This window comes from Mustela lutreola, chromosome 6 (assembly GCF_030435805.1).
Source record: "Mustela lutreola isolate mMusLut2 chromosome 6, mMusLut2.pri, whole genome shotgun sequence".
NCBI lineage: Eukaryota > Metazoa > Chordata > Mammalia > Carnivora > Mustelidae > Mustela > Mustela lutreola.
In genome coordinates, this window is record NC_081295.1 from 66,655,638 (window position 1) to 66,799,816 (window position 144,179).

The 144,179-nt window shown below is 39.2% G+C and overlaps 2 protein-coding genes and 1 non-coding gene across 9 annotated transcripts; all 3 read left to right on the forward strand.

Moving 5' to 3' along the window:
• The first annotated feature begins 2,510 nt into the window (after nucleotides 1-2,510).
• HBS1L (HBS1 like translational GTPase) lies at nucleotides 2,511-86,660 on the forward strand. 4 transcript variants are annotated; one of them, XR_009354627.1, is made up of 18 exons: nucleotides 2,524-2,730; nucleotides 6,462-6,527; nucleotides 14,147-14,275; nucleotides 14,780-14,974; nucleotides 51,816-51,924; nucleotides 56,632-56,891; nucleotides 57,355-57,520; nucleotides 60,262-60,379; nucleotides 64,686-64,832; nucleotides 66,614-66,688; nucleotides 67,237-67,354; nucleotides 68,444-68,512; nucleotides 71,204-71,308; nucleotides 75,040-75,130; nucleotides 75,543-75,651; nucleotides 80,025-80,141; nucleotides 81,700-81,800; nucleotides 84,745-84,762. XR_009354627.1 is itself a non-coding variant. In XM_059177491.1 (18 exons), exons 1-18 carry the CDS (start codon nucleotides 2,688-2,690, stop codon nucleotides 86,010-86,012), a joined length of 2,058 nt encoding a protein of 685 aa, XP_059033474.1. In that variant the 5' UTR covers nucleotides 2,527-2,687; the 3' UTR covers nucleotides 86,013-86,660. The 4 variants fall into 4 exon arrangements, 3 of the variants coding, with proteins under 3 accessions (XP_059033475.1, XP_059033474.1, XP_059033476.1); XM_059177491.1 differs by lacking the exon at nucleotides 80,025-80,141 and adding an exon at nucleotides 86,001-86,660 and having other exon boundaries at nucleotides 2,527-2,730; nucleotides 84,745-84,889; XM_059177493.1 differs by lacking the exons at nucleotides 2,524-2,730; nucleotides 6,462-6,527; nucleotides 14,147-14,275; nucleotides 14,780-14,974; nucleotides 80,025-80,141 and adding exons at nucleotides 16,307-16,435; nucleotides 86,001-86,660 and having other exon boundaries at nucleotides 84,745-84,889.
• LOC131834895 (U6 spliceosomal RNA) lies at nucleotides 83,791-83,897 on the forward strand. The gene has a single exon (XR_009354989.1). It is a non-coding gene; the product is annotated as a U6 spliceosomal RNA (small nuclear RNA).
• Nucleotides 86,661-96,443: 9,783 nt separating the features above from the next.
• Nucleotides 96,444-118,131, forward strand: ALDH8A1 (aldehyde dehydrogenase 8 family member A1). Of its 4 annotated transcripts, none has more exons than XM_059177497.1 (7): nucleotides 96,444-96,654; nucleotides 100,810-100,957; nucleotides 102,153-102,245; nucleotides 104,048-104,197; nucleotides 108,158-108,414; nucleotides 111,774-111,935; nucleotides 117,075-118,131. In XM_059177497.1, the coding sequence occupies exons 1-7, from the start codon at nucleotides 96,517-96,519 to the stop codon at nucleotides 117,525-117,527; spliced, it is 1,401 nt and encodes a 466-aa protein (XP_059033480.1). In that variant the 5' UTR covers nucleotides 96,444-96,516; the 3' UTR covers nucleotides 117,528-118,131. The 4 variants fall into 4 exon arrangements, with proteins under 4 accessions (XP_059033480.1, XP_059033479.1, XP_059033477.1 ...); XM_059177496.1 differs by lacking the exon at nucleotides 102,153-102,245 and adding an exon at nucleotides 102,280-102,435 and having other exon boundaries at nucleotides 96,445-96,654; XM_059177494.1 differs by having other exon boundaries at nucleotides 96,447-96,654; nucleotides 102,153-102,435.
• Nucleotides 118,132-144,179: the final 26,048 nt, after the last annotated feature.

Below are 144,179 nucleotides of genomic sequence, written 5' to 3' on the forward strand. Positions count from 1 at the left end.
TTTTTTAGATTCCATATATGAATGAAATCATGTGGTATTTGTCTTTCTCAGAGGATCTATTATTTTAAAATTCATTAGTTCACTCAGCAAACATTCACAGTCCTGGGAAACAAAGATAAAGCTTTCCAATTAGTTGGATAGAGAACTAGCATTTATTGAGTATTGAAGGAGTCCAGAGCCTTTCACCCCAAAATATGCGACTTTGGCATACTGATTGTTCTGAGCTGAAGGAACCTCAGAAATAGCAAATTTATCCTTTTCTATATAAAACAAGCCATGTCATTTTCCTTATGAGAAAGGTACCCTCCCTATACCAGGATGAAAAAGTGTCCTTATCGCCAGAGACTGGGAATTGATGCTGAAATGGATCTGTACAAATTTACTGAAATAACCCTTATCTTCGGCTTGTTTTGTACACTCTTGCCCCACCATACATTTCCTAGTTACTTCCCCACAATTTACTATCCATAGCCCATATCCCTTTGTCTTAACAATTCTTGACAAGTTGATCATTTTTAAATTTAATTTAAATTTAGAAAAGATTTTATTTATTTATTTGAGAGAGAGACAGAGCCAGAGAGAGCATGAGGGGGGAGGAACCTGAGAAGCAGGCTACCCATGAGTAGGGAGCCCGACAATGGGATTCCATTCCAGGACCCTGAGATCATGACCCGAGCCAAAGGCAGATATTTAACAGACTGGGCTGCCCAGGAACCCCGTTTTTTAGTTTAGAAGGTATAAAAGCTTCCTGCTCTGGTCACTTCTTTGGATCTTCATTCTCTTGTGACGGCTCCCATGTATGTGCAAAAATTTAAACTTACATGCTTTTCTCCTGCTTTTAGAGTCGGAGACCCAAAGAAGGTAGAGGTATTTTCCTCTCTTACAGAACTTGTTATGTAACAGCTCTGTTTTACATCCATCACTTCATTTACTTTTCACAAAACAGAAGACATATCTTTTTATGCCCATTTTCCAGATAAATAAATTGAGCTCCCAAAAGTTAACAGAATGTGGCAGAACTGGCGCTGAAATCCAGGCTTATATGACTCCAAAGTTATGGTACTTTCAATCAAACCACAAGACAAAAATCACAACTAAAGAGTTCTAGGGGCTGAGAGTAAAATCCCTAACACTTTCTGAGGAAGTCAGTGAAGTCTTCACTGCTGAAGAAGCTCTATTGCTTGAGATGTAGTCAAAGGCTCTAAAAAGTATTTAGAATGTAAGAGAGTGCATTACTGATCAACCAGAGGCAAATTATATACTATCCCTCAGACAGAAGTAATATTTTCTTCTTCATTGCTTTGTAGTACTGTTTATGTGGTCATTTTATAACTCATCCTCTTTGTACCTCAGTGAGTTATACTGAAGCTCATAACTGACAATTATACCACACTAGAAGCTGCTATTTGTATTTTAATAATGCCTAATATTTTAAAGCATCTGAGATCTGTGTGAAATCATCTTAAAAGCATAATTTATTATTCACCACTCTGTGAGTTAGATACTATTACTATCTCCATTTTACAAAGAAACAGGCTGCAACATAAAAATTACCTAAAAGTGCAAAATAAAACCCTTAGGCCATATAAAATTAGCAACTTTTTTTGTATAATTTTGTCTTGGAGCTACATTAAACATCAATGATAGTTAAGAACAAACACTTAGTAGTCAGACACAGTCAAATGCACGTTTAAATTATATTTAAGCCACTTACAAATATGAACTGCATCATTCTTTTTTTTATTATGTATAGTAAAGTTGAGGAAGCTTTCATTTCTAGAATTTGGTGTAAATTATCACCATTTTGAAAACACAGGCTAAAACCGAAACGTAATTTTAGTATGATAATGACGTTGTTTTTTTACACGGCATCAATCACTTTGTTTTTGTTTCCACTTTGTGTGCTAAGAAATGAGGACATCTAAGGCCAACGCTATGTCCTTAGCATGTTACACGTGATTATGTGTTTAGTGAATGCTCAAAGAATTCATGATGCTGATACTGCCTGCCTCGCCAAGGGCCGACCTCTGCTTCCTAGAGATGTTAACGCAGGATGGAGCATATACGTAAAACCATAAATTAACATAATCGAAGGCATGGTGACCTATTGTAGCCAGGTTCTCCTTTAAACCGTATCTACCCATTTAAAGAGTCCTTTTTACCCCCCTCTAAATCTTGGACTACTTCTTAAACTAAACGAGTACCAATTTGTGAGTGCCTATTACGTCCCTAACTAGGCCTCAAAGGTTAAAGTTACCTAAGTTTCCTGCTTCTATTGAGTACACAGTCTGCTTCATTATCAGAAACCAGACCCTGGAAATAACCTGGGACGCTGACGTAGGTCAGGAACGCCGGCTCCCAAGTTTTTGGTACAAACCGACAAAAAACGAGGGACTGGGATCCCGCCCCTTTGAGCCCTCTGTCAGTCAACCTGTCTGTGGGCGGGCGCCATGCTAAAAGACTACGTCCACGCACATCTCTGCGCATGCGCCCCAGGGAGGCGGGTGACCCTGAGACGTTACCGTCGTGCAGTGCGCAGCTAAGTCGTCGCGCGTGCGCAAGCGCTCAACGCGGAGGCCTGCCGGAAGTCAAGATGGCGCGTATGTGGTCTCCAGGCCGCAGTTGGCGCTTTATCAGTATCTAAACCGTGTGTTTTCTAAGGGGTGGCAAACGCCCTCTCCGCCGCCATGGCCCGGCATCGGAATGTCCGAGGCTATAACTACGATGAAGGTAGGTGGCAGGGCATGCCGGAACGTCACTTTCGCGGTTCCAGCTGGAATCTCAGCCCGTTGGCTCCCACTTGGATCTGTGAGTTTCTCGTTAGTGGTGTCAGGCTGGAATTCGGAGTAGCCTCAGTTGGAGAAAATAACAATACATCTGAGTGCCCGCGAATGGCATTGTTTTAAGTCATGATTTCTGCCCTCTGGGATTGATTTTATTTAGGGAGAGGGAGGTTGCTGCATGCCGTCGTATGGGAAGGACATTTGGGAATGTTGGGATCTGCTGATATTTGTGCACGTAAGCATTATCATCCCCCCCCCCCCCATTTTCTCCTCCCAGTTCGGGTAGACAATTGTCTACTTCTAGGTAGTGTCTTCCGACCCCCCTTTCAGAAATGCTCATGAAACTGTGCTAATTTGTAAAAGGCCAGTTGACTTCATGCTTACATTCAGCTGTCTGCTGTAACTAGATTTACGTGGTAAATTGTTTGTTGTTTGTTCATACATACTTAGTACAAAACCTGGCTTGAGCAGATAACTTATTCTCTATGAGTTTCAAGTTAAATTGGAAAGTTAGGAGATGATAAAAAAGATATCAGAAAGACCCAGTGAATAAGTGGATCAGATGATCTTGAGGTGTGTATACCCAGTTCTTGGTTGATCATGGATCTTGGAATGGGAGGAGAAAAAAAGGCGATGCTAGAAGCAGGGGGGCTCTGGATCATACTTCTTGATTAAAAAAAAAAAATGAAATACAAATGAGCATATGAATGTTCTCTAGGAGTTTAAAAGGAGTTAGAATTAGTTTAGGGTAAGTGCATCCTCTCCACAGTGGATAATTATAGGCATCACCAGCATCATGCAAACTAAAATTATAAACAAATATGAAGGAGTACAAAAAAGGAGTAAAGACCTATTGCTTTTTAAAGTGCAGGTCGTGTAAGTGTGCTTAATATGTTGGTGGTTGTTACTGGCACTGCCAGACAATTATTCTAGAACATCAGTATTGCCCTAACCACAGTGGAGGGTAGCTAACACCCTGTGCTACATTTGGAGACTGTCTCCTAGTCAGCTTGTCATGTGTTATGTTCCTGGTGTTCATTTAAGATTGGAGGCCGTTTTAAGTGTTGCAGTGGATGTAAACATGGCGTGTGGATCACTGCTACCTGTGAGATGACTTTAGCCCGACAGTTATTTTTGAGGTTATGATATGAAAAATATGAATAGGCCTAATTGCAACTTATTTATTAATAAGTATTTATAATTTCCTCAACCAACATTAATTGAGTGCTTATTCTTCATTAATGGAGTGCTTAGAGTACTGCTCTAAGCTTTGGGGACTGATAGTTGGATGTTTGCGAGACTCTAAAGGGGAGAATATACAAGTAACAGATGAGTCGAGTATGACATGCTACAAAAATTACTCCCAAGGTGCTGTGGGAGCTATGTAAGTGAGAACACCTTATTCAGTGTGGGTTGGCGGAATTTAAGCAGGATTTCTATGTGAAGTAAAGTCCTTCTGGAGGAGAGGTGCTTGGCATGTGGGAGTAAGTGCTAAATCTCTTTTCACCTAGGCAACTCCAGTTCAGGTTGTCCTTCATGTTTCTTTGGAACAATTGATGACATCATAAACAAGCTGTTCCTATAGCATAGGAAGTTCATCCCCAATTTCTGGTTATAAAAGTTCTACTCATTTTAAGGATTCAGTTTATTTCTCTTTTATCTTAAAGTTTCCCCCCTTGTATTAATTTCAAATAATAATTTGAAAATTCTTTAAAGTAATATGATGTTATTAGAGAGTATGTGCTTTAAACCTATTGGTTCCTCTATTTAACTTTCACTTTGTTCTTTGTAATTTGGGTAGTACTTTACTTGGCTGCCTTCATTCAGCTAATGCTATGTTAACTACTAATTTAAAAGTGCTAGGAGGGCATAGTCCATACCTTATTGTTATGTTTGCTCTATTGTTATATTTATTCCAGCAGCTGGAACAATGCTTTATGTGCAGTAAATATTACAGAATTTTACTGAGGAGAAGAACCACTTTACAAAAATCTTAGGAAAGAATTCTCTTCATTTTTTTATATTGTGGCACTGTTAGGATCAATTTCAGTTGAAAAACTGACCTAGAAAAGTTTCTTGGCATTCATATCTAAAAATAGTATTTTCAAGTGGCTCCTTATTAATTTGCTGATAATAAAGTGTTTACTTGGGATTGTGGTCTAATAGTTTATTGACTGTTACATATTTTTAAAAAGATTTTACTTATTTATTTGACAGGAGGAGAGAGAGAGAGCACAAGCAAGGGAGCAGCAGAGAGAGGGGAGAGAGGGAGCAGCAGAGAGAGGGGGAAGCAGGCTCTCTGCTGAGCAGGGAGCCAAGGATTGGGTTGGATCACAGGACCCTGGGGATCATGACCTGAACCGAAGGCAGACAGTTAACTGGCTGAGCCACCCAGGCATCCCAGGCAGCTACATATTTTTATCCAGTAGTAGCATTTATTTAATTTTTCTTTGCTGTAGATGTTTCATCCCTTGAACATGTGTTCCTACTATATGAATACCGTCAGAAACTAGCTAACTATCCTTTGGAATTTGCTTAAATACTGTATTCCAGGGGATCTTTCCTTAGCCACCCCACTCCCAGTTCTGTTTTTGTTGTTCGTATGTGTGATCCCAAATCACTCTATAATCACTCTGTATTTCTCATGTCTCAGACACTTATCATGTAATTTTGTAATTGCCTGCTTTTGTGTCTTTTTTCCTGTTAGATTTTAGATTCATAGAGATCTGGAAATGTACCTGTCATTCACTGTTGTCCCTCAGATATGTCTAATAGTCCTTGGCATAATCTATATATCAAATGAATGAATGCATTTATGTAAATATATTTACCTTTTTTGTATGTTTTAGTTTTAAATTGATTCACTAATTTATAATAAAAGGAAAACTAATTTAGTTCTAGCCTTGTGCCAGGTAGTTGGCTAAGACAGAACCTTTCCCTGAAGGAGCTTATAGTCTCATGGAATGAAACAGATAATAGTGTTTTGAAGACAAATGGAGGAGTGTGCGAGAGAGTGGAAGTGGCAGGGGGGCTTGTGGCTTTACCAGAATGGTCAGGGAAGACATATGCAAATAGGTGATGTTTTAGCTAGAACCTTACTGAGGAAAAAGAAACAGCCTTAGGAAAATCTGGGCAAAGTGCCTATTCTGGTCAGTAGGAAAAAAGTCTCCATCAGCATGAACAAAGAGCATAAGGGAATTTAGGATAAGATGGTTTTTATAGAAATTAACCAGCTGGACATGAAGAAAAACTGCTTTCATGCTCTGATTGTATTCCTTATACTAGTTAGTTGTATGGGAAACAAATGCTTTGGTCATGGAAGGGCACTTGGTGAAAAGAATGATTGATGACTTCAGATTTTTAACCCTGGAGAGATGATTCAAGTTTGAGGTCTCTGATACTATCATTTTTTAATCACATGCAGTGAAAACTTGGAAGAATTTTAAGAAAACCCAGTTAGCTTAAAAACCAAAGAACTATGTATGTCTTTATGAATATAGAAAGTAAGTACCTACATTGGGGTAAAATTTTTAGAATTTTTTGGAGAAATAGACATTCCAAGCTCCTTTAATTTTGAGGGACAGTTTAGTTTGGAGAGAATTCAGATGCTCCTTTGTTAATAACTAAGAATATAAAATGGAACTTATGAAGAATTTGTCTCTTGTTTTTTTATTTTAGATTTTGAAGATGATGATCTCTATGGCCAGTCTGTAGAGGATGATTATTGTATTTCGCCATCAACAGGTGACTTTTAAAAAATAATTTGATTTCCACTTATTTGGTTGTTAAAAAATGTTAAGTATTATTGTCATTCTAGGACTAGAGTGTTCCATAAGACTATAATGTTATGTAACATTTAAAAAGATAATGTCTTTAACTTTTATAAATGTATAAAATTATTTCTTTACCCATGAATAGAGACTAAAGTTTTGATTTCATCATTTAGCTTTAAACATTTGAAGAAAATTTTGAAAACTATGTTTTTTCCAGTATTCTTTGTAACTTGCAAATAATCTGAGTTGTACCGAAATGGTAATTTAGTCAGTAACGAAAATCTAGAACTTCTGAAGGCCGGTAGTAATTAATTTTATATATTCAGCAATCTCTTGAATCTTAGAAACATTGAAGTGTCACGCATAGACTTCTCTTCATATGGTACTTCAGTTTATCTACTATTAAACAGTTTGTTAAATCAACCAGATCCATGTAGGTCAGTCTTCCTGGAGACAGAATGATTTAGAGTTCACGCTCCTATAGGACTCCACATTAGAGCTTCATCTCCTGTCTTTACCAGCTGAAAGAGTTCTTCTTGACACCATATAAAGGAAACATGATACATTCATACCTTCTTTTCAGCAAAGACATAGTCTTTGACCAGACCTTTTCTCCTAATTTCCCTAACAATGTATTTGTCTTCATATTTCTGCCTACTCTATAAACTTTTGGTTAAAATGCATTGTTGAATTTTACTCTGCCAGGAAAGGGTAAAATTAAATATAGTTAGGTACAACATAAATATAATTCACAAAACTCATTTTCTGTGACTTCAAAGGCTTAATACAATTAACATTTGTATCAAAATCCGCTTTGTCTTTAATACCATATAGTCTGCAGAGCTGTCCTGTACCCCTGTGCTTGCTTTAAGCTCCCTTTCAGTCTCTGAAGACCAGATATGTTCTTTTGACTTTCTTTATAAAGCATAGGTGTTCCACAAGTTGTCTTAGCACCTCTTCTCTTCCTGCCATTTCTTATCCTGTTACTTGTTCCTCTGAAATGCATCTAGCTCTTTATTTGTACTTTCCTCATTTAGTCTTATTAATCAAGGCCTTTCCTCTTTCTCTAGTGTTACACTGTTACCAATCAGGATCCTATTAGGAGATAGAAATTGCACCAGTTGTTTTGTCAGAGAGAATTTAATACAAGAAGTTCACCAGATTTTAAAGAGTGAAAAATGCAAGAAAGGCAAGCAAAATACCAAGGAAGGCGGTAACTTCAGGAAGCATTTAGTTGTAGAGGAGCAAATGGGTGAGGTCAGACCCAACTTTTTAGAAGCTTGTAGAATGCCTCCTTGGAGCTGGGGCTTAGACCTGTGACGAGGGTTCTGCTTTGCCTCTGAAATTCAGAGGAGGGACTGTGAAATGGGGAATTCAACTCTCTGAGGAGGGGGACTGCATGGCTGGTACTGGTGTCGGCAAAAGGCCGACAATTCAGCCTTTTGAAGAGGGAATTCTAGCTGGCTTGCTGGTCATGGTGTCTGAGGGATGTAGGTGGGGACACATGGAAGCTGGTTTTGGGAGTTTTGGGCAGACTGCTCACTGGTTCTAATTGCTGTTACTGTAGTGCGCAATGTGGGTGAGGCAAAGGGGGATGCACAAATAGTAAAAAGGAAAGGAGCACTTGTGTTCTTCCCCTGGCCTTCCAGTCTCCCTTTAGCATCTTCCTCATTGGCTGATCCCCAAAGGAGCTAACTGTCGAAGAAATGAACTTCCTGGAGACTGCAACCCCAGTATCACAAAGCAGAATGAAGGCTGGGTGTGAAGCTCAGATGGCTTCATCAGCATTCCTTTAGAGCTCCTTATGCAGGGGTTCAAGGCCACATTGCATAGGGATGAGGAATAAAATAAAAGAAATAAAACAAAAAAAGTTTTTGTCCAAGGAACCTCTCAGACACATGCCATTTGCAATGTTAAAGAAAACTTCATGGCTTAACCCTTGCGGGCTCCTGTAATAATACTGTCAGAGTTGACTAGGTGATTAAGTGATAGCTGCTAGCATGAACTTCATCACTCATATTGTTAAGCACAATAGAGAGCATGACATGCTCATGAAATGAGAAGATGATGTGGGTGTGATAATTAGATTGGAGTTTTAAAAAAATCCCTTCTACAAAGTAGAGACTGGATTGAAGGCGGTACATGAGTGGATATACATAGATTAGTTTGGAGGTTATAATACTAACTAAAGATGGAGATATTAGACAGTTGTTCTTAAAATGTCCATGTGCCATTAGCATCACTTGAGAATTTATTAGAAAAGTAATTCTTGGCCCTGTTTCAGTCAGAAACTCAAGAATGGAGCACAGCTACTGTTTTAACAAGCCCTCAATGGTATGTTGATGCTTGCTTTGAGAATCATTTGTTTAGGACAAGGGTGGTAGCATTAGATTTGGAGAGAAATTCTAGAGATAATTAGAGGAGTTAAGGCCTACAGATTTAGAAGTTGCTTGAATCTGACTTGTACAGGGGTGGGAACCTTTATAGAGGGAGGAACTACTGAAAGAAATCTTAATCTTGCAGGTTAACACATTGATTTATCTAGTCTTATCTGAATAAATCATGCTTAATCTTGTGTTAGGAATTGATGATACATTCTGAGGTCAGACATTCTGAGAGTGTTTTTCTGAGATTTACACTCATGGTCTAGCTTTCCTGAGGTCAGAGTTTATCCTTGTGTCTCTCATAGCTCTTTATGTGTATCTTGTGTGTGGTTCATATTCAGGAAAGTTTTATAATTTGAGTTACTTTGGTATACTCCAAGAAGTCAGTGATACTATTGAAGCAGGAGATAGTTAAATGGTTTTGAGTTTTTTCTGTGACAAACTGTATTTTTAACAAAAACATCTGGTTTGGGATTTTTAAATTTTTTAAAACATAGTGATGATATTAGATCAGAAACTTTTCTTCTTTAGTGGTATATTTTCCAGGTGATTTTCAGGAAAAATAATGAAGAGTTTTAGAAGGATCCTCTCTGTTCTCAAACTGCCACTATCATTGTAGAGATGATCATAGTCATGGTCTTAAAGAATTCTGATAATTGAGTGCTTTATCAATAGGCATTTTTCTAAAATTCATCAGCGCTTGTATTTTTTTGAACTCTACTAAGCACAGTTTTCATGATTTTTAAATGTTACAGCTTTTTTTCCTTTGGAAAGATTGACTTTGATACTGAATATTGAACATATGTCAAGGAATTGGGGATGGCAAAAACAACATATATATAACTTTATTTGAACAGTTATGGGTTTTGTTTTGCCTACTAAAATTAGAAGTGTTAAAGATAAACCAAAGCATATTGAAATTTTTAAGAATTTATTTGAGCAAACATCATTTTGAATCAGGTAGCTCCAAACTGGAGGTGGTTAGGCGTGCTCCACTGGAATGGAGCTAGGAGCAGGGGTTTTATAGAGAAGACAGGAAACAAAGTAAAGAAATTATTTGTTTGGCTGTAGCTTAAGGGTTGCATTATTTGGGAAAGCCTAGTTGGCTTTTTGTGATTGATTGTTCCTGAGACATTCATAGTAATTGACTCTTGCTTCGTTTTTCATTTGTTAACAAGGTATCTGAGCTACTGTAGTCAAAAGGTCTTCAATGATAACTTAAGCAGTAGTAATCTTTATTCAGTGTGTTCCAACTCAAAATCTTTATTGAGTATTAATGTGTATGAAAACCCCTATTTAATAAATTTATAAATTAGTTTAGCATGTTAGAGGTCGTCTTCAGACATGCCATAGCAGTGTGGTGGGTGGAGCCATAGTCCTACATGAAGGGGCCTGGGAAGGCTTCTGGAAGGAAGGGAGATTGGACTGGTCAATTTGGGAGGAAGAATGGCTTTGTTCCGAGGAAGAAAATAGCGCTTGAGCAGTGGCCTCTATGTGAGGCTTATTTGAGAACACATATGATGCAGCAGAAAAGAGGACTAGGAAAGAAAGTAGGAGGCAAGCTGTGGAAGAATATTTTTTTTTTTTTTTTTTAAGATTTTATTTATTTGGCAGACAGAGATCCCAAGTAGGCAGAGAGACAGGCAGAGAGAGAGGGGGAAGCAAACTCCCCACTGAGCAGAGAGCCCACTGGGATGCAGGGCTCGATCCCAGGACCCTGGGGTCATGACCTGAGCTGAAGGCAGAGGCTTTAACCCACTGAGCCACCCAGGTGCCCCTGGAAGGCAATTTTTAATTGTAGGTGTGTCCTGTCAGCTTAGTGAAGGGTTTTGAGTGAGGGGGCTGTATTTTGGGAAGGGAATTGATTGACTGTACAGAGTGGACTCTGGGGGGGCTTGTAGGCCAGTATTTCCTGATCTTCCCTGATGATATTGGTTAGCTGGGAGACCAAATGCAGCTTTAAAAATACAGGTTTCCTGGGGTGCCCGGGTGGCTCAGTGGGTTAAAGCCTCTGCCTTCGGCTCAGGTCATGATTCCGGGGTCCTGGGATCGAGCCCCACATCGGGCCCTCTGCTCATCAGGGAGCTTGCTTCCTCCTCTCTCTGACTGCCTCTCTGCCTACTTGTAATCTCTGTCTGTCAAATAAATAAATAAAATTAAAAAAAAAAAAAACAGGTTTCCTGCCCCATATCCAACCTCACTGAATCAGAACCTTTAGAGCAAGAAGCCCAGACAGCTGTGTCATTAATGAATGCCTCTTAGATGATTTTTATTTTAAGGTGTTAAGGAAACAATTTGGTTTTGAATCAGGTTTTGAATTCTTAAAACTTTCATGTTTGTTAAACTGCCTTAAGTTTTAAACGTCAACATGGGTGTCCCCAATTTTTCAAAAAGCATTTCCATTAAAGTTTGTGATTTAAATTTAGAAACAAATAGCATTTTTTATTATCCTTTTTCTCTCCGTTGCTTTTTTTCTTACTATTTTATTGTATTTGTTGCCTTTTGGGCTCTCATTTCAACTTCAAAGATTTGGACTATTTTTCCCCACTAGTAATTATTTTCCTGGGGGAATTTGTCTATCCTCCTTTCCTCCCCACTTGCCAGCAAATCTAGCCAACACTGCTTCCAAAACAGTGGCCATAGTATAGGTTTCTGAGTTGGGTTTGTGTGTTCATCTGGGGTAAGAACCCCCCACCCCAACTCGGAAAAAATAGCTCCTCTGAGGTTGAGTTGCAGCCTGGATATTGACAACTTCCCTTCTCCTGTCAGTATTTCCTAAGTAAAAATTGTTGGGGGAAATTATCTGATTTTTTCCCTCACTTAATTTTTTATTTTTCTTGGGGTTTTCCTCACAGGTAAAAGCTATGAGAGGAAGTTGAGGCAAGTATATTTGTTACTTTTAGGCTAAACTGAATAGTTTATTATAGCTAGGAAAATAATTTGTAAATCACCAGGCACAAAGTGGCCCAGTTTATGTTTTTTAGTACTACCACATTTTATTAATCGCCACAGAATGTAAGGTATATTGTAATTTTAGGTACCACCTAAAGTAAATCTCCTGTCAGTCTAAATGTTGCATGATGTTGGATGCCATTTGATTGTAAGACACATCCTCGTTCTGAGATTTTAACATGAAATTAGTGGTCATCTTAGAGAGTCTGTAAATAGGAAGACTCTTCTGTTTAGCCATGCTGACTTTTTAATAGTGTTCTATTCTTGTACTGAAGGGGGATAAAAATAGGGAGAAATATATAAAACATAATGTGTGTATTCTTGAAAAACCTTATGGTCTTCAAAACTGTATACTGAAAATAACAGAACATCTGGGAAAAACTAGGATCATGACAGATGAGTCAACCTGTAAAGTACTATCAAAAGCAGTAATCATCTTAATAAAAATGCTTGCACATTTGAAAAGATACCTTAACTTGCTAATAAAGAAATATTCCAGTAAATATAGGAGTTTACATTTTAAAAAACGTAAAAATCTTTATAGAAATGTGAGAAAAAGTTGAACTAATGAATAATGTTGCAAAGGCAAATGCTCACAGATGTTGGAGAGCCAAGCAGTAAGCATGCACAAAGCGACACACGTCCTCCAAACTGAGCCAAGAGGAAGCCTGTGGGTCTCTCTGGCATTGCAGTCCCATTATAGATACAGTGTCATATTCTGTGCTGGGTATTCCCTTGTCCCTGCTGCTTTTAGGTGATGCCAAACATCCCCTCCCTCTCTAAGTGTTGAGGGGAAAAAAAAAATCTCATAAGTCAAAGCACTTGAATATTATGTCCTCATCATTCTCCTCTTTACCATTTGTGTGAATAGGTCTTGTTGAGGTAACATGCCTTGTAGCAGAATAGATTGAATCTCTCAGCTGTCCTGTATCTCTCTTGTTTGTTTTTCTTGTCCAAAATGTCTTCCACCTCTTCCTCAGTTTTTCTGACCCTCTTACCTCATTTTTTAGAACTGTGCTGATCTTCAGTGATTACTTAATCTTCTGTGCTTCTTTGGCACTTGTTACCTATATTGCTCTTTTGGCTTTTAAAATACATCATTACATTTTTTTTCTTGGCCTTTCCTACTCTTCCATAAGGCCATTGTTGATTTAGTCTATGCATAGATAGCTGTTATGCTACAGCCTTCTGCATATGGGAGTTACGCATAAGCCATAGTATTATTATCTGGTCTGTATGTGCATTATTTATATGCAGTAGTTGCAAACTTTGAATGGAGTTAGCTTCCCTTTCTTTCGTAGATGTGCCTTCTTGACAACATGAACAAAAGTTAAGTGTAGGAACACTAAGCAGTATAGACTTCAGTGTTCTGTGCTCTTCCAGAAAACTAAATAATATAAAATCCCTAATAACACCTTGCCTATAGAATACTGTATTGAAATTTCCTTCTTATTCTTTAATTTTATTTCTTCACAATTGAGCACAGTCCTAGGAATTGAGTTCATTGGGAATCCAGCTGAGGTGGAAGAGTTAGCACTTGGGATGCGTGTGATGATTTTCTCCTTTGCTCACTTGCGTTTTATTTATGATACTCAGGCATATATTGTCTTTCCTCCTTTTAATGAAATCTACAATACCAGCTATATATTAAGTAATGACACTGCTGTAGAATGGCATAGACTAGTCGCTGAAAGTCAGTGAGGTATGTGACACTAGTATACAGCGTAGACAGTGTTTGACAGTAGGAGTTGTTCAAAAGTTAAGGCCTATGATTTTGGTCAGCTGTAGGGTTCAAGCAAAATCAGCAATTCTCGGAAAGTGAAAATTAACTTGTTTTTAGTATTTTCTTAATTATGCAGATAAGCAGGTTTGGTATGTGGTTTGAAATATTTGTTCCAAAGATGAGAACATTTTGCATGGAAGATGGAGTAGTAGGCAGGGATGAGGTGTTAGGAAAGGTAGTGTTCGAAAACTATGACAAAAGTCAGCTCGGTGGAGCTGTTAGAGATGGGAAGAAAGAAGGAGGATGGTTGTTAAAGCCAGTGAGTAGTTACTGAGGATATCCGACCAGGATTTAGGATATGGTATATTTTGTCTTTGTTTTTGATTCTATCCATTATTATAGAATGTGGGTAAATGGCCATAGGTGGTAGGTCAGAATCTTTAATTTGTATTTTAACTTTTGTCGGGGGGAACAAAAGACTTACTGGGAAGTGGCTGTGCTACAGCATTTTCCCATCATTTTCTCTTCTAGCTGCTCAATTTATTTACTCGCGGCGTGACAGACCTTCCCTTGGTGAGCCTGTAGAAGAATACGATTACGACGATCTGAAAGAGTCTTCCAATTCTCTTTTGAACCATCAGCTGAGTGGAATTGATCAAGGTATAGTAAAGAGTAGTTAATCTCTTCTTCCTGTGTGAACGTGATTGTTGATCAATACACCAGAATTTATTAGGTTTATTGCAGTTGTTCACAGTAGTGATTGTGGGTAAGAATGGTACAAAAATGTCTCTTATGTCTTCAAAGGAAATTTACATTTTATTAAGTATATTTTTTGAGGAGTGTATGGTTAACTCGATGGTTGAAATATTGGTTGTGTGACTGTTATTTAGTAACTGGAATATTTGACTGAGATCTTCATTTATTTAGGAGAGAAACTTAAGTGATTTATTTTCTTTTAGCAATATTTATTGTTTCATGAGCTCTAATAGGGAAAGATAGGTATATTGTGGATAAAAATATAGTCATTGTAAGTAATTTTTGCCCAGGAAGGAGGAAAGTTGGACATCCTAATAGAGTTTCAAATCCTTCTTTTGTTTTGTTTTGAAAACTGAGGGTTCTTTCATGACATCATTTATGTATGGCTTTACTTACTTTCTGTTCTAGCTCGTCTTTATTCATGCCTTGATCACATGAGAGAGGTACTTGGAGACACTGTGCCAGATGACACTTTGATTGAAGCCGTTCTGAAGAACAAGTTTGATGTGCAGAAGGCTTTGGCAATGGTTCTGGAACAAGATAAAATGCAGAATTGGAAGGTCAAGAGTGAGGGAGCAATATCTACAGGGAAGATAGCAAAAGGTATGCTTTTACTTGTTTTCTTTTAGTTTTTTTACAGTTAATGCTTTAAAAGAGGCTTTGATTTGCTTTAGCTGTTTAGAAAAATGGGCAGAAAATTGTGCATGTTACAGTAATCCTGATGATCATCAATTGATTTACCCATTTGTGAATCTTTAAACTGAGTGCTGTGTTTTCTTTCCTTTGTTAAAGATTGTTTTTTGATTATTTCCCTGCTTTTTTGAAAACTAGAAGAATATGGGGGGAATAAAATCAGATAAAAACAAGACAAGACACTTGTTGCTTCTTGTCAGTAGCTTAGAAAGTTTTTTAATTTTTTTTTTTTTATTAACTCTGATGGCTCAGGAGATGGAAATTAATAGCCAGACAATTAATTACAAAAATGCCCTTATGTTTATAGCATTTGTAAATGTATTAGTTTTATTTGAATGTTGTAAGTATCATAATTATACTGTTCTTGCATTTCAAAGCCTGATCTTTTATTTTAAATTTATAGAATTTGGGGTTAGTTTTTGAATTTAATTGGCATAAGAAGGGAACTGAGGTATCTTTATAATAATTGGTATGGTGTCTGTCCGTAGGAGCATGGTGATTTATTAACTGGCTTGATATTTCCTATATCCCAAGGACTAGTTTTTCACCATAACGAAGTTGTATGCAGTCTCTTAACATGAAATAAGGGTGTTTTTTCATTTTTTGTTTAAATTTTAAAAGAATTTTGATGGGGAGGTACCTGTAACTGACCAAATGAAAATGAGTCTATAGTATTTTATCTTTATTAGTAGTTTATTCCAGAAATTACAGAATGTTATTTGTTTGCATGTTTTTAATACATTAAGAATATAGGAGAAGATGAACTAAATAAGTTCCTTTCACTGGTCTTTTAGACATTTTGAATTTGACAGTTCTGATGATAATTTTAGTATGTTTAAACCTCACATTATAAAATTTGTGAAAATTAGAATATTGGCTAACTTGGTACTTGTATTTGTATATATCAGTGAACAAAGTGAGAAGGTCACTTTAAGATGGTTAAAGGAAGGTAAAATTCCTTTATTATTGTTTTTTTAGAGTGTTCACTTTTATTAAATAATGATCAAATGTTTGATCACTTTATTCATGTTATAATCAAAAGAAACATTTAGTAATTAAATGCCTCATTTCATGTTTCCTTTTGGTTGCTGTGACTGCCTTCTGCATTTATCAACCTATTCATCTGAAAATTAATGGCTTTTGTAAGGTAAGGAGTCTTATTATCTTCCTCTGAAGTTTCAGCTGATAATATTCAAAGCTCTTGTCCTCAATCTGCAAACCACTTGGATTATAGTAGCAAACCCTTTGATTTTTCTGGCCCAGTAGGAAAATCTGGATTATATCCTAATTCCTCAGTTATACCAAGTCACTATTTACTCCACAAAAAAAAGAAACTTGACAGACCTAAAAGTGAAAAGAAACTAGAATCATGTAAGTTAACAAAAGAGCTGTCACTAGCTGACCTAATTGATGATATGCCAAGAGATTCTTGTAAAAGTCAACCATCAGTCAGATTATCAAATACAGGTAGTCTGGAAGGTCTGTTTTCAATGAATCTAGGTGCTGATATGTTAAGACCTCATGAATCTGAATGTGTTTTCAAAGATGATTCTTCATTCAAAGAAATACCAGATTTAAAATCCTTAATGACAAAGGACATAACACCTAATAACTCTTTATGTACTCAGAATAGTTCACTACCTGATTTGCAAAGCATTCTAGTACAAAACAGCATAGGAAGTTTAAGTAATCCTTCGCTCTTAACTAGCACATTGGAAGATACAGCTCATGATAATGTAAACGCTGCTAAAATGACTGAAGTTGGAAGTGTTTCTTCAGTTGAACAAAGTACCAAGAATTCCATTTTAAAAAATGACAGTTTGCAGTTTTCCCAGTGTGAAAGTCCATCCCTAGCTGAACTCTTTCAGGAACACAAAGAAAACAATCCAAGCCAGTGCTTTCCTTTATCTGATCTTTGTAACCAGTCATCTGCCAGTTTCACAGATCCAAGTTTGGGATCCTTTCCCCTGTCACAGCTAGCAAATCGGTATCCATCTTCGACTGGAATATCAGAATTAACAGGATCCCTGTCATCTTTGGCATTTTGTAAAGCTTCTCCTACAAGAGATCTTGAGAATTTGTCACTTTCTGATTTGATTGCAGAAACAATTGATATAGACAACACTCAAATTAGGAAGGAGTCTTCTAAGCTCAGTTTATCTGAAATAAGGTCACCTGGAATAGATTCAAATATTGATCTTAGTGTCCTTATAAAAACCCCTCATCTTGTTCCAAAACATGCAGTAGACCAATCAGTTGCTCCAACATCAGAAACAAAAGTTTTAAGTTCAAAGTTAGGGAAAAGTTTCAATTCTGCTAAGGCTAATAAGAAAACCAATAAAGGCTCTTTGACTAGGAAACCACCTTTTTCTCTCTCTTGGACCAAGGCCCTTGCTGCTAGACCTTCAGCTTTTGCTTCAACACTGTGTCTTCGTTACCCACTGAAAAGCTGCAAGCGACGCACTCTTGACCTATATAAGACTTTTCTTTATAGTAGACAAGTTCAAGACGTGAAGGACAAAGAAATAAGTCCTCTTATAGCAATAACACCATTTGACTTCAAATCTGCATCTCCTGATGACATTGTAAAAGCTAATCAAAAGAAAGCTTTCACTAGAGAATAGTAACAAAAGGAAAACTTGCTAACTGTTGAAGAGCTTCTGTTTTAATTTAGTCTTTATAGAATTACTTGATATTATGGGATTCAAGTTGTGATTTTTACATTAAAATCGTCTTAAGTCAGTTGATAGTTTTAGTTGATATGTGTTTTTGCACTGAAAAAATTTTTTTAAACTATATCTTCTTTTAAGTGATAACTGGCTTTATTTAAGTTGATAGCCTAAAGTGGGTGTGTTTACAAAGCGTATATGGAAACTTGATATTGTGAAATCAAACCTCTCAGATATTTTTGTTTGAGCATTCAACTTTATAAGTTTTTACAAGACATTTTCTTTTATAAAGTATTTTTGTGCTTCGTTCTTAAACGAAAATGCCACTTGGGATTATTAGAGTTTAGTGATGAAGATTTTTCTTATGATACGTGGCATAGCATAGGTGAGACGTAATTATATTTTAAAATATTAGTGATATCATTCCCATTCATTATTTTTCTGTAGGTGAATACTTAAAATTTTTCTATTAGAAAATTTTAAAATTCCTGACTCTTCAAAATACTGTGGAGGTTGTTGAAATACATTTTTGATGGTAATGAAATGAAAAACCTTTAAAGGACCATGTACGTACTGAAGTTGGATTAATACTAAATTATTTTTATACATTTTCAAAACCATTTGTCCTAAATGCACACTGCAATAAGTATGTAGGAAGTGTTTTCAAGTATGGCTGCATGTTGTTTGAGTAGATAGTTTTATCAGATCTCTTACTTTTTTTTTTTTTTACTGTGAGTAATGAAATGTGGAATTTTCCTTTTTGATACTGCAGTGACAAAGTTACAGCAATGGTAGACCAGTAAGAGCTCTTCTAGTTGCTAGAACAAGTATGTAATTCATCCCTTAAAGCAGTGATCCTTAGCGAACAATCAGAATCACTGGGGAAATTTTTTCAAAACACAGATACTGTAGCTTCACTCTAGACATGGTGGTCAGTCTCTGAGGGTTGGCATTTGGGAATGTGTATTTTCAAAATAGTCCCTAGGTGATTTTGATATGTTACTTTTACTTAAGAACCACTGTCTTAGGGGAAGAAATCAGTAGCATGAGAGGCATTACTAATGCTAAGACCAATGTGAATTTATACTTATAGTTTCTAGGAATCAGGAATACTAAGGAAATTTCGAATTAGGAATTACAGTCTTTTACGTAAGAGGGTGCTGATGGTGTATTATTAATATTTCTTGCAGGAAAAAAATAGTATCTAGAATGTTATTTCTTAATGAAAATGAAATAGCTGGCCTTTTCCCAGTAAAGAAATATTTTTCTCTGGCAGCTACTTCACTATGCTTTTGATAATTTTTTTGTTTTTTTTTGTATTTCTTGTTTCAGTTTATTTTCAGAATGACATTCCAATATTTTTAACTGTGTATGATGTTTTTATATCCAGTGTTTTGGTGGGAAAACTTAAGCCAGAATTATGTCTTCATTGTTCTTGACCACTTTTTTTCATGATGTCTTCAGTTTTGTTTTTAACTGTATATTTCAGTGCACATCATACTGATGCTTAGGAGATCATATAAATCACGTTTTGTTTATGGTCGATTTTAAAGTTTGAATGAACTCAACTGCTGATTTTATTTTCCTAGCCTTAAACCTTGATGAAACATTTTAGTAATTTTGCAAAATTAGTATATGACTCATCAACTAGATTTATGTATAGGCAATCTGCCACTTAGAATTAATTGTATTCTATGAGTCTGTTTGGAACTGACAATAATTCCAGATAGATTAAGTGTTATGCAAGTGGTCCACTTTGCACATGAACCCACAAATACTTAACCCATAGTGAAATTGAACAGTGGTACTATTATTTTACCTTCTTTTATAACAGATTTTTAAGCGGAAATATAATACTTTTAAGCCATATAGTAGATTTTGTAGAGTGAACTAGGTCTCCTTTTGTTGACTGATTAGGATTGTAAGATTATTTAGGGGAAAAACTTTGTTGCAGAATGATAGGTCTCCCTGTTGCCCTTGTCATGCCTACTCGTCCATGAGGCACATACATGATATGGCCTTATTGACTAAGGATGTGTCACAGTTTCTGAGATTCAGAGAGTGGAACCGAGAAGGTCCCTTGTCCCTTCTTCCTTTGGCCTTTGGCCATTGATAAAGAGACCAGTGCCTCTTTATGGATATATTCCCAGTGATGATGATTGCTTGCACTAAGTGCATATTCTGCACCAACTGCTGGTTTTTGACTGACTGCTGTCTTGGTAGCTCAGGTATGCTAAGAGTTTTAGATTATTTTCTAATTCCATTATCAGTTTTGTGATGCAAAGCCATTTTTGATTATGATCAAGAGCATTTTTCTTTAGGAATGTAAATGATACTGTAATTATATTCTAAGTGACATAAAATACAAAAGATATTTAAAATTACTATTTTTGCTCACTTTTTTTTGTCTTTAAATGATCTAAATGATTTAAGTGGTTCATGGATGTTTTGTCCTCTTGCATTCTAAAGTCTTCATTTGGCTTTTTTGGTTATGGTTCTTCTTTTCCATTAATTGACAAGAACTAGGGTTTCACTTGTGTACATGACATTTTGCTTAACTTTTCTTTTTTTGTTTTACTTTTTTCCTGCTTCTAGTTTAATAACTCGCATTCTAATCTCTTTTTGGCTTTGAATCCTCCTTTCTTGAACTTTTCTTTTACCCTTTTTTTCTTCTCATATAAATAGTAATAAATATTCCCAGCGTGTTATATTTCAATGTTTAGTATTCAAGTGGCAGGTCATCCAACTGATTGTCACACTATACTAGAGATTAAACTAGTACAGTGCTTTTCTTTGTATGTAAAAGGGAGCACTGTTAAGATAAACACAGTTAAGAGAAAAGTAATGAGTTCTTATGTGATTATTTACTTTTTAAATTGACCCTGAATTTATATGTGGACCATTACAAATAAACAAGTACACACTTACACATCGAGGAAGAACTATGTATCAACCGGTTTTTTGTTTTGTGTTCCTACAAGTATATGTTTGGTTATGGAGTCATTTTTGTAGTAGCCTAAAAATTGCTTTTTGTTACTTATATAAACAAAGAGAATGTTGACCAGACAGGGAAGTGTTGATAGTAATTTCTTTACTGGTTTTCTTCTAAGATTATATAAGACTCGATGTGTATGCAGTTGTACATTATATTTTTAATTTTTAGGGTGTAAAAGACTTGTCATTTTGAGTGTATATATACATTTTTGTAAAAGCTACATTGAAATAAATTATAATTCTGGGATTCTCTTAAATAAGAAAACATCACAGTTTATCTGTAGGGATTTTTTAGATAAACTTGATCCTTCAGAATGGGATTTTAATAATTTATGCTGAAGATACCTGCTTTTATGTTCCTATAAACAAATTAAACAAAACAAAACACAAAACTATCTGGTTGTAAAGAATTTCTTCTAAGATATTTGTCACTTAGAATTCTTGCTTTCCAAAAGGTAGAATTTAATAAATGTTTACTTTGGAGGACTTAACATACCATGCTAAAGGGGGGACCATTTTAAACAGCAAAATTACCAACTAAAATTGTAATATGAAAAATGTGACACTAGATAGGTCATAAAAAGGGTATTTGTTTATGGTGTGAGAGCTGAAACAAGAAGGCAGAGTATCTATCACCTTTTGACCTCAGCTAGGACTGTGCATGTTGGGGGGTTCTAATTTTTTGCTTCTCTGCACTTTTGTGGGCATGATTGCAAAAATGCCTGCAGCACATAGTGATTTTTGAGGTTAATACATTTTAGTGAATAGGTAAATTTGCAGATATGGAAACGGTGAGTAATAAGGATGGACTGTACATGTTTTGACCCACTAGTCTCCATCCTTATTGCTACTTTACCTTTTAAAGGCCATTAGTTTGGGGCAGAATTACTGAAACATTGTCTGGTTTCTTTACTTCTCGGTTTATTTCGCCCAAAACACTTGACACATTACAGCCAGAGTAACTTTTCCAAATTTAGCTCTTTCTATCCTTTGTATAAATTTTAAAAATTATTTTATAAGACCTTTTAGGAGCTGGGTTCTGCTCATATGTGCCCCTCTCCCCAACCCACTCAAGAATAAGCCACTTGAGTTTTTTCTGCTTCTTTGTAGTGTTTTACCCGTACTGTTGCCCGCATTACTCATCCTGGCTGACCATCCTTCAGGTTGTAGTCTGTATATGACTTTATCCCAATCCTGGTGTAGGGGAACCTTCATATGCATCCTAGTTCACTATATTCCTTTTATTACAATTCCATGTAAAATTATAGTCTTCCTCCCTGGTGCATGTAGTCCCTTTCCCTTGTAACCCTGCTTTATTGTTTCTCACAGCACTTAGATCATCTGACATTGTGTGTGTTTGCACAGTTATTGTTTTCTTATCTGTCTCCTTACCAATCCCCATGCCCCCCATGCAGTTGCTATGGGTACAGGGATTTTATGTGTTTGCCTCTGTCTTCTCAGCTTAGAATACGTCTGGCTCATAGATGTAGGAAAGGGTTTAAGTAGAAAGTGAGTGTGGTCCTTAATACAGTCCCACATTCTTGTTCCCTACAGGAAGTTGTAAATAAATCTGTAAACAGTTTGCTTCTTTTGTATTATTCCTCTAGAAGTTTACTTACATATCACATATGTGTACCTACATGTACATATTTAGACAAATGGAAAGATACATGACACTTTTATATCTGTATCATTTACCAAAGCATTTTGCCTATCATTCCTTACCATTTATGTAGAGATCAATCTCATTCTTTTCAGAAGCTGTATAGAATTCCATAATAGGGTTGTACAGTAAATAGCCCTTGTTGATACTCATTTTAAAGTATTTTCAGTTGCTTTTGCTATGACTCCAAAATGAACATCCTACATTTTTAGAAATTGAATTTCTAAGCCAAAAAATATAGACTTTAAATTTTTGATTGATACTACCTAATTGTCTTTAACAGAGGTTGTTCCGATTTCCTTCTCACAAGTTTGTCAGTGTTTCTCTTCAGATTCTCACAAATATTATTACTCTTTTTGGTATTACACCAACCTGATAATTAGAAAATATTTTTTCATTTATTTGTATGTCTTAAATAGAGTTAAGGTAACTGCTTTATTGTATATTTAGATACATTTCTATTTCTTCTTCTGGGAACTGTCTATTAATCTTTGCCCATTTTTCTGCTTATTACTCGTAATGACTCTTTGTGTGTGTGTGTGTGTGTGTGTGTATACATACAACATATGTATGTATTGTATACACATATGCATACACATATGTGTATTTAAATGGTAAAGATATTAGTCCATTGTTATATGCATGGAAAAAACTTTTTCGGATTCCCAGCTTGTCATTTTTATAAGACAGAATTTTAATTTTAATACATTCGAATGTGTTGATCTTTCTCTTAAAGGTTTTTGTTTGAAAATTCTGTTCCACTACAAGATAATTTTTTAAAAGATTATTCATTTTTTCTAATACATTTGACCTTTGCCAGAGTTGTCTCTTTTTCTTTCTTTCTTTCTTTCTTTTTTTAACACCTTTAAGTCTTTGATCCAGCTGCCATTAGGGAGTAAGATTGGAATCCAGTTTCTTCACCAGCATCTTGTCTTTCGAACAACTGGATTTGTAATGGTACCTTTTCTTGAATTACATATCCCTTTTCTTTCTTAACTTTATTTGAGCTGCCATCTTTGGCATGCACTAAGTTCTTCTCTATCTAATTTGGGACTCTACTGTTCCATTTCTTTGGCTCATTTTATGCCAATACCAGATTTTTAATTACTGTAACAGTTATTGTATAATTTTGATTATGTTTTGTAGGCTCTCTTGTTTCTTCTTTCTTTTTTCATAGTTTCTGTCACTTATCCCACTTGATTATCTAATTTGGAAACAGCTTGTCAACTTTTCTGAAAAAAATTGTTATTTAGATGTTTAATGATATCAGAAGCTTTGTGGAGAAAATATACTTGCTTTTATAGATGGCAAGAGGCTTTTGATATTACATTATTAAACATTAAACTTTATTTAGTAGATTTTCTAGTAGACCTGTAATATTGGAACAACCCTAGTTGGTCATGGTAAATTGTTCTTTTAATATGATGGATTTTGTTTGCTAATATTTTATTCAAGATTATTCCGTCTATTCATAAATTTAATTTGTAGTTATGTGTATGTATGTATGTGTTTGGGTTTTGGTTTCTCTTTGTGATGTTTTTATAGAGAATTTAGAGTTTTTCTTTATCCTTAAGTAATTTTTAAAAAAATAGAGATTATTCTATTTATTTATTGTTTTAAAGATTTTTTAATTTATTTGACAGAAAGAGTCACAGCAAGAGAGGGAACATAAGCAGGGGGAGTGAGAGAGGGAGAAGCAGGCTTCTCCTGGGCAGGATCCCAGTGTGGGGCTCGATCCCAGTATGCTGGGATCATGACGCGAGGCGAAGGCAGATGCTTAATGACCGAGCCACTCAGGCACCTATATCCTTAATTAATTTAAAGAGCATTGAAGTTATTCCTTTCATCATAGGATTTATCTTTCTCAATATTCTGGGGTCAGTTTGAATGTTTTGTTTTTCTTAGAAAACTATCTTCATGGTTCACAAATGTATTTGTTCAGCATTATAGCAAACATTGTCTTTTTTTTTTTTTTTTATTCTTATATGCAGTTAAATCTCCATTCTTATTTAATTATTTTTGGTAGTTTATTTATTTAAGTAATCTCTACAGCCCACATGGTGCTCAAAATTAGGTCCCCAAGATCAAGAGTTGCTTGCTCTTCCAACTGAGCCAGCTAGGCAACCCTATCTCCATTCTTATTTTAAATATTGTTTTCTCCCCTCTACTTTGCTCTTCCCCTCTGCCCATTTTTTTTTTTTTTTCTCAATTACCTTTGTTTTATTCTCTGAGGACTGGCTCCTGGATTAATAATTAGCTCTACTGGTATTTTTTCATTAGTTTGTGAGTTCATCTGCTTATTACCAAATCTGTTTTCCATTTTTTTTTCCTTCCTTTGTGAGTGGAACTTTTGACTCAAACACATTTTTAATTCTTTACCCTTAGAGGTTAATTTTTATTTATGAGATTGCAAACAAAAAATTTCAGAAAATAATTAGCAATCACTCATGGACCCGTCATTTAGTTTCAGATTTCTCCCTGTTATTAAGAAATAAATTGTTTGATTGGAGTCCTAGCTCCACCCTTTCCTTATTCTTCCCCACTATCCTTGTAGTAGATATGCATTGTTCACATTCTGTCTCATTTTCTTAGGTCTCTGAAATTATATTTTTCCTGTGGGTACTGCATTTGCTGTGGCTCATGGATTCTTTTAGAATTACGATTATTTTCTGGGTTCTTTTAGAGTTACTTTATTTTCTGGATAATTCACAGTTTTGATTTTTGATTTTGATTTCCTTTTTAAGCCAAGAACCTGAAAGAATTTTACAGTTTCCAGGTTGTTGTGGGAGTTTTGTTATTATTGTTGTTGTGATTACTGCTTTCATTGTACTGTTATCAGAGAATGTGCTCTCTGTCCTTTACTTATTGAAGTATATTGAGGTTTTTTCTTTGAGGCCCAATGTAGTTTTAGAATGGTTTCATAAGCACTTGTCAAGAATATGAATTCTGCCTGAAGAATACAAAATATGATACATTTCTGTTAGTTACTTTTTTGGGTTACTATTTATTTATTTATTTTTAAAAGATTATTTATTTGAGAGAGAGTACACAGGTGGCACAGGTGGCAGGGAGGGGCAAAGGGAGAGAAATGGGGAGAAGCGGACTCCCTATTGACCAGGGAGCCTATGCAGGGCTCCATCCCAGGACCTGGGATCATAACCTGAACCAAAGGCAGGTAGATGCTGAACTGACTGAGCCACCCTGGTGCCCCTTGTTAGTTACTTTTAAATTGTTACAGGGTTCAGTATTCCTACTTAAATTCTGTTTCCTTAATTAGTGTTTTAAGCTGAGAGAGGTAAGTTAAAATATAATAATACCCTTGCATTTTATTTCATCTTACTACTTACAGGTTTTACCCTATGCCTTTTGAACATGATCTGTCTGGATTTGACGTCTTCATTAATATAAAGTTCCTCTATGATTTGTTTTATGTTTTTTGACTTAAATTCAGTTTGCTTACTGTCATGATTGCTGCTTTCTCTAAGTTGTATTTGTTCATCCTTTTGCTTTGAATCACTTTGGTTTAGTTGTTCCTCCTGTAGATGTGTGTAATTGTGTTTGCCAGAGACTGTTTTAATAGATGAGTTTTTCTCATTTATGAGAATGATAGGATAGATATAATGCTTTCTGTGATATGTGGTCTGTGTTTTGACTTGGTATGTACTCTTTGATAACTTAGAGATTTGTACTGTCTTTGTAACATAGTAACATACTTTAATTTTTAAATTTTCCAACCCTAAAAGGTACCTGTTGATCTCATTATGAAAGATGAAGTAATTAATTTATACTTCATCTCCACTCTATTTCTCATAGTTTCTGTTGATATTTTAAGTTCTTATTTATACCTTTTATAATATGTTTAATTTCTACTAACTGAATTATTAACTTTAAACAGTTATTTAAGGAGTCCTGGATTTAAAAGTTGAGCTCAGCAAAGTTACACTTTCTCATACCTGCCCCCTTCTCTCTTTTTGTCCTGTATTTTTAGTTATGTTATTTATTGCCAAGATTTATAGCATTTTAATTTTATTCTGTATTCAAAACTTCCTTAGTTTCGAACCAACCATAGTTATTTTAAAATAGATTTCTCATAATTAGGTTTCTTTTTGTATCATTTGACTTTGACATATGGTTTGACAGATCACCTTGTAAAATATATATGTGTGAAATGTTTCCCAAATTTTTGAATATTTGAAAATGATTCTGTGGCCTGTGTTTGCATGGGAGATAATGGTTTCGGGTCCCTCTTTCTTTTGTGGAGGGCTTTGCAGACATTGCTGTACTGTTTTCTAGTGTTGTATGTTGCTAGCTAGTCTGATTCTGCTGCTTTTAGTGTGGCTTTTACTTCTCTAGTGTTTTCTCCCCCTGTATTTCTGAATTCTGCAGGCTTGCTTTCCAACTTTTTCTCCTCGTGTTTTTATCATCTTCTCTTTTATCCTTAATGTTGTTCTCTTTCTCTCTCCTACCTTCCTTACCCCGCCTACCCTGTGTGCACATGCGCATGTATGTGTGCATGTGTGTGTGTAGAAAATGGGATAGAGACTAGACTTTTTTTTTCCTTAAAGCAGTTGACAGATTAAACACCGCCTTTTCAACTGTAAAACTAGACTGATTGGAGAGACTCATGAATAAGGCAGACTTTGTACCAAAGATTTAAATGCTTAGGTATAATGATTCCACTAACCATATCAACCTGATTTGATCATGATGTACCACTGAGCAGCATAGAAGGAAATCTATTTCTCATGTAGAGAATATTTCATTGTCTTTGTACTTTTAGGATTTTGGAACAAGAACTTAATACTTGTGTGAAAAGTGGCCTTTTATTAGGTGTAATGAATTAGAACTCTGATGTCTAAAATAATGCATTAAATGTCGATGTGTCTCCTTAATTTGGCTAACATTTTAGTTCATTTTTTTTAACATATGTAGTATGGAAAATCACCAATAGCAAATATAAATGACCTTTGATGGGTTATTGTGTAATTTTGTTACACATTAATATGAGTGAACTGCTAAAAGAGCATATATTTAGAGAGTAAAATCCTGGGTATATCTTTAAGTTTTCTGGTGTTTTCCTTGCTACCTTAAATCTGCTAAGGGAGAAAACACTCTCCAAAACTGAGTAACACGGACTCTTTTTTTTTTTTTTTTAAACAAAGGCATCCAAATTGAGATACATATAGTATTGTTTGAAAGGAACGTTCTTGACAGAAAAATCTTAATATTTATCTTCAAAATTGTATAATTCGTCAACCTAACTTGGAAGAAAAATAGTTTTCCTCACAGTGGATATTATTATGTAAGATGAGGTTAAACTCTTTGATGGCTATTGAGGCTTTTTCTAACATTAAGTTTATTTTATTTATTTTTTATTTTTTAGAAAAATCGTTGGCCTTAAAAAAAGTAAGCATTGAGAAAAATAGCTGTCTGCAAATCTGGTAAAGGAATCATGTAATTTAAATTTAATGGTTTTTACAGTTCTTAAATTGATATTTCCATTGCCTTACAAATAAAGTAGGCATTAATTATTTAAATTAATTAGATCATTCAAAGAACTGATTGTTTAAAAATGTTGGAGGCTTTGGAGAAATCTATTTCAATAGTGTACTTTGTAGTTGAACTACTGTTTTTGGTAAGACTTGTCTTAAGACATTGGCTTGCCCATACTGTTTAGAAATCTACTCATTTTCTTTTCCCTTTGCGTTTCTTCTTCTTTTCCCTTCATTTGGAAAAGAAAGTCTAATTTTACTTAGTGAAGTTGTATTTTCTAGCATCGCTTTGCTAGGTTTTATAGTGTTAATACTCTATTAAACAGTCTTCATATAGTATATCTGTATTCTCCTATTTGAATGTAAAATATTATTTATAACTGTACTTTCATGTTCTTGAGTCTTAATGGTAGGTTACTCACGAAAGAAGGTACAGGAGTTAAAAAAAAGATAAAAGCAGAATTGTAAATGCGTCTGCAACAGGATCATTTTTTCCTACTTCTTTATTGTGCTGTATTTGTCTTTTCAGCATTACCTGACTAAATTGAAGAGAAAGTGACATTAGATGTTTAGGAGATGCAGCCTCCTCTTTCCTCTTGGGTAGAGCATTTTGTGAGATTTTTATCTTTGTCCCCAAAACAAATCCCAGTTTTAATTTAAAAAGTTTGTATTACAAAGAAAGCTTTAAATAATGAGATGTTATGAACACTTTTATATGAACTTTCAGTAATGTGCTTAAAATATATATTTCATTTTACTTTAATCCTTTGTTGTAATGAGTTTAAAATAGGCATATTTAATTTAAACTACAGTATTTTTATGTCCCTTTCAATATCTTTCTTTGAAAAATTTTTTTCACTAGCTTATCACTAAGTAACTTTATTCAAGCAATCAGAAGAATTTTATACTTGTATAGAAAACTTCAGAATTAATTGGCTTTCTGCTTTAAAATTATGTGGGCTTTTGAAAGGAAGTGGTTTATTTCACTGAAGAAACTCATCTGGTTCAGAATGTTTTCAGATAGGTCTTAAGATTCTCTTTGTACACCTACACTGGAAAAACTTAAAACCCTAATTGCTTAATTTAAAAATAATTTGCTTTAGATTCTCAAAACAGTTTATCATCTTGATAGAGCTAGTACCTTATAAGAATTGCATGAATGCTAAATACAGAGTTTTCTCTTAGGCTTAATTAATTTTTTTTTCCAACCATAGAAATTATAATTTGATTACAGGTGTATACTTTCATATTTGATTCCTAAGCACTTCTTTTAGTATGTTTTTGAGTGCTTAATGCATGTACATAAGTATTGCTAAGTACTTGAGCAAGGAGTAGAATGGAAGCAAACAAAAAATTCACTTTAGTATTTAATTTTCATATTCATTTTTTATGAGAAAACCGTGTGGTAGCCATTAGAGACATAGATCTAGGTCACAGACTTTTCTGTGGAGCTTTATAATAGCTCCAGTATCATCCTCGTCTTCAGGAGAATCTGGGGGTTAGGTGGAAGAAATTGAGGTTCAAGTAAAATAAATAATTGGAGTTAATTTCACATGAATATTGAGGGGCAAATTGTAACTCAAAATGAGTTCTTTTGAACTCCATTGCTTTTTTCATGGTTACATAGTACTCACGACAAAGTTTTATATTCTAAAAATTTAACCTTGTTCGGTGTGTTTTTGGAAGTATTTTAAGGATAAATTTAAATGCTTTGTTAAGGAAGTCATCTTTACCATCAGTGATGTATTCAGAAATTACTTTCAAGTACTTTTTCTGCCAGTAATGACTTCACTAAGAGACAAGGCATTCATGTATAGAGAACAGGTATTAATTTCTAAATCCTTGCAAATGAGCAGTCCTAAGAAATGAAGCCCTTTCTCATTTAATTTTAAGTCACTTTGTGTTCTTCCATTTCTTGAGCAACAATACTGTTTGATTTAAAATCTTGAAAAATTTAATTTTTTTGTAGTTGCAGGCCTGGTGCCATTTTATAGCAAAAGCTTAAATAAATAATAGTGTTTCTTGAGCAAACTAAAAAATTCAGATGAGGAAATGAAAGAAAAAACATTGTACCTAGTCCCATTATCCAGAATTTAGAGTTAATAGCATTTTGATGCATTTAAGCAATAACAGTAGACAATATGAGTGATTACTTATATGCCGGATATTGTACTTTTTATCTCTGTTTTCTCCTTTAATATTCACAATAATCACATAGAGTTTTTTTTCAGGTTTTATTTATTTTGAGAGAGTTGGGGGATGCAGGGAGAGAGGCAGAGGGAGAGGGAGAAGCAGGCTCTCCACTGAGCAGGGACCCTGACGCAGGGCGTGATCCCAGGATCTGGGATCATGAACTGAGCTGAAGGCAGATGCTCAACTAAGCCACCCAGGCACCCCATGTAGGGATTATTTATATCCTAGTTTTACACCTGGAGGATCAGAAGCTCAAAAATGACTAAACATCTTGTTCTAGGCCACGAAACTAGTACATGGCGAAACCAACGTTTCTAGTAAGATGTTTCTAATACCAATGTCCTCCTCTCTTTTATACATTTTTTGTGTACCTGTTTCTGTATATAGAGAATATTAGTTTTTTTTTTAAATGGGACCACACATCACTTTTTAAACACATTATAACTTAATCATGTACCATAGACTTTTTAAAAGTTTAAAAAAAATTTTTTTCAATTTTATTTTTAATTGGGTAAAATACACATAACATAAAATTTACTACATTAACCATTTTTTATATGCATCCTATGTTTACTGCAGCATTATTCACAATAGGCAAGGTGTGGATGCAACCAAGTTAACCATTTTTAAATGTACAGTTCAGTAATGTTAAGTATATTCACAGTATTTTGCAACCAATCTCCAGAACTTTTTCATCTTGCAAAACTAAAACTCTGTATTCAAAACAGCTCTTCATTTCCCCGCCCACCCCCCCACCCCTAGCAACCATCCAGACTTTTTTTTGTATGCCAGCAAATTTAGGTTTTCATAGTATTCTGTTATTTAATCACTTAACTCTAGGAACTTAAAGTTTTCAATTTATTATTACAAAAAACGCTTCGGCAAACATTTTGTACATTTGTATATTTTTTCAATTCTGTTAAAAAGATAATTATAGAGTAATACTGGATAGAGTAGCTAGCTGAAAAAGTATGGACATTTTTAATGCTTTTCTACATATTGTGAAGTTACCTTTTAGAAAGATTGTACTAATTTACTTCTTATATTTAATTTTTAATCATAATAGCATTTCTGATATTTTATAAAGGATAATTGTATTTCACTGATGGCTTATATATTTGTATTGAAGTTTTCTTTCACTAATTGGTAAGAGTCAAAGATGGTGACTTTTTTATGCCATTTTTGGGAGGCTTGCTGTGATGATGACGGTCACTCATGTGTTCCTGAAAATTTTATCTGTGCTGCATTGTGCATGCTGTTACATAGGTTGGTATTGTATAAAATACCACTTACTCTTGAGAAAACAGTATCTAACTTAGAAGTTTCTATTTTAAGTAAAATAGTCCATGATGTGCTATTGCACACTGTATGGCACATAGAAAATGCTCACCAAGGGCTGACTGACTTCGTTCAAAGAAAGGAAGTGCTCTTTCACTACCAAGGAACAAGTGCAGTTAAAAGGTGATTCTATTAAAGGCTAATGCACTGGGGTGCTTAAAGGACTTCTGACTTTTTTATAAAAAAATCAGTCAATTAACATAGTGTATCATTAGTTTCAGTGGTAGAGTCCCATGTTTCATCAATTGCATGTCCTCATTACATCAAGTGCCCTCCAGTGGCTAACATATTTAGACTTTTTTTTTCATCATTCATGATGTTTTTGTATAAGCCCCTTTTGGCTCTTCTCTCTACTTAGTCATTTTAAACAGCCTGATATAGATTCTCCTATATATTTCTTTATTTTCACATAATATGTAGAAACAGACATGACAATACACGGATTTTTTCATTAGTGTTTTATTAAAATACCGTAATTTCATTTTCCTTATAATACATTCTTAGCCGGGATATTTCCAATTTACTCTTTTTGGTGATTTTATAATATTCCATGATGTGGCTATGCTACAGTTTATTAAAAATTTACTGTATTGGAGGATATTCATTTTATTCCCAATTTTTGTTCCTATGAAGAACACTGTTTATAGAACATTTGCAAACATCCTTATAAGCCAGGGCTTTTGATGTTAGGAGATAGATCTGTAGTGGGAGTGCTATGTTGAAAGGTGTATTGTTTGCTTTAAATAGGTGTGGCTGGGCGCCTGGGTGGCTCAGTGGGTTAAGCCGCTGCCTTCGGCTCAGGTCATGATCTCGGGGTCCTGGGATCGAGTCCCGCATCGGGCTCTCTGCTCAGCAGGGAGCCTGCTTCCCCCTCTCTCTCTCTGCCTGCTTCTCTATCTACTTGGGATTTCTCTCTGTCAAATAAATAAATAAAATCTTTAAAAAAAAAAATAAATAGGTGTGGCTATTCTTTATGAAAGTTACTGTGGTTCATCCCTTTTCCAGCAGTAGGTGTTAGTACTTTTCTTGATTTGGGGAGTCTGACAAGTGAGAAATTAATGTATTGTTGCTATTTTAGTTTGCATTTCTATGGTCATTAATGAAGTCAAGTATGTTCATATATTCATTTGCCATTCGAACTTTCTTCTGTGGATTGGTAATAGTATCCTTTGCCCATTTTTGATTAGGTAGTCTTTTCCTTTCTAATTTGAAGTCTTTATATTATACAGATACTAATTTAAAGAAACTGAGTATAATTGACATACAATGTTGTATTATTTTCAAGTGTACTACATAATGATTCAACAATTCTATACATTACTCAATGCTTACCACAGTAAGTGTAATCAACATCTGTTACCATGTGACATTATAATTGACTTTATTCCCTATGCTGTACTTTTCAACTTCATGACTGTTTTATAACTGGAAGTTTGTACCTCTTAATCTCCTTCACCTAACTCCTCACCTACCTCCCCTCTGGCAACCTTTGTATTTGAGAGGGATTTTTTGTTCATTTGTTTTTTAGATTCCACATATAAATGAAATCATGTGGTATTTGTCTTTTCTCTGACTTAGTTCACTTAGCTTAACTTTCTCTAGGTCTGTCAATGTTGTTACAAATAGCAAGATTTCATGCATTTATTATGGTTGAATAGTATTCCTGTGTGTGTGTGTGTGTTTGTGTGCATTATGTATGTACACATATTTATCCATTCATTGATTGATGGACACTTCGGTTGTTTCCATGTCTTGGCTATGGTAAATAATGCTGCAGTAAACGGTGCATACATCTTTTCAAATTAATGTGCTTGTTTTCTTTGAGTAAATACCCAGTAGTGGAATAACTGTATCATATGGTATTTTTATTTTTAATTTTTTGTGGAGCCTCCATATATACTGTTTTCCACAGTGGTTGTACCAGTTTGCATTCCCAACAGCTATGCACGAGGGTTCCCTTTTCTCTATATCCTTGCCAACACTTGTTTTGTCCTGTCTTTTGGATATTGGCCATTCTGACAGGTGTGAAGGGATGCTTCATTGTGGTTTTGATTTACATTTCCCTGATCCTGAGTGATGTTGAGCATCTTTTCATGTGGCTTTTGGCCATTTGTTTGTCTTCTTTGGAAAAATGTCTGTTCAGGTCTTCTGCCTGTTTTGTAATCAGATTATTTTTTGGTGTTATGTGAGTTCTTTATATATTTTGGATATTAACCCCTTGGATATCATTGTTTGCAAATATCTTCTCCCATTCAGTAGGTTTCTTTTTCATTTTGTTTATGGTTTCCTTCACTGTTACTTTGGTGTATTTCCAATATTTTCTTTTTGTTTTTGTTCCCTTGCCTAAGGAGACATATGTGTAAATATATGGCTAAGGCCAGTGTCTGGGAGAGAGCTTTTTTTAGTTGTATGCATTGTAAATAATTTTCCTAGTCTTTATTTTCTTTATCATCTCTTTTTCTACATAAAAATTTAAAAACTTGATGACACTGTATCTGTCTTGTTAATTTACCAGGTTCCAATCTTGGATTTAACACCTCCCTCCTCCGTCCGCCTCAATCTCTAGGTTATAAACATTCTAAATTTTCTTTTGAGAGAATTATATGAATTTTTTTTGATGTTTGACTTCTAATTCTTCTAAAATTTATTTTTGTGTGGTGTGTAAAGAAGGGTCAAACTTTATTTTCTTCCAGATTTTCAACATACCAGCTTTTATGCTGTGATCAGTTGTGTGTGATACAGTAGGAGGGCATAGTAGCTCCAAATTAGATCAGTATTGTTTTGCAAACTAGCTCTGTCATTCGTTATCTGCATGATTGGTAAAGTGACTGGATTTTTCTGAGTCTGTCTTTAAAATGGCAATAATGTTATCTACTTCAAATGAATTAAGATTTATTTAACCCAGCTTCTGCCCTATAGTAGTCTCTTAAAATAGTGCTTGTTTCTTTTATCTTCTTCCTTTTACTAATTGCTTTAAAATTCCTTACATTTGTTAGCAGGGAATTATCTCTGGGTATGGGTAATGTTCAATTTTATCAGGTCTTCTTAAATCATTTGGGAATGACTCTTGGTCCCACATAAGAATTCATGATGAGGGGCGCCTGGGTGGCTCAGGGGGTTAAAGCCTCAGCCTTCGGCTCAGGTCGTGGTCCCAGGGTCCTGGGATCGATCGAGCCCCGCGTTGGGCTCCCTGCTCAGCGGGGAACCTGCTTCCTCCTCTCTCTCTGCCTGCCTCTCTGCCTACTTGTGATCTCTGTCTGTCAAATAAATAAATTAAAAAAAAAAATTTCACGATGATGTCTGCAGTTAGTGTATGACCTTTTGTGTATGCTTTTAAAACTTCATTTTTTTTTTTTTTTTAAGGATTTTTCAGTGCAGTAGCCTCTTCTGTCTTTAAGGCCATGTTCTTGGAAGATCCCAAAGGTAGAATTTAGGAAAGAAATTGAAGACTAAGTGGAAATAAGGATTAAGATAAACCTATGTAGGCCGGGGTATGTGTGTATACGTGTATATTTTACAGTCCTCAAAATAAAGCAGTGTGAATAACACCTAGTTAATGAGAATATTAATGAAATTTAATAGCTTTTAAATTTGAATTATAACAGTTTAATTTTTACTCCCCTCTTTTTAAATTGGACCTCTTTCCTGAAGTTTTCAACAAGGTTCTTGTAAACTTTCTCCTTACTTCAGCTCCTATCTGTAGTAGGAGACTTTTCTTCTGTGCCTTTTCCTCTGTCCAAATATTTAGTGTGTTACTGATTTTATAACCGAAAGTTGATTCTCACTCCTAGTTTCCACAGTAATTTGGAGAAGAACACAGGCACTTGTGTAGATTGCTTGGATTTATACTCCATTTGAACCACTTACTACCTTTGAGTCTTTAGCAAATTTCTTAACCTTGTGTGTCACAAGTTCCTCATTTGCAAAATTAGGATAATAATCTTATTTTTAGGGTAGTTACAATGTTGAATGAAGTCATATATTAAGCCATTATAGCATGTCTTGGCACAGTTAGGAGCTCATTAAATTTAGTTATTCTGTATTGAGGTGTTTCTCAAATACACATTCATGCCTAAATTTAAGATGTGAAGTATTAAGAAGATTTGTAGGGGGGGTCTCATCAGTGGATAATCCCAGGAATAGGAGTATAGATGAGGTTTCTCAGGGAAAGCTTAGAGTGAGAGAAGGTCTAAGAAAGAATGATTAGGGATACTGATGTATATGTATATTTGAAATACACATTTTATTCTGTAAAATAAAAAGGCTTTGTTTCCAATTCTGGTCTAACAAAATTTTTATCACAGCACTATTAACAAAATGTCAATGGCTTTTTTAAAAGGAAAATTAGTAGTAGTATAGTACTGTCTTTATTTTTTAACTCTTGAAGTAGCCAGGATTTTATTGCTATAGAATGCTTCAACTACTGTAATTTAAATTCGTTACATATATTAGATTTTAAATTTTGTGGCTGCTACTTGAAGGTATATAATCTAAAGTAATATACAGATTGAAATCTGTTCATCTAAAGTTTTTTTAGTTTTCAAAGATTGCTGGCTCAACAATATTTATATTGAAACCTGATCCCAATTAATATTTTGGGGTGAAACTTTTTCTTCTGTGTGATAGCTGATGGTGCTGCATGGTGGATTTGATGAGGCAAATTTTTCTATATAAAAAGTTTTAAAGTGAAAAAATAATTCATACTGAATAAATCATATAGTCAGTGCAGCTGTAATATAGAAGGAAGTGGTATATTCTCTGTAACCTAGTTGATGTGCTTTTTGAATGTACATCTGGTAACTAGAATTTAAATATGTAGTCAGATTCACTGAAATGATTTCATAGCTGAAGTAGTTGTTTTTCATTGAAAATTTAAGACTGGTTTCTCTGAAATTTTGAAAAGTCTTCTTTTTGTGTGTGAGTATACCTGTATGTACTGATGTATTTGAAACGTTTTTAGGAACAGTAATGATTGATGGCAAAAGTATACTTACTTGGAACTCCCCCCACCACTCCAACCCCCTTTTCTTTCTAAGTAATTTTGAATGTTTTTTAAACTCATGGTGTTTTGATCCGAATGACTTTAAATCGTAAATTTATCTTACATTAAGAGTCTGTTACAGATATATTTTGAATGTTTCTATCTTAGCCTTATAAGTCTACACAATTATTTTCTCTTTCTGAAATTTTTCTTTTCATCTAGTCACCTATTTTTCTCAATATCAAAGTAATATATAGTTAATTAGAAAAAAGGGGAAAAGTCACTCATGATTTTCTTACCCAGAGATAATAGTTTTGTGTTTTGCCATATTTTTTTTCAATTTTTTCCTGTGCATATTTATTCTTTATCTCACTGAGGTTTTTGTGTATAATTATTATACATACAATTTTATATCCTATTCTTTCTTTACATTTTATATCTGTCTGGGCACACACTTTTAAATACAGAATGAATTTTTATATCCCAGTTTAATTCAGTGAATTGAAAAACACTGATTAAAAAATCGTGAAAAGCATTTTTAATTTAAAACAAAAACTAGTGTTTTATATTAGTGTTTTTACATCTTTATAGGTGCTTCAAATTTAAAATTATTTAATGCCATCACGAGAACAAGCCTACATTTTGAACGTGTTCCTTGTAACATTTCTTATGTTTAGTTGGGAATTTTACATGGGAAAAAACCAAACACACCTTTGTTATTTTTAATTGGTTTTAAGAGTATTATTTCCTAGATAACTAGTCCTCTATTTGATGTGCCTGATATTATTAACGTGTTAATAACTTTTACAGTTGGTGTTATTTAGAGATTAATTACATGCATATGGGGGAGAGATTCTCACTGAGTAGGCTAACTAGTTATTTTTAAAAATAGGATTGTGAGGGCAGGAACCTTAGAAGGGCATCTGAACTAATTTCCTGACTTGAGACAGATCTTCAAACATCTTTTTAGGTATGAACCTGAAACCAGTCCACAAGAGGTAGGTGGTTGTAATTTGCAAAGAATGTTAATCTGGGTTGATCAAATTGTTTAACCTACATGAACCTCACTTCTTTATTTATAAATTTATTTTTATCCTGATAAATTATTCTCAGTTACTTTTCTGCCTCAGGACATCTGAGAGATATAATTCTTTGTCAGCATCAGTATCTTCCAGTGACAAGGATTTTCAAAGGAAGAGGGACAAGGATGGTCTTGTTCTTTCCTCCACCTTCTCTTCCCAAGCTGAGAATCACTGGCTTAGAGAATATATTACTTTTTTCCATCTATAAAATTATGTAATCTTATTAAATATTTGAGTGACTAGTATGTATGAACCAGGCACTGGACTGGATGTTGTGGAAAACATCAAAAAGTACCCTTCTGGAGCTCATAGGTTAGTTGGAAAGATAAGGCACATATTTTATATTGATATTTTACAGTATAGTCAGAAAACAATATATGCTGTATGAGAATATCCAGTAAAGGTTTTTGACTTCAAGTCATACCATTTTGGTCTGGAGTTCTCATCAGTAAGAATTTAGGAGTATCATGTGAACCTAAAATTGATAGCCTTATGCTGTAGAGCCTAAATATCACTTTCCCCTCCGAAAATCAGCATCAGCAAAAGGTTAAGGAGTTAGTATGCATGTATTTGTTATTAGGGTAAGATTAGCTTATCCTTCTGGTTTCCCAATGGAATTTAAAATTGTTTCAGAAACTTCTTTGCTAACCAGAGAATTTTTTTTTTTTTTAAGATTTTATTTATTTATTTGACAGACAGAGCTCACAAGTAGACAGAAAGGTAGATAGAGAGAGAGAGAGGAGGAAGCAGCCTCCCTGCTGAGCAGAGAGCCCCATGTCGGGCTTGATCCCAGGACCTTGGGACCAAGACCCGAGCCGAAGGCAGAGGTTCAACTCATTCAGCCACCCAGGCGCCCCGGCCAGAGAATGATTTAACTACTAAGCTCTAACCAAATAGATTCTTCGGAGATTTTGAAATGCAAACATTAAAGGAAATCAGAATTCTTGATTTTAACAACTTATCTGAAGCATTTGAGTAGCTACTAATGATTAACCTCGCTAAAATCACATCATCATCATCTTGACAAAGGATTGACAGTTTATAGAGATTTGATTGAGCAGTTTTGTATACATTTAACTTCAAAATAAACCTGGTTCAGCCGTCTTGGGAAAATCAAGCCCATGAAGTCTGGAGGCGGTGCAACCAGAAATGGGAAAGGGGAACATGGCTTGGAAGCAGCCCAGAGAAAAGAAACAAAATTTCCATGAGACATGTGATCTTTAGAAATCTACTTAAATTTTTCATCTGTAAAAGGAGGGACTGGAGCACATGATCTCTAAAAATATAGCCCACAAAATTGCCTGACTACATGAATCTAAACTCCATGGAAGGATTCTACAAGGAATGTGAACACTTATTTTCTGCTTACACCTGTATTCGTTAGAGTTCCTCCGTGGCCTGCCTGCCTTGTCATCCATCCCTTTCCAGAGGCTGCCTCATCTGTTCCCAGGCCATAAGTTGCTTCCTGTGTTTAAATAGGGCTCTCCTTTCTTCTGTTCTGCAAACGTGATTATCCAGGTTTCTATCCAAGTTCTTTTTGCCTTACAAGAATCTCAGACCCAATGTGTTCTATATTTGTATCTGATTTAGAGTCCTGGGGATTAAGATCTTGATTTGTTGCCTCCCTGACATTTAATTCCTCATCACTATGTACGGATGTATTTTGCTCTTCTGCCCGTTTGCACTTTCTCACTCCCTGTGCTTTGGTACTTGCTCAGTTATAGTTGTAGCACTTGTCTCCCGCAAAATTCTCTTTAATCTCTTTGTCTGTATTTTCTTTCAGTCTTGTCTGTCTACATGTCTTTCACATTTAGAATGAAAGTTACCTGAAAACAGAGACTGTTACTCATCTTTGTGTCCCCAGTGCCAAGAACATGTTATAATTTAACTTGCAAAACTCTCAAGACCCGAGATAGTATCTAAGCAGTGTTTAAAAAAATAAGTTGGTGGCAATCCCCGTCTATTTAGGAGGAGGCAGTTTCTGTATGGACTTTTGTAATTTTGCACTTGATGAAAGGACCAGTCAAGAGAAGCAAGACACTGATAGCAGATTTCTTTTAGTTCTTGGGAATATATTTTCTTTTCGATAATGACAGAAACATCTGATCTTTCTTCCTTGCTGGAAAATTTGGAAACTTTTACTTATCTCACCTGCTTACATACATCCAGGTATCAAGTAGTTCTAATTTTACCTTGTAATAGCTTGGATATCCCTTTCATTGTCTCCAATCGTTCTTATTTTGGGTCAATGCATAGAATTTCTTGAATGTGTTAGGACAACAGTTTTCTAACTCTTCTCTCTCCAGTCTTGCCTTTATAATCCGTTTTCCATGCTATGGTCAGAGTGAGTTTTAAAAGCTCTGATACTTTATTCTAATACTTTAATTCTGTTGGTGAGTCTTTTTTTTTTTTTTTTAATTAACATATAATATATTATTAGCCCCAGAGGTGCAGGTCTGTGAATCACCAGGTTTAAACACTTCACAGCATTCACCATAGTACATACCCTCCCCAATGTCCATAACCCCACCACGCTCACCCTACCCGCTCTCCCTGGCAACCCTCAGTTTGTTTTGTGAGATTAAGAGTCTCTTATGGTTTGTCTCCCTCCCGATCCCATCTTGTTTCATTTTCCTACCCCCCCAAACCCCCCTCATTGCATCTTCCACTTTCTTGTATCAGGGAGATCATTTGATAGTTGTCTTTCTCTGATTGACTTATTTCGCTAAGCATAATATGTTGGTGAGTCATCTTATATTTCATAACCAAGTTAAATTCCCCAGTGTTTTTCATGTCCCTCAGTGTGTTGCCTGCTTTCTTATGTCTTACCCACTTACCCTCTTACCCTGTGTCCCAGGCATGCTGATATACCAGTAGTCCTATTATTTCAGGCATTGTGTCTTATTTCCTGATCCCCTTTTCCTTATTTTGTCCTCCAAGATTTATTAGGAATATTTTAAAGGAAATTCTTTCAGTGTGGATGGGTGGCACCTTTCCTGTACACTGATTTTTCCTACATTGTCACACTTCCCATGGTAGTACATGTGTTACCTCTAGTAGACTTCTGTTTCTTGAGGATAGGAATTATGTTGTATTATTTTATCTGTTTATCCTAGTACCTAGCGCAGTGTCACACAGTTGGCATATTCCTTCTCCCCATCATTAATATGTGATTGCCAGAGAGTAATATGTGTCTGTGGCTACCCTGGTTTCAAATGAGGAAAAGGAAGTTGGTATTTTGGTAATATCAGAGACCCACAGACTATGCTGCTTTTTGTCATTGCTATGGAGCACTGAATACTTAATATATGTCACACGTTGCTCTAAGCAGTATACGTGTATTGGCTTTTTTAAAATCTCATAACATCTCTGTAAGGTAGATTCCATTATTGTTATTTTGTAGATGAGGAACCTAGGCACTAAAGGAAGTTCTATAACTCATTTGAAGTCATATAGTTAATAGCAGAGCCTGGATTCCACCTAGGCTGTCTTGCAGCAGAGTCCATGTCTTACCTACTTGACCAGACTGTTGTAAGTTGGAGGCTTTTGACATGGAGTGGTTATGGGGGTTCTCCTATGGAAGCATGAAAGTGTGCAACTGGATCTACAGTTACTTTATTCTATTGCCAATTACACAGAGGAGACAGGTGTTTCTGCCTCGTAGGTTCTCAGTAAATTTTTGTAGGATGAATCTGAATCTTTGATCATACAGTGCTAACGTTGGCCTCTGTGATTCCAGCATTATCAAGAAGCCTTGGCTTCCTTGTATGAATAATTTTAATGAAAATAACGGTATTTGCATGAACATGGAAATAGAATGGGCCATGGCCCTGGATGTGAGAAGACAAGAGGTGCGTGTGCCAGAAAATTTCAGTCCACTTACAGGAGTAGTAGGGAAGAGATGAGTTTTGAAAGGTAAATCAGCCTTGAGGTCTTAAGGGCCTGACCTAAGTAGATGGGAAAGGAAAGGAAAGGACAAATTTGAGAAATGTTTATGGGGAAAAGGTAAATAGAATTAGTATTGGTAGTAGATAGAGGTTTTGAGAAAAGGAATCAGAAATCAATAACTGGGATTTCAAGCTTGATTGGACAAGAAAAGGTATTTGATCAGTTTGTGGGCAAGAAGATGAGTTAGGAGAGGATCTGTGCTTTTGAGATGGTGATTATAGGGTATAGAGTGTGTATTTAATGTTTTTTCAAATAATTATAGAGCAGACCTCACCTGGAGGAAAGTGTCTGTAGACCCTAAGGAAATGCTGCTAAACATCCTGCGGAGGGGACGCCAGAACACCTCCCTGCGCCCCCTAACCCCCCAGCAGAAAACTTTCCTGCCGAAGTATCAGCAGGACCAAGGCTGGGAAATCCAGCTCTAGAGCACGCGAGGTGTGCAAGATAGAGTTACCATGACGTTATTCAGAGAAGTCACATTGATAATTCCCTTTTAGTTTTCATCCTTATTCCTTTAGAAATTTGTCAGAGCATTGGAAGAGCTAGGAGGCAGTGATTTTGTTTGTTCACTTCAGCAGTCAGCAAACATGCATCAATGAGGTACAAAGTATAAATATTTGCAGAAAGAGAGAAAGAAAAAAATTACAGCCATTTCTGTCAAGAAGCTTCAGAGTCTAATCGAGAGTATTTCTTTCAGCTTAGTGGAGCATTCTGAATATATAGTTGTCATCGAATGACTGGCTAGATGAACTTGGCACTTTTGTTTCCAAACACAAACTTTTCAGTAGTGTGTGGTATTCAGGATCATCAGTGGGAAGAGTTTGGGTTGTGGTATGCTGATTCTGTTATTGTCAAGTAGGATTTATATTATTAACTTCTAAGAAAAATCAAGAGTGCCCTGAAGAACAGTGTAGAAAGAAGTTTTTAGTGTTTTGAAGTATTTAGCTTAATTTGTATGCTTTTCACTTAAACATTTTAAAAATTTTATTTATGTGACAGGGAAAGAGAGCACAAACTGGGGGTGGGGCAGCAGACTCCCTGCCAAGCAGGAAGTCCTGTGCAGGCTTGATCCTAGGACCCTGAGATCACGACCTGAGCTGAAATTAGATGCTTAACCAACTGAGCCACCCAGGCACCTCTTCACTTAAACATTTTTAATTATAAAAATAATATAGTTGTTATCATAGAAGTATATACATTTTGCACTTGATCTTAGCCAAAAGGCCGAGAAGCAATGTATATACATTTTGAAATGAAAGATACCTCCTTTTTAGTATCACTCTCTAGATGTAATCACTTCTAAAAGTTCACTTCCATTCTTGTGGACTTTTTAATGCCGATAATATAGTGATACAGCATCTTTGCTATTTAATCTTGTACTTGCTTTTTCCACTTAATGTGTCATGGTTTCCTTTTCATGAGTGTGGGTTTACTACTTTAATATCTTGATTGTTTGGATGTACTGTAATTTGTTTAACTGTTCCCTTATTGACATACACCCACCTTTTTTTGCCATTACAGACAGCACCACAGTAAATAATGTTCATACACCGTTCTATAGTCCTGTTAATATTTATGTAGAACACATTGCCAGAAGTATAATGTACATAGTAAAATTTTTGACTTTATCACATTTTTCTGTGCCAAAAGTACATCAGGCTGTGCTCTTGCTAATAGTGTAAGATAGCACTCTTCTTCCTCTTTCCCTTGGCAACTCTAGATACTAATAAAAAAGTAGAAATATATCTATTTGTTCCTCTGCCCTGTCTCTCTCTCTGTCCTCTCTCCTACCACCTCCACTTTTTAGCCCTTTTCCTCAGTCCCCTCTGATTTGTGTTCCCCTTTCCACTGCTACACCTTTCTTTGACTTGTGTATCTTGACCTGGTGCTTTTATTGTTCACTTCTTTCTCTCTGAGTTGTTTTCTCTTGTTGGTTTGTTAGGAGCTCTTTTATTATTATTTTTTTAATTATAATTTTATTTTGTTTTTCAGTGTTCCAAAGTTCACTGTTTATGCCCCACACCCAGTGCTCCATGCAATATGTGCCCTCCATAATACCCACCACCAGGCTCACCTATCCCCCTCCACTCCTCCCTCCAAAACCCTCAGTTTGTTTCTCAGAGTCCACAGTCTCTCATGCTTCATCTCTCCTTCCGATTTCCCCCAATTCACTTTTCCTTCTCAGGAGTTCTTTTATTATATATATATATTTCCCCTACATATTTTATGTTTCCTTGTGGTATATTTAATCAGGGAGAAATCTTATATAAAACTTGTTAGTCTTACTTAAAGATTATAAATATATATTTCTAAAGGAAATATATTCTGTAAAGATTTTATTTGAGAGAGTGAGAATGCACAAGCAGCGGGGGAGGGGCAGAGGGAAAGGGAGAGACAGGCTTCCTGCTGAGCAGGGAGCACATTGTGAGGCTCTGTTCCAGGACCCTGGGATCATGACCTGAGCAGAAGATAGAGGCTTAACTGACTGAGCCACTTAGGTGCCCCTATAAATATATTTTTATTTTTATTTTGTTTTAAGATTTTATTTATTTGATAGAGAGAGTGTGTGTACAAACAGGGGGAGTAGCAGGCAGAGGGAGAGAGAGAAGCATAGGCTCCCTGCTTAGCAGGGAGCCCCATGTGGGACAGATCCCAGGACTCCGGGATCATGACCTGAGCCAAAGGCAGTCACTTAACCACCTGAGCCACCGAGGTGGCCTATAAATATATTTTTATATTTTTCTTCTTTATATTCATATCTTTGATCAACAAAGAATTTATATATGATACACCACAGACATATGATAGAACATTTCTTTCCAGTGAATGGCCAGTATTCCCAATACAACATGGAATAACCCATCCTTTTCCCACTGATTTGAAATACCACTTTGCATATACTGAATTTCTATTTGTAACTCTGCATATTCTTAAATATTTTTGTATATACTCAAATGCTGTTCTTATGTATAAGAAATATATTCCTATTAATTGGTCCATTTGCAGATGCTCTGTTCTCATTCATCAAACTATTCTTATGACCCCATTTTAATTTACTCCAGCTTTATAAGAGGTCTCAATATCTGGTAGTTCAAGTCCCCTATTATTCTTAATTTAAACATTTTATTGGTCATTCTCTCACATTTACTCTTCCAGATGAACGTCAGCATCAGCTTGGCTTGCTTCTTCCCAAAATAGTCCCTTTGGATTTTGTACTACTGGATCATTCTTTTGTTGTTGTTGTTGTTGTTATTATGTACTCTTTAAACTTACTTGCATGATACTTAAGCAAATTAAGAAGAAAAAAAAAACTGGGCTCAATCTAAAGATAAAGTATACTTTTTTGTTACTCTCTGTGACAAAGCCCAGTCTTACTCAGATTTTTGCCTGATTGACCCTTAAATATGCTTTTTCTCAAATTATTTTTGCCTTCTTTTTCTTTTCAGGGTCATGTCAAATTTCATTTGTTGCAAGACTTTCCTAATTAGATGCATACTTTGAATTCTCTTATTGTTTCTATAACTCATCTCTACCACTTTATAATTGTCTCCCAGGGTAGTATATAAGCCCTTTGAGAATAGCCACCATGCGATTCATGTCTTTTTCTAAACCCAGTTATATCACAGGCCACAGTTGTATAGCCTTTGTCAAATCAACCCAATACAGACCTCAGTTTTCCTAAAGTAAAGTAGGTATGATTATACATACTTGGCATAGTTGTTATGAAGGCAAAAGAACATGTAAGCACCTAACAGGAGAGCATACGAGAATGCCCATAATTGGCTTTCTAGAATGCAGATCTCTTAGGGTTAGGAGGTGACTGGTATTAAGTGCAAGTAATAGAGAGTAAGTTGACGTTATTGTCCAAAGAAGAGATTGACGACAATTTGCAGAAGCAGTAGATTATCTCATGTCTTCAAAATGTAAACTCTTAGGGATTAATAATCATTAAACTCTCTGGAATGTTTTTTGTGGGCACAGTACTGTTTTCATGTGCTATGGAATATGTGAACATATGTATAAGACAGTTTTCACCCTCCCAAGAGCTGGTAGTCTAAAATTGAGTGTGTTTTAAGACCAAAAAATTAAATCAGAGATAGGTAAATCATGTGGATATGTAAGTTTACATGTTCAGTAAATTCAGCAAGATTATGATATAGTTGTGTGATGCTGGGGAAATTGAGCTTTGTATCTTTTACAAAGGCATATACATTAAAAAAGATTTTCAGGGCAAGGGGCCTAGATAATTTTGTATTTAAGAGAAAACTTAGACACTGCTATTTAGATCTCAGTTGAGAAAAGAAGCAGTGAAGTCCTGGAGAAAGCATCCCATGAAGGAATAACTACAGGGACAAAAGAAGGCTTTGCTTTAGAGACAACTAGTATTTGAGAATGGTGAATTGGACAGGTAGGGTGAGATGATTAAGTGCGGGTCCTGCCACTTCCTGTGAAGTCACTTAATTTCCTTGTGTCATTTTTTCATCTATATAATAAGCAGGTTAAGCTTGATCAGCTGGGTAAGCTGTTTTTTCCATCTGAATGAAAAATCAAAATGATGATTGATTCTCCTCCGTTTTCCTAGAGCCTGAACACTAGTCACTAATACGTGAAATTTCAGAATGCAGATCTTTTTGTGATTGGTTTTATATGACTTGGGGGAGGACATTGATTATTTTCCTCTGGAATGGCACATTTTACTTTTACCTCCTAATGGGCTATTTGATTTAAAAATCATTTTAGTGGTTTGGGAGTCAGAGACCTAATACTGGACAGAAATCATTTATTTCATTGTAACAGATGGTTTCCCACTTAAAATGGTTCTACTTAATGTTTTGACTTTACAGTGTTGCTGAAGATATGCATTCATTAGAAACCATACTTTGGATTTCGAATTTTGATCTTTATTCAGTTGATAATGTGGTGTTGTCTTCCCTCATGATGCTGGACAGTGGTGGTGAGCTGCACCTTCCAGTAACTCACCTGATCACGGGGGTCTTCAGCCAGTATGCACACAGGCATTCTGTTTTTCACTTTCTGTACAGTACTCAGTAGATTACATTGGATACTCACCACTATACTAAAAAGTAGGCTTTGTATTAGATAAGCTGTCCCAACTGTAGGCCAATGCAAATGTTCTGAGCATATTTAAAGTAGGCTAGGCTAAACTTTGAAGTTCTGTAGGTTGGGTGTATTAAATACATTCTCAGCTTATGATGTTTTCAGCTTCTGATGGGTTTATTGGGACCTGACTCCATTGTAGGTTGAGGATGATCTGTAGATCAGAAAACTGAAGCTAGCAAAATTAAGGGGACTGCTTAAGCTGTAAGGTAGGTAGTAGCTAAGTAGTGTGGCAGAGCAGGAACTAGAAGCTATGCCTCCTTTTTCTGTGCAAGTATTCATTCCATACTGACATTTTTTGGACTTTCTGAAAATTTAATGCTCAGTTTTTTGAGGTATGTTATGCAGTGAATGAATTTCTAGTTGGTTGGGGAAGGTCGGAGAACACAGTAAACATTTCATACTTTTATGTGATGGCTTCAAATACTCATATGTGTCTCTTAGTGATCCATGACTGGTTATTTGAGTTATTAGTTCACTTCTAACTTAGTTGTAGATTTTGCCTGGCATCAGTCTGAAGTAATTATGAGAGGAACTTTGTAATATGGTTGGGTAAGTGGAAGTGTATCACATTGCTGTTGACAACAGCTCAGTGGGAATTTACTGAATGTATCTTTTTTCTTTGTGGATAACACCAAATTGAAATTCGCGTATTTCCAAAATAGCCCAAGTCAAGTTTATCAAAGGGAGGATTCTACAGGTAGAATTATTGAACCCCTTGAAATAGCATGCAAAATTAGTGTGTATGGTGAGTTTTTCTGGCAAGTATTTCTCATTGTTTTTGTGAGCTTCTTAAAGGGATATATGACCTAAATAAGTTTTCAGAATTACTGCTGTAATGGGTGATAGTCAGAACTATAATACTAGACTTATTTTACTCTGAGAAAAAAAAAGATTTTTTCACTTAATTGAATTTTTGAAATACTACATCTTGTGTTTGATGTCTTATAGATAAGAATCACTAGAAGTGAAAAGGTTTTATATTTATTGCATCCCACAGAAGTACTATAAGATCATATTGTGATTTTTGTGCTTAAGACCTTCTATGTCATTTTAGTTTTAGTTTTTTTTTTAAGTCAAAATTACAGTGTTTTAATGTACTAAATGTGTAGGAAGTGGGAATTAGTCCTGGATAGCTTGAAATAAGACATTTCTGTGCTTTATGACTCTTCTGCCCTATTTGGATAGAGGCCAAAATCCACCATGCCTCTTTGCCTTGCCTTAGGATGTCTTACCTACCTACAGACACCAGCACTACCACCAGCGTCATCATCATCATCGTCGTCAGTACCGTGTGTCCTCCTTTTTTAGCCCTGTCTCATCTCTCACTCCTCTCTACTTTCCTATAACTCTGGAACTGCTTTTTTTTTTTTTTTTCTCTTCCATAAAAATCAAACCTCTCTGTAATTTTCAGTGTTTTCCAAGTGTTTTTTCCACTCCTTGCCTTACTTCACTTCAATTCTCTCAAACCTTAGGGCCTGGAATGTCAACTTTGTTCTCTTTACTGCCTTTTCCTTATTCCTCCATTCTTTTTTTTCCCCCCTCAAGTCTCTGCGCCTTTGAAATTCCCATCTTTTGCCTAAATCACCTGTTCATTAGTCCTTACTGCTGTCATTTACTGAGCAACCTCGTTGTCCACGCTTCCTTGTTCATTGAATATTGGCAGTTGGCCTATAGTACTCTTCTTCAGCTTCAGTTCTTGATGATCGTAGCTTATTTGTGCATCAGTGTGAGAAAACACTGACAGAAACCCCACCTGGACTTACAGTTTCTTGACCACTTGATTTCCAGTGACCATTAACTCCTTAGCAATTCATTCTAATTCCCCTCCTTCAGAATCATGAATTCACAGTCCTGTTCTGACCACGACTATCTAGTTGTGCTTCTCAGGTCATGACCTTCTCTTGACCTGTGGACCTCTCTTCTTTATCCCAGTACATCAGTACTCTTCCTTTGTCATTTTATTTGTTTAATCCCACTTAGGATTCCTGTTTGATTAATTTCAATAACTTTTCCTCCCATTTTGCCAGTACCTATAACTGCTTTATTTCTCTGCTTTCTCCTTGCATCTGTTGGGTAGAAATGTAACCCTGAATGAAGTAGTTAATGCCTTTGCTGTGCCTGTTCCTAAATGGCTGAACATTTCTAGAAAAAGTCACAAAGAGGGGCGCCTGGGTGGCTCAGTGGTTTAAGCCTCTGCCTTCAGCTCAGGTCATGATCTCAGGGTCCTGGGATCGAGCCCCACATCGGGCTCTCTGCTCAGCGGGGAGCCTGCTTCCCCCTCTCTCTCTGCCTGTCTTCTGCCTACTTGTGATCTCTCTCTGTCTGTCAAATAAATAGATAAAAATCTTTAAAAAAAAAAGTCATAAAGAAAGGCAGAGTGATTCCATTATAAATTTATTATCACCTATCTTTTTAAAAGATGTTTTTATTTGAGTATCATTGACCCACAGTGTTACATCAGTTTCAGGTGTTATCACAGATCTTAAGTGGGCCTTCACTACTGTCCAGCCATTCCCCCTTGTATGATGACTATTGAAAACCATTTGCTTCACCAGTTCTTTTACTTCCCTTGTTCACCCTCAGTCTCACCAGGTAACTGGCTCCTTGTGATAGAGTAAGTAGAAGCTAACCATTGGGAATTTTCATCTTCCAGCTCCTCAACAAACAAACCTACCTCCTGTACAGTAATACCTGTCTTAATTTAGATTCGGCCTATGCCTCATATCCTTTCCCTTTCTGCTTTCCCAGGAGTTCTAAAATATGTAATGGGATGTTATCTCTTCCTAATATTTTCAACCAGTGCCTCTCAGTGCTGTCCTTTCTATCAGCTGAACTTTTTTTTTTTTTAAGATTTGTTTGAGAGAAAAAGATCACAAGTAGGCAGAAAGGCAGGCAGAGAGAGGGGGAAGCAGGCTCCCCACCAAGCAGAGAGCCCGATGCAGGGCTCGATCCCAGGACCCTGAGATCATGACTTGAGCAGAAGGCAGAGGCTTAGCCCACTGAGCCACCCAGGCATCCCTCAGCTGACCTTTTTGCTACCATTCTACCATAGCCCTCCCTTTCCAGCCAAACTTTTTAAGTGAGTCATTTGCACATGCCTGTATTCTCTCATCGAAAGCTGTTGGGACCAGAGTTGCCTCAGGAATCTGAAGTTTTGGAATGTGGAAAAGCATTACCATGTATGTACTACCTATGGTGTGATAACCTCAGTGGAATGGGGGGCTGCACCCTGTAATCATCACATTGTGATTTCTGACCTTGATATGTATGACTTTTCACTTTAAGTGGGATAAATAAGGGCTATCATAGCCTTCATGTCAGTTTAGGTCAGGTTTTGCTTCCAAATTCAAATAAGACGAAAACCTTAATTTTCCAGAGCTTTCACATTGTAGAAGTGTGGATAAGAGATCGTGGCTAGGGACTGCCTCTGTTTTCTCATCTTCACTTTTTTTTTCTTTTTTTAAACCCATTGTGATGTTTCCTTCTCTCACTTCTCCCAGATGGCTCTTACAGACTCTACCAATGACCTTTACTTGAGGCGATCATGTCACTAGTGAATGTTTCCCGATACTTGGGTGGTGCCAGCCCCATCAGCCACTCTTCCCCAGGCTTCCTTGGCACCCCCCACCCCGGCCCTCCTTAGTCACCTTTTGCAGGCTCAGGGTCCCTGTAATGATTAAAGGCTGGATTTCTTTCAAGGCCCTGTCCTAGAACTACTTCTGTTCTTAGTCTGTATTCACTTTCTTTGTGATCTCACTTAGGTGTGTGTCTTCAACTACTTACCATGTGCTGATGAATCACAGATAGATGCTCCAGCCCACACCTGTCCTTGAGCTTGACTCTATCTTCTCCTCTCTCTTGGTCTTCCTCTTACTTGCTTACATCGTTTTGGTGGCTTCCTATTTTGTTAGAACAAGTGTTAGGCTCTCTGGCCTGGCCTGAGGGCTCCCTGTGTGGCCTGGCCGCTGTCCCCGCTTAAGCTTCAGTTAGTGAGCTGCATTCCCTTTCCCTTCTGTTTTTACTTCCTCTGAGGTCCACGCTGCCTCCCACAGCACAGTCACTGTGCAGGCTACTCTCTCTGTTCACAGTACTCTTCCTTGTGTGTAGTTCACAGTGCTCTTCCTTTCTGTGTAGGTCTTTCCTTTAGCATCATTGCTGAACTCTTAGCTTTCCTGTGGAAGCTTCTATTTTGTGTGCCCTGCCACCAAACCTTATGGTACGTGTACATATTCTAACACTAATAGTTTTTTATTTTTGGTTACTAAGTGCACCTTGTCCACTCGATTTAAGCTCTCTCAGCACAGGGATTATGTCTGCTTTTGTTTGCCATTATATTTCCAGCATAGGGATTGGCATAGAGTAGGCAAATAACAAACATTTTGTATGCATTATATACATTAATTTACCTTTTCTAACTTAAAAAGTAATTTATGTACATGTATTTACCAGTGTATCATGTGCAGTTTCCAGTTTTAAGTGGACCCAATCCTGATGGTAATATTACTGAAAATTACGAAGTTACATTCTAAAGAATTCCATAAATCACAGGTCTGTTTTTTAAATATCAAATGCATTAAAGTCTTTGACCTAGCTCTTAATTGATCTTGTTCTTAATTCACTTTTTCTTCCCCCATATCCTTGTTAGATATCAAATATCTTCCTAAGCCTAGTATTGTGTGCAAGTAAAGTATATACAGTGTCCAGCACAATTCAGCAGCCTCTTTTTATTTTATTTTATTTATTTTTATTTTTAAGGATTTTATTTATTTATCTGACAGACACAGTGAGAGAGGGAGCACAAGTAGGGGGTTCAGCAGCCTCTTAACTTGCTCATCAGTTTATAGGTATCACGAGATTAAAAATAGCTTAGCCATCTGCTAACTGACCAAACAATTTTAGTAGCATGAAAGGGTGTGGTAGGAGACAGGGACCTAGGGTCTAGGTATTCTGTCAGAGCAAGGCTTAGAGCAGAAACCACCTTGTGACCTCTTAATACTGAAACTTAAGAGTCAGTTCAAAATTAGGAAGAGATTTGGTAGAGATTAAGCATAGCAGCGTCCCAGTAATAGGGGATTTCCCAGAATATAGGTAACAGAAGAATTTCAGCATTTTAATGTTCACTGAATTTTTTAGAGAAAAGAATATGTATAAAGATACAAATTCTATAATACTAAATTATCATGCTGTATATTTATGTAGTATATAGTATGTAACATTTTCTAGAAATCAGCTTTAACTTATTAGCCCTTCACATTTTACTCTCTAATTAGGAAAATCAGTAGACTCCCAGTCATCTCGAAGTGAATCTGAAATTGTGCCAAAAGTTGCTAAAATGACTGTGTCTGGAAAGAAGCAAACTATGGGATTCGAAGTGCCTGGGTAAGTTCTTAAGCCCTCCCCCATCTTTTTTTGGAAATAAGTATTGTCTTCCACTTGACTGTTAAAAAGAGAACCTACCTTAATAAATTTTGCATGATGTGTCAGTAAGGTTGAAGTAACGTGGGTCCTCAGTGTGACATGGTACAAAGAAAAGGGGTTGAGAAATTAGGCTTGATACTAAATATGCATGTTACTCAATCTATCTCACTGTCCATTTTCTCATATAAATTAAATAAATTTTAACAAAAATCCTCAATTTTGTGAAATCTAGCATTCTGAGCTTGGGAACCCTACCACTAGATGGCGTAGGTAAGCAGTGTTTGGGAAATACAAGTGGTTGGTGAATCATGTAATCATTAATTAAAATTTTTTTTCTGACTTTAATTTTTAAACTCTCTTAGATTTTCAGGTTGAATGAAATGGATCACTAGAACAAAGTCACAAAATATAAAGTGAAACATACCTAGAATTTCAAATATGGTGAGAAATTATAGATCCTACATTAGTAGCACTCATTTGTTCTTATCATAAGAGGATTCCCCCAAGAGTTTTTTTCTTTCTTTCTTTCTTTTTTTTTAAAGATTTTATTTATTCCAGTGAGAGAGAGACAGAGCACAAGCAGGGGGAAAGGCAGAATGAGAAGGAGAAGCAGGCTCCCTGCTGAGCAGGGAGCTCTATGTGGGCTGGATATGAGGACTTGAGATCATGACCTGAGCCAAAGGCAGCCCCTTAAACTGACTGAGCCACTTAGGCACCTCTCTGAAGAGTTTTTGTAAGCCAGGGAAATTGGTTGCTTGAGACTTAACAACACAGTAAACTTTAAACCTCTTTGAAACATTAACTTTAAACATTAACTTTAAACCTCTTCAAAAATTTTCAGATTGTTTAATTATTTCTTAAATCCTTTACTTATAAATTATACATCTATTTTGTCTGTCCTTTAGATAGATAAGAGTCAACATTATGAAATATAAACAAAAAAATAGAGGATTTTTTTTTTAATTTCAAGAAATAAGAACTAAGCAGCCTTATTTTTCTCCCTTATAACATTGCTGTATCTAAATTAATGGAAGTTTCAAAAAAATAAGTAAAAATTTAAAAATAAATAAATAACATCTTTAAAAAATGGAAAAAAATAAATTAATGGAAGTTTCACAAGTCTTGGTTGTAAAGAATCTTTATGATCACTTAGTTCAATTTTTTTGATTTTATAGAAGCAATACTTGATTTAGATTCCAATTAGGTGAAGGGAAGTATCCCATATCTAGGACAGAATAAGTGTTCAGTGTATGTTGAATGACTGTATGAATGAAATTTTAATGAGTGACATTTAATGAATTAAAATGGATCACATTTAATTTGGGTAACTGTAGCCCACTACAATAATTTTGAGTCCTCATTTAGTTACCAAAAACCTAATGTATTTCTTTTCTCTCAGAAAGATTTCTGTCAGAATCATAAATTTCTTTTTTATTCTTGTGTTTGGGGAACCATACAGATAATGGGATTATCTCCACTAAGAGGAAGAAAAATAAATAGAATATATAATTCCTTATACTAAGGATTTTATAATCTTATTGAAAAATGTTTTAGAAATCTTACATACAAATAAACCCAAATTAATGTATCACATTAAAAGTAAGTGCACAATTATCTATGGGAATAATTATAATAAATGATCAAGAAAAACATAGTAAGTACAAGTTAATAATTCTTGACAACCTAACTCTGTACTTCACAAGTGTAATACAAGCCTTTCAGAACCTTACAAGACTATATACTTCATGAGGACAGGGACCATTAATGTTCATCATATTTCTTTCATAGAATAGCTTATTTATTGATCAGAGTCCTTGGGGAAATATGTTTTATTTTAAAAATAAACTTGGAGGGGTGCCCGGGTGGCTTAGTCGGAGAAACTTCTGCCTTCGGCTCAGGTCATGGTCCCAGGGTCCTGGGATTCAGTCCCACATTGGGCTCCCTGCTCAGTGGGGAGTCTGCTTCTCCTGCTCCTTCTTTTGTTTCCTCTGCTTGTACCCTCTGGCTATCTCTCTCTCTGTCAAATAAATAAATAAACTAAATATTAAACAAATAAATAAACAAATTTGGAAAAACATAAAGGTGAAAAAGCAGCCTGTGCATCAATATTTTATTACGGCTCTAGGAGAGAAGTCATCAGAACATGAGAGGTCTGTAGGTAGAGATCAGGATACTCAGCAATGTATAATATTGCTTAAGGACCAAGCTATATGGTGTCAAATACTTATATAGGATTTTTCAGAAAGTTTATACTAAGGATAAAACTTAAGCTGTAATTCTGATTTGATCTTGAGGAAGCACAGAGAAGGATAACAAAATGCTTCTGAGTCAAGATTTCAGTATCATAGATACCTATGTAGTGTGATTCCCAATGGCAGCTCATAAAAAAGGGGTAATGCATTGCTTAGAAGAAACTAAAACAGCAAACTTTTTCTTCACTAATATTAAAGATGGTAAATACCTCTCTAGAAGAAGCTTATTTAAGTATAAATGGTTAGAACCTTACATAGACAATAAATACTCTTGAATTTAAATTAGCTTCCCAGTCTCATTTAAATAAATGAAGAAGAAAGATTAAGTCCCTACATTCCTGTAGAAATAATCCTACTTTTGGAACAATGGCTTAGGAAAAATACCAGAGTAGTCATTTTTTAATAATAGGTAAGTTTACAAAATTGTATCAGAAAGCACCTGAAAAAATTCAACCAACTTACTTTTTTTTTTCATATCAGTCAATAGTTATAGCCTTTTTAGGCCTCATCTTAGAGATTTTTCAAAACCTTAAAATACTGAGTTTTGCTTCGTAATATATAGAAGTTTTTACTAAGCACAGACTTAGCTAGGATGCTTTCCTAATTACTTGGCTCACCTCCTTCTAAAACTGTACAATTTATTGAATGAATTTGTATTTTACTTAGACTTTATTTGAATGTTTTCATGACATCAAGAGAAAAGCAAGCCTTTCATGTGATTGAGTTGTACATGAAATAATCCAGTCAGACCCCTGCTTTGTGAAGCCCTTCCTCCACTGGGCCAGCTGAGCTTCAGGCCTCTACCTGCTGTCAGTCATAGCTGTTCTGCTTGGATCTCTTCTTTGTACTGGAGTTAACATAAACTTCCCTTTGAAGAAAAGCTTCTGTACTAAAAACAGAGATTTGAAACCAGAAATTGTGATTTCTCCCGGGTCTGATCAGAACCAGAGCCCATGTCTAGTTACTTTGGTTGAACACTTTTATTATAATTTGTAGGGTTTTTTCAACTTGTCTAAATGCAGAGTTGTCATGTTTGGTTTTAGAACTAACTGTGGTCATTCAAATGTTTGCAAATTATAGTCTCAGATTTCACTTAATTTACCCTGTTGAAATCCTTTAAAAGGATTGGAATCTTTTCACATGCATAAATTTTTTTCCCCTGTGGGTCTAGATGAAGCTAATCTGTCTACACGGTGTCAACAAACAACACCAAAATTGTTAGTAGAGATTGACGAAAGCAAGAGAGAGAAAGGGAGTGGGTATGAGGTTTTTAAGGAAGTTGCAAATATAACTAATGGGACTTTTCCTTGAGGACTAGGATGAAGGTCAGTGTTCAGCATATGAAAATGCCCTGAGAGGGGAAAAATGAGTCCGTTTTTTTGTTACTGTGGATAAGAAGAAAATAATGTACTGTTCTCACATGAACTGTTTTTTGTATGTAATTCTTTGCCAGTTCCAAATTGAATTGGATAGAATTGGTTTCATTCTTAATAATTTGCAGTTTAACCTGTTCTTTGTCCTATTTCTGTTTATCTGTGTCCCTGAAAGGAATGTAAACTGTATTGTAGTCTGGTTGATTAGATCCCATCGCTGCTAGCTGTCCATGGGATGGATTGCACTGATACAGTTTCTGTAGATAACAAAAAGCTAATGAACTAAGGGCCGTGTTTACTTTTGGGGGCATCATCATTATCAAAGAGCGAGTAGGTTATTCTACATGGCCTTGGGGTCTACTTTATGTATTGGAGCCCCACACTAGATTGTAAGCTTTTGGGATTAGTAGATAAATTTCTCATCAGCATCTTTTTTTCTTTTCAACGTCAATGCCTAGTAGAAGTTGTAGTTTTTAGAAAATCAAGTATTAGTTGAATTAATGAATTAAATAAAAACTTCTTTGTTGAAATTATTAAGAAAATGTAGACAGAGTTAGCTCCCTTAAGGATAGTGTTTGAACAAAAAAGATTGTTAGTCTCTGTCCTATAAGAAGAATGAGTTAGGGATGAAGCTTTTTTTTTTTTTTTTTTTTTTTTTTAAATAGTACTTTATCTCTAGGAACACATTTAGTACCAAGTTTTACAAAATATCTCCATTATGCATTTGTTCTGATAGGATTATATGGCTAAGGCTATGTGGTCATGAATTCAGTTATTTTATAGAATATTTTCTTCTTATCTTAGTGTTTGCTGGACTGTTTTTCTCCTGGGATCCTCCAAGTCTATATTTGTGTGGTTTGGGTCTAACTACTTACCATTTCCACCTTAATAGAGTGGCCACTTAGAAGAGATCATTGTTGGTCTGCAACCAACATATTCCGTATAAGGAATAAGAAAAGACAACTTCTCTGCCCTTCTGACCTTATAGGGTGTCAGTTGAGTTGGTTTAAACATTTTTTTTTTCCTATCTCTGCTTTCTGTAGAGTAACTGAAGAAAATGGTCATAGTTTCCACACACCTCAAAAAGGACATCTTAGTGAAGGAACTGGCATTGCTGCTTCTGATGTTCTTGACACTGTTTCTAAACCAGTTCTTCCATCCCACACCATTCAAACATCAGAAGAGCAGAGCTCAACACCAACACCGGTGAAAAAGTCTGGCAAGCTGAGGCAGCAGATAGATGTCAAAGCGGAACTGGAGAAGCGGCAAGGAGGGAAGCAGCTCCTCAACTTGGTGGTCATTGGTAATGCCCTTTGTTTTTCTCGGTGCCTGGTCACCTCTGCCATAGCCTGGCCACTTCCTGGTGGCAGCATGTATACTCGTTCCCACTCTGAGTGTCTCTCTGGGTGGAAATGGACACAAGCAAGGAGGTATCACATCATAGTGCTTTCTAGTCACTCTGGGGAAAATAATGCCAGATTACCAAGGAGGTCATTAGACTTGCTTGTGGCATTTTCATTTTGTGACTGTTCTGAAAATGCCATGTCTTACTGACAGTTCGAATTTCCAGAAGTCAAGGAAATTTCCCCCCTCTCTTCAAGAGACTCTTTTTTTCTCCATTTACTTTAACTATCATTTGATAAAAACTGGTATTTATTACTCTAAACACTGACGTGAACTAGTGGATTACATATTCATGTAACACCTCAATGTGAACAGCGTCTGGAAAATGTACCTAGTATTAATCCTGAATCAATTTTCCTTAGGTCATGTTGATGCTGGGAAAAGTACTCTGATGGGCCATATGCTTTATCTTCTGGGTAATGTAAACAAAAGAACTATGCATAAGTATGAACAAGAGTCTAAAAAGGCTGGCAAAGCTTCGTTTGCATATGCATGGGTCTTGGATGAGACTGGCGAAGAAAGGGAAAGGTAGTCACTATATTTCAAAATTTTTAGTTTGAAATGATATATAGTCTTTTAAATAAGTATATAGTATGTGTTGAATATGTATGAAACATGTCCTGAAATATTTTAAGAAACTTCTTTTAGAGAAAAGCTTTTGTGAGGGAAATATTTTTATTATAGTTTCATTATATCTACATACATTTTCTACTCTTCCAAATTCTATGAGAATAGTTGAAAAGAATGTTTATCAAAAAAACTTAAAAAAAAACACCACACACAGGAAAATGGTAGTAAAAAACCTTAGTTAATTATTCTGTGGGAGAAGTTTTAGTTGTCCCCCCTAAGTATTTGTTAAATTGACTTGATTTGGAATTAAAATTATGAATAAGACTAAATTTTATATAAGGTAACTTTAAGAGAAGGTAACTTTTTGTAGTAAACTGTCTTCTGTCTGGAATTAAAATGACCAGTATATTTAAATTATCAGACTTAATTCATCTTTATACTTTCTGTAGTATGTTTTTATGAGATAGAATCAATGAACTAGTCATTAGATCTACTTCCTACAATAGAGATTTAGTCTAGTCAGTTACTATGCCCGTTGCTAACTCTGCAGGAGAGAACAGCTATTCATATACCCCAGCCAAAGTGTTTCTTTCAGAGTATTCAGAGTGGTGGTTTATATCATGTCACAACTGTCAGAGATGGGGGAACCAATGATACCTTTGTCAGGAAAGAATGAGGACACCTAGTAAGTGAAATGGCAGGTATATCAACTGTGTCAAAGAAATGACTGAAGACTCTGAAGTCCTCCCAAAAGTCCTAAATCAACAAAGAAATTATTCCGTGTTCCCTGTCTTCCTTCTGAGTATAATTAAAAAATATATTTGGATTTTCATACCTTTTAAAAAAAGTGTGTATTTATTTTCTTGAGTATTGAATAGTCTACATTATAATATATAAGGTAATTCTCAATGAAGGGGGGACATAATATTCTTTAGTTTTTTTGATAAACAGAATTTTATATCATGGTGGGTGCTTTTTTTTTCTTGTAGTTGGTCTTTTTTAGTCTATATCGCATCATAAGTTTGTTTTCCAACTAGTAAGGAAAATTAGTTGGCTGCAAATTTTTGGAACATGAATATTGGAAAACAGTGGAATCCTGGTATGATGTCAGTGTTAGAAGACTAAATAATTTATTTCTACCTACCAGGTTACCAAACAGATTATTAAAATATATGGCTCTTTAGTTATATTTATGTCATCTGTTAAGTGGGCAAAGATAACAATAAAATTTAAGTTAGAATGACTTAGTTGAGCTGGCAAGTGAGCTAACTATCTAATTCCTAGAATAGTCAGTAATTTTCATGTTTTTTTTTATTTTTTATTTTTGATAATAAAAAATAATCTAATTCCTAGAATAGTAATTTTCATGTTTTTTTTTATTTTTTATTTTTGATAATACATCTACTGGTTGGCTGTTATTTTTTGCTGCTGGTAGTTTTCTATGCTTAGTATGATGCAATTTTAGAATATTCTTTGGTTCTGTAGATAGCAGATACGTCTAGATACCTAATAAGAATTTTAACTCACCACTGTATGTTCCTTCATAGTATTTCAGAAATACAGTGTGTTACTTATCCCACCATGTTAAATATTTATAAGTCGTCTCTTCTCAGGTTGAACAGAAATTAGTAAAACAAGTGACATTTTCATATCCTTAGGGTTACAAATGTAGACCAGAGCTGGCTCAAGAGTATATTCTGGTCAAAGCAGTATTGGGAGGAGCTCAGAATAAGTCTTGGTTTATCAGTATTCTGGGTGGTTATTTGAGGATTATTAGAATTAAGCATCATTTCCACCAAGTTAAATAGCCCATTGTTTTAGATTAAGCTGGAATGACTTGATCAGGGAGACCCAAAGTTACCTCAACACTCTGCTAGGGGAGACACATAAATTACTCTAATTGTCAGAACGCTTGGCAGTAAAAGGGATGGCCCATCCATTATTCTGGACTGTTTGGGGCAAACCAGGATGAATGATTACCCAGTTTATTGCCCACCCAACTTCCTTTTCCTGATGTCTGGAAAGACTTAGTACCTTTGTAGACTCTTCCTGGGCTTTCTTATAAACCGAACCTACATTTTTGTGGCTAAGAAGCGGTACTGTGTTGGTCTCCAGGAAAGATGAAATGGGATGTGAAACAAACTGCTGTTTATCTTTCTCAATTTTTAAAAAAAATTACTATCTCCTTTGATATTTCATTTTTTCTAATTGTGTAACATACTAATCTGCCTTGCAAATGAAAGTTTATAAGTTTATTTTTATAATTAGTGAAGCATCTATATATAAACATGATGAAAACTGCCTCCTGATAGTAGTCATTCTTCACTTTACCTTCTCTGGTGTGCAGTAGTTACTGTTTCTTCCTCCAAAGATATCCCCATATATCTTTCTCTCTTTACAGTCTACCTAGCCTTTTACCAAAAGGAAAAAAAAAAAGAAATGGGAAATAATCCAGCATTTTGATTATGTTCTTGTGGTATCTACAGCCTTATTTTAAAGACATACACATGTCATTTTGTTACAGCAGAAATTCTAGCCCCAATTGGTAGCTTAATTCATCAAAATAGTAGACTGTGTAATAAAACTCCCATTATTTCTTAAGAATTTAGACTATCATTTAGCCCATATTATTAAATAATTTAGTCCATAGCATTGATTATTTCTATAGTGTGATCTAACCATATTATGTTTTCTTTAAGGGGAGTAACAATGGATGTTGGTATGACGAAGTTTGAGACCACAACCAAAGTTATTACGTTAATGGATGCTCCAGGCCATAAGGATTTCATTCCAAATATGATTACAGGAGCAGCCCAGGTATTCAGATGTTTCCTGAATTATACTACACTGATTGTACATGCAATTTCCTGATGCTGAGCTTATAATTCTAGGATTATAACTTCTAAAATATTTTGAAATTAAAAAATTTAACTTTTGAAAAAATTGGAAAACATAGATTGTATTTTTATGATCTTATTGGTCCTATATAAAACTTTTTTTAGTTATTATATAACTACATATTAATTATGTATTTATATATTATATATATATTATATTTTTCTATTTATTCTATAAAAGCCATGAATTTCTTATAGTAAAAATACTAGTAAGGTACTTGATGAAATATAGCTTTATATTATATTAATGAGTTGGAGTGAATGTTTCAATATCTGCCTTTATACTGTATTTATTTTCAAGGCCTATATCTTTTAAAAGCAGAAACAGTGAAGCTTGGGAGTTTTGCCCCTGTGGTTTATTTACTTTCCTTGTAGGATTAAAAAACAGTTGCAATTTGTAGAATTATATAATTCTTAAGGATACTGAAAAAAATCAAAGATAATAACTTTAAAAAATTAAAACAATGAAAGTAGCACTGTACATAGAGGCCATAGCTTCTTTTTCAATAAAAGATGGAAAATATAAAGAGTTATTGGAAAATATAAAGAGTTCAAAAGTTTGCCTATGTCACTTGGCAGAAAGTGTGACTTAAGCAATTGGCATTTTCTGAGTTCTTAACATCTGTTTAAAGGGAATGTTAATACGAGCATTCATCAACCTTAAAAGGATGTTCTATAAATAAATTAGAATATTTTGAAGATGAATGAGAAAATATTCTATTTCAGGAAATTGATACATAATTTCAAAATAATAATTTAAGATCCATGGACTGAACAAGATATTGAAGATTAAAAAATACCACTCTTGATTGAGTACCAGATATGGGCTAGACACTATATGAGGTGTTTTGTATACATGTAGTTTACTCCTTCTAGGAAGGTGTATATTATTCCCATTTTATTTTACTTTTTTTTTTTTTTTTTTTAAAGATTTTGTTTTTAAGTAAACTCTCTACCCGTGGTGGGGCTTGAATCCACAACCCAGAGACCAAGAGTTGCATGTTCTACCAACTGAGCCATCCTGGTGCCTCATCCCTAGTTTAAATTAGTGTATTTACCATTTCATGTACCAAAGGAAACAATGTATTTTTCCCTTTGTTTCCTTGTGTGTGTGTGTTTTCATTCAATGAATACTTGCTGAATGCCTGCTGTGTGCCAAGGACTATGGTAAGCAATATAGGGGTATGAACTAAGAAGCACATTTTGTTAGTTTAATGGGAGAGGGAAATACCAAAACAAACAGTTACAGTAAAATGTTTTTGAATCCTAGAATCTTAGACTCCAGAATAATCATAAAGATCATTTATTCAACATGGCTAATGGAATTAGGATAGGAAAGGATTTCAGAAATTATCTAATTGAATTCTATTATATGACAAAGAAACGGGCTCAACATATTAGGGAACTTAGTGTGCAAAATACTGGGGTGGGCTTTTAGGGATATAAGCTAAAATGTGCAATATGCTGCTTCTCCTCAAGGAAATCACATAGGAAGGTGAAACATACAAAGACGAAAGGTCAACAAAAATGTACCACAAGAAGTATATACACAGTATACGTGATAAGGAAAGCTCTCTTTGTTGTGCTGAAAGGCTTCCTTGAAGATGGGTAGGCATTTGAGCTCCCAAAGGCAAGCTGCTGCAAGAAAAAAGAGAAATTGCCCCCCAAGTTTTTGGAGATGGTAATGGGAAAGAGAATTAGGAAGAATATTTATTGCCTTAGATATCTTAATGTCAATTCAATAAATTTCAGAGTTTTGTTTTGTTTTAGATTTTGTTTAGTTATTTGCCAGAGAGAGAGAGAGAGAGAGAGCACAAGCAGGGGAAACAGCAAGAGAGAGAAGCAGGCTCCCCACTGAGCAAGGAGCCGAATGTGGAACTGGATCCCCAGACTCTGGGATCATGCCCCAGCCGAAGGCAGATGCTTAATCAACTGAGCCACCCAGGCGTCCCAATGATTTTCAAATATTAACCTAAGGAAATAAATACAATTTGACAGTTATTAGTAAAACCTGATGAGAAGGAGATTTACAGTTATTGAGCCTAGGATTTGGAAGGTCAGGGCAGGGTGCTTTATATAAACTACACTTACTCTTCAGTGTTTCTGTGAAGTGAGCAATTTTTTTTTTTCTTTTTAAGTTTTCACTTACATTCCAGTTAGTTTAGATATAATGTAATATTTTCAGGTGTACAGTATTGTCATTCCACACTTACAGCAAGATTAAACAATTTACTGGAGGTGTGAGGCCTCAGTGAGTACACATGAGTGAAACAGTGTCCATTTCCAAATGAATTGCTCCAATTTGTGCTCTTAACCAAGAATTCTTGTCCAAAGAACTGGATCTCATTGAAGAAATTAGAGTTCAGTGTCTCAGGTCATGAAGGATTGGAAATTAATGCTGAGTTTTAGATGAGAAGAAAGGCAGGAATATTTGGGTAAGCAAAAAGGAATAGAAATCATGGTGTAAATTGCCCCACCAGAGTATGTGGATGGTACTTCTAATTTAAAGTTCTGTTCAGAGCAAAGTGTCTGATAAATTCTTTACTTTTGGACCATTTTATTTCTCATTATGGTGAAGATTATATGGCAATATATTTGAGATTCTTTAAAAACTGGATGGCACAAACTTAAAATGTCATTGAGGAAACAAGGAAGAGGAAAGCTATTTTGGACTCTGTTCAGACCAGAAGACCAGAGCGCTGACTGTGGATGGAATGTAAAAGGATCCTTGAGAGAGCGATTATCTAGTACCAGTCTGAGCTAGCTCTGGAGGGCACTGCTGGAGTTTGTCATTACATCCTGGATTGTAGGAAAACAGATTTCTGTAAGAATAGGTAGGCCTGCAAGGCAAAAACCGCAAAGGGGGAAAAAAAATAAGAGTCCTCCTTTCAGGGATGTCCTGACAGTGCATTGACAGAAGTACTTGATGAGGATGACAGTAGAGGGACACCTGTGATTGCACAAAGCATTCTCCGCAAATTTTCAAAGACTGCATCCACATGATGTAAGTGGAGTCACAGAAAGAAGTATCAACACAGGGATGCCTGGGTGGTTCAGTCAGTTTAGGGTCTGCCTTCGGCTCAGGTCGTTATCTTGGGGTCCTGGGAACGAGTTCCGCATTGGGTTCTCTGCTTCTCCCTCTGCCTGCTGTTCCCCCTGCTTTTGTGCTTTCTCTCTCTCTCCCAAATAAATAAATAAATAAAATCTTTAAAAAAAAAAAAAGCATCAACACAAAAGAAATAGTGGGAACCCATAAAACTAGTGTCAATAAGGCTAAAGAGGAAAAGGAAATAAGGCAAAGGTTAGCTTACTTCCTTCTTTCTTTGTGTGTAAATGGCGTGTGAGAGGAAAAATGTCTTTCACCTGCTTCTCAAAATGCTCCACAAAGGTTCGGAACCTTTGTTAAGTCAAGGTTCTTTTTCTCTGCCTTAAAGGGTGAATGTGCTATTTTTGAACTCATTTGTTCACAGTTTTTCATTATCATAAATAGTTTATAATTCTCTAGGATAAATTCCAGGAAATGGAAGTGATGGAAAGCAAAATATGTATAATTTTAAGACTTGATACTTACTGTGAAAATGCCCCCCAGAAAGCTAGCTTCCTCCCTTAAGCTAGCTTCCTCCCTTAAGCACAGGCGGTGCTGTGCCTTTGCCTGTAGTAAATCTTTCTGTCTTTCAAGTCTTGCTTATGTGATTTCTGAAAGTGAGAGAAGGAAAGTATATGTTCATGTATTTTTAATGTCTTTTGTTTTTGGTTTCTAGTGAATTTGAATTTTTTCATGTTTCTCGGCCATTTGTATTTTTCGAGCAAATTGTTTGTTTGTATCCTTTAACTATTTTTCTACAGAGCTGTGTCTATTTTCCCTGTTTTAGTAAAGTTCATATTAAGATTATAACTTACAAATATCTGTCCCTGTTTTATTTTTATTTATTTTACTTATTTTTATGTTTTAACTGTTTATGTATTTCCTTTGCCTTGATATTTAATTGGTATGTAATCAAATATGGGAATTTTTTTATTCTTTATGTCATTATTTTTGGCCACATGCTAGTTTTTTTTTATATTTAAATTTTAATCCATCTGTATAAGTCTTTTGTTTTGCTTTGGAGCTTGGGGTCAGGTTAAAGTCTACCTTTAAAGTCTGACCATAGTTAATCAACTAATCTGTCCTTTGAATTAAAATGCTGTGATGTTATTCCTAGTTTTGATTATTTCTTCTTTCTTAGGCAGATGTAGCCATTTTAGTTGTAGACGCCAGCAGAGGAGAGTTTGAAGCTGGGTTTGAGACTGGGGGACAAACACGAGAACATGGCCTCTTGGTTCGCTCTCTTGGAGTCACCCAGCTTGCGGTTGCAGTCAATAAGATGGATCAGGTATTTGAAGGCAAATGAGCATTCCTTTCATTTCAGATGTTAGTTAAGATGTTATCCTGCCCTATCAAGGACCTCAGAGGTCACTAGAGTACGTCTTATCAGTCTGGTGGCCATATTTAAAGAATTCATGATCCTCATATTAAATACATAAGATACAAGTAATTTTTAAGCAAAAAGATGTCTTCTCTCACTTCCAACATTAATTTTAAAATCTTATCCAAAAACTAATGAGTTACTATATGTTGGCTAATTGAATTTAAATTTTAAAAAAATCTTAAAATTGTTTTTAGTTATAAAATAATACACAATTTAATTTAGTATAAAGAAACCTGAAATATCCTATTTTCCAACTCCCCTTTTCCCCCTGAAATCTTTTGACTTTTCATTTTGCAGATCCATCTGTTTATTTTTATATGTAAAAGTATTTTTCTTCATAACGCTATTATGTTATCTGTTTTGTTATCTCCTTTTAAAAAAAATGATAATGTTCTTGTGCATGTTTCCAAGTAATGAACTTTTGTATGAACAGGTGGTTTTTAAAGCTTTTTTCTAGTCTGTTTTAAAGATATATTAACTTATTCAAATAATCCCCTATTTGTGAATATTTCCAGACGTGTGTGTGTATGTGTGTACTTAGAAAAAGCTTATTCTTTGGGAATTTCTGCACCTAAGGTCATATGCATTTTTACGACTTGCTATGTGTATGATCAAAATGCCTTCAAGAAAAGTTCCAGTTACTTACTCTCAACACATATAGTATATGTACTTTCCCAAACATTTGTTAACACTGCTATTTTTAAGTGATTATTTTCCAACTTCATATTCAAAGCATGTCTCTTTTTTTGTTAACTTGAATGTTAATATTTAAATATACTTTATAACCATTTATGTTTTTAATTTTGGAATTATATATATAATTTGCTCTTTTTAAAACTTCTCTTAGCAATTTTTAAGTATAATTTATTTATTAAAAATATTAATCCTTTATCTTGTCTTAGATACTTTCCCAATTTTTTTACTTTTCATTTTGTATGTTTTGACATATATTCAAATTTATAAGTATTTTCTTTTGATTCTTTTTTTATGATTAAGTATTTTCTTACCCTGGGATCAGATACTTTTTTACCTGCATTTTTCTACATAGTTCTTTTACAGTATCATTATTACATACACCTTTTATTAGTTTGAAAATTCTCAAATACAGAGAATAGAAAAAAGGAAAGAATAGTAGAAAGAATTCTATAATAAATACCATATTATACCCGTTACCTAAGATTCTCCTATGTACTTGATGGCATCTTTGTCTACCCCGTGTCCCACCCATTAATTCATCTTATTTTGACAAGAATTTCCAAGTAAGTTTTGCCTTGTTACACTTAATCCTAAATACTGCAGCATACAGAGTTCATATCACATATACATTTTTAGTCTCTTTGGCTTGGGGGGGTGTATCAATAATTTTATTTTACTTCAGTAGTTGGTCTGAGCACAGTTTAATAAATTATTCACTCTTTCTTCTTAAATTTGAAATCACTTACAGCATATACAAAACGTTCTGTGTGTATTGAAGTTTGTTTCTGGGCTTTCTGTTGTAGGAAAAGTTATTTTTAGATGATGTTAATAGTAAGATCTCATACTCTGAGTTTAAATTTTAATAGATTTCATATTTAATAGATTTTATGTTTATATTTTACTGTCTTGCTTTACATTTTATTGCAGAAATTTAAATTTTATATATAGCATGGTCTGAAGTGTAGTTTTAAAAATTGAATCTTTATCAGGTTAATTGGCAACAAGAAAGGTTTCAAGAGATTACTGGAAAGCTTGGGCACTTTCTTAAGCAAGCAGGTTTTAAGGTAAGATAATTTTAAATTTGTATAGTTAACCTCAAGTCTCATCTTACTGATATGGCAGAAAAACCCAGTATTTGGTGTTCTTGTCTTACTAAATATGTTTAATTTTATTTTTTATTTCTGCCTGGTAGCAAATATATCTTATGTTTTTTGGGTTACTTCACCATAGAAAATGCACATTTTATAAGTTGGCTTGAATTTAATGTAAATAAAATACTTTTCTGCAGTTAGTAAATTAGGTTTAGGGAGGTCACAGAGGAATGGAAATTATACTTCCATTACAGTGGAAAGTAGTGGGGAGGAATTTCTCTAGCAAAGTGTGAATGAAGTATGCCTATATTACCAGGTTAAAATGCTTTGAGTGTTTTGGAACAAATTTTTAAGTTTCCCACAAAATCAAAACAGTTGAAAACTGTTGGTTCTTTGATTTCTACTACTTTTAAAAAAGTACATTGTTGCATTTACAGACTAGGTGCAGCATGGTAATAGTGAACCTTTTAACTTTTTGAAAGCAGTGTACTAAGTTTCAAATATTCAATTCTTTTTAATAGGAAAGTGATGTAGCTTTTATCCCTACGAGTGGTCTCAGTGGTGAAAATCTAATCACAAGATCTCAATCAAATGAACTCACAAAATGGTATAAAGGACTTTGTTTATTAGAACAAATTGGTAAGTATACTGCCATACTAATTTTGATGCATTTATAAGCTTGATATGGTTAGTTACAGTTCTTGTTGGGAGGCATTGTTGTATGCGAAAAAGCATAGGATTTATAATCAGAAGAGCTAGGGTATTATATTTATATAATAAATATAAATATATATAATTTTTTAAAAATGTATCTTTATTTCTCAAACTTAAAGCTTTATTTCATCAAATTCTAATGCAGTTTGCATTGACAAGTGATTTCATCTTCATCACATAAGAAGGTCAGTGATATCACACCAAAGAGGAAGCCTCACATATTGTAGGCATCACTAAGAAATTTGTATTTCAAAGGCAAATCAAGAGTAACAAAATGTTTTCAATTCAGTCTAATGAGTATCTTACTTTTCATCTTTATTAATTTGGAAATGACTGGATAAATACTCTTGATTTTCCTAACGCAGCTATTTTTCTTTATCCTTTGGGGGTAGTGGAGACCAGATAGCTTGAGTTTTAAAACACCCACATACCCATATTACTTAACGACTTCCTCTTTAGTGGATCATCTTCTCCATCTTCTCACCTGCCTATGGAAACACACGTGACAATTTTTACCAACTCTCACCAGCTTGGGCAAAACTCCAAGCGTTTTCTTTAGCTTAAACTATTTTTGAAAAAGTGATATGTAAACAAGATTGAAAACTCACCAAAACAAAACAAAAACAAAAACACATTTTCTTTCCTCATCCTTACCTTCAGGAGTCTCCACAGTAATCCTGAAAAGTTGCCAGGTCTTTTAAAACCCATCCTCCCTACGCAACTATGATTTTTGAAATCATCTGCAGTATTTAAAATAATACTCCATTTTCTTTATTTAGTTAATGAGGCTCAGGCCTACCCTACCTAACTTACAGACTGTTGTTAAGCTTAAATGAGATAATTTGTATGAAAACATAAACTACCAAGTGTTATATGAATGAGAGTCAATTTGCTATTAGTATTCATAAAAGAAAGTTATTTTCTGGGAGACTCGGGTCTATAATGGGCCGACTGGACTGGAGTCAAAAATTACTTTTAAATTAAATCTTGTGGTTTTTTGGCCATTTTTTCCAGATTCTTTCAAGCCTCCTCAGCGATCTATTGATAAGCCTTTTAGATTATGTGTGTCTGATGTTTTCAAAGGTAAGTGCTCCCTCATTAGTGCTGCTTCATTCTGGCCCCTGCTTTTATTTTCTCCTGACCTCTTTTCTTAGACGAAATTATGATACTGTCTTGATATTCTCCCTTCTCTGTGGCCAGTGTAAGGATCATTGCCAAATTATTCTTGAAGTGCATAGTTCTAGTTCTTTAGCTCTCCTGCCCAGAAAACTCTCCAGTTTGCTTCATTTACGTCATTTCCCCAGCTCCTACTCATCCTCCCGGTGTGGACCTCTTTATCTTTTCTCTTTCTAACCACCTGTGTTTTTTTTCTCTCTTCTCATCTCTTTAGTTTCTGTATCCTTCAGCCAGACTGGATTGGTAACTCTCTCTTAACCACATGGAGTCTTTGTTGCCCAGTGTTCTGTTTTTCTTCACTTGCCCATCTCCTACCCATCTGTAGTGGTCTGGGTCCAGTCAGGAGATAGATACCATACATTGGTAAAAAGAGAAGCTGCTTATAAAGAAATATTATATTAGTAAGGTAAAAGAGTGACTGTAAGATGAAATGAAACTCTGTCTGGTACCAGATGACTGAGAAGAGTATGCAAAGGAGGAAAAACTTAGAAGGCCATCCTAGAGAAGGTGTTGTATTAAATCCCTCAGGGTACCTCCAGTCTAATGTGTACAAGATCCTCTTTAGAAAACTATAAAACAGAAATGAAATAAAGGTCTTAATAACTAAAAGGATATAGTCTGTATGTTGGAATAATCATTACAGTACAGATGTCAGTGGTCTCCCAAATCTCCGTTATCACAGAGTAGGCAGTGCAGAGTGGCTTCAGAACTGGCTTCCCCACGCACATATCCTATGGTGCCCCTCTGTGTTCTCTGCATCCTCTGCAATTGCATTGTTTGTGTGGTATTATAATTGTTTCTGTGCATTTTATTTAACTTAGATTGTGAAGTCCTTAAGGGTCAGTACTGTCTCTTCTATGTCTTTATCTGCAGGACCTAGCTCAGTGCCTGGCACATAGTACATGTTTAATAAATGTTTAATAAGTGGATGAATGAAGGTACTTCCCTAAAAATCATTCAGTGAAATTGATATGATTCATTATTATTAGCTTCCCAATTCTAGAAGTAGAAGAAATGTGGTAATGCTTTTTTAGAATGCCTGTTATCTATTCAAAATACAAAATACAAAAGTAATGTTTTGATTAACAATATTTGCTGACTATGCTTTTTCATCTTTTGTTCTCTCCTTGGGCTGCTTCCTGGCTTCTTCTTATACTCCTCCCTGTCAGCATGTTCCCACTGACATTACCAAATGACCTTTTGGTTGCCAAAACCAGTACTCATTGTTCAGTTCTGTCTTACTTCCACCTTACTTGAATTTGGCTTTATTTCCGAGACTGGTAGCCGTATCTGCTTTGAAACTTTCCTCCGTCCTTTCTGTGACCCACTTTCTCCTGTTGTCCTGTTTCTCTGTATCTTCTTTGCAGGCTCCTCTTTTTCTGACTCCTAACTAGTGTTCTGTTGCTTCAGTCTTTTTCTTAGTCTATCTGCTGTTTTCAAACATCCATGGGTCCTGTACCTCCTGCGTCTAGATGGTTCCCAGATCCGTATATTACTCTCTGGGTACATGTGCTAACCACTTCTAGACATCTCCACAGGGATTGTGCTTCCCGGGCTCCCATTCTCTTGGAATTTGATGTGATTGGTGCCCTCTGGAATGTCTTGTAGACACTTTACATTCACCAAGCCTTAAATGGATCTTGTTCCTTAATTTCCTGTCTCACATTAAATGTGAGACAAATCTCACCATCATCTTAAGATTTCTCCCTTTTTGCCCTTATCTGTCATTTACCTCATCACCCAAATACCTACCGTCTGTCTGTCTGCAGTGTATGCATTTCAGTCAACCCCCTTTCCTCTCTGACACAGAAATAACAACACATCACTTCTCTGTTCACAATTCTTTACTGCCTTCCTATTCTTTAACTGAGGATGCAATTCTAGCCCTGAGCATGATTTATGAGGGTCCTTTATTAATTTGTCTCTTGTCTATCCCTGTTGCCTCATGTCTTGCCTTTTTCTCCTTCTCGCTATGGTCCCATAAACATGTCATATAAGTGACATGTAGGTCTTAGCACATCTCACAGGCAGTTATGACACTGTGCCTTTGCGCAGTGTCCTGGGTCAGCAGTGTTTTCCTTCTCCCCACACCCCCCCCCACCCATATGCATAAGTACCTGGTAAACTCCTGTTCTTTCCCCTTCTTAGTACCCAGTTAAAGTGCAGTCATTCCCCTCATCATGGATTCTTTTGTGTACCTGTTTCTATTTTTATTGTGCATTTTAAATAATACTTGTTTCTGGACAGTGTAATTGTCTTTGCCTTTCTCTTTGCTGGAGTAGTAAACCCTTTATGGGTAGGGGCTTATATTTTCATCTTTTAGGTTAGTACATGCCTTGGTACTTAGTAAGCATTCAGTAAATATTTGAAAAAAGAATGAATTTCACTTTTTATCACATGAATGTTGTGATTTGCAGGAAAGTCTAGAGTAGAATGTGGTATGCTGTATTTAGTATATATGTTAAAAATTCTGAAATGATCACTATTTAATGTTCATTGCACTGCTAGTTTTGTTTAACTCCTTGTAACTGTAGCTGACAGCAGCAATCATCAGATAACATTGCTATATGAATTGTAAGATTTGGGCATGTTTTGCAGATCAAGGATCTGGATTTTGTGTAACTGGTAAAATTGAAGCTGGTTATATCCAGACTGGTGACCGACTACTAGCAATGCCTCCTAATGAAACTTGTACTGCAAAAGGTATTCCTCTGTAAGATTCTTTTGCTAAAAACCTTTAAGTTGAGACAGCAGATTTTTAAAAAGTAGTTTAGTTATTAACTCCTGAGTAAATAACCTCTTAGTGAAATTGTAACTGACTGTCAAAGTGATACTAACTGTTGAAGATAAAAATGTGAAAACATTAAACGATTTTTTCTGTTGTGACTATGTGTATATAAATGTACATAGAACATTCTAACTGTGGTAGATTTTCTTCTTCTTCTTTTTTTTTTTTCTGATTCTTAAAGCCTGGTTAGGATTTAACCAGATGTATAGACACCTGACAGATACATTTAAAATAGTATTCAGTAGCAGAAATTAAATCTAACCCCATCCTGGAACTAGACAGTAACAAAGCAGACTGCTTGCTCTTGCTGTGCTGTGTTGTTTTGAAATGTGTATTTCAGAATTACTATAAGTTAACAGCTTTGATCATGTTTATACCAAGAAAGTTCTTTTTTGCACAAACCTAAGAAAATAAGATGCAAATGCAGAGAATCCTAATGTTGAAAAGAGAAATTGAGCTAACGTGCCACAGTCCTGCTTTCCCACCTGTAATATATGGCCTTTCATAATGACCGGTAACTATTTCTATCTTCAAATCCTTTGTACTTGCAAGTGTACTTTGTTATTCTTCTGAATTCTGCTTAAAAGTTTAGAATTCTGTACTTATCTTAATCTAGCTTCCAACTAAGCCTCCAGCTTCAACATGAAACTGATGATCTATTTTGTACTATAGAGTAATAATTTGTAACAATTTTAAACTAAAGTATACTGAGAATACTAAGTTTTTAGATTTCAGTACTTTTTCTCTTTTTTTATTTTTTTTTTTTAAAGATTTATGTATTTCTTTTGAGAGGGAGAGAATGAGTGGGAGTTTCAGAGGGAGAGGGAAAGAGAATCCGAAGCTGATTTTCCCCACTGAGCATGGAGCCAGTGTAGGTCTCGATCTCCCCACCCTGAGATCACAACCTGAGCTGAAACCAAGAGCTTAATCGACTGAGTGCTCAACGTTGCTTAATCGACTGAGCCACCTGGGTGCCCCTCCTCTGGATATAGCTTATATCCAGAGTTGTACCTGACTGGTTCATAAATTTGAATGTACATTTTGTTCGAATTTATTTTCTTACTTTAAAAGCTGATTTCTTAAAGATTATAAGAAATTAATATCTGTTTAGGTAACAGAGTTTAAACTAAATTTAAAAATGAGTAAGGGAATGAAAGCCGAAGTTACTTCCATTTTACTTTTTTCTTTTTGCCAGCCTAGGAATCATGAGAATTCTGTTTAGATAAAAAATAATTCACACATATTTTTTTAAAGATTTTTTTTTTCAAAAGCTTTTATTTATTTGACAGAGAGAGAGCGAGCGACCGAGCATAAGCAGGGGGAGAGGCAGAGGGAGAAGCAAACTCCCCACTGAGCAGAGAGCCCAATGCAGGGCTTGATCCCAGGACCCTGGGATCATGGCCTAAGCTGAAGGCAGATGCTTAACCAAGTGAGCCACCCACGTGCCCCAAGATTTATTTATTTTAGAGAGAGAGCTCAAGAGTGCAAGCAGGGGGAGGAGCAGAGGGAGAGAGAATCTCAAGCAGACTTCCCACTGAATGCGGAGCCCCATGAAGCTCGACTTCACAAACGTGAGATCATGACCTGAGCCGAAACTGAGAGTCGGACGGTCAGCTGACTGGGGCACCCAGGCGCCCCAGTAATGCATGCTTTTCATAAAAGAATCATTTTCCGTTGATGTATTGTTTACAAGTTCACATCTCTGCTTTTGTGTTTTAAAGTGATCAAGAGCTACAACACTTTTGAAATATGAATTTGTTTGTATGTTAATGAGCTTTTTTGAGAATAAGAATTTTTAAAATAATCAATAAGCATGAATTAAAACCATGATCCTAAAATTATCATGGATCTTACAGATTGGCTCTTTGTGACCTCTGAAATCATAATTTAACTCTGGAAGTACCACATTCTTTTCCTTTCTCCTTCCTGTCCCTTCCCCACCAGAAAAACTCTTAACAATTTATCTTTAATCTTAAGGGGTAGCTGTATCAGAAGCACCTGAGCTCTCCCCACTCCTTGACAGCCACTGTTGTAACTCAACTTGGAAGTTCTCAGTCCTCAATTTCTAACTCTTGCTTTTGCTTCATTTACTTGATTTTTCAGTGCACCCTCTATCTCAACAATTCTGTCACTAACCCATAGTATCCTAAAAGAGAGAAGTGACTAAGTCTGCTACCAACAAATGAAAATTCTAAATTAAGTTTTCATTTTATTAACATATCAGGTTCATGGATTGTTATAAAAGAACTTCTTTGTGTGATGTCTGTCCAGTGAAGAAGGTCCTTAAGAAGATGAATATCCTATATAGGACAGTGTAACATGTTTGGAGGGAAAAAATCAGTTGATAGATTGCCTCTAAACAATTTTATATTGCTAATTGACTTCTAGTATGAAAGCTCTCAGAATCTTAAGCTAAAGGCAATCTCTGTTGTTTGTAAGTAGCTAGCCCCTGTGTTCAGTTCCACATTTCAGAGCAAAAATCAGATATAGTCACTTTAAGTTTACATTTTAAAACCAAATTTAATTAGTTGAAAATTTAACAAACATTTGTTCGTATCATAATTGTTAACACTTTTTAGAGTCAAGAACCTCTCTGATGCCTTGTTGGAAGTTATGGCCCTCTTAGATTAATGCAGGTGTGTACATACATTAAATTCTAAATAAAACTATAGGTTGTCTCAGAGTTCTTAAAGTTCTCCTTGAACTCATAAAAAGTCTAAAGGAAACTTAGTTAAGAGTTTCTTAATATGCTACATGGAAAAAGTAAGTATTTTGAGAAAGATAGGGATGAGTTATAATTTACTAAAAACACATCAGTCCACTCTTTCACAGTGGTTGGCCTGTGTACTGTCTTCATCAAAAGGTTCAAGTTCTAGTGGAAAGGAACTTACCGCTTTTATTGCCCCTTAGAATCAGAAAATATGAGATACCTTTTAAAAGCTTTTGAATAAGGTAGCTGAGTAATGCCCTTTGTTATTGTTCTCCAGGATTATCCCTTGGTAATAAAGCTATATAGCAACACCTGGGACCGTTTTTTGAATTCAGTTTCCTACACTTTTCATATAGTCAGTTATCATTGTTCACCTCTCTCTCTGGGAAGCATTTCTTTTGAGCCAGGAGTAGTGAAGGGACCTGTGAAGAGCACCATCTGACTGAGCACTGATGCCCTAAGAGTTCCTCAGAGAACTCAGGTGGCTGTTGAGGTGATTGTCTAATTAAAAGCAAAGTTCAAGAGAATAAAATACTACTGGACACCTTCCTTAGTCCCATATTTTATGTTATCAAGTAATTTGAACTGCATTATTGCGCTTGTACCTGTTAATGCAAGTGAACTGTTTGAATAGGTGTGTTTAAGGAATATACCGGTTGTATAAATGAGTTTTAAAATTTTGATTAATTAAGCTGAACTCAGCCTCTTTTGGACAAGTAAGAGTCACTTTATGTTTAGGGTGGTGTTCTAGAAGAGTCAAGTGTAGAGGAAGTGTGTTTCCCTCAACGCTCACGGTAACACTTCTCATTCTCAATCCATTCATATTGAAAATGATGAGTAGTGACTGATGAAGCATAAATCAGGCAAGCTCTTTTGGTTGTTATGATTTGATATCGAGGTGTTTCACTGTATGCTTTGGTTCTTACTCATTTCCAGGAATCACTCTGCATGATGAACCTGTCGACTGGGCGGCAGCTGGTGATCATGTTAGTCTTACGTTGGTTGGCATGGATATCATCAAGATCAAGTGAGTGAGAAAATGAATTTAAGCAACCATTGTTTTGGATATAGGACCTCAAAACATAGATTTTGCTGTTCACTCGCTAAACTGAAAGAATGAGTATTAATTTTGAATTTCATTTGGCCAAAAATAGGCACTCGTAGAAACATATGAATTATGAGCAAAACCTGTTTAAAACTGAAAATAATACATGCAGCATGTGTACTTGACATGTCCTTTGAATGAAAACTATAATGTATAAAAATGGTGTAAGGTTAATAAAGCTTTGCTTTAACCCAAAAGGGAGTGTTTAGTAAAAGTCCCCAATTTACTTGATTGTTTTCCTTTGTAAATGGTTTTAGAGGTATTGCTCTTGGATGTATACTTACCTTTCCTCCAACTACCTTCTCTCTTTCTCTTTTGTTTTGTTTTGTTACAGTGTTGGCTGCATATTTTGTGGCCCCAAAGAACCCATTAAAGCTTGTACTCGTTTCAGAGCTCGAATCCTCATCTTTAATATTGAAATTCCTATCACTAAAGGATTTCCTGTAAGTTTTGAAATGTTTGTTATCGTTGATTTAAAGTAAATTTCAAAGTAACTTCATCCTAAAAAGTAGTAACTTACTTTTCAAGTGATAATGCTCTAGTTATTTTCAAGTAACATCTTAATATTCTAATCCAGAAAAATATGACATTAGACTTTGAAAGTCATTTTTACTTTTTTATTTTGGTCCTTGAGGCTGGGGATTTTTTCAAAGAGGCATTAAGAAGAACTATAATCAGTAGGATACAAACTAATGATAATAATAGTCAAATTCATCTAGGGAAAGTGGTAGATTTTTTTATTGTGTTTTAAGGTTATTTGACTAAGCTTCTCAGATTGTGTCTTTCTGTTCTTGCTTTAGTATGCTTATTTATAGTACTTTCCTATCATAAAAGTAATATATATAAAACTTTGGAAAACACACAAAAGATAAGAATATTCTGTAATTACACAATACATAATTATCTCTACACTTTACATTTTAGCGATTTTTTTTTTTAAAATGTGTGCATGTTGGTATTTATGAGTCTGTTCTAGGGATGCTTGCCACAGAGTTAACTTTAACTGGGCTGAAGCAACATGTTCAAACCCTGCAGGCTGTGAGGTTAATTTGGTAGATTATTATTGTCCAGCATCATTTAAACATACACATTAATGGGGAGGAGGAGGATTTTATACTATAATGTTACTTAGAATACATACTGCTTGTGAATTACATGGGTTCCTTCTCTTACATGTAATTTTTTTTCAGATGTTTGGGGGCCATACTCTGTTTATAGTTTGATACTTTGTTTTTGCCATTTAACAGATGACATTTTCCCCTAGACTAGGCTTTTCTTTTCTTGATCAGCCTATGTAGCACAGATTTGTAGGACAAAAATATGTGTCTCCGTGGAATTAAATGACTTGCCTTTGGAAATATAGATTGTTTTCACCATTTGATGCATCATTGCAATAAAAATAAGACAAGAATAATAATTGACCTTTAAACTTAATTTAGTTAGTGGTAATGTTTTAGGGGTCAGGAATAAATTTATTTAGCTCATTTAAATTCATTTTATACTTATACACCTTTATTTGAGATAACCATGTGCTTTGATTATAATCCTTTGTAATTATTTCTGTGTAAGTTTGATCAAATAAAAATTATAAGATACTGTTAAAGTATTTTAGTTTTATAATCCATATTCCATTTCTCCCATGTGCTAAAAAAAAAAAAAGGAGTAAAAGTTTCTCTCCCCCAAAAATGGCTTAGTTGAAAATATTTCATTTTTAAATATTTAGAATTCATGTTTGATAGGCAAGAAACTACAGCTAATTTGCTATGAATGAATGCCCCTGTTCTTAGAAAGCAATATGTCCAGTGGGGAGAAGCTGGAGAGGTTGGTTACTGCGTGGTTTTACTCATGCAGCAATAATTTTTTTGCCATTGGAGAGGCAGAGAGGTCAAGAGGTCAGTAGTAACTTTTTATAGTAATACTGTCTTCCTGTCTACTGTACTTTCTTAAAAATATGTATGAATTGAAAGTTTGTCAGTGCTGTTTTATGCGATTCTACCCGCGTATATTGATTGACGAATCCCTGGATGAAATTTGTTTCAGAAAAAATAGTCGTGTTTCGTCATTTAATCTACCCCTTGTGGAAAGAAACCTTCAGTTTTTGTTTGTTTTGTTTTTAAATCACAAAAAGGCTTCCTAGGCAATTAAAATAACACTGTTTCAGGGACTAATTTCTTAACACTACAGAAATAGATTTGTGTCTTTTGGTTTATATGATAAACTCAATTTAAGAAGAAAAAATAGAAGAATGTGTTAGACTTTAAATTCATGCTTTTTTTATTGTGGTAAAATATTTTGTAAACGTAAAATTTACCATTTTAATGATTTTAAGTGTTCAGTTCAGTGGCATTAAGTACACTCACATCAACGCCATCCATCTCCAGAACTTTTTCCTCATCCCCTTCTGAAATTCTGTCCCCATTAAACAGTAACTCCCTGTTATCCCTTCCCCTTTTCCTCTGACAGCTGCTCTTCTGTTTTCTCTATGAGTTTGCGTATTCTAGGTGCCTCCTATAAGTGGACTCATACAGTTTTGTTCTTTGGTGTTTGACTTACTTCACTTAGCATAGCATAATGTTGTCAGAGATCATTGGTGTTGTAGCATGTATCACAATTTCATTTCTTTGTAAGGTTGAAGGTTGTTTTTTGTATGTATACGCCCCCTGTTGTTTATCCATTTATCTGTTAATGGACGTTAAGATTGTTTCCATCTGTGGGCAATTGAACATCGGCATTTAAGTATCTGTTGGAGCCCTTATTCTCACTTTTTTCGGGTGTATACCTAGGAGTGGAATTGTTGGATCACACGGTCATTCTGTGTTCAACTTTTTGTGGAACCATCAAACTGTTTTCCATAGTAGCTATCTCAGCTCATGTTCCTGTCAGCAGTGCACAATGGTTCTAATTTCTCTACTTCCTCATCAACACTTGTTAGTGTGTGTGTGTTTTGGGGGATGTGTGATTTATGTTGTTTGTTTATAAGAGGCAAACTCTAATGGGTGTGAAGTGTTATCTCACTGTGCTTTTGATTTGTACTTCCCTAATAGCTAGTGATGTTGGGTGTCTTTTCACTTCTTTATATATTTTGGATATTAATCCCTTGTCAGATACATGCTTTGAAGATATTTTCTTCATTCTGTGGGTTGTCTTTTTGACCTTTTAATAGTACTGTTTGATGTACAAAAGTTTTTAATTTTGATGAGGTCCTCTTTATCTTTTTCTTTGATTGCCTGTACTTTTGGTGTCTTATATAAGAACTCATTGCCAGATTCAACATCAAGGAAACTCCCCCCTCTGTTTTCTTCTTTGAGTTTTAGTTTTAGTTCTTTCGTTTGGCTCTTTGATCTATTTTGAATTAATTTTTTGTACTTGAGTAAAGTAAGGTTTCATCTTCATTCTTTTGCTTGTGGATATCCAGTTTTCCCAGCACCATTTCTTGTAAAGACTGTCCTTTCTCTGTTGAGTGGTCTTGGCATCCTTGTTGCAAACTAAATGACCATACATTCATTGATAACTTTGTAATATAGGTTACCTGGAGGTATAAGGAAAATAATAATTGGCTCATTTTGCCACCCAACAGATTACGTAGCTCATTATAGTTTATAATTTTATTTTCACAACATGATGTGGAGTCCCAACCCTTACCTGAAACTTTTCAAGCTACTGTGTTTCAGAATGCAGAAATATTCAGATGATAGAAGGGTGATGTGATGCATGTATGTTACATAAAACCCCTAACAGAGAATGGGCAACACCCTGTAATCAAACATACTAACCATTCTGTGCCAGGTCTTATTAATATTAATGCTAAGTGAAATAAATAAGGACTGTAAATTGCCTTACTGCTAGTGCTGTTTTACTAGTTAAATGGGTGTATAGCAGAATTAGGAAAACTTAGGTTTTCAATCTTTTGGATTTTGGAATTGCAGGTAAGATTGTGCACTTACGTTAGTGTTGTCTGCACTTAAGGATGAGGAATTGGAAACTCAGATGTGGTGACTATCCGAATGAGAAGTGATGAAGCCAGGACTCAGACTCAGTACTGTCCACTTTGAGATCCAGTACTTTCTTTTCCTTTTATATTAGGCTGCAGACTGTTTTGAATTATAGATGGCTTTGGTTATATATAATATGAATTAAATGTTAAGATAATATATAATTACTTTCCACTTACTTACATGTAGATTTTTTTCACTCATGTGTTCTACAAGGGTTGTTTTTTGTTTGTTTGTTTGTTTTTGAGCTACTACCTGTAAGATGGTGTGGAGATAAAAAACAAATAAAACTTAACCCCATACTGCCACAACCCATTCTTTATCCACTTCATTGGATGGAACCCACACATAGTTCACAAATAGGTTAGAAGAAGCTTAAGTAGGTTTGTGTGCCTCTGTTTCAAATTTGGCAAGCCGTGGATGGAGACCAGTACCAATTTCTTAGTCACACCTGAGCCAACATCTGCTTATTTACTTGTTTGTTGCAAAAGAAATGTTTCTTTGATATGTAGACCTACATTGATGTTATACATTGGTGCTCTTGACCCCTGAATCTATTGGATGCCCAAATGTGACTTTTTCATGCATTATGGATTTCCCCTAAGGGTTGGTTGTTAAATTTTTCTAGAATGTTTCCAGTTTATAATGGTCAGATGCCAAAAAATGGAAACAATACAAAATAAAAACAACAAAAACCCAAAACTAATTTGCCTTTGCAGAGTGATGGAGGTTCAGTTGTGCCTTAAAAAAATGAACACCACAAGACTGATTTACTCCATGTGTTTTAGGTGTTCTTTTCCTTCATACTTTTATTTATTTCACAAATATTTACTGAGCGTGGATTAAATATCTGGCACTGCACTGGTGTACATAGTTCCTAGTTTTATGCAGTTTATATTTACCTGGGATGACTGACACTTAAAACAGCAGTTACAATAAAGGTGAGATGTTACATTGTGGGATTACAGAACACAGATGAAGGGATCTATCTCAGACTAGGGGTTCAGATTGCTTGTAAGAAGCAGTGCTTTACTCTAAGAGAGGTAGAGTAAGATGAGTAAGAGTTAGCCAGATGAAGCTGATGTGTTCTGGCCAGAAGCAAAATACATGTAAAAGCCTGAAGATTAGAAAGGACTTGGTTCATGTAGGGAGTGGAAGCGCTATGTGTCTGGAGCAGAGAATGCGAGAGAGACGGAGAAAGATGAGGATGGAGAAGAAAGTGACGGTCAGGTTGAGAAGAGCCGTGGTGCCTTGTGGTGGAATTAAAGTTTCTGTGATTTTAAAAAGCAAGGAGGTACCATTAAGTCTATCTTTTAGAAAATCAGTCTGGTAGACATATGAGAAATGGGTGAGAGGCGGTAAGAGTGGTGGCAGAGAGAGCAGGAAGGAGCCTGTATCTTAACTCGGGTGAGAGCAGATGGTCCTGGACTATGGACAGCATTGTCCTAGAGAGAGAAGTGGACAGAATTAACCAAGAGCTGATTGAAAGACTCGGTTTTTGGAAAATTACAGAGTTCAGGATTGTGGATCCATAGATCCACCAGGTATTTCTATTTTCTGAATGTGCATACGTATGTTTGAGCTAGGAAGTTTCATAGTAGAAGTGTCAGTGTTTCTTCAAGCAAGCAGCATAAAATGGTACTTCAAGCCAGTTAAACTTTAGCTTTGCCACTTCCTTAGTGTTTGGTCTTTCCACTACCCTACCGCGGACAGGTTGCACACTCAGTGCTTATTATTTAAATCAGGATAGCCAGTCTGGCTCTGCCTCCAGTTGACCTCAGTGTAAAGTTCACCTCTGAAACATGTCGCCATGGCCACATGAAGTCACTTTGCCTTTTTGATATTAAACTTCCTTACACATAAAACATGAACAGTAATAGCAAATATCTGAGGTCATCAATTAACTGAATGTTTACCATGTCCTGGGCACCGCTTCAAAATACCATCATCTGATTTTCCTCAGTGGTGGGGAGCCTGAGGCTGGAGGTGTTGGGGGTAAAGGGCCTTTAAGGACTTGCCTTAAATCATACCCCTGGAAACTGTAGAATCCGTCCCAACTTCAAAGCTTGTCTACCCTCCGACATAGTCTTTTATTCTCATTATCCAACAGTGAATACATTAAGTCTTGCTGACTGTGACAAGATCCCCCTTCCCTCTTTCTCATGAGGGAGCAGTTTGCATCTGTTGAGCATCTCCTCAAGCATCTCCTCCATGGGGCACTGTCTGATCGTGTCCTGTAAAGAAAGTTGTATGATCTATTAAGGTTCACACAGTGAGGTGTGGTGGAGGAGAACCTGGAATCGGCTCCGTGACCTCTTTGCCTTAGTAAATTAGGGAGCACCCTGGGCAAACTGCTGGGACTTAGAGGAAGCAGCTGGAGACCCTGGAAGTTCCCAGTGGGAGCGCTGGCTGTAATAACATGATGACAGGTGACTGTCAGAGTGAAAGGCCACAGATGTACAGTAAAGGGTGTTTTGATGTGACAATTTTTTGTTTTAGGTGCTGTTACACTACCAGACTGTCAGTGAACCTGCCGTTATTAAACGACTGATTAGTGTCTTAAACAAAAGCACAGGTGAAGTCACAAAGAAGAAGCCAAAGTGAGTGTTTTAATGCATAGAGTGAACACAAGCAACTTAGCAGATTTTTTACTGGTTAATTCATTTTTATAGTATTTCTGTTTGTGATAAGTGAAGTCTATTTTTACTTGCTCCCAAAATCTACCCCCCCCAAAAAAAAAACTAGATTAAAGGAAACACAAAACATCTATTTAAGCTCCTACCTAGGTATGAATGCTAGATATAATTTCTGTTGTGGATGGTGGCAGTGGGGTGTGAATTATATATTAAAATTTACGTATAAATTTATATGTTTGCATCAGGCCCTAGATACTGAGGATATAAAAACAACGGGCACTTAAAAAAATCAGTTCTGCATTTTAAAGAATGAATTTGAATTATGTCTAGCCACTAGTTCCAAATTCCAGCTGAGTGTTCCTCTTAACTATCTTGTCACTCCCTTAATGAGAATCATTCCCTATGCTAAGAACACTCTAAGAAGAAAGTGAATTACATACTGTATAGCTTCCAGGAATTTTTCTGCTCAGAATCCACTTGGAGCTTTAAGCTAAGCTATCACCACCATGTTGTTTCCTTCTGATTTTTTTGTTTAAGATTTTATTTATTTATTTATTTATTTATTTGTCAGAGAGAGAGAGAGAGAGAGAGCACAAGCAGGGGGAGTGGCAGGCAGAGGGAGAAGCAGGCTCCCCGCTGAGCAGGGAGCCCAATGTGGGACTTGGTCCCAGGACCCTGGGATCATAACCTGAGCCGAAGGCAGCTGACTAATAGACTGAGCCACCCAGGTGCCCTGTTACCCTCTGATTACCATTAATATCCAGGCCTAAATGTGGACAGGTCCCTTTGGCTGGGACAAGGTTGGGATTTTTCAAGGGAAGTGCTTCCTGAGAAAATTAAGTTTCTTACCCTAATTCAATAAAGGGTAACCACAGTTTGGCTTGGCTGCTCTAGCTTTGGGGTTTTCCTCACTTTAGCCCTCTGGGGAATCCCACCCAAAATCCCCCTTTTTTAGTCTTTGGGTGTTCCTCCTCATTTGCACCTGTGTAGGAGGCCAGAGGGGGTTAATGGGTTCATAGTTTGGCTACAAGAAAGGAGTTTTCATACTGCTCTGAACCCAAGGCCTGTTTCTCCATTAGTTACGAAGAAAGGACTCCTTAATCTCTTTCTTAGAGGTAGTCCTTTATTTTATTTTTTAAGATAAATTTTAAGAACTTACTGAACTGTACAATGTTGTGTTAGTTTCAGATGTGCAGCTTAATGACTCAATAGTTCTGTGCATTTTTCAGTGTAGTGACCAATCTTCATTTTTAACCCGAATCTTTAGCTTCTGGCGCAAGTGTGGCTCCTGTTCTGAGAACTGTAACTAATGGCTAACATTACTTGAGGACCACTGTTTCCTGGGCTCTATCATGACTGCTTTCACATGATATACATTCTTAGCAACCCTATGAAGCACGTGCTATTTTCCCCATTTTTCAGATAAGGAAACTGAGGTGTAGAAAGGTGATATAACATGTTCAGGTTCACAGAGCTAGTGAGGGGCACTCAGGGTTTTAATCTAGTATCTTGATTCACATACACTATGTTATTTTTGGCAGAAGCCAGGTTGTTTGACCCATCACACAAGTGATTTGGAGAATTCTTAATCTAGAATTGACTCATCACATCTAATCCTGAATTTTCCCCTCCTTGCTTCTGCTACAAAGTCCTTGCTCAGTGATGCTAGGTTTTAATATATTTTTATAGTAATTTTCCCTGGCGCCTTATTTGTAGCTTTTCTCTTATTTTGCACCAATATAATTTAGTCTTTCTCCTTCATTTCCACTTCAAGGATATTGTAGACTCAACTGCTTTATGTGGAATGGAATCAGGCTTTCTAAAAACAATACTTAAATGCAAATAATGAAGATATTAGATGCGCTCCTTTCTTAGGAATGGGACTTTGGACTGAAATTGCCCAAAACCAATGTTTGGAAGTTTTGGAATACTTTCTTAGAAACTTGAGTTTGGTGTGCTCGCTTCGGCAGCACATATACTAAAATTGGAACGATACAGAGAAGATTAGCATGGCCCCTGCGCAAGGATGACACGCAAATTCGTGAAGCGTTCCATATTTAAAAAAAAAAAGAAAAAGAAACTTGAGTTTGGCTTATTCTAATCTGTCTGTCCCTGAACTAATCTTGCAGAAGGAGAGTCTATAATTGCTATCTTCTATCCTTCTAGAGCACATCAGAATTAAACTAGAGAACCTTTTCAGAATGCACCCTTTTGGGTTATATTCTTTTAGTAAGTTTACATGAGCCAACACACAAGGATTTTTGTTATGTATTTGTATGAAACTGTTTACAGTCAGGCTCATGTCTCCTGTGTCTGTCCCCCCCTCCTTCATTTCCTACAAACACCATATTGTGGAACAATCTTATGTGATTTTCTTCTGAACCCCTGTTAAAGAATCACTAGTCTATGTGAGAGAGAGAGGAGGGAGGGAAAGAGAAATTTAGAATAGTCTGTTGGCAGTAGGAGATTATCCTTTTCATAGGTAACTTTCCTAACACATAATCTACCTGTTAGAATTTTATATTGTATCCCTCTTTTCTTTACTTTCTGTATTAACTGAACCTCTCAGTTCCATGAGGAATGAAAGGGAAAGCTTTGGTGGAGGGTCCTTGAGCATTTGGTTATAAGATCCTTCAAGAGTTGTATTTAGAAGATAGGTTAAAAAAAAAAGTATATGTAAAATGAACCAGCTAACATTTCTTCTTCTATCTAGAATCATTCCTCTCATTTCTTTCAAGTAGCCCAGAAAAACACAAGGGCATATATTTTCATTTAAAAAAACCTTTTCTTTTGAAGTTTGTGAAAGTTGATTTGTTGATCGAATGTGAAATACTTATTTTTCAGTTGTTACTGTGTTTATTCACCTATGTGGGCCATCCCTGTTCCCAACCCACCTTTTATTTGACAGACTGTTGACTAAAGGCCAGAATGCCTTGGTGGAGCTGCAGACACAACGCCCGGTGGCTCTGGAGCTGTACAAAGACTTCAAGGAGCTGGGCAGGTTCATGCTGCGCTACAGTGGCTCGACCATTGCCGCAGGCGTGGTCACGGAGGTATTGGGAGGGGACTGGTGGCTTGTGGGTGCGGGTGTCTTTTCTGTACCTACTTCATAAGAATGATTCCTGAGAGCTTATGACTTAAGGGGAATACAGTTATAGTAGTAGAACAAGATTTTAAAATTTATATTAAACTTTTTTTAAATGATGGCAAGAAAATGTTGGGCTTTAGAACTTTTCATAATGACACTTCTGAACTGTCCTCTCCACAAATAATGTTTCTCAGAATTTAAGTAAGTTTGTTGAAAAATAGATTTGTAAGTAAGCAATCCAGATTATGTGAACAGTCTTTAAGAGTCAAATGAATTGGGGGAGGTGATTTCGTTTGTTGGAAGAGCTTTTATTACTTTTTTTTTTTCTTTAAATAACTGGTTCTCTGTGCATTTAAAATAATCCATTCAGAAAGTTCAATGAATGTTTCTGAAAGGGATCTAAGATGTATCATGTAAGGTGCAGTTGAGTTTTGAAGAAAATAGCCAGAGGTGAACCAGCAAGCTTCAGTAATTTACATGTACTTCCACACAATCATGATTAATCTAAAATCTTAGAAATACTATATTTATAATGAATACTTCATGTGGCTGTTTTCTGCATAAAAATTATTCACTGTATTTAATGGGATGTCTACTTTGAACACTGGGCTCTGTTAAAGTTGCATCAAAATTTAGTTACACTTGCAACCTGTGAAAGGCTTTGGTATTCAGCTGCCCAAGTTTGTTACCGCCCTACTGAGTCCTAGCAGTCCTTCAGTTCATTCACCTGTAAAAACTGGGTATGAGAACTTATCTCCCACCATTGCAAAGTGAAAGGGCTGTCACAAATGCTTGGCACAGTAACTGGCATTCAGCAAATGTTGCCTCACGCATGGTCTCACAGTCAGCCAAAGCATTCTTTCTAAAAGAGCATTCTAGAAATAAGATAGTTTCTTGTGGAAAATAATGGAGAGATTGTAGTAAGTCTTAGAAATAGCATGACTGGAAAAGGGGAAAAGTTACAGGAAAAAAGAAGTTTCATCTTAACATAATGATTATATTGCTGCCATTTTCCTTTTGTTTTCTTAAAATGCGACTGATTAAATTATAGCACCTTTTCTTTTTTTCTCTTACAGATAAAAGAATGATGGGTCAAAATTTCTACCATGTTTCCAAATGCAGTGAAATAGCTAACCTCTGTTTTTAAAGAATCCAGTTGTTCAAGTTCAAGGAACAATGTGCAGTTATTTTTTTAAACAAGAGAGAAACTTAAAGTGATATAATCAGCTGCAAAGAAGTATTAATCATCACTCCTGCAAAAATTTCAAGTTGCCAAATGGCAAAGAAAGGCTAATACTACACTTTCATTAAAACAACTGGCTTTCCCTTTGAAATGTTAGTGAATAGATTTGCTGAGGTTTGTGTAAACCATCAGAAGTATGTAATAGAAGACATTCAGTCGTCATGAAATCAACTCTACTTCCAGCCATACCACAGATGTTTACAGTGTTCAACTTTACTGCACACATTTTAAGGAAAAGTAATAAAATGGATTGTTGAGGCAGTTAGTACTCAATCTGAGTGGTTTTTGTTTGTTTGTTTGTTTTTTAGTTAACTAAGAAAAGATTTCCTGAAGATTATAGGAAAGGTGTTTGGTGTTGAGCATAAGAATATTCTTCTACCAAATGAACTTTTGAAATCTTAGTTTGGAATTAGTGGAAACTGTCCCTTTGGTAACAAAGATATTATTTAAAGTATAAAGCCAGCTTTAATAAAATGCCTTAGTTTGAGCATAACAGCAGACTGTGTTTTGTTTCTTAGATTCTGTTGAGATTCTTTACCACCATTGCTAAGAATGACTTAAGGATTTTATGGGATCTGTTTCACCTAAGTTTCTTGGCTCTTTCATATGAATTCTTGTTGTTTTTTGTTTGTTTGTTTTCCTAACAGCAGGTCAAATTTCATCTCCTCTATTTCTCACCATAATTTTATTTCTCCTATTTATTTATTTATTGAGAGGATGGGTAGAGGGAGAGAGAACATTGAGCAGACTCCATGCCCAGTGCAGAGCCTGGCACAGGACTCGATCTCGTGACCCTGAAATGATGACCTGAGCCAAAATCAAGAGTTGGAACTTAACCGACTGAGCACTCAGGCCACCCTCTTCTGCTCTCATTTAGAATTACATATATGATAACTTTATCTCGCATACCTTATAGACTGCAAGTCCCCTGGGAGTAAAAGTCATGTTTTTGTTTGAAGTTTCAACAGCAAACTCCAAGGTATATTTAGTTAACAGGTTTTTGTTGCATTGCCTCCTGAGTACGAGCTGCTTTAGAGTAGAATTCGTGCTCAGCCGAGCCTGGGACTCTGATCTGATAGACTGTATGCTAAGCTTTCTTTATTGGGGAATGGTGTGATTTGTACGTTGGTGACTTACCGTATACAACAGCATGTCCTTAGTTCTGCGGAAGACTACATCCATGTGCTAAAATGCACAGGGCGTAAATGTGCTGCTTGGAGAACCATCACAGTGAATATACCCGGATCACACATTTCTTTACTGAAAAGTATTGGAGTAATTGTTATTTCAGATAAACTTGCTAAGATAAGAAAGTATTCTGTTTATATATTATGTTAACTAGGAATGTAACTGGTAAATCTGGCAAAACCTAACTTACAGTGACTTAAGCAAAAAAGAAAGACTAGCAGCAGACTTGCTTTGACTCCACCTAGATCAAGCAGCTCGCAGTGTGAGCAAAGACTCATCTCTACTCTGCCTTCCCCAGGGTTGGTTTTGCCCCCAGACTCCATACAGAACCCCTTGAAGTTTCACACATAAATCTTCAGAGGCTTCATCAAGAGTCAAGAGCAGGTTTAAAAGAGCAGGTGTTTTCCAGAAGTTCTAGAAATATCTTATCGTTGACTATAATTGAGTCTAATTTCTTTACCTAGGGCATCCTTGTAGTTGAGTGTGAAGTGAATTACCCACGGCATATAGCTGAGATTCCTGGGAAGGAAATTGAGGGTGCTTTCAGGAAAGGGAAATGGATTGAGACCTCGTAGGGCTGGCAGCCAAGAACAAGAAACAGCCACCATGTTATGTAAGGTCATGATAGAATTAACTTTAAGAATATAGCATAAAACAAATGGTGGTAGCAGTAGTAGAAATGAATTTTATTCCTTCTTATATTGTGATGAGGTATGGTCTTTTTATTTACATTATGTTTACAACTGGTTTTGCTGAAGGGGGGGTGGTAACATTAAGGGGACCACCTGTGGGACAGGTGTGCTGGCAGTGGGAGATTGGGGCTAGGGGACAAGACATACATACAGCAGCAAGCATGCCCAAGTTTGGTTTTGGTGGAAATCCTCCCCATGAAACTTCACCCATATTCATAACAGTACATTCCTCTGGGGTTACTCTGCCTCCCATACTGTGTTTCTTCTCGCTATGTGTGGTTTTACTGTTTGGTCACACAGGTGGCTTTGTTCTCTGATCTCAACTCTGAGTCTTTACTGCTCAGTTGCCTGTAGAGTAACTGGGCTTAAAAACATAGATCCATATTTTGACTCAGTGTTATTTCACATGTTCATTATTAATGACTATTTGGGCCTCTCTGTGATCTTTTTATAATGAGATTTTCAAAAATATGTATTAGCTTTTAAAAAAATGTTCTAAAAATACAAAATTATTTGAATGTTCCTAGCATATTACTGATCTATAGGAGTTCATCAAGGTTATACAGCTGAAACAAACACACACATTCCAGAAGACCCAATAAAAATCACTAGGTCATCACCTTTTGGTTTTCCTCTAAAATATCCATGAAGATATTAATGTAAAAACATTTTCTCCTTCCTCAACATGAGCTTGTCATATTCTAGGCGCAGGAGAGAGCTCTGGAGTGCAGGTCACTGTGCTGACAGCCCAGCCGGGGTGGGAATGGATTATCAGTACCACAAACTACAAAGGAGAATTAACAATATGAAAGCATCCAGCAGGAATGTACCCTAAGGACAATGCAGAAGGGTCTAGATGGGGAGGGAGAACATTAATGCTGAAGTAAAATTTTACTTCTTTTTTTTTTTTTTTTTAATTTTTTATTTTTTTTTATAAACATATATTTTTATCCCCAGGGGTACAGGTCTGTGAATCACCAGGTTTACACACTTCACAGCACTCACCAAATCACATACCCTCCCCAATGTCCATAATCCCACCCCCTTCTCCCAAACCCCCTCCCCCCAGCAACCCTCAATTTGTTTTGTGAGATGAAGAGTCACTTATGGTTTGTCTCCCTCCCAATCCCATCTTGTTTCATTTATTCTTCTACCCACTTAAGCCTCCATAAAAATGTTGAAAATAAAATTTTACTTCTATAGAAGATTCTCTTGGGTTAAAGTAATTCAGTCTGTAAATTATAGTCTCCCACCTGCCTGTTTAGAAAATAGTGGGGGAGGGGCACCTGGGTGGCTCAGTGGGTTAAAGCCTCTGCCTTCGGCTCAGGTCATGATCTCAGGGTCCTAAGATCGAGCCCCGCATCTGGCTCTCTGCTCAGCAGGGAGTCTGCTTCCACCCTCCTCTCTCTCTGCCTGCCTCTCTGCCTACTTGTGATCTCTATCTGTCAAATAAATAGATAAAATCTTTAAAAAAAAAAAAATAGTGGGGGAGGTTGGGGGGGACAGGTTTTGCTTTGGCAAAATCATCCAAGAGGGCAGCTTGTGGCCTCCAAACGAGCAACATTTAAAATCCCACCAATAGTGAGAAACATTCTTTAGAACCCACCCACCTCCAGGAAGAAGAGCCACATGAGTGAGAATCTTCTCAGTAGGACCAGAACTGGCACAAGCCCGCAGCGTCACGCTGACACGAAGGACGGGTCCCAGGGGCAAGATGAGCCCAATGGTAACCTTTGTTTGAGCCATCAAAAGCCCTTCTGTATCAGAGATCTCAGAAGAAGTAGAATGGATGAATAATAATCTGGTTCTTTGAAAATGCCAAAGCTATTCAAGATTTTAGAAAACACTGATGAGACTGAGGCATGTAACTGCATGATAAGGATCAACTGGAATTCGAGGTGAAGCGTGAGGTTTGGCTCCTGTGGGCCAGCTCTGCACCACTTTCCCAGGGAACCCCGGGACTCTGCTCACAGTAGCAGAAGGTGGGCTGGTATGCGCTTTCAGAGGACCCCGTTCCTCTCCCTGGAACACTTTCAGGGCTGCAATTTCACATTTATTCGTATAATTCACTATTTTCTCCTACTGAAATCTGAGTCCCAAGAGGAAAGAGACCTTTTCTGTTTATTATTTCATTATTGGTCTTAGTCCCTAGCACATAAACGATTGTTAAGTGATTGTGAGAATTAATGCTGGTGATAGCAATACAAATGATCTTAATTTCCTTATGCCTGCATTGTCCGAAAATTACAAGTTTTTATTTCTATTCTAATGCTGTGTGTGCAGGGCTATTTTTATAGTGAAGGAAAAAGAAAACTTAGGGAAGCAAACTTCAGCACTGCTTCTGTCTGTCCTCTTGTCTGTTAAGACACAGCCCTACGTTGGACAGAGAATTTCCTGACCTGGGGTGAGCTCATAAGCCTTGGGGATTCAGTTGTGCTTGCATTTCAGAATGGGGCCAGGAAATCAACTGGCTGCCAGGGATTCTGCCAGCACCCGCACGGACATGTGATGGCCGAGATGGCCGACGGAACTCACTGCATTCTCGCCTGCCAGCACTGGGCTTACATAGAATTCTTTTAAAGATGACTATGAAACATAGTAACAGGTCCATGGAAAAAGCAGAAGTACGCTTAGGGTTCTGAGCAGGTGGAGGCAAAAACGTTTCTTTCCTGTGCATTGTAGGTAACAGAAGTTTTCCTTTAACTGCTGCATGGTGTCCGTGAGATGTAGATTTGATGGGTTGAGAACAGAATCAAAATAGGTTAGAAGAGATGGCATGGGGACCCAAATCACAATAGCAACATCCAAAGCCTGTAAAAATAGATACTAATTGCATACAGTGAATTGATGAGCTGAAATTTTCCTCAGAAACCAGTCTAGATACAGATGGATGAAAATGATAGACCCCAAGATTGCAGTTGAAGACAGTATGATGTTTTTATGGAAAACATTACAAAGGGATTACAATCACATTTTTTTTTCTGTTAAAACTTTTACATTTCTAAGATTAAAACAAATCTTAGGACCAAAACAAAGCTCCCCAAAAAGTCATCTTCAAAGCAACAAAAAATGAACCCCAGTCTTTTCTGCAGCACTAAATTTTAAAAGACAAAGGAACACAGGAGCTAAATATATAAAACTTTAAGTTAGAGGGAATGCAACCCATGAACCCATTCTTTACCTGTGTGTTGTTTACAAGTGAGGGTAAGATGTCCTTGTGGGAGAGGGGTGAAGGAAGTGGGGAGGCAGGATGTAAATGCTCAAATCATGGAGGTAGTCCAAAGCTTTAATTAGGGAGGTCGTGACAGAATATTATGCAGCAAGCATAGGCTGGTGCCCGTCATCTGTCAAAGACCACCAGGGCACAACTAGTCAAAATTATTTCTATTGATGCTTGCTGCAGCAAGAGAGAACACAAACCACAGAGGACAAGGAGCTCAGTAAGAAGGCGTAAGGAGGGCCTGTTAAAGAATTGACATGTGGAAGTAGGTAATTTTGAGGAGGGCTCAAGTAAACAAGGGTTTCTTCTGGACTGGGTGCTGTCAGAAAGGGAGTAATTCTGCCGCTGAGGGACCCACTTTTATCTAAGAGGCCAGGGCAATGAACACGGCACAGCGACGGCAGTCACTCAAGTTCGCCACAAGAGGGGGTAGTTCCATCATTTTTAAGGTTTACACAGTACTTGGGTTTTCCCTCAGGAGTGATCACAGAGCGACCTAGTCTGACGTCAGAGATTTAGGAATTGTTAATGTTTGACAGAAGAACACCATGGCCTGCCTGTGAGGCCCTGGCCAGCTTCTAGCTCTCAGAAGTGACTTTTTCTTACATGGAAATCACTGAAATAGGTAGAAGTAGCAGTGTAAAACCGACCACATAAAGAGGTCAATTAAATTATACCTAAATATGGGGATACGAAGTAGATTGTGGCTTTTTAAATATCAATTCGGCACCCCATCAACTGGGTTTAATCTTGTGATTCTCGGAGCAATGTTCTGTTGGAGAAGGTACACACCTCCACTGCCAGGCTCCTGCTTTCCTCCACCCTGGTCCCATGATCCCCTATTATAGTGGAGAGATGGGCTCATGGAAAGACTGCAGAACCAGGAGGGAGGAGAAGGACATGGGGCCGGAGAGGAGATAGTCTGCTGGTCAAGTTTCTTGTGGAGACAAGGCAGGTGGGGTTCTGAATAGATATTCCTCTGCCTGGGATTACCCACTTCTTGGCTGCCCGTTAACTTCCTCTCCATCCTTCCTTAGCCATCTCCCGAGTCTCCCAAGTCTCCTGAGTTCCATCCTCTGATCCCTCCAGGGAACTCACACGGGGCTCTCCATCCTCACACCTGGGAGCGCTCTACATCAGCGAATGCCTCCCCTTCTCAAAAGGAATGCTTTTTGTCTCTGACGTGAAAACACTCTATCTTCTTCTGAAATATTCTGGAACTCTTAGTCTTCAGAATATGAGTAAGCTCCATAGATCATGTTTATAGTTTTTGTCAGCTGAGCGTACAGTCCTGAGTCCTCTATTCTTACTGTGCCAGACTTGGCACTAATCCGTCCACTGGGGGTGTGGGTGGAGGCAGACCTGGTTGCTGCCAATGGGAATACCCTTGAACGCTACCCCAGCACTCAGCAGGACCCACTTCGGAGTGCAAGTGGTCCAGCCCAGAGAATTCAGGAGCAGGTCACATCCAGAAGTACAGGAAGGCAGGTGGGACCACAGGGGAGCAAGGTCTCTATTTGTAGGCCTGGATATAGGGTTTTATGTCTTTTTTTTTTTTTTAAGATTTTATTTATTTATTTGACAGACAGAGATCACAAGTAGGCAGAGAGACAGGCAGAGAGAGAAGGGAAGAAGCAGGCTCCCTGCCGAGCAGAGAGCCCTATGTGGGGCTTGATCCCAGAACCCTGAGATCATGGCCCGAGCGGAAGGCAGAGGCTTTAACCCACTGAGCCACCAAGGTGCCCCAGGGTTTTATGTCTTCTTAAGGGAAACAAGGCAAGAGATGACTGGTCCTGCATTTCGGGTATGAAGGCAGGTTAGGGCTCAGGTCAAAGTGAGGCTGGTTGCTGCGTCCCAAGGAAGTGCCTCCCACTTCAACCGAGCTCTGGTTCCAGAGTCAGATCAGAGGTTGATCTGCATGCGGGGGTCAGTGGGTGCAGTGTGGACAGAAGAGGGCTGCTAGGACAGAGGGAGGAAGGTGAGGGCCATTGGATTATGCCAAAATGGACAAGGTCAAGCTTGAATAGCAAGTGGTGCAAAGTGCAACTATGACTAATCCCGCGTCAGCTCAGAGGCCGGGCCTGTTTCTGTGTGGGGAAGCTTGGAGAAGCACCCACCCTTTTTAGAAGTACTAGGTCCATCTTCTCACACTACTCTGCTATTATGTGGCAGAAAATGCCACCCCCAGACTTAGGAAGTCTGTTTCTTTAGAAAGCTCTCCCTTAAGCAGTCCTCTACTTGGAATCTTTTGGATTATTATGAGCTATACAAAAAGACCAAAAAAAAAATCTGACTAATCAATCCACATTAGTCTCTGTTGCTTCTGTCACATAATCAGATTTTTTCTCAAATGCTGGGGTGAGAGAAATCTCAGTTAAGTGGGTGAGGGAAAGGGAGGGTCAGGCATATTTTTGAGCATGAAGTGCTTGGGAGAAAGGTGCGCTTTTAGGAGGTTCAGAAGGAGCAAAAAAAGACACAAGAAGCTGAGAGTGGGAGAACCAGGGACATAGTCTAGGGAAGGTCTGTCTGCCTGGGCTGGGTATTTCCCTGAGATCACTCTGTTCTGGGCTCCCTGCTACTGTGTTCTGTGGGACCAGGGCTGGGGTCTGCAAATCATATGGCTCACATCTCTTGCCAACTGGCTTTCTGCCAATGGGAGGCCCTAGGAAGAACCTAGAAGGAGGAGGAGGGAGGAGATGCTACCTTCTGTCTCCAGTCTCTGTCAGCATCTCTGCAGCTACAGCAGGTAGCTTCTGCTGCAGCCCCCGCCTCCTGCCCCCCCCCCCAACTCCACATCTGCAGGAGCCGCTGCTACCCACCCCTCCTTTGTGCACCCCCATCTCAGGCATGGCGGCCTCTCTTCCCTGTTACTGGATGTCAATATTGTCTGGGTACCTCTGCTGGACTGGGCCTTCCCTCAGCTGTCTAACCCAATGTAACCCTTTCCTCCTATTAGACTTTGAAATACACACAGTATTTGCGTGTCCTGGAACAGACCCGCACTGTGTGTAGCATTGTATCTGTTTGTAATGTGGGTGGTCCCTTTTTCTCTATGTGTGACTAGGTATTCAACAGAAGCACATCCAAATGACCAGAAACCACCCACACGAGAGAAAGAAAAGAGAAAACTCACCTGGAACAGGAAAGGTTAAGAATTTTAGGCTGAGAAAAAATTTTTTTTTCATCTTTGAACTTCTTCCCCGCTTCTTACTGGGTAGGGAGAAGGAGCCTCAAGAATGTGACCACGTTATATAAAATGAGTTCTAATGCCAAAGGTTCTGCAGAGGCTTTGAGCTGCAAAGGAGAAAAGACCAAGGGGCTTGGTCCTGTGTTCAGCAGACCATCACAGGGCAGTTTTAGATTTACAGAAAGGCCTGAAGCTTCATTGCACATGGAGCAGAGACCCTCTTGTTTGCATGCGTGATCTGCAAGCATTCTGGAGATCATTTAGGGAAAGACCAATTAAGTTGGGAGCGGGGAGGGCCTGAGGACGTAAACAAGCCAGCAAAAGTCCCAAATGACTGACGGATTTAGAGTATTGGTATCTCACATTTGACTAAATTTTAACTACAAAAGTTGCATATTCCTATAGGTTCACCAGAAATTTAAACTATATGGAGTAAAAAGAGGAAGATAAAAAAAAAAAAAAAAGAGGAATCCTCGCTCTTCCCCTTCCATCCCCCTTAAGCAGCATCCCAGGAGATCCTGTTGTGTTTATTATCCACTAGCTCTCCTTTTTCACTTAACAGTGAAATGGCTAAATCACATTCCTTACGCAGGACCGCTGGTTGTCTTAACTCAGTATCATAATTGTCAGTTGGTAGGTATTTTCTATTTTCTATTTTGAAATTACAATAAAAAATGATGCCCTGTGACTTACCTACTTGCACCAAAGCAAGAAATTCTCTGGAAGAGATTCTGAAAAGGGGAATTCCTAGCCATTTTATTTTTTAAAATTTTTTATTTTTAAATATTTTATTTATTTATTTGAGAGAATGAGAAAGAGAGAGCATGAGAGGGGAAGGGCAGAGGGAGAAAAAGAACCCCTGTGAGCAGGAAGCCCAATGCAGGACTTGATTCCAGGACTCCAGGATCATGACCTGAGCTGAAGGCAGTGGCTCAACCAACTGAACCACCCATGTGCCCCAAGTGGGCACATTTTAAATGGTGATGCTTCCAGACTGCCCTAACTGGTGTTCTATGACCACACCGCTGCCCCCCTGCCCCCCACCCCCACTGCCCTGAATCAGGGGAGGGGGAGAGCACGTGCTTTCGCACACCTGCACACACAGTGGGTGTTACAGTTTTCCAGTCTGACTGGGGAATCAGGGCACCTGTCTGTATTTCATATCCTCTTGATTAACATGAGGTGCAGCGTCTTTCAGGCCTTCTTTAGCCAATCGCATCTCTTTTACTATGAATTGGTTTTGTATAGACTTTGCTTATTTTTTTTCAATTGGATTGCTCATTTCCCTTACCAATTTATAGAAATTCTTACATGCATCATGGCTATAAATCCCTGTGGGTTACTTGTATTCATGCATGGATGCAGCTTGTGCCCTTACTGGCGTGGCACAGTGGAGAGGGTGTGAGCTGCTGATTTCAGAATGGAGGGACTGTTCACGAAGAGGGTAGGAAAACAGACGGGAGACCGAAAGAGAGAGTCTGTCTTCAGTCACCTCTGCGGAGTTAGGGCAGTGATGTGTTGAAGAAAATCACATGATTTGAAGATAAACAGATTAAAGTTCATGCCTTACTAACAGAGATTTTGGACAAATTAACTTCTTTGAGGCTCAATTCCTTGTACCATTCAGAGATTTAATGACTTCACTTTATAAAGCATTGTTGTGTGGAATAAATGAATAGATTCATGTCAAGCACTTGCTTCAGGGTCTGGCCCTCCATGTTTGAACAATAAATCGTTTATAGTGTGAACCCAATAAAAGGAGTCACACAGGTGCCTTCTGACATCTTAAAGGGCCATGGACACAAGCTGATGTTAGCTTACCATATTATTATCCCTTTCTCGTAATATACTGGAAGTCTGTGAAATATTCCTAAATCTTCTTCACTCAGAGTTTGGAGACTGGAACATTCCTGAGCGTCAGGCCACCTCCCACTTTCACTGCCTGGCAAATGAGGGTTTCGGGACTGGAAGCAAGGGTGGGGCTAACTCAGGGTAGAGGAGCGTGCAGGGAGAACCGAAGGAGACAACTGCCAAGGAGAAAGGCACGGGGGTCGCGATCACCATGGCTGGAACAAAGGCACTTCTGACGCTAGAAAACTTCATTAATGGAAAGTTTGTACCTTGTAACTCCTATCTTGATTCTTATGATCCGTCCACGGGAGAAGTATATTGCAGAGTGCCAAACAGTGGGAAAGAGGAGGTGAGTGGGGTGCCTGGCTGGGGCAGTTCGTTGAGCATCTCTTGGTCTCGCTCAGGTTCTGTGTGATCACCGGGCCGTAGGGTCGAGCCCCGCACTAGGCTTGTGCTCAGCGCAGAGTCTGCTTAAAGGCTCTTTCTCCCTCCGCCTTTGCCCCTCCCCTCCCCCTCTTTCTCTCATATAAATAAATGAATAAATCTTAAAAAGAGAGAGAGAGAAGAGGTGAGTATATTCACTTAGGGAAGATGGAAATATACCTCATGTGCTGATGAATTACGTGTTACTTTTCTAGGAGCAAAGGGAGTTGGGAAAAGGTGTAGAATTGTTAAACCCTAGCAGAGGGACGATTTTAGTGCTGGGAAGGTCTGCTTGGTAATGGGACTTTTAGGGTGCAGGATTCCCAGGCATCCGAAAGCGTTCTTATGACACCTTTTGAAATGGTGTCAAGTGAAGACTATCTTCCATTCAGGAAGTCCGCGTTAGGCAACTTGGCTTTTGGGAAAGAAATAATAAGTATGGTAACGGCTTTTTTCATAGAAGTGAAAATCCTCTTCGTATTTCTTTTGGTGAGTGAAAGCAGGTGCTAACGTAAAAGCGAGTGGCCTCCGGTGAGCTTTCAAACGGGGATGCCTACGCCTGGCACGAAGCCCATGACTTCGCCCAGAACGCAAGTGATCAATGAGGCGTCTTAATACACAGCTGCGTTTCTCAGTCCTTAGCAGGGGTCTAGTAAAAAGTATTTTTTGTTAAGAATGGCCCATGTTTCTGTTTCCTTTTCTTTACTAAGCGTTGCCTAACTTTGCCACTATATTCATGGATTTCTAAAAACAAAACCAAAAACAAAACAAACAACAAAAAAAAACCCCAAACTTGTTGCTCCACTAAAGCAAAAGTGAAAAACCCAGGGATTGATTTTAGATTATCCTCTAATAATGCCTTATGTCTTTAAAACATCTAGTGATTTAAAACTGATCATTTGATGAAATGCAAAATCAAAGTCCCATGTATTTTTGCATTTAAATTTAACACCGTCACTCAAAGTGCTTAATGGTATAAACATTAAAATTTTTTTAGTGATGCAAAATTTTATTTAAGAAGTTTTATAAAATGTTGGATATATTTGTTATTTCTTTGACAATGTAGAAGTGTCTGGGGTGATGAATATGGCTGATGTGTGTATGCTCATCTAATGCCTAACGGGTTTTACTTTTTAAGGCACAAAGAACTAGATTATTTATTTATTCTTCAAAACAATTTTTTAGAACTAGATTATTTAAAAGCCAACTGTAATCTTCATATACAAATAAGTATCTATAAATAAGCCTTCTTATACTAAGCCACTATTTCTCTTTTATTAATAATATTTTAAAACTGTCTTGCATTTAAAAAAATAAAACCTTTAGACTTGTGGACAAAAGTTTGCAAACATTGACTAATCTGTTGGTTAAACTGTAACCCACAATTCTGTTTCAAATGACTTGGGATAGATGTGGGAAATCCAGCTTTGTGCTATCCAATCCTCCTGGTCTCTAAGTGTTTTCCAAAGTGCTTTTAAAGGTGACAAATATGACAAATGTTGTTGAAATATTTTCTGCAGCTAATGGTTCATGCCTTTTCAGAAGATAGAATGCAGTACAGAGGCATCTGCTAGGAGAGGAACAAATATTTTGGATTTCCCAGCAATTTAACTTGTAAATATTCTCTCTGATCCCACAAGTCTCAGTTTTTGCTCACTTGAAAAATATCATCAACACACAAACTGCACACCCAGTTTCACAGAAAGTCTCTTAAAGAAAGTGCTGCTGGTGTTGCTAACAGGTTTTGCTGTGTGCTCCACGTTCACTAAGCCCTCTAATACAAATTACACCCAATGGGAGTCATAACAACCTACAAATAAGACTCTATCATCACCCTTATCCCACAGATGACAGTGAGCTAACATTCTCATCTCTGATGCCTAGATCTCTCTCTCTCTCTCACACACACACACACACACACACACACACACACACACACAGATTTGCGGTGGTATTTACATGATAGCTTTGCGATCATAAGCAGAAACCAGAGTCCGACCCCATGGCTCCGAAGACCAGCTGTACTGCTCAGTATCTACTGTCTTGACTTAGAGCTGAACTTCCTTGTGCCTCAGTCTCCTTACCTATAAAATGGGAATAACAGTAATACCTGTCTTATTGTGTGGTTCTGAGGATGAAATAGACTTATGCAAAGCCCTTTGTGTTTGGCATATGTAAATGCTTTCCAGGTGTTAACTTTTGCTCATATAGGTTTTTTTTAAAAAAGATTTTATTTATTTATTTGACAGACAGAGATCACAAGTAGGCAGAGAGGCAGGCAGAGAGAGGGGGGGAAGCAGACTCCCTGCTGAGCAGAGAGCCCGATGCGGGGCTCCATCCCAGGACTCTGGGATCATGACCTGAGCCGAAGGCAGAGGCTTTAACCCACTGAGCCACCCAGGCGCCCCTGCTCATATAGATTTAATACGTATTCTATACTTCACAGACATAAGCCATCTTAGAACATATGACTGGACCTGAGTTTTCTGCATAGCAAAAATCTTAGATTTTGTATCGACAACCTCAGGAAGATGAGATTTTACACTGAGCACGGGAGGAAGGAGCCCTTCTCTTGTTGGCGGGCAGCCAGGCCCCGGGGAGGCGGGGCTTCTGGTGGTGAACAGCACAGCTCACCTTCTCCCTTCATCCCGTCCTCGGGTCCACAGTAGAGATCCAGCTTTTCAACAGAAACCACCACTTTTCCAGAAATTTATAATTTATAATGAAGAGGAGAATCATGTCATCCTTTATTCAGCTCAGCTGGAAGTGACTCTGTTTATAAAGGAAACAGAGAAGGAGCTTGGATCAGATTTGGGGGAGAGGGCGGCTGAACTGTCAGGTCACGTGACGCGAGAAAGCGGCTCGTGGTTGCCTGAAGCCTATGGAAAAGGATTCCGAGGCTGGGCCCGGGCCCAGGTGTGGAAGAAAGCTGTGAGTAATTCTAGAGTCTTGTCATGCGTGTGAGGGGGGAGAAAGCTGAGACACAGGCTATGGATTTGCCGTCTCCGGGATAGACTTTGCTTCGACTTCGCTGAAGACCCCAAGACTCATTTTGCCTTGCAGGAACTGGCCTTGCTCGAACCTTCCCATATACTGTTTCCTTTTAGATTTGCTCCAAAGTCAGGTTTCCAAGCTATCTGTTCAAATACGGACGCTCTCCTTTCCCACAGAGGCCTCTCACTGGGCAGAGCCAGGCAGGCTACAGGGACCGTGGCTCTGCCATAGCAGGCCAGCTGTGGTCTTGGAACCACAGAGATCTGGGTTTGAGTCCTGATGCTGTCACTTATTAGCTGTGTGACCTCTACTGAGTTACTTGAGTTCTCTGTGCCTCGGTTTCCTCATCCACAAAATAGGCATAGCAATAGTCCGGGTAGAGAATTCTAAAACAGGTGAAATAAAATAATTTGTGTGGTTAGCATATTCTTTATATATAAAAATAAGTAATTTTTGAGTGGATTTTTTTTAAAAGAAGATTTTATTTATTTATTTGACAGGCAGAGATCACAATTAGGCAGAGAGGCAGACAGAGAGAGAAAGGGAAGCAGGCTCCCTGCTCAGCAGAGAGCCTGATGCGGGGCTCAATCCCAGGACCCTGGGATCATGACCTGAACTGAGGCTTTAGTCCACTGAGCCACCCAGGCGCTTGAATGGTCATTTTGAGGATCAATCTGAGGATATGATTTCAAACAAACTTTTAGGCTTTGTCAGATATGTTGGATCTGGATTAAAAGCTGAGGGATTCTACACATCTCGGTGATGTTTTCTCTCTCATACGCTACTGAAAAAATTTTTTGTATTTTAACATGATTAAAAATGTGCATCTGTTAAAATTCAAATAGCTTCCTTCTAATGGCCGCATCTGAATACCCTGGTCAAAATGGAGCATTCTTCTCTATTTTTGTGGTGCCCCTGATTCTCTGGTCACGTAAACACCACTTTGCAGGTAACTCAGCATGAGGAGGCCTTGAATATTTGAAATCAGGCAGAGGAAATTAGGCGTGGGTGGACCTGTGGATTCTGGATTCATCCAACCTCAGGAGCAACGGTTTTAAGCTGATCCTCTTCCTCTTGCTCCTCAAAGATCGAAGCCGCAGTGGAGGCGGCCAGAGCAGCCTTCCCCCGCTGGTCGGCCCGGAGCCCCCAGGAGCGTTCGCAGGTGCTGCACCGGCTGGCGGATCTGCTGGAACAGTCCCTGGAGGAGCTGGCCCAGGCAGAATCCAGGGACCAAGGTGAGTGCCGCTGGCCCGCCCTGTACCGGCCAGTGCGGTGCCTAAGGAAGAGTGCAGTACTAATCCTCAGATGCAGGCCATGCCTGCCCTCCTTCCGACTGGTCAGGTGACCTTCAGCCTCTTAACTACAAGGGATGGGACTCGGGTACTTCCTCCATAGTAGCCTCCCGAGTCGCCCCCCCCCCCCCCCTGCCGGGCCCATCAGTCTAGCCGCACCTGTGCTTCTCATGGCAGAGAAGCCATGAGAAGCCTCCATGCAGGAGGCTTGCATCTGGCAGACTCCTGCCCCGTTCTGATGGTCCAAGCAGGTCACGGCTGAGCCCAAGTTTCAGGGGCAAGGAAATAAATATACTTTGTCCATTTCGTGGAAGGCACTGCCAGGGTTTTTGGCAAGGGGAGTAGATGTTGGGTGAAGGGAAGAAGAGGATCCTTCTAGGTAGACCATTCAAAGCAAAAGTAATTGAAAAGCAGGTTGTTTAGAAAGAATCTGTATGTCAGTATCGAACTCCCAACACAACTTCCCAATTTTAACTCCTTCCCAGAAGCGTAAGTAATGGATTAAATGTCCAATAGTAATATCTATTGGGAAACCCCAAGATCTTTTAAAATGATATGGATGCTTATAAATCAGCTTAAAGTTAGAAGGCAGCCTGAGTCCAAACTTTTCAGGAGATGCTTCCTGCCCATGCTGCTACACTGGGAGTCCCCCTGAATCACCAAAGACAACTAAGGAACAACCCAGAAAAGCTATGTTTCTCTTTTTGTTCAGTTCAGAAGCTAGGGCATATACATGGGGCACGTGGTGAGTGAGTGAGGGCCACACAGCATCCTTGGGGTCCCCTCAGCCTTTCTGGCACGTTCCCATCTTAAGGACTCCACCCTGTGATGGGGAGACGTGTAGTATACATCATCTGTTTGTCAAAGTGGTTTCATTGTGTCATGCAACTACAGCTGTCTTAATACCCATTACTCCAAGCCCTCCTAGCAGGTAAGAAGCTTGGTGATTTTGACTTGAAAAAGCTGATGTGAATGGAGTGGTAGCATCTGGCAGATTCATGATAGCCACGAATTGTTCAGCCCGCAAAGCAAAGATGGTTTCACTTAATTTTAACGCCCCCCCCCATTTCATCTGATAACTTCATACCTAATTATTTCACGGTTCTATGAGACCACGGCCAGCTCTCTGTGTCGTCAGGGGATGAAGTTTCAGGCTGGAGAGGACCAAGGTTCCGTCTGCGTGAGCTGGGATACGTGTACGATCATGTCTTCTCCATCCCCGGGGAAGCAGGTGGACTGTGCTTTCTGTTGTTGGCTTCTTTCAGGGAAAACCGTAACACTGGCCAGAACCATGGACATTCCCCGGTCTGTGCAGAACTTCCGGTTCTTCGCCTCCTCCATCCTGCACCACACGTCTGAGTGCACGCACATGGACCACCTGGGCTGTCTGCACTACACCGTGCGGGCCCCGGTGGGGATCGGTGGGTGCTCGGGGAAAGCCTGCCCTGCGGGGGTGCACAGGGATGCTCTCTCCATTCTGTAGAACTGGTCTAAAGGAACAGACCGAGAGGAAGGAAAGAGATGACTTCTACTTCGGCCGAAAATGAATGGGCCTCAAAAATCTGTTTCTAGTTTATTTTCTTTGTCTCACATTCCCTACTTATTCCTGGAACACTGTTCTTGGGAAATTAGCAGGAAAAGAAGGATGCCGGGAGAAAATTCACATACGAAGGTTCCCCCCGCCGCCCACATTAAAAAAACATTTTTTTTTGCCCCCAGAGAGTTTTGTAGTCAAGAGCAAGGATTTTGGGTATGTGCAGGGCCAATTTCATAACATTTGTATACCTCAGGATTCTTGTCTTAAAAGCTGGGAGAATAGTTTTAATTTTATATTTATATATGTTAGTGTGAATTAAATAAATTAGTACGCGTAGGGCGCTCTGAATTAACTGCTTCCTGCTTTCTTTTAGAGGAGAAGTGAACCTGAGCAATGGCTCAAACTATCCACTAGATGTCACTGTTCCTCCACCCACCAAATACGCATACTTACTAGTTACATTTTATGATGGGATAAAAGTAAATAAATTTAAAGGAACGAAAATGGGACACATTACCACTTTGGTTATTTGAACTCTTTGGAAATCACATTTTGAAGGAATTAGGAAAAACTCAAACTTCTCTCTTAGAAGTATGGTGATATATCATGCTGAAAAAAACTGTTATCCTATAAAGAAAAGAGTTTCTAGTGAGAAATATAATCATATAAAATATATATTGACTTTCACAGCATAGGTTTAAGGGAAGAGTATAAATAAGATGAATCCATTTACAAATTCATAAAGTAAATTTTTTTTTTTGAGAGTTTTATGGTTGGAAGTTTTATGGTTTCAGAACATTGCATGGAGACACATTCTAGATGCTGCTTCTGTTACTTATTTAGCAATTCTATCTGGTCATGAAACAGGTGATAACCCAGAGAGAATTTTTTATTAAAAAGTTTTCTGGCTGGCCAAGATGGATTTCATAGTCTATGCATCAAATTTTCCTGGCTTTACTAATCAGAAGGCCCCCACATGGCAGACTAAGAATGTATTTGCTCTTATTTTACCACTAATTCTAAAAAGCTTGAGATTTTATGCCTTAATCCACAACAGGTTAGAAACAGTGATGGAAAAACTTAAAAGAAATAGTAGCTAGACAGTTGGATGATGAAGAAGGAGAGAGAAGTTTAAAAAAAAAATGTAAAGGCTAGTCTATAAATCTCAAAACTCCTCACGTTCTGGAACTGTTTAGTAACAGGTGACAGCCTCTTGGCCCTGGAGCTTACATTGCCTTGTTCATAAATACAGCTGTTACATCAACAAGAAAATAGTAAATTGTATTGCTTTATAGTTTTAAGAGGCACAGTTGTTTGTAATACATTTTAGAGTCATTTCCCCAAAGTTGGCTACAAGTAAGCCAAAGTGGGGGTTTTAGAAGGGTAAGCCCAAGTTTCACGCAGGGTGGAGGAGTTCCACGTCAATAAACCCAGTCTGGCCAGTCTAGTTTGAGGGTCCTGCCTTTGGTGGCAGTGTTTCTGTTCTCCTCTTGTAGCTGGTCTGATCAGCCCTTGGAATTTGCCACTCTACTTGCTGACCTGGAAGGTGGCGCCGGCCATCGCGGCTGGCAATACCGTGATAGCCAAGCCCAGCGAGCTGACGTCAGTGACGGCGTGGATGATGTGCAAACTCCTGGAGAAAGCAGGTAATGAGCGGTGGCTTTGGAGAGGTGCAGGACTGGCTTCGGGGTTGCAAGTTTTGTGGGTCTCAGCCGCCACAGCATCTCTGACATGTGAAAAGTTATTCTGACTAGAAATCTGCTCACCAAAATTGATTCCAGTGACATCTTGGGTTTTCCTCTCTCTGAGCCTTTTCTGAGAAATCCCCTTCACACACAGGGTTGGATCACACTCCTTCCTCTTCTTCACCCGTGTCCTCCCGGTGTCGGAGGGGGGAGGGGCTGGCAGGCAGTGACATGATTGCACACCTGTAAGTGAGAAAGGCTTAAAGATCCCCGTCAACTCCCACACCAGCCTGCTCCAGAGATGTCTTCAGCAGATGGTTTAAATCTTCTATTTGAACCACTTCTTAATCTTGATGCAAATAAGACTGCCCTTAAGTACTTCTCTGGTTTGTATGGTTATATGATACCTGCTAGAAATGGGTATTTTTAAGAGATTTGAATATACCTCCCTCAGTTTTCTCTACATTTGGAGCCACCGTGTGAAAGTTGATATAATATGGCTCCTTGGCCTCTTTATGTCAACAGTGTCCCCAGTGGCCTCTTTATGTCAACGTTCAAGGTATGTTCCTGGGTAGTAGGTTCTAGGGTATAGCTCAGCATGGGTGTGGTCTGACTCTGCACCAGGGTTGTGTCAGGAGAGCCTAGCTTGTAACCCACAGGAAAGCCCCTTGCTGTTAGGTCCCTCTGCTCAGGTCTCCATACGCACCCTGCTCTGCGCACTTCCTTCAAGTCCACAGAGAAGGTAGTGTTGGGCTCACCCATATCCATAAAGTAGGTGGTTGGAAAGAACGCATACCTCCCTCTTCTGGATACCTTATCTCTCTAAGCAAAAACATACATACTGGCTTCCAAGAAAGTTGAGCCAGTTTTTACTCCAGGATTTAGATGGCAGGGTGAACTGTGTGGCCTTATGACCCTAGTCTAGCTGCCCCTTTCCCTTGTATTGTACAAAGGAATGAGGCCTCCAGCTTCAGCCTTTGGGGTGACATTTATGGATGCTCTAGGCTTCTAGAAGGTTATGATAGAAATGTGCCTATCTCTCTCATGTCCCAAGGGTATCATTCCTTCTTTACATGAGGGATCATTTTCTAATGCCATTCTTTGCAAAATTAAGTGCCTAGTATCTACAGAGTTCCAAGGCCTTTCTTCCCTCTCTGTTGGCTATAGGTTTCCTGGAGTGGAGAGAAGGGGCCGATGCTGTGCCGTGATCTATGTTGGGGAGGGCAGCCCTGCAGGTGGGGTGAAGCCACAGAGCTGTGTTCCCAGAACCACTCTCTCTTGAAGTCAACCACATCTTGATCTATGAAGATTTCTCTTCCCTAAGCACTCTCCCCTTCTATATGCCCAGCTCCTGGGCTACACGAGAGTTCTACATTTCCATGAATTCGCATAGCGTTGATCTTATTTCTTGTGAATGAATAGGCTTGTTATACCAAGACAGTTCTTCCTTCCTTCCCTGCCTCTGCTGGCTTTGCTAAACTTTCTTCTCTGGGCACCACGGAGAGCGTAAGGCTCAAATTGCACCTGTCTTAAGCCCTCAGTTTCTCCATTTGGATTAAGAATCTGTACGGGACGTGTTGAATACCGACGCAAAAGAAAACTAAGAAGACCTGCTGGTTCTTGATATTTATAGAGCAGTCCTCAGGTCCAGAGCATTCAAACAGACTTGACAGTTGACCCTCCTGTGACGTAAAGTAATTTTAAAAAGTATACAGTGAGTACCCCCTTTTATAGTTCTAGAACAGTTATTTCTTCTTGGCAGCACCAGACGCATGCCTCATTCCTGGAGTGTCCAGTGAAAGCAGATTTCTGTCCTTTCCTAGTTTTGTTCTGCCCAGTGGAAGCTTGTTGCCATCCTTCCCCATCCCGGTCCCTGGTGCAGGGAATCTATGCCCCGTGCTGTCTGTTAGCCACCTATTCTGAGTTTTACCAAATTATTCTTTGCCATTGTAGTGCCTCCTTTCTCTGGTAACTGACATATCTTAAAGGTAGAGGGCCAATGTCTCTAGAAACATTTCATTACTGTCTCGATCAAATTGGCAAAGTGGTGCTGAGCATTACTGGCCAGTAGGCAAACACATTACCACCAAAGTTCAAGGGAATGTAAAGTGTTAATGCCGTTGTATAGAGGGCAACTGGCCTGCTGAAGTGAACTCATTTTCCTGGGATGATAAATATGTGGTGTTTCTGAGTTTTCTTCACTCTTCATTAAAATGCTGTTGTATACATTAGCAGTGATTTGATCCATTTTTGCCTTCCGGATTTATAAAGCCCAATAGTCCACCTTCTCTTGCCCCCCACCCCCAGTCAGAAAGTATTGGGCAAATATTCACATGCTCACTGTCTGATGGAGATGCAGGACCCCCCAGCCTGCAAATGGTGGGAAACTTGACCTTGTTTCTCCCCCATCAACCACCGTGAGGGCCTCTCTCCTGAGACCCCTCTCTGCTCCAAAACGGGCTTAGCGGCTGTCACATGGTGTCTGACTCTGGGCCTGCTCTCCATGGCAGTGACTTGTGATCCAGGACCAACCCAAGCTAGATTTCAGTATGTGTGCACCTGCCTGTAAAGGAGAAGCCATTAGAGGGGAAGCTCCCCCGGATACCACCAGGAGTCATTGATTCCCCACACCTGTCTCTGAGGCTCACCTGAATGGGGTGATCCCCTCAGGTTATCACGCCTGGGCTCTGGCTTGATGGGAAGGTATTCTGGTTGATGGTGGATCATCAACGCCAACTTGTTATTTGTACTCTAAAAGCATATTCTGGAAGAGATGGTTTTAATCCAACAGAGCATGTTTCTGTTAGGAAGAGAATGTCTAACCTGGATAGGGAAAGATAGTGGGAGCAGGGAAGTAGTTAAAAAACCTTACACGTTGGAGGTTTTCTGCATCTCTGTACTTCCAGGCTGGAGAAATATGGGAAAGAAACTCAGCTAATCTCCTAAATCCTAAGATACAACACGTTTGCACTTAGATTTTCTTTCTGGACACATAAAGCTTTCCAGAGTCAAGGACCATTTCTGATTTGGATAATGTACATGAAGTCTCCATTCATTCATTCACGTATTTATTTGTTAACCGCGTGCCCCCGGTTTTGCCTCCTAGTTGTTGCCCTTTAGCCTCATTCTGCCTCAGTTTGGTTGAGGTGAGGATATGAATCCTCCCTGCCTTATCCAGTAGCTGGGAGATCTAGATCGCTTCCAGCAGTGACTGGCCCACAGTGAATGCGGGCACTTAGTGGTATTAATCTATCTGGCAAACTAGGGCCTTAGCGTAGGGGGGCCAGTGGGGAGCAGTAGGGTCTCATGCTAGAAAGATGGGGCTCCCATTTTAGGGTGTATTTGGCACTTTAAGTCAGTTCTAGAGTGTATGTCTGTACCATGGGACACAGGACCTTTGACTCAATACTCACCTTCTTGGAGGAGTCCAAGGGAGCCCAAGGGAACCCAAGGGAGCCCTCCCTCCCTTCCCTGGGCCAAGCCAGTCAATCTTTCCTTCTGTGCACTTCACATTTTCACACTGAATTGTGACTCCTCAATGCCCATGTGGAGCAGGGTTCTTCTTACCTTACAGGGCTTGACCTGCCTGAGGACATCTCTGTGACCTGAGCCCTTGATGCCTAGTCAATATTATGGAATGAATTAATTAGAAGGTTCTACTCTTCATTATTCTAAGGCAAAGCACCTGGAAATATCCCACCTAGGGCACACTGGATTTGCACTATAGTCTTTGCTTTGCCATTAAACTAGAGACGGCCATAAAACACGCTCCCCTCCATTCGAACTACTTCACTTTCAAGGACAACCTCCTTGTCACTGAAAGTTCTCAACACACGGAGAAGAATTACTGTTGTAATTTCTGTTATTGTTTCTGTATCCCATCCAGATACAGACCTGGAGACTGTTCTGTTTCCTGTCCAGGTGTCCCACCAGGTGTGGTAAATATTGTGTTTGGAACAGGGCCCAGGGTTGGTGAGGCCCTGGTGTCCCATCCAGAGGTACCCCTCATTTCCTTCACGGGGAGCCAGCCCACGGCCGAGCGGATCACACAGCTGAGTGCCCCGCACTGCAAGAAGCTGTCCCTGGAGCTGGGGGGCAAGAACCCCGCTATCATCTTCGAGGATGCCAACCTGGAGGAGTGCATTCCAACGACTGTCAGGTCCAGCTTCGCCAACCAGGTGTGTCCTCTGGGTTGGTGTGTTTTGTTTTGAGTTTGTTTGTTTGTTTGTTTTAAAATTCTGTGACCCAGTTAGCCTGGATCCGTTTCATCACAGTGCCAAACCAGGAGTGAGTGGGTCAATCTGGGGCTATTTCAGGGAAAGGAGATTTTGACATTGTGTTATGCCATCGACTCTGTTTTGTCTCAGTGTCCATCTGTGGTTCTTGTGGAATCACAGCTTCTGTTTGGCAAACACCTGTTCTTGAGCTTTATCGGGTATAAGCTATGGACTGACTGTTTGCTCCTCTAAGCTTTTTCATCCCTATATTCATAGAGTTGCCCCCATTCTCTTCTTGCTGTCTGAATGTCCTATCTCCAGTAAACCTTGTGCTCCCCAAAGCATCCTAAATGTAGCACACACTTAGAAATAAATGCCTAAACCTGTCTAGAAGATGTTGCTGATGTCACAGAGTCATGGGCAACTTGGTATCTCCCAAAATTGTGAGATGTTTTTCTGGAAGCCAGAGTTCTCAGCGGATTCTTCCAGGCGATGGCATCCCAAAGGGTTAGGAACACTGACCCAGATAGACCAGATGGTAAGCCTCACAGAGTCTGCTCTGGGGCTACGTTTGACTTTAAACGCCCCAGCATCAGGTCTTGGGTAGAGCAGGTGTGCACAAATACTGAATGATTTTCTCCAAAGGCTTGCTTTTTAAAAATTTCAGCAGCGAACAAAGAATCCACTGAAGAGTTAGAACTGCCATAGAAAGAAAGATGCCCAAGTTGCTTTACGTTACCTTTTGAACCTTCATTTCCTTGCCTGGAAACTCCTGGAAGCAGTAATGATGTCTTCTAGTAGCGATTTTGTGAGTTGTAGAATGAAAGCCATTCTTGACAGTGGTTATTTTTGTGATTGTTATCATTGTAATTATTTCTCTCACAGTCATTCTTAGAGAAAGTGGCTTGACTGTGTCTGTAGAGAGCGTTTTTCTGGATCAACAGACTTAAATTTTAAGATTTTAGAAAATAGACTTGCAATTTTATGATACAGCTATTTCAATCACTAAAGTAAACAAGTATCCAAATGAACAATGAAATCAAGCGTTTTGGTGTTTTAGTGACAACACGGGGTTAGGGACAAGCTGTGGACTGCGATACAGCCCAGAGGACATCAGGTGAACTCTGCATGAAAAAAAACCAAAAAAACCAAAACCAAAAACCAAAAACGTACTCTGAGCGCTGAGATGGACTGTGGCTTCTTGGCTACCAGGATTGTGCCAGAACTTGAAACTGCTAAGAGAACCTTCCTCTTGGGGGGGTATTTTAAATGGCCTTGGAGAAGAGGACAGGAACCCAGCTGGCTAATTCAAGACAATAGGCAGATTTTAGGCGAACTACCGGGGCTGGTTTCTTTTTCCTTAACCAAGAGCTGAGTCCCAAGGAGTGAACACTTCTTCCTCAGTTGAACATAATGGGGCCCTGTGAAACATCTCTGCCACACGTAGTCTCCTTCAGCCAGGGGCGCACTCACGCTCCGACAAGCTGTGAGACACTGAAGAAAATGAATGGACTTCAGCATCACTTGGCCTGAAGTAGAAACTTCCTGTGCCTGGTGGCCCTGGGCTTGGGTTCATTCAAAGCTCCATTTCCTAATTGTAAGCTGGGAAACCTATGGCTCCGTAGAATTATTATGAAAAAAGCACCCTGCACGGTCTCTGGAATGTAGTAAATAGTATTTCCCTTTTCTCATTTCCTCAAAAGTCATGCTACCAGAGATCCTGGCATTACCTCGGCTTTCCTGGCACTAAGTAATCAGGAAAGCCCTGACTGTGTAAGCCCCCAACTCTCTTTACCACACCCTCCCTCCCCCCATGGCAGGGGACACTTGTGTCTGGAGAGTTCCCAAGCCAGATACACAGATGGTTCTTACAGTGATGCTGGATGGCAGAGAGAATTCTTTTTTCCGAAACAGTGACTATTTGACTTGGACAATACACCTTTGCACAGTTGTCAAAATAATTAGAAATATTCCATCCTTAGGATGGTTTGAAGATCAAATATAAATGTGAAAATCGTTATTTATGCAGAAATGTACTAACCATACATACATAATGATTTGAGATGTCTCGACTGTGGTTTGTAAGTGACTGCACACTATATTCAGACGACAGTAAGGATCATTTTTTACTCAGGCTCCTGTTAGCACCTCTGCCCCGAACAGGCAGTATCTCTGTTTGGATGTCTAGTAGGCGTCCGAACCTTAACCCATGCCAGCCAGAACTCTTGCTTTCCCTTCATCCCTATCCCTGCAATACAGCTCCTCTCCCTGCCTTAGGTTTGCCTTTGGGGGGTAAAGCACTACCATCCAAGGTTCCATCAAAAACCTGGGACTCAACCTTGTTCTTACCCCAACCTCCTATCTCACTAATCCATCAACCCATCCCGTTGGTTCAATTACTCTAAAAATCCTGGAACCCCTGCTTCCGCAGAGCATCAATACCAGTTTTCTTGCACTTGGGGGTCCTACGTCCCTTAATGAATCTGGTGATGTCGGTGGATACCTATCACTTACCCCAGCTCCGCTGGTCCTGCCCTGGTGCAAGCTACCTCTGCATGCCTGGACTTCTGGAATACTCTGTGAACTCTACTCTGACTCCACTCTCGTTCTCTTCCATTCTACTCCCCACGGCTACCAAAACGACTCTTTAACAATGGAAATCGATCATATCATGCTGCTGCTTAAAGCCTTCCACTGGCTTTTCATGATTCCGGGAGCAAGATGCAAACTCCTTGTGAGTCTGTGGGACTCCGCATGGTAGGGCCTTGCCCTCACCTCCTGCCCTCCTTTCTTACTCTCCCTGCCCCCATTCCTGCCTCCACTCCCAGCCTCAGCCCTGCCTGCCTTCTGCCTTGCCTCACACACCACACCCCTGCAAGCACACTCCTGCAGCGAGAAGCAGGTCCTGCCTCCTGAGAATTGCCTTCCTTGGCATCTAGCCCAGTCAGCGCCTCCCCACCAACCAAGGGTCAATTCAGATAGCCCCTCCTCACAAGGGCCTTCCAGAACTCCCTTTACTCCAAGGGACTAAAAGCGGCACTTTCCCATTGATTTCTGTTCCCATCCTCTGCTTAGTTTTTTTGTATTGTTTTGCTCATGACCTGAAATTATATTATTGGTTGAGCTCATTGACCTGTGCTGTTGCCTGACTTCCCCACAAGAGTATTTGTTCGTAGTGGTGGGGCATTGTTTTGTTTATCAGTGTCTCCCATGGCCTAGACCAGTGCCTGGCACCTGTCAGGTAGGTGATCAGAGATGCAGGGCGACCTACCCATGAAGGAGTGTGTCTTGTCATTGTCCTCATGTGTCATTCTTGGCAGGGTGAAATCTGCCTCTGTACCAGCAGAATCTTTGTCCAGAAGAGCATCTATAGTGAATTTTTGGAGAAGTTTGTACAAGCTACCAGAATGTGGAAAGTTGGCATTCCCTCTGATCCATCAGCCAGCATGGGAGCTCTGATAAGTAAAGCTCATTTGGAGAAAGTAAGTCAATTTTCTGCAATGGGGGTTTGGGGAGAAGCCCAGTGCAGGGCATAGCACACATTCCTGCTTTGAAATGTTGTTCATTACTATCCTGTTCTTAAAAAAAATCTGACCTGTAGGAAATGGTCTCTGGATACAGAGTCTACACATGTTGTCCAGGTTAAAGCCATGTGTACACGGAATAAAAGAAATGGAGAAGTCAGCATGTAGAGAGCGAGGAAGAGAAAATTTGAAAATAATGGTCAGTGGATAAGAATGACGTGGATTAAGGGTGGCAGGAATTTCCATCGATAAAAGTTCCCAGTGGAATGGGTTCTGCCTGTGGCTTACAGCAGATGCAATTCCAGACGTGCCATGTCTGCTGGTTATGTGGTCCTTAGTGGGTAGAGTTAGTGGTGGTCTATGTGGGAGAAGTCATTGATGGTCTCTGGGTGGTTTATGGAATTTAGGTCTTTAAGGTCATCTTCATGTATTACCTGATGTGACTCCCAAAATAAGTCACAGAACGCTGGAGCTGGGAGACTTTGTTTTCAGCTGTGGTAACTGAGACCCACCAAGGAAGATGTACCCCTGTCCATTAGCTAGTGAGGGACAGAGCCTTTACTTAATTTTGTAGAAATCTTTGACTCTGCATACAATTGGGAGATTAACTACATTTTAACTTTGACCTTTACAGCACTGTGAAGCACAGAGGCTCTTAGCCAAGGGTATAGCAGCTCAGTGGTCTCCTCTTATTTCTTTGGTTTTCCCAGTGAACTACGAAGCAGGGTGAAGAGGGGAGAAGGTGCTGAGGGCTCAGAAGGGAGGAGAGGGTTTGAAACAGTCCTGCAGGACATCAGAAGGGATTCCCGTTGTTTCTAGCATTGTAGCCACAGAAGATGTGGACAAAAACCAAGAACACTGATAGATCTAAACCACAAATGAGATTTGATTTTTTTTAAGACTTGAAACATTGATGAGGTTTTAGGCCTGGTGTCAACCACTCCTTCACAAATCCTAGCCCAGAAATATCATCTTCTATGAAACCAAATTATGCTGTAAAGACAAGTGTTTATTTAACATGTTGGTTGGATTTTGTTTGCTTACTGTCCTTTCAATGTAGTGTACTTAAGTGCCTTGAATAGCTTTGAAAATGGTGAAGCTTACAGTTAGCAGTTTGGGTTTTTTTTTTTTTTTTTCCTGACCACATTTGAACATTAGCCCAAATTTATCTTTCAAACAGAAGTTTTTAAAAACTCCCTTGTATTTTTACCATGATATATTTTCTATCTCGGTCAAATAACTAAGAAAAGAAATAAACTTTCTATTTTGGAATAACTTAAGATTTATAGAAAAATCTCAGAATCTCAGGGCAGAGAGTTTCTATATCCACTCACGCAGCTTTCCCGTTTGCTAACATCTTCCAAGTCCACGATACAGTTGTCCACACTAAGAAACCAATGTAGCACATGATTGTGCGCCAAACTGCAGATTTTTCAATTAACCTCTCTTGACTTTCTACTTGATCCTTATAGAAAATAATTTTTCAGGCACTTGCTTATTAAAACAAAGTACAATTAATTACTCTGTACTCGTTTCAGAAAGCTCTGCTGCTTTTAGGGAGAAAGATTTGTACACACAGTTAAAAATTTCAAAATTGGGGCACCTGGGTGGCTCAGTGGGTTGAGGCCTCTGCCTTCGGCTTAGGTCATGATCCCAGGGTCCTGGGATTGAGCCCCGCATCGGGCTCTCTGCTCAGCGGGGAGCCTGCTTCCTCCTCTCTCTCTGCCTGCCTCTCTGGGTACTTGTGATCTCTGTCAATTAAATAAATAAATAAAATCTTAAAAAAAATTTCAAATTTTTTTTTAAATCATTGGCCAATTATTATTATTAAAAGACTTTATTTATTTGAAAGAGAGAGCAGGTAAGGGAGCATGAGCAGCGGGGGAAGAGAGAAGCAGGCTCCCAGCTGAGCAGGGAGCCCCATGCTGGGCTCCATCCCAGAACCCTGTGATCATGACCTGAGCCAAAGGGAGACACTTAACCGGCTGAGCCACCCAGGCGCCCTGGCCATTTTATTTCATTTTTTTCTTTTTTCTAGGGAAGAACACTAAAGATCGTATTCCCATTACTCCACCATATATAAACTTGCTTCGATAAGTGGAGCCCTCTTGTTTTGTTGTCCTACAGACTAGATCTCTCCCTGCTAGAGTAGAGTGCCCCGCAGATGGGCTTACATTGCCTCCCCCATGTGAGGCCACGGGTCAGTCCTACTAAGACTTCAATGGCTCCTGGACATCTGTCATCTTCACTGCTCCACCTTGAGCACAGGTGCCCAGATGAAGGAGTCATGAAGTCCCCTCTGAGTCTCCCACCAGGTGGACCCATGATGGGGGTCTTGCAGATGGATTCTTGTGAGGAGGTGCTGGGTATCTTGGCCCTTGAGAGAGAGATAATGGAAGCAGCGAGGGCAGTGTAAATGTGGCCTTTTCAGTGGGACTCTTTTCAGCTGGGTATGCCGCTTCGGAGATCAAGAAGGGTGTGCGGACGTTCCACCAGTGGTCATCTGTCCTCGCCTCTCACCAGAGAGCTGTGGAGGCTGTGTCCCAGGGGAGGCCAGGTGGCCATCTTCTATCCTGCTTCTCTTCTGCAGCTGGTCTGTGTCTGCTGTGAAGCAAACTAGCCCTGCAGAGTCTGGGGTCTTTGTGTCCATCTTGCTTCTCTGTGGTTGTCAGGATAGATGGCGAGGCAGTGACCCAGGAGTCCGAGTAGAATATGCAGAAGCTGTTAAGCTGTTCGGTCACGGCAAAGGGCTCAGAACCTCACAGAGACGCAGCTTGCTCCGCAGCATCCCTCCCAGGGATGCAGGTGACTCTGTCCACAAGGAGGGTAGAAAAGGCGCTCTGCCTATTTGGCAGGTTGCTTTTTGTTTTTGTTTCTCTTCCCCACCCCCCCATCGAATGCTTTTCCACGCGACTGTCCAGAGAATCTGGCTCGATGCCAGCCTGCCCAAAGATGCAGGAAATCGGAGATGGGATTCTGAGTGTTAACAGTGAGGCTGGCGGAGCGCAGGGCAGATTCACAGGTGCATTCCCCGATAGGGCCAGGCTGCAGGCTGTTAACAAAGGTCCACTTTGGCAGTTTGCTAGCTGCTTCTGTCAGATTTAAAAACAAACAAACAAAACAAAATGGACTTGCTGGGTGGGCATGTCTCTGAAGTCTCCCTGCTCGTAAGCCTCAGATGGTGTGTGATATCATCACCTTCCTCACCAACAGCACCAGTGGTGGCTGGCATTCAAAAGACTTACTGCGTGCCAGACATTATGCTAAATATTTTACATACATTTTATCTAAGCTTATGAATAGATGGGAGTGTTAATCCCATTTTTCAGAGGGGAAACAGCATTAAAAATCCCTCTGCAAGCAAGTGGAGGCTCTGGGATTTGAACTCTTGGGGCTCCCCGCCTACCCACCTGACCTCTGCGCCAGGATTTTATGGGCAAAGCTACCAAGTACTAGCTACTCTCTGCTTTTAGAGAAAATTTTATAGTTATAATTTATTACATTTTATGGCATATTAGCGGTCACAACATTTTCTTTTTTCACATTTTCCTGAAATCTCAGTTCCTGAGCTGCAAGTTGAAATATCATTCTATCATCCAGAAAATAAATTTAGTTTAGTGTGAGTTTAATATATGTTATATATTAAAATTTTTGAAAGGTTTGCATTTTGAAAACAGACACTTTCCTTCATATTTTGTTATTCAAGACTGTCTCAGAGATAATCATGAAATTTGTAGACGAGATGATCTAAAGCCACTCCATGTTTAATCATGGAAAAAAGTTCTGGCCCTGCATTCAGCAGGTGCTCCTGGAGATCTTTGCCTCAACTTCCCCTGTACACGCATTATGCTGTCTTTGACATCTTTTAATTAGTCTAAATGGGTTGTTTCAAGAGGAGTAAGAGAATAGGGGAAAGAGAAGCCCAGACGTAATTTAGTTTTCATCTGCAAACTAGACAAGGGCTTTTTCTGGGAGAGCTTTGAGATCAGGGCACGTGTTGGGGGAAAATGTGTAGCAGAGGGGAATACGAAGCTGTTCCAAATATTCTATTTTTTAGAAGTCTTTGACCTCATGGTTTATTAAGTATTCTATAAGCTAGAGCAAAATTAAAAATAAGACAACAGTACTTTATAATTTTTGTATGGCAAACACATAACTCTATGTTGGGTATAGTTCTACAATGGAGTACTTATCTAATACAGGACAGAATGCTCAGAGTAATATATGATATGTAGGGATCCAAAGTATGACTTCAAAATTTACTCTGCCTTTGATGTACTGCTTAGCCATTGTTTTATGCTTTTAATTTTTGAGATCACTTTTCTACTTCTCCTATGCTCAGGGGTAGGATAATGTAATCATTGTGACTGTAATGAAATTTCCATACATAAACATATGTATCCTTTTATAAGGAGTCATTTCTACAACCATTGTGAATAAACATCTGTCACTATCTCGAAGTTACTGGATTTACTTATTACATAATATTTCCCATTATATTTAGCTATTCTGTATTAACTAGATGTGTTTTCAGAATGTAATCAGTAATGAGACTAGAAGTTAGAAATGATTTGTTCCGGAAGCCTTTCTTGGTCTTTGGTCTTACGCACCATTCAATCTCCCATATTCTGCAGTGGACAGAGCCCCCTCCTCACCACCCCACACAAGGAGTAACTATTCTTTTGTGTATCTGAATATCCCTGAGTGTGAATTCTAGCTTTCCTGTTTACTAGTGGTATGAACCATCTACCTTTTCTGAGATCTAATTTTATCATCAGCAAATAGGTGGTAATAATGCTAATGGAGTTTTGAGAGAACTAAATGAGAATGTATGAAAAGCATTTATCTATGTGCCTCGGACTTAGACAGTAAAAAAATGACACCCCTCCTCTTCCGTCTGGAGGCTGACTGCCCAAGTGATGGTCAGAGCACTTCCACCCTCAGGCTTAGCAGCTGAGCAAAAAGACAATCAACTTTAGATTTCTTAGCAATGGCCTTATCCATATTTCCTAGATGATTCAAAAATATTAAACTTTCTGCTGCTTTGTGTCAAGGCAAATGGTAAGATGTTGCTAATCATGGTTTTCACCCTCCCAGGTCAGAAGTTACATCAAGCGAGCCCGGTCGGAAGGGGCCCAGATTCTGTGTGGTGAGGGGGTGGACACGTTGAGTCTCCCCCCCAGGAATTGTGCAGGATACTTTATGCTTCCCACAGTAATAACAGACATTAAGGATGAATCTTGCTGCATGAAAGAAGAGATATTTGGTCCAGTGACGTGTGTCGTCCCCTTCGAGAGCGAAGACGAAGTGATTCAAAGAGCCAACAGTGTTAAATACGGGCTGGCGGCCACGGTGTGGTCCAGCAACGTGGGCCGTATTCACCGGGTGGCTAAGAAATTGCAGTCTGGCTTGGTCTGGACGAACTGCTGGCTCATCAGAGAGCTCAACCTTCCTTTTGGGGGGATGAAGAGTTCTGGGGTAGGTAGAGAAGGAGCCAAGGACTCTTACGAATTTTTCACTGAAGTCAAAACCATCACCATTAAACACTGACCCTGGATAGTGGAGAAGCTGTGGTCCACGGCTGGCTGCAGAGAATCAGTAGTTCAGTGCGGCGAGCAGATACCCCGGCATAAATTTCTGCCACATCTTTGCTCAGCGGCGTTTCTCTACCTTAGGCTCAGCAGTTTGTACTCTCATTCGTTGTCACAGAGAGGCTGACTGTTTTCCCGGTGGAGTCAAAGAAGAGACTTCTGAGCAGGAATGCACAAAAAGGAAGCCAAGTAATTGTCAGGTTCCTTCTGTATTGTGTCCTCGCTGTAGTTTTTTTCATTGTTTTGATTGAATTCTTGGAAATTCACAGATAATCATTTTTTTTCCCATTTTTAAGTATATATAAGAATGTCAATGATAAACATAGCATGGAATTTGTCCGAGCAGACCTAAATGGTAGGTCCCACTAAATACATCTGTAAAAGGTCAGGGAAAAATAAAAATAATGACTACTTTTGAAGGAAATTTGAAGCAAGAAGAGGAAATAGTTTGATCCATTTCTATTCGAGTGTAATCAATTCCAGTTCTTCGGGTCTGTTTCCCATGAGGCTTAGAACCCACTAATCCTAAAAGAATAAACGTTAAGCAATTTTAGTAGCCAGTATGACGTATGTCTTCTTCTTGAATTATCCTTTGTTCCTCTTAGGGGTATGGACTTCATGCAAAGTGATAGAGGTATTTCCCGTGGCTTTTTTTTTTTTTTTTTTTTTGGTCTCCTAATGATCAGAGGAGAAAACTGAGGTTTACAGAGATTAAAGTTGCATGCTCAAGGTTATACGAATGCTAAGGGGCAGAGGAAGGATTTGAACCCAGGGCTGGCTCTCAGTCTCCAAAGCCATGATTTCTGACCACTCACACTTGCACAGCAGCCACAGTCTTACAGTTCATGGAACACGTTGTGTTGGGTCTCCTCTCCGTGTCTCCCTCCCTCTCCCCCTCCCTCTCAGGCGTGCAACTCAGGAACTCCTCAGGCACAGCCCTTCCTACACCAACTGAAATCAACCGTTTGCATGTCTGACTGCCCAGCTGAAGAGGAATTGCCTGAAGGCCCAGGCAGTGCTGCTCCCCAACACCCCCTCCGCCCCCCAAAGTCTACATTCCCAGCACAGGGCCTGGCACCCAGAAGGTGCACCAAACAACTTCCAGGGATGGAATGAGGTCTTCCTGATGCTCTGGGGTGTTCGTTGCATGGTGTTTCCGGATGTGGGTTGGGCCAGAGTGGGGCAGAATAGTCTTTGTGGTTTGTGTAGGTTTTCGGATATGTTGGCTTGTTCTCAAATGCTGAAAAACACAAGCCATTTGGAGCCCAAGCAGCGGTGCCGAATCATACCGGGTTCCCGGCTTCTCCCTCCGCTCCCTTCTCCTTTTCTCACCCGCCCTGTTCTCCAGCTCACGCCCCGGAGTCTTCATTAGTTAAATCTAGAAGCAATTCCAAGAGGCAGTAGGAGGGATTTCAGCAGCTCCTAGTCTCTAAGACCCACATCTTTGGTCTTGTACCTGGTCTAGCCCAAGTTCGTCCTTATTTCTGAAACCTAAGCCACATCTTGATTCCACATTCTGGTGACTGAATGTCTTTGCTCCCCATGCCTCAAGACCCACCTCCCACCCTGCTTGTGTTCTGCCTCCAAGACTGTTCTCTAGGACGTGGAGCTGGCCCTGCTCCTGTGCTTTCTTGTCTGGGCTCTGGATCTTGTCTTGTGGAGGGGACTGCTTCCTGCGGACAGCCATTCTGGATGCCAGTTCCCTCCTCTGTGCCTCTCTGGGGCATCAGAAGCTTCTCCTGGGCTCATGAGGTGGTCCCATGGACCAGATCCCATTCTCTATCACCCCAACACGGGCCCAGTGCTCAGTTGTGAACACCAGTGGCTTTGATTTCGGGTCCCCTGTGGGTCTGCACCAGTGTGATGACAGAGTCCCCACAGAGCAGTGCCTCTGTGGCTGCAAGGCGGCCAGGTCCCCCGCCTGCTGGACGTAGGGCCACTCCGGAAAACCCTCAAAGGGGACTCACGAGGGTTCCGATCCTATCTGTTGAGTTTTATTTCTGAGCTGGGTGATGGGGGCTTGCATGTTTGCTGTGCTCTTTCACACGTAGGAACTACATACTGAAAGGAAAAAGTGGATCGTGGATTGTGGGTCTTGGCAGGGGGACAGCCTGGTGCCTGCACAGTGGGAGCTCACAGCATGGTGAACCCCCTCTTCCCCACAGAGCCACCGTGGGGGGCTGATCAGAGGTGACCCAGATGGAAAGCAGGTGCCGGGCAGGCAGGAACAGGGACTCTGAGGAGCCCAGCTTCTGAGTGTGCCTTTCAGTTCTCCCCAGTCCGGGAGGTCTCTGGTTCACAGGCAGATTGAGATCCAGTAGGTCTGGGTGGGGCCTGATTTTACTTGGAGTGTCAAGGACTTCCAGAACCCTCTGTAGGAGCTGCGGCTCCATGATCCCTCCTCCCTGTCTTCCCGGGTCTCAGGAGTAGCCCCTCCTGCACTGGTCCCCTCCTAGACCCAGAGGAAGTGCTCACACACCAGAGCTGACCTTCCTGGGAGAAGGTCTCCAGTGTGGTGTGTGGCACGGAGACTGAGATAACTTGGGACCCTGCAGCTTCTCAGCGGAGAGACATCCACCGAAGCACTTCCCCACCCAGGTAGAGCAGGTCTTCCCTCCATGGCTCCTTTGGAAGGTGCACACTGAGCCGTCTATGCAGCCCAAAAAGAAGCCTGTCTCTTATCCCTTGCACGCAGAAACATAAGGTTAGCCCCTCCATCCAGGGAAGGGGGTTACCAGTAAACTGCTTTTCCAAACCCCAAAAGATAAGTTTGCCCACTACCTATAATAGTCAACCAGTACACTTTTTATTCAACATTATTATGGGTCAGTCAAGGCTCATGAACTGTTTGGATAAAAGACCAACTAACTGGGGGAGAAAGAGATAAAAGAAGAGGTTGTTGAACATTGAATTTGTCTCAGAGATTTGAGCACCCAGCACATTAGTCACCACAGAGCGTGGCTATGCCAAAGGAGCGAAGCAGGGGCGTGAGATAGACCTTGAAAATGAAACATTGGCTCCCCAGATAAAATGAAAAATCAATAGAATGGAACCATTGGTTTGGCCGACAGCTAAAGTACTAATCTGGAAGGTCAAGTTGAGAGAGTAACTCAGGATGCAGAGAATGACATAAAGGAAACATATGAGAGAGAAGTTGCGATGGGGGATTGATCCGGAAAGCTGATGATTCATCTGAGATGAGAGAACAGAGGTGGAGAAGCAAATACATGATAAAAATGAATATCTCTGAATGAAAAAACGTCCCTATGAAAGACACTCACCACGTGCCAGGAGCTATTCTGCTGAAATGTAACAATTCCTAACATAAAGCTTGCAGTGAGAATTACCAGGATACCTACAAGCTCTGTCCCCAAGCCCCCAAACCCACATTTTCCACATCGTACATTTTCCATTAATAGTACTGATTTTGGAAGACAGCAGAGCAAGATTTCAAAGTTCTCAGGAAACGCTATTTTGAACCTAAATCTTGTAGCCAGCTAGCCTGTTACTCAAGGATCCAGGCAAAATAAGACCGTGTCCCAGGAGTTTTCTCTTTCCGATGTGATTTGGGTTGTACCTCAGGAGAATGAAAAACGAATCCAACACACAGCAGACCTTCTGAGGAACAAAATGAAAAGAAATTTCAAATTAGCAGCAGCAAACAGGCCTAGAAAGCAGTTGGCCCGAAGTAGAATACTGTAGACAGGACGTGGTGGTTGACGAACCCTGGTTAAAAAGATGTGTAACAATCCGGAAGATCTTTAAACTGTAAAAAGGTCCCCCAAGTCTGTTCTCTCCATTACAATAAAGGGAACAAAACTATTCAGAAGTGATGATCAGATGAAGTTAATTGAAGTGCTATGTGACTTGGAAAGAAAGAAAGGGTCTAAATAAAGCGACTCCATTATTCCATTATTTTTTGGATGGATATTTTTGGTGACATAAAGTTGCATTTCCATCTTTATGGGTCTTACATATTACTTGGTTCTCTCTCTCTCTCTTTTAAGATTTTATTTATTTACTTAACAGAGAGAGAGAGAGATCACAAGTAGGCAGAGCAGCAGGCGGGGGGCGGGGAGCAGGCTCCCTGCCAAGCAGAGGGCCAGATGTGGGGCTCCATCCTGGGACCCTGAGATCACGACCTGAGCCGAAGGCAGAGGCTTAACTCACTGAGCCACCCAGGTGCCCCCCTCTCTCTCTCTCTCTCTCTCTCTCTTTTTAAAAAGATTTTATTTATTGATTTGCCAGAGAGAAAGAGAGAGAGAGAACACAAAAGCAAGGGGAGCAGCAGGTAGAGGGAGAAACAGGCTCCCCACTGAGCAAGGAGCCCAACTCAGGGCTCCATCCCAGGATCCTGAGATCATGATCTGAGCTGAAGGCAGACGCTTAACTGACTGAGCCACCCAGGCGTCTCCATGCTACTTGGTTCTGCAATTAGTATTTATATAATCTTAACATTATGAATGTCTCTCACTGGATTTGAATTTTTAAATTCGAGCTACAGACAAAGTACAGAAAACAAACTTAAAATGACAGAACAGTTTAGAGGTTCAAGCCCAGATGATGATATTAATCAGGTGACGAGTCTGGAAGAGGAAAGTGTGAGCAGGAGGCTAGCCCGTGGCAATCTACTTTCCTCATCTTACTGCACAGGGAGTGGGTCCTTGATGCCAGAAGACGATGAATCAAGAAGCAAGGATTGAGGCAGATTATTTAAAGTGATGCATGGACCCATTTAAGATCTCAAAATGTTAATGTCACCAACAAAAACTGGAAGGTGAAATGGAGAAGGTGAGCTCAGAGTACAAAGTGTGTGAAATGCACACCTTTCCTCACAGGAAGCAGATATGTATTCTCTGAAGCTGGTAAGGCCAGAGCACAGGTGCACACACATGGACTAGTTCTGTGGTAGAGAAGACCTCAAACCAGCACTGTTTAAAAATGCTTGCTTCTGGGGCACCTGGGTGGCTCAGCCCTTCATCAGGCTCCCTGCCCCTCTCCTGCTTGTTCTCTCTCTCTCAATCTCTCTCTTTCTGTGTGACCCAAAACCAAACCAAAAACAAAACAAAGTTGCTTCTGAAGAGTAGAACTATGGCCAGGCAAAGGGGTATTTGGCATAACAGAGAAAGGTTCATTTAAATCACGAGGTACACTTTTATTTTTTTTAAACATGTTTGAACAGTCTTTTGTAAATAATAGCATATATATTTAAAAGTTCTCCCAGCGATGCTTGGTTATACTTGTGGGAATTGGGAAGAATGGGCTCTACACAGTCCGGAGTATTCTACGTCGTTGGCCCTCTGAGCCCTGGTTGCCTTAAGAGATCTGAGCTCCCCCGAGGTCCTGGAGGCTCAGCCTGATTGCGGAGAACCTGGGAAATCTGCCCCTGGTCAGGTCAAGGGAGGAAGCCTCCTCTGGTGCACCTGGCTTGGCCAGTCTGCTCAGCTGGCATTCCAGAGAGGAAGAGGGCAGGAGAACCTCCTTCCCATGGCCTGTGCATGGAGCAGGAGGGGCTGTTTCCGGATAATTCACCTGCCTCGGGCCATCCCTACTGGATCGCCCCTAAGCCTGACCTGAGACTTTTAAAAGAAAACGCCAAAGCTTTGGATTTCCTTATCTGCTGGGAAGTTCCCATGTCCTTTTCTTGGACATGGGTGTGGCTGCCTGTGACCTACATTAGGGCTGAACCCACCTCTAGGGTGTCCCGTGGACAAGACCCTCACTTCAGGCTTTTCAGATGAAGGTTTCAGCGTGTAGTTTTAGGAAAACATTTTGTTCATGGGTGTCAAAAGCAAGCCTTCTGAGAATAACGTGTCCTCGTGGCCATTAGCCTAACGGGTCTGAGCATTCATATCGTCAGTCTCGGCTGCTCTGCCCGTCAGGACCCCAGTCAGTGCTGACTCACCCCAGGGCCTGTGCAAAGCGTCAGACTCACTTCTCGGAGGCCTTGCCAAAGATATGATGGGCAGGCTTTCTGGGAAGAGTCCTATTTCCGACTGCAACTGGCCATTCATCAAGCATCGGGAATTTGCCCAATGTTGCCCATTAGCAAAGGATATGTCATGTCCTCACTCAAATTTCACTTTCCCATCCCACAGCTCATTGCATTCCTCGTCCACATTCCTCAGTCCAATCTTTTTTCAGGAGGTATCATTACACTCCAACCTCATCTCGTAACTGCCTTTCCAGTGTGACTCAACGTTTTCCAACAAAGCACTGAAAAATACTCCTCGGAATATTAAGGACCGGCGAGGTCATTGAATCATAGCAAGGCAGCATTGCCAGGGATCCTGGGATCACCCTGTGTCACTCCCCATTTCCCGATGGACCACTGAGGCACAAAGAGGCTAACTGGCTTGCCAAAGATCCTACAGCAAACACTCCCTCCAAGTGGAACTGGAGGTACAGAAATAGACAAGCATCCGAGAGAGGGGTATTCTGAGGACAGTGAAAGATAATTGCAAATTCTCGTAACTATTTTGGACTTGCCTCCCACAGATAGTAAGCAGCTGGCCTCTGTATCCACTGAGGCCAAGATACTGGGGAGAAAAGGGTTTTAATTACCATTTGAGTTTATACGTAAAATTAGAAGTACTTTATTTTAATGTTTCGAGCTCAGAAATAGTGGGCGGTGGAAGAGGGCGGAAACCCCTTTTCCAGAGGACCCCAGCACAGGTGGTGCCCCTGAGAAGGGGTCCGGGGTGTGGGGTGGGGGAGCAGTCACTGATTCTGTGTCACTCCTGTCGGGGGCTCCGTTTCCGCAGCACCACCTGCCACATGCCTGAGTGGGAGCAGAGCTCTGGGCCGGCACCTGTGTCCACGCATCGGACACAGGGTCTGTCACTGGGAAATAAGGCCCCAGAGCGCACAAACTCCTAAAGAGGAGAAATCAGATTTCTATGTAACATCCTTAAGAAATCAAAGCACGTAGAAATTGTCGACATAGGTAAAAACCTGACGATCAGCCTGTTTAACCCTTTTGGAAGCTTTGGATTTCTCTGATGTGTGAAGTGTACCAAAGTACATGCTCACCGTGTCCTTTCTGCATTAATTTCTGGTATCTTCAGGGAAAGGCACGCTATCGGTTTGTAGTAATAAATCAGCAGAAAGCAGTTCTGAGGGGTTATTTATAAGCCTCTGGGATCCCGAGGCCACTGGCTGGGACCTGGCTATTGGTGGTCTGCAATCAGACCGAGCTCCATCATCAGGATGGATATTGTCCTAGTCCCCATGGCAGCGACAGAAAACGCTTACTGAGGCACCTCCTCTGAGCTGAGCAGACTGAACCTCCTTCCCTGTCCTGCTCCTTCCTCTGATATCCTAAATAAAGAGAGAGAGAGTTCACAGCCCCGGGACAGTATTCGCAGAAAACGCACTGCACCCTTTCCTCAGGATGTGTTTCGTGCCTTCTAATCTTGAGAGAGACTAACTCCCTGAACTTAAGGTTAGAAATCATTAGGCAAGAAAATCCCTTCTCTTGATTTCTTGTAACTGTCCAAACTGATGAGTCGTGGAAAAATCGCTGCAGGTCAGACCTCGCACTCTTCCTGAACCTTTGCACCATATTGTTTATAGAAAGAATATGACATCCCTTGGCATGATAAGGTGAGCGTTGCTATTTCTGCCTTTGGACAGTTCATTATGCTTTGCTATCATAAGTGGAAGGGGCAGATAGCTGCAGAGACCTAAAAAAATACCGTGATTCCTCGGGATTGCTAAGCAGGTTGATGCAGAAAACACCTCCTTTTGTTTTGGCAAACCCATTTTGGAAAAATGATTTAAATCTTGGCAGCGATAGAGAGCTTTTTACATCCTATTTTGATTGCCTCAGAGGTCAACTACACAATGAGCAACATCTCATTTTTAAGCTCGGAAGGGCTTTGGGTGGTCCAGTCTTCTTTTTCTTTTTTGATCAACATATTTTGAAACTGATATAAACCTCATCTCCATGCTTCATGTAAAGCGTTCTGAAAATAAGTTCCATTCTCTGGAGAATATCAGCTCCTGGAAATCAGGGATTGGAGTCTCATATTAGTCATGCCAAGATTTCTTCGATCCCAATGACAGATCAGTGTAGACAGAGTGGAACTTGAATACGTGTTTGTGGGACCGAGCTTAATAAGAATAAAAATCACCATACGACACTATGAGCTTTCTCACGTCCTGGGGACTTAAAACACTTGTTTATGATAAGGCTGAAGTGGTCCTAATTATGCTAGTTTTTACTGATATCTGAGTAGACACATTCATTCCACAAACAAAAATATGCATCCGAATCTAATATTACATTGTATGTTCACTGGAATTTAAATAAAAATTGTTTTTTATAATAAAAAATAAATGTTAGATACATTCTAAAAATTATTTTTTTATTTTAAAAATTTAAATAGAAATTTAAATAAAAAATAAAAAATTAAAAAGAATACAAAGGGCAGGTGTCTTGGTTCATTAGACAGTACAGAATCTGATGCCAAGTTCTTATTTCTTGGCTGAGGGCTGTGGCCCAGGTGGTGAGGAATGGAGCCGGGGCCCTCAGGCTCCACTCGGACAGGTATGGTCTGGCCCCGTCCACAGTTCCAGTCGGAGTTTATTAAATGTGACCCCTTGAGAACCACTCCCCAGAAATCTAGGCTAAGGGTGGCTGGACTTCTGGAATAAATTCTAGACTTTTTGTAATGCTCTTCAAAGTGTGTGTCTGGGGTCTGATGGAGTAGAAAACACTTTACAGCTGAAAAATTGAGAGTGACAGTAGGGGCCAATAAATCCATCTAATAAGAAAAAAGTCACTTGGGAACATGAGCTAAAAATTTTACAGGAATTTGAAATCAGAAATGTACTGACTTGAGAGCTTTGGATTAAACTCACTAAAGTGATGAATTAATACCTGAAGAAATGAAGCCTTCTAGTAGGATAACCTGGCCATTTAATGAGGAGATGACATGATTATCAGGAAAGTCTCTGGGGCCACTGCTTGGACGTGTCATCTACAGCTTCTACCTTTACTTCTTAAAAACCCTGAAGTCATTGGTTCCCCTTTTTCTTATTCCTGTGGTAGTTCTGTGACTGTGGCTAGTGTAAAGTTTTGAACTTGATCCCCACCCAAGAAACAAAAATTAGGTGAAAGTGTTTTTCCTCTTATTTCTGTAAGGGGGGGAAATGTTTCCTCTACCTTCTATGTTCTGTCCCTGTGGCCTGTAAATTAAACTTACAAAGGGCAGATTAACAAGAGAAAAAGCATACAGATTTTATTTTTTATTTATTTAATTTTATTTTTTAGATTTTATTTATTTATTTGACAGACAGAGATCACAAGTAGGCAGAGAGGCAGGCAGAGAGAGAGGAGGAAGCAGGCTCCCCGCTGAGCACAGAGCCCGATGTGAGGCTACATCCCAGGACCCTGGGATCATGACCTGAGCCAAAGGCAGAGGCTTTAAGCCACTGAGCCACCCAGGCGCCCCCAGATTTTATTTTTAATTTTACATGCATGGGGGATGCCCCCACCTCTGCAAAAATGAAAACTCCAAGTAATAGTTAGGCTTGGGGTTGGGGGAGTTATATGCCGTTCAAATAAAGGGGTGACACATTGCGGAGACGAGACTATATGCAGGAAAGGGGGTTTGAGCCTCTAGGGATGATAAATTGTGGGAAGGTAAACAAATGGGGAAAACTAATGTTAGATAAGGGGTATTCAGTAAAATTCATTTACAGAGACTTGCCTAGGTCCTGTCTCCGTTTCTGCTGATAAGGGTTGCTCTCGTCTTCCTGGGATGGGAGAGGGCAGAGGACACCTTCAAAAGGGGAATTTATGCTCTGCTTTTAGGTAGACAGGAATAGGGCAGAGAGCACTTCCTGTGTCTTCTTTTTCTCAAGTGCTTTCAGTCCCCAATAATCATGATCCTGAAGTGATATTTTTTTGAAGCTTGAAACAGCACCCCTTTATTAGCTCTTAAAGAAAGAAAAAAAATAACTATGACAGTCTAAGTGAGTATTTGGATGTTGCGCTTGAGTGACTATGTTCTGGGAGAAAAACATGACTAGGTGGAAGAAAAGTGATGAGATGCTGTGGGTAATTGGGTTTTCTAAGCCCCAGGAGGGTCCTTAAGACTCTGTACTCACAGCACAGAATGGGGATAAATGGCAGCGCTAGGATAAGTCCCGCATTTTGGGGTTGCAGGCTTAGTCTAGAGAAGAAATGAAAAAGGCAAGTTCCAGCGGGTGGTGTTATCATATTAAGAAGGTCTACGGAAAAGGAAAGGCTCTAACCCACCAGGAGTCTACCAACTCAGTCTATCGAGATCAAGTGGTCAGGAAGTTCAGGTCATGAGTTTAGAATGGAAATGGCCATTTTTCATATCTTTCTTAAAGTATTGTATCTGAAAGGAATCTTTTCAATAATAACTTAGAACAAAGGTTTCCTCAAGCATTTCATTTTAAATGTATGATACTTTTTTTTAAAATGTGTGATACGATGCACATATTTGAACTGGCCCAGTTTTGGGGGCACATCGTGCCTAAATTACGGGCATTTGAAATACTCTCATTGACTATCCAATGAGAGTATTTTTTTTTTTAAAGATTTTATTTATTTATTTGACAGAGAGAGATCACAAGTAGGCAGAGAGGCAGGCAGAGAGAGAGAGAGAGAGAGAGAGAAAGAGGAGGAAGCAGGCTCTCTGCTGAGCAGAGCCCGATGCAGGGCTCGATCCCAGGACCCTGAGATCATGACCTGAGCCGAAGGCAGAGGCTTAACCCACTGAGCCACCCAGGTGCCCCCCAATGAGAGTATTTCAAATGCCCATAATATTTGTAGGCTCACACAATGGAGCACAAAAGAAAAGCAGATTCTGAGCGTGTCCCTTCAAGGAGTTTCCAAGTGAAGGAGCAAGAGAGAACAACCGAGGAATGGAAGCAAAACTAAATAACACAAAGTCAGGTAAATAAATAATATATAATGCAAGGTGGAAATTATCACGAATTGGTATTTCCCTCGTGGGATAATGTCGGGAAGTTCCGAAAGAGCACAGGGTTTCATTGCCGGTGGGAAAGAGGCAGACTGGAATTCTAGAAAAGGAAATTATTTTTGAACATGGAGGCACTTTTAATAAAACCTGATTGTGATGGTGTAGCCCTTTCCTGGAGGATGACTCCACTCCTTAGGCATAGGTGACCTTTCTAGCACCTGCAGAAGAGAATTGCCTCTAAACAGATATGTCTTGGGTCTCTGTGGAGCCGAGGTTGCTCCACAGGAGTGATTTCTGGCCATTGCGCCTCCTTAAAGAAGCCAAGTGCATTGAGGGAGGGTAACAGAAGCAATGCATCCTGGTCCTGCGAGTCTCTGTTTATTTTGGGCACGCTCACTCTGTTCCGTGGAGCTACGGTTCACAATGAATTTCACAGCTTTATTTTCTTTCTTCCGGGAATTTCTGATCTCCTGTTAACCTTTGATTGCCCTACTAGATATTTATTTTCTAGCATGGAGTTTTCCCATTCAGTTATGTATTCTTGACTTGATTTTTAACAAAGTATAGCTTTCCTGGATTAAATAATCACATCCCTGAAAGCAAATGTTTTATAAGAAACACTTTCTTTTAACAATGTCTTTAATCCTTTATAGCCTACATTTGCAAACTGTTACATTTCTCCAACAGGGCTTACCTTAAAAATATCAGCCTGAGATTTCAAAATGCAAATATTTCTAAAGATACCATCCACTGTTTGAGCCGGAGGGAGGTGGGGAACGATGCACATATTTGAACTGGCCCAGATTTGGGGGCACACCTTGCCTAAATCCTGTTCGATCCTAGTCAGGCCTTTGTAGACACTCTGGGGTGTCAGCGCTGTGTGCCTCTGGTGGATGGGAAAGGCTGCCATGGAGATATAACCTGGGACCCTCGGGAGCTCAGAGGGAGTTCTTTTATCAAGTCTGGGTACTGCTGAAGCAAAAGGGCAAGCTTTAAGCTAAAGGGAAAACGGATTCCTGAGTTAGACTAGCTATCCCCAGCCCCCAGTACTCCCCAGTCAGAATGACTTCCATGTGCTGCATTCTGCAACCATGAGGTGGGAGGGGCCCGGGGATGTTGTGGGGGGACCAGGACCATAGCTCCCATCTTTGTTTACAGCTAGAGCTATGCCCATCCTGGTGACATCTGCTTGCCAAAATTGAGCAGGTGGGGTTGATCATTTAAAAAGAAAACATTATTAAACTCTGTGGAACCAGACTGAAGGCTTGCAGTGACAAGTGTCACAGCGACTGTAAGGCCCATGGGGACCCTTCACCGGAGAAGGGGGAGAAGGGGACTTGGCTTTGTCTCATTTGCATTCCTTTCCTGCCTCCTCATCCTCCTTTTCCTTCCCCCTCCTTCTTCTTTTTCTTTTTATTTTTTTGATATATTTTATTAATGCGCCAATTCTGGATTTTTTTTTTTTAATATCTGCATCATCAAACGTTCCCCACCTCACCTCCCTCCATCTCCCACACCCGCAGGTATTTCTCAGATATGGTCAGAACAGCCTGTACTCAGAAGCTCCTATCATGGGCTCCCCGGCGCTCTACGCGGGCATCTCTGTCACCGAGGATTGCAAAGCAAGATGAAGTGTTAAGATTGTGGGGACGAGTATTAGGTTACAGGTTCTGAGACATCATGTGAGGTGGGGTGACAGCTAATGTACCCTGGCACATTTTCTGAGCTTAGCCTCTCTTGCAGCTTGGGCAGTGTTCAAGGAAATGGTTGTTCTGTTCAGGTGGTGGGGAAGGGGGACATGGTAGGGGACACCCATCTCCTCTTCATATTGTGCCAGGGAGCAGGAACAGGGGAAAAGTCCAGCTTGGCTAGCCATCCTTAGTGTCCATCCTGTGTATGAGCTAGCACATGCTGACGTGCTCTTCTGGTACAGGGATTGCAAAATGGCATGGGTGGGGGGTTGGGGGGGGTGAGAGGGGGTTGGAAATACGAGCTCCTTGTGAGTGAGGGGTTTCCTTCCACAGGCTTGCTCCGTAATGGGAAGACCTGATGCTATTTCCCAACCTGCCGCCCTGAGTGTCTTGGGCTGGGAGAGCCTGGGGCAGGAGACAGGAGCCTTGAGTGTTCAGCAGAGAACTGCAGCCATCTATAACCTTCCTCACTGGAATCCTGGCCCCACCTCTGGAAGGGGGCGTACATGCGATGGGGGATCTGTTTGCACGCACCGATCTAATCATCACGGATCCTGGCCTCTCGTTTTACCGTCACGGTCTCTGTCAGTCCGCAGAAGGTGTGAATGACATCAGCTGAAGACGGTGTTGTTACGAATCCTTCTTGACCAGCCAAGGAAATGCATACTGATGATAATAGTGCTCTGCAAGTAATGAAAAGAAAATCCTTGTCTAATCACAAGTTATTTTTTACATATGAGTCAGAGTTCCTGAGTCCTAGTTAACAGAGCTAGTTTCACTTACTAGTTACAGGATGTGGGCGGAGTATGAAGAGCTCTGGATTAGAGGGCAGGGTGGTGGTCCGGCTGATTCAGTGTGGGGTCCGCTATGGCTGCGGAATGGCCTGGTTAACTGCGGGAGACTAGAAAGAGCCAGGACCCTGCACTGCATGTCCCCAAAAGGAGTGGGGCTCCAGATGAAGGGCCCGATGCCCAGGACGGCGGGCTAGGAGGCCAGAGCGCGGTGTGTTAATGACCAGCAGGGGGCAGTCACTGCAAGCACCTGTAAGCCGGAGGGCCCCTGTCCTACCAGGGGTCACCTGTTACCTTTGGAAATACAAAGTAGAAGTTCCCAAACTATGGCGGGCTGGGATTGGCCTCAAGACATGTTGTCATAGACAGAGGGGCCCTCCTGGAATTCCCAAACGGGCCTCTGATTCCCAACAGAAAGAGAGGAAAAAACAAGACAGAGCCCTGATGCCGGACAGTGCTGGGAGCAGCAGGAAGGTTACCCAGAGGGGTAGCTGTCACCAGGCCTGCAGGCAAAACAGAGTCTTATCTCAGTGACATGGTTATCAGAATCCAAGCACAAGGTCAGGGTGAAACTACCCACCACATGGACTTGAGCCGGAAGCTCCTTTAATCCCTTATTTTTCAGCCCAGAAGATGCTCTACCCAGCTGGGCTGGGCATGTTGATCAAGAGCCAGGGGATGGCGCATGCGTGGAAGAAGGGAAGGAAGTGGATGGAGAAATGCGCGGCAGATGCTGGGACCCAGCCAAAACCGGTCTAACACGGCTGCTGTTAGATAGGGTACCTTAGATAGCGTGCATTAGATAGGGTACATTAAGGCATTAAAAAAAAAAATCCATGGGAAAACTCTTAGGTAAAATAAGAATGGAAGAGCTACAATTTTCTGAGACAGAGATGCCGGGTTTCCCAAACATCTCAACTTTTGCCTGTACCTTTGCCTGGGCTGCCGACTGCCCAAACCCTCAGCCCCCTGCTGTTCCACTTGGACAACCCCTATGTACTCTATCTTCCGAAACTCATTTCCATCACCCTTTCCTCCAGGGAAAGCCTTATCTGCAAACCTGACTAGGAGACATCCTCCTTCAGAATTTCTCAGAGCACTCAGCTGAGTTTGAGTTAGAATTTTACAGTTTTCTTGATTAGTACATTGCCTTTGGTCTCTCTCCCACAAGAAGGTGAGCTTCCGAAGGACAGAGAGTATGTCCTGTTAGCTGCTGGATCCCTAGACCCTAAGAACCCAGTGTCTGGTATATTTCAGGTATTCAACAATTATTTATTGAGCGGATGGCTGTTTTGAGAGAAACAGGAGTTTTTTGGTGGGCAAAAATGGGAGCTTGACTGTCGTATTTGATTTTGTGGGTAATTCTCACTGATGAAAAGAGATCATTCTGTAAACAACTATCAGTGCCCTTCAGGGCATCCGGGGACACCAGATTAGATGGAGTTATAATGCCTCTGAATACTGACGATTGACAATTAAGTCTTTACATAGTAGGCCCAGGTTTGACATAAAAATAAGCAATAATGAAGACCAGTAGATTCCTTAAGGAAACTCAACTCCATCCATTGGGCAAAAACATGGCAGCAAACTCCCAGCTGATTTTTCCTTCTCCCTATCCCCTACACATTGTATCCTCTCCACACAAATCTATGTAAACAAATAATATAAAAAAAACAAATAATATAAAGAACACATTCTTTTAGGGGGAAAATAACTCATGCCCATAGCCAGAATGGAGGCTGTGGAAGTGGGGTACCATTCATTTGGTTTTGATGAATGTTAGAGTTCTTTGATTTCTAGCAGCAGAATCTAGTACTGGCTGTTGAGTATGTCACATAATCAAAGGAAAACTGGAAGGCAGGGATTGGGAATAAATACAAGCTGAGACATTTCTATGTAGCCCAAACTACTACTTAGTTTTGCTTGGTAATAGCTGTGTTTTGAAAAAACCATCACATTTTTATTCTGTTTATCATATTGCTTGGGTTTCAATTCTAGGAGAGCAGCAGCTTGCTAGCTGTTTCCAGCCCAGAGCATTTTTTTTTTTTTTTTTTTTTTTTAAGAAAGGGAGGGAGAGGAAGGATCTTAAGCAGTTTCCATGCCCAGTGTGGAACCAACCTAGGGCTCGAACTCACAGCCCTGAGATCATGACATGAGCAGAAATCAAGAGTGGGACACTTAACTGACTGAGTCGCCCAGGTGCCCTGGCCCAGAACATCTTCAAGCTTCCTGCAGACTTTACCCAATGGGAGGAGGAAATTTCACAAAGGAAAATCAAAGTGCTATTTCCCAAAGAAGGAAGTAAGAGTTCAGGGAACTATCAACAGATGAATGTGTGAACAAAATGTCGTATTTACATACAATGCACTATTATTCAGCCTTAAAAATAATTGAACTCCCAATATATGCTACAATATGGATAAGCCTTGGAAACATTCTGTGAAGTGACATAAGCCAGAAGCAGAAGGGTGAATAGTGTGTGATCCTACTTACAGGAGGTCCCTATGTCTCATTCATAGAGACAGAGAGTAGATTAACGGTTGCCTGGGGCTGGGGGGGCGGTGGGAAGAGGAAATAGGAATTATTGTTTAATGGGTATGGAGTTCAGTTTGGGTGGGAAGAAAAATTCTGGAATTGGATGGTGATGATGGTATACAACAATGTGAATATAGTTCATGCTACTGAACTGTACACTTAAAAATGGCTAATTGATATATTTTATGGTTTGTGTATTTTGCCACAATAAAAAATAAGAGTGCAAGGTAGCCAATGTCAACCAGTGTCAAGACAGGGAGAGAGTGGAAGGTCATGGTCTTTGGAAGTAAAGGCCATTGGGGTGCCTGGTGTAGGGACCAGAGAGTTGGACTCAAGTCCCAGTTCTTCTGTGTAATCTTAAGCGGGTCACCAAACCTCCCCAAGCCTTTTTTTTCTCATTGGTGGATAAAAACCTTAGTACCATTACCTATCACATAGGACTTGGGTTATCCCATGAACGTATTTTTGTGAGCTTATAAGATTCTACAGAGATGACGGCATTATGATGTGAGGGAACGAAAAGCCCTTTGTAAACCCGTATTTCGGCGATCTGGGTGAGAAGCGAAGACCATCACTTTCTCAGGTAAGGAAGTGTTCAGGAGGTGGCTCTCCCAGATGGAAAGCAAGGATTATAATAAAAACATGAGCAGGACAGCTGTTCATGTATGTGCTGCAGAATCTAAATGAGCCCGGATCGCCCTTCTGTGATCCTGCTCCATTAAGATTTCGCAGCCCTCAGTGAAAGGCTCAGACATATCGTTAACCAACGAAGCAGCCAGTGTTTCCAGCCGAGAGTCTCTAAATAGGCTGCCAACAATAGAGCTCTTAACTGATGTCCATAAAACCAACAGGGGGTGTCTGTTGGATACGTATGACCTATGTCTGGTACAGGGTTAGGACAAATGCAAGGATGACTGATTTCAGGCCAGATTCCAAAGATTTGGCATTAGAAGCCAATAGTCTATTTCTATGCCAACTGGTTATTGGATAAACTGAGATGTAAAAAAAATAGGATTAAAGCAGGTTTGGTTGCAAGATTCCTTTGGTTCTGTCATTTCTCTAGATTAAAACCTTCAGAGAGAGTCCACTGGAGTTATAACTTGATCAACTTTGAAGGTTATTGGAAGAAATGCTGATAGGTAGCTTAAAACTTTTGGGTAGAGTGTTCTGGGCACCCAACAGGCACTTGGCTTTTTCACCCTTGGCTGTCCGTAAGGAGTCCAGTTCTAACCACCTGCTGAGTAGGGGCTCAGGGATTCACCTCTAGAACTTGTGTCTTCTGGAACATGTCTCCTCTCAAGACACCTGAGTACTACCTGGCTTCAGTACTTTCTCACAGCTATGTCCTCAAAGGTCTTGTTCTCATATACACATTGCCACTTTTAAAAAAATCTGGTATTTCTACCCATTCTATGTGTTTAAAGTAGAAGGGGTTACTTCCTACACATGCTCAGTTTACCATCTCAACTGGGAACGGAGTTGGGAATTTCTGTTACTAGATTCCGATGATGTTGATACTTGGACATCCACGGAACCAAGGAAGGACCAAGATGGCGCTGCCTTTATGGGACCTGCAATCTCCTTGCACTGGTGATCTCCTCGCAGTCATCTTATGACCATTTAGACTCACTACAGCCTTTTAGAAGGAAAGGACAGACCTCACTCATTACCATGGGGCTAGTCTTTTTGAGGCCTTGGAATGATTGACTTATATTGATATAAAGTGACTTCATTTTCATATATCCAGTAATAGATCAGAGCTGGGGTTGAGGATTCAGGGAAAGAGGCATGATACATGGGAAACTAGGAAAGAGGTAGAAAGAGGAGCAGAGAGAGAAGAATGAAGACAAAGGAAAGGCAGAGGAGGGGGAAACTGGACGGTCTGAGAGAAAGAAAAGAGGAAGAAAGGAAGAGAAGTAGGGGCGGAGATTGGCCTTCCTCTGTCCTGTTCTCGCTGGGAGGGATGAGCTTCCTGCCCCGTGACTTCTGGCAGCAGCTGAGCCTTGGTCTGTGATCACATCTGGAGGTGACAGCCGGCAGGTGCATGCACCCTTCATTTGTCAGGCATGCTCAAAGTCCAGCTCAGACCTTGGAGCCTGCTTCAGTTTGACCTGAGCGATGCTTGTTTTCAGTGAATACATCCCCTGGGAAAGCAGCCCGCTCCTATTTTTCACAATTTCTAGGCACTAGGCACTAGGGCAAGGCTGCTGTCACTCCGTTTTCGTTTTAGAAATATGATGGGAACATGTTAGGGAAAATTTTTAGCCAACCCACTTGCTGTGTAACAGGGAACATCAGTGAAAATCCATCATGCAGACGTTTGTAATGAAAGGATTTTGACAATGTTCTTGATGCTCCCGAAGAACCAAAGAAGCTATCGACCTGACTGATCTGCTTTCACATGACCTGCCACACGGGTTTTGCTCTAATGCACAAAATTAATGTGAGACCTTGGAATTATGAGATTGATTAATTCTAATTGGTTCTCTCCTTAAATAGCCATGTTTGCTGTGCGGTACTATTTAGAAACTTCTATCACCTTATTCTATTTATAAGTTGCTTTTATAAGCATCGGATCTAAAGACTGAAAGAGACCTTAGAAATGTGTGATGAAAAGAGCACTTTCCAGTTCTAGTTCTGAAACCCAATTGTTCATGACCTTGAATAAATCACTGAACTTCTCTGGGTCTGATTTTCCTTCTCTGTAAAATAAACTGCTTGAACTGACTGAGCTTATGTCAGTTCTCACAGTCCTTTACGTGTCTCCCATTGCTGCTTCGCGGTGAGAAATGGAGGCTCTGTGGTGTGAGTGTCCCACTCGTGAAGGACAGGCTCACCCCCGTCTTGCCACCTCTCCCTGCAGGACATTGCACACACTCTGGGGTGCCTGCTGTCTGACTGGCTTCTACGTGCACCCGGGGACCCAGAGCAGACCCCTACCAGCTCCAGAGAATCAGCTTCGAGGTGGGAAACGGGCCTGGCTCCCAGAACTCCCCGTGTTGGTTCCAGTCTGAATACAGATGTTTTTCAAACAAGTGTGACATTTCTTAAGATTCGCTCACCTGTCCCTTCAGTCTATTTTTGATCTCCTCAGCTTTTCTTTCTAAATGAAGGCCAGACTTATCCAAATAGGTGGACCCCAGGGCGAGGACCAACCATGGAAAACATGGACCCGGTTACTCCTGCCGCGCCCTGACCCAGCGGCTCTGGCTTGTTTGTGCTTTGCACTCATTACCACAGTTCACAGCACCAGCGTCTACACAGTGGCCCAAACCTGACACAACTATGTCATGTTTGACTCCTGCCTCCTCTGGACCACTTACACCAACTGGCCTCTGTTAGCTTCTCCGGCTGCCTTAAATGACCACAAATGTTTTTGCTTAAACCAACAAGAATTTATTCTCTTACAGATCTGAAGGGGTCCAGAATCAAGATGTCTCCGGGCTCGTGCTCTGTCTGAAGACTCTAGGGGAGAAGCTGTTCCATGCTTTCTTCTTAGTTTCTGATAATCTCAGCATCTCTCGCCTCATAGAAACAACACTCCAATCACTGTCTTCATTGTCATATGACGTTCTCCTCCGCTTCTGTCTCTTCTCCTCCTCTTATGAGACACAAGTCATACTGGATTTAGGACTCACCATAACTAGTGTGACCTTACCTAAACTTAACTTCATCTACAAAGACTTTATTTCCAAATAAGGTCACATTCATGCATGCTCAGGACTTCAATATATCTTTCTGAGGGACAAAATACAACCCACGACAGCCTCTAAATCCGGTTAATTCGACCTATTAACGATCTCTTATGTCCATCTCCCCTTCATCCCCACTGACATTCCTTTAGTGCAAGCCCTGTTGGGAGACTCTGAATACGTCCAGAGTCTCCCAACAGCCCTTGGAAGAATATTGTGGTTGTTTTGTAAGACAGAGGGCTGGAAGTGGAATTACTAGGTGAAAAGGCATCATGTCTTTAAAATTTTGATGGATTCTACCCATTTTTCTCTAAAGAAGATATTTAAATTTGTAATCCCTACATATAATGTCTGAGAATGGCCTTTCCCACCGATTATCGTCAACACAAAATTTTCTGAATTAAAAAAAATTTTCCTGCTAACCCATTAAACAATGACGTTTCAATATTTGCCCCTATATTTTACTAATCACCAGGGACTCAGATCACAGCTCACTGACAGTGGGTGAGCCCCTTGCTCTGACCCTGTCCTCTCCCCTTGCTCTGCCATCACAGGCGGCCTCAGTGGCCTCTAAGCAGTAGGTGAGAGTTGAGAAGCAGATTCTCAGCTTTGTGTGCTGATATGCTAAGGAACGCATAGTGGGCTCCTTCATGCGGTCACATGGCTGAGTAAACAGGCTGGTTGAGATGCTCCTTCCCTAGGACTGGTGTCTATGGAACCCTCCTTGAATGGGTTGTGGTGGGGACTGGAAGCCAGCATCTCAGTTCCTGCCAAAGCACCTTTCCCCAGGCTTACACTTCACTACCCAGATGACTCCCTTTCCCCTGCCATGAGCCTGACCTTCTGCTTCTGGAGGATGAATGGAGTGGTGGGGTAAGTCTAGAAGGACCAGTTTGGCCAACTTGGTAAGGCTGAAGGGAGTTGGGGCAGCTCCTCAGCACAATTTACAGTGTGTGGACTTGTGGACTCCTCCTTAGCTTTGGAGCTTTAGCCAAGATGTCAAGACTGAAGGAGAAGGCTCACGCAGCATTTTGCTACATACATGTTACGGATGTGTGCATACATGGGAACATGTCTGCAGGGGCACTCTCATGCTCTTACTGCGGCGAAGGGGACGTCTGTGTCTTTTCCACATTACTGTGCATGCGTGGCCCACTTTTACTCTATGTTTATACAGTTTAATAGTGCTTAAGTTTTTTTTTTTTTTTTTTTTTTTTTTAAAGATTTTATTTATTTATTTGACAGAGAGAAATCACAAGTAGACGGAGAGGCAGGCAGAGAGAGAGGGAAGCGGGCTCCCTGCCGAGCAGAGAGCCCGATGCGGGACTCGATCCCAGGACCCCGAGATCATGACCTGAGCAGAAGGCAGTGGCTTAACCCACTGAGCCACCCAGGCACCCAATAGTGCTTAAGTTTTTAAAGCAAACATTTGTAACCTTTGTGTGTAAAAAAATTTAAATATTAAGAATTCACCTTTGAGCATCTTTTTGCTAGCTTGTAGAAAGTACAGGGATCCATACATGGGAAGATTTTTCTTTCAAAAGGAAAGGGCTAATTTTTAAATTATTTTCTGAGTGCATGTCCTATGCACACCTTTGGAACAGGGCTTATTGTTTTATTATTTCGAAACCCCACAGTACCTTGTACGGGTATTCCCAAATAGGAGGCGAAAGGCAGAAAGAAAGGAAGGAAGGGGAAAAGAAGGAAAGGACAGGAGGGAGGCAAAGAGGGAAGGAAGCCAGGAAGGAGGCAAGGAAACGGAGTAGCCAGCGATAAGGGAATCCGGAGGACCGCGCAGAGGTGAGCCGGCTGCCACATTCTCCAGCCTCCTCTTTCACTTTACACAAGACTTCATTGGGACTTAAATGTATCTTGCAAAGATTCTGTTGCAAGCCTGATAGGGAGATCCTTATCTGATCACAACCTCTAAGACCTCTGAGTTTGTCTTTCTCTTCAGAAATGGCAGAACTCTTTGAAATTTCTATGAAATTATGTGTCCAAGGATATGGTCCAAGAAATTTGATTGTGTGTTATGAGTCGGTCAGCGGCTTGGAAGTGATGGAGAATGATCCAGGACTCCTGTGGCCTGAATCACAATCCTGCGGTCTGGTCTGGTTTGCTGGCGGGTACTTGGATTCCAAACTCTACTTTGAGCCTGAGCTCCGAGGGAGCGGAATGTGAACTGAAGCTTCCTTTTCAAAGATTCAAAGATTAGGGGTGCCTGAGTGGCTCAGTGGGTTAAAGCCTCTGCCTTCGGCTCCGGTCATGGTCATGATCCCAGAGTCCTGGCATCAAGCCCCACATCAGGATCTCTGCTCAGCAGGGAGCCTGCTTCCTCCTCCTCTCTCTCTGCCTGCTTCTCTGTGATCTGTCAAATAAATAAATAAAATCTTAAAAAAAAAATTCAAAGATTATAAGAAAAAAAAATTAAAAACCAAGAACTAAAGATAGAAAGAACATGACAACACACATGGCTACTAGATATGGAAAAATTATCCAGCCTCAAGAGTATATGAACAGTTGTAAAAATTCTCTACCTTTCAAATTGAGAGGGATTTTTATATTTTATATTTATTTTATTTTAGTTTTTTTTTTAAAGATTTTATTTATTTATCAGAGAGAGAGGGGGGGGGAGAGAGCGAGCATAGGCAGACAGAATGGCAGGCAGAGGCAGAGGGAGAAGCAGGCTCCCTGCTGAGCAAGGAGCCCGATGTGGGACTCGATCCCAGGACGCTGGGATCATGACCTGAGCCAAAGGCAGCTGCCCAACCAACTGAGCCACCCAGGCATCCCAGTTTAGTTTAGTTTTTGACAGGAATTTTAAAAATACTATTTGACGACTAAGGAAGCAAACACTTTCATATTCTGCTGCTAAGAGTTGATCAGCACAAAGTTTTTAAGAGTGGAATTTTTCAATCTGTGTATCTAGGTGCATGTATTTGAACCAGCAGTAACACTTTTAGGAGTTTATTTCAGAAAATATCCTAAATTTGCATAATGATTTAGCTACCTGCTGCTTACTACAATCTTATTTAAAATAATGAAAACTGGGCATAAACTCCACGTCCTACAGAAGAAATACGTTTGAAAAGTCACAGTTCATCCATAAATAAAATGCTCTTCGGCCACGAACGTGGATGTCATGATCATGGCCCTTCCAGCTGTGTCTGCAGAGCTCAGGGGTCTCATGCCTGAAGGTGGGGGCTCCCAGCACCTCACACTCCTCTCCATCCAAAATAGCAAAATGGTGTGAATTCTACTGCTAAAACAAAACACAAGCTCCGATTCAAGGAAAGATGTTCGTGATGTGATATGAAAAGTGAAAAAGACAACAAGGTGGTGTGAACACCGTAAGTTTCCTTATGTGGGTGGGCTGATGATTTGGGCTTTTCCTCCCCAATTTTCTCTTCCTGAAGCATGTCTGTCTTCCCTGAGGGACAGGATACACACAAAGCCTAACAGAAGAGAGTCCTTATAATGGAACTCAGAGTGGGAAGAAAGAGTCTTTCCAGCACAGTAACAAGTACAAGTAAGAATTATGCTAAGACACAGTCACATTGGACAGAGGAAGGGATCCAGTGGTGTTTCTGTTTATGTCAATGTTGAACTCACCTTTAATCAGACTCTATGTCTCTCCTTCCCTAGGGACCCACCTCATTAACTAACAAACATTTTATTTATTTATTTATTTATTTATTTATTTATTAAGATTTTATTTCTTTGGAAGAGAGAGGGCAGTGTGAAGCACAGAGGGAGAAGCAGATTCCCTACTGAGCAGGGAACCCAATGCAGGACTTGATTCCAGGACCCTGGGATCATGACATAAGCCGAAGGCAGACTCTAAATTGACTGAGCCACCCAGGCGTCCTTAACTTGCAAATCTGACACAGGAATCCAGTTGATGTGCTCATGGAAAGATCTGCGATGGTGTAGCGCGCCGAAACCCAGAGCACATTTTCCTTGGGTCTTGTGGAGACAAAACCTTTCCAGTGTTGCAGATGCTGGATGGCAATTTCAACCTAGGTATAATAGAGAGGCCATTAATAATTTATTTAGGGGGGTACTGTGCTCTTCAAAAGCCTCTGTACTCTCTCCATTCAAAAACTACCTCGCCCATTAAAGATGTTCATGTCTGCTTGGAACTTCATGCAGCCTTAAAAATGTTAAAAAACTTGCAGAGACCTAAACTGACTTAAAAAATATTGTCATGGCATATTTTGCATATGTATCTTCATGCCTTTTAAGTTATTCTTTAGTAAATTTACCGAGTTGTGCAACCCTCACCATGGGTCTATTTTAGAACATTTTCAATCTCCCCAATATATACATTTATTGCTAATCTCCATTGTCCCCCTCGTCCCCCAACCCCAACCCCTAGCCACCATGAGTCTACGTTTTGTCTTCATAGCTTTGCCTTTTCTGGATATTTTGTATAAATAGAACCACATAACCTGTGGTTTCTTTTGTCTGTTTTTTTTTTTTTTTTCCCAGTAAGCATAGCATTTTTGGAATTCGTCCATGGCACAGCACATACCTGTAGTTTGTACTTTTTTTAAACTCTTGAATCATATTCTGTTGTATGGAGGTACAAGTAAATCGACTCTTAAGTACAGGTGTAGTTTCAATAAATGATACGAATAAGAAGAAAATCGACCTGTTGTCAATTTAGTAGCACCATAAAAATATATCTGAGATAGTATTTCTAATGAAAATAGAACATTCATTTTATGATACGCTGTCTAATCCATCAAGAATTTGTGGGGTGCCTAGGTAGCTTGGTAGGTGAAGCCTCCACCTAAGGCTCAGGTTATGATCTCAGGGTTCTGGGGTCAGGCCCCGCATTGGGCTCTCTGCTCAATGGAGAGCCTGCTCTGCACCCCCCACCCCCCACCCACCGGCTCTCTGCCTGCTTGTGATCTCTGTCTGTCAAATAAATAAGTAAAATCTTTAAAAAAATAAGAAAGAATTTGCACTACTATCTAAAAAATTAATTCATTAGCTCATATCAATTGCTGTGTCAGGTTTTGGTGAAATGGGCATACTAAGACACAATCATTGCCCTAAACAGATTTTTATGGGGAGATAGAGCTAAAAAGTAAGGGGAAGAAATGAGAAAGTTAGTTCTTGGTGGAATAGCGAAGCAACCAAACTTAAAATTCTATATTGGAACATTAAGTATTTATTAAATATTTACCAAGTACCAAATCCAGTGTTAGGTCTGAGCTGAAATGCTGTCTAAAAAGGAAAAAAAACTTTATAGGGAATAACATAAGAGCATTTGCTATAGGTTTAGCACGATCAAGGACCCAAGTGCAGGACTAAAGTGACCTTGCTCATTAGGAGGAGCTAAGAAAAAGAATCCCAGCCGCAAGTCCACTGCAGACTCCGACTGAGTGGAGCCTTTAACCCACTGAGCCACTCAGGCACCCCTAATCTTTGAATCTTTGAAAAGAAAGCTTCAGTTCCCATTCCGCTCCCTCGGAGCTCAGGCTCAAAGTAGAGTTTGGAATCCAAGTACCCGCCAGCAAACCAGACCAGACCGCAGGATTGTGATTCAGGCCAGAGGAGTTCTGGATCATTCTCCATCACTTCCAAGCCGCTGACCGACTCATAACACATAATCAAATTTCTTGGACCATATCCTTGGACAGATGTTACTGTCCTGTTCAGCCCTCTTATTCTAGAAAGACATTGGCAAAATAGACTATCCAGAATGACTGTGGTTATCTAGTTTTACGGAAAAGAACAAGCATTGGGGGGGGCTGGGAGAGACGTACGATACTTGTGTCTGAGTGTTCACTGAAATCTCTGGATGGCCCACCTAGCATGGGAGTGAGCTCCCACCACTGGACACAACCCTGGAATCGGAAATCTATTTGGGAGGATATAGCACAGATGGTTACTGCGTCAAGAGGGAGATATTTCTAAGCTTCCTTCCTGCCCAAACCTGAATAATGAAAAAATATTAAGCAACCAATCAGTTAGCTCATTCATTATTGACGCATTATTTTATATAATAATTACACATTATTATGTGTAACCGTGTTTAACCACATTTAGCCAATTCTTTTCCAATTCTTAACTTTCTAGATATTTCTAGAGTCTTAACACCTTAACATTGCTATTGCTTCTCTTAGACTTTGGGTCAGGATTGTTTTCCCTCAGTAGCTACTTTTTGGCTGTGTGTGTGTGTGTGTGTGTGTGTGTACACAGTAACTCCTTTTCTTCTTCCTTACCATATAATGGGCATTCCCTGGGTTTGATATTCAGAGTAATTTTAAGTTATTATGCATTCCTTAATACAGAAAACCTTCAGAGAGCCAGATTCCTTTTCTGCTTTTAGGTACACATCTATGACCTTGAAAACCCTCCTTCTTCAGCTTTTTTTTTTTTTTTTTTTCCCCACATTCAGGGCATCTTTTCACCTCTTTGAATCATTCATCCTGTATCTGATTGCCAGGTGGGTTTTCTTAAAACACACTTCTGATCATTTTATTTTATTTCCCAGAAATCCACAGGGCTTTTCGGTGACTTACAGGAATGAGCTCAAACTCCCTATCCTCGCATTTACAAAATATCTAATCATGTCTCGATTTCCCTTTCCTGCCTTATCTCATTCTATTCTGAAAAGTCTTACTCAGGTTGAGTTAATCTCTCTGGTGTTTCTCAAGTATATGACATTTCATGGTTTTTCCTTTTCCTTTTAGCCAAGAACTTTTAACATGTTTTCTGCCTCTCTGTTTTGTGCATGCCCATTTTTTCCATAATCCCTGAATTTATCTAAATCCTAGTAATTCTGCAGCTGCAGCTCAAGACACATTTCCTCTCTTTTAAAGCCTCTCTGGCTGCCTGTTCAAACCCCGGCTCACCGAGCAGCTATAGTCCATTCTACCCTGGGACATATTTTCTTTGTCGATCATCATGATTATTTACTTGTTATA

Excerpts from the sequence above, each read along its gene's own strand:
- HBS1L (XM_059177491.1), top strand. The coding sequence starts at position 2,688 with ATGGCCCGGCATCGGAATGTCCGAGGCTATAACTACGATGAAG. Across the intron at positions 67,355-68,443 it reads TTGTTTATTAGAACAAATTG|ATTCTTTCAAGCCTCCTCAG; the intron begins GTAAGTATACTG and ends CATTTTTTCCAG. Across the intron at positions 75,131-75,542 it reads ATGGATATCATCAAGATCAA|TGTTGGCTGCATATTTTGTG; the intron begins GTGAGTGAGAAA and ends GTTTTGTTACAG.
- ALDH8A1 (XM_059177494.1), top strand. The coding sequence starts at position 96,560 with ATGGAAAGTTTGTACCTTGTAACTCCTATCTTGATTCTTATGATCCGT. Across the intron at positions 100,958-102,152 it reads GGCAGAATCCAGGGACCAAG|GGGATGAAGTTTCAGGCTGG; the intron begins GTGAGTGCCGCT and ends CTGTGTCGTCAG. Across the intron at positions 102,436-104,047 it reads GCGGGCCCCGGTGGGGATCG|CTGGTCTGATCAGCCCTTGG; the intron begins GTGGGTGCTCGG and ends CTCCTCTTGTAG.